The 121,896-nt window shown below is 43.7% G+C and overlaps 2 protein-coding genes across 7 annotated transcripts in view; one reads left to right on the top strand and one right to left on the bottom strand.

The window, feature by feature from the left end:
- Positions 1-3,708: 3,708 nt before the first annotated feature.
- Positions 3,709-81,340, bottom strand: NTRK2 (neurotrophic receptor tyrosine kinase 2). Of its 6 annotated transcripts, none has more exons than XM_076066826.1 (18): positions 81,075-81,340; positions 79,817-80,086; positions 75,776-75,850; positions 75,418-75,489; positions 73,884-73,952; positions 72,930-73,087; positions 69,076-69,215; positions 67,090-67,225; positions 64,665-64,958; positions 61,458-61,490; positions 60,889-60,944; positions 59,273-59,372; positions 46,759-46,950; positions 43,382-43,512; positions 36,992-37,164; positions 34,657-34,897; positions 22,422-22,580; positions 3,709-11,440 (listed from the first exon to the last, which is right to left on the bottom strand). In XM_076066826.1, exons 1-18 carry the CDS (start codon positions 81,335-81,337, stop codon positions 11,255-11,257), a joined length of 2,748 nt encoding a protein of 915 aa, XP_075922941.1. In that variant the 5' UTR covers positions 81,338-81,340; the 3' UTR covers positions 3,709-11,254. The 6 variants fall into 6 exon arrangements, with proteins under 6 accessions (XP_075922941.1, XP_032809179.2, XP_032809178.1 ...); XM_032953288.2 differs by having other exon boundaries at positions 67,090-67,222; XM_032953287.2 differs by lacking the exon at positions 81,075-81,340 and adding an exon at positions 80,791-81,039.
- Positions 81,341-102,208: 20,868 nt separating this feature from the next.
- The window catches only part of SLC28A3 (solute carrier family 28 member 3), a 22,888-nt gene continuing 3,200 nt past the window's right edge, over positions 102,209-121,896 (top strand). Inside the window, exons 1-14 of the mRNA XM_032953283.2 lie at positions 102,209-102,422; positions 104,510-104,577; positions 105,410-105,501; positions 107,043-107,232; positions 109,447-109,591; positions 111,152-111,265; positions 112,067-112,144; positions 113,503-113,583; positions 114,866-114,946; positions 115,056-115,181; positions 117,912-118,042; positions 118,968-119,136; positions 120,876-121,073; positions 121,890-121,896. The exon at positions 121,890-121,896 is cut by the window's right edge and continues 75 nt beyond it. Coding sequence (XP_032809174.2) covers positions 102,282-102,422; positions 104,510-104,577; positions 105,410-105,501; positions 107,043-107,232; positions 109,447-109,591; positions 111,152-111,265; positions 112,067-112,144; positions 113,503-113,583; positions 114,866-114,946; positions 115,056-115,181; positions 117,912-118,042; positions 118,968-119,136; positions 120,876-121,073; positions 121,890-121,896 — 1,621 coding nt within the window. The 5' untranslated portion in view covers positions 102,209-102,281. The remainder of the gene's footprint in view (positions 102,423-104,509; positions 104,578-105,409; positions 105,502-107,042; positions 107,233-109,446; positions 109,592-111,151; positions 111,266-112,066; positions 112,145-113,502; positions 113,584-114,865; positions 114,947-115,055; positions 115,182-117,911; positions 118,043-118,967; positions 119,137-120,875; positions 121,074-121,889) is intronic.

The raw sequence follows: 121,896 nt of genomic DNA, 5'->3' as shown, positions 1-121,896 counted from the left end.
CTCAATCCCTCCACTCCTTCCCGTCCCTCCCCTGCCTTTTTGTGACCCCTAAGTGCCCTCTATCGTGGTCACTCATTCCTTAACCCTTGCACACCCCTGCCATCTAAATCATTCCCCATTGTCCCTTTTTTAAAACTATGTTCAGCGCATTGAGTGAAGGCACGCTCTATAAATATAAAATAACATAAGTTATGTACATGGAACCTCTCTTTCCATGATCAAAATATAAGAATAGCTTTTACCCTTTCTGGCAATAAAACAGGCGCTAAGATGTTAAAACCAAGGCTGGCACGGCCCGGTTTTATTCATTCGGGTTTTAATCGGTTTTCATATAAAACCGGAGCACCTGGATCCTGCCCAAATCCGGTTTCATTCGGTTTAATTAAAGTTAAGTCGGGATTTCAGTCGCTCGTCTTCATCAAGTCGAACCTCAAGGCGTTCTACGACTACCCGACGCCCGACGACGGCCGCGACAACACCGAGTCCAGCAGCGAGAGCGACGACGAAAACGACGCGGCGGCGGACGACGACGAGGAGCAGGATTGAAGTGTGCACGAGACGCCGATAATCGGCAAAATCGGGTTTACTTCCATTAAAACCAATAACCCGATTTGTCGGGCAAAAAAAATCGGGTTTTTCCCACCCTTGGTTAAAACACCAAACTTAAACCTTTTGCAAGGAATCATGTCTGCATTAGCCACATACACAAAAAAACATGCTCTGGTAGTATACAGTGAGGGAAAAAAGTATTTGATCCCCTGCTGATTTTGTACGTTTGCCCACTGGCAAAGAATGATCAGTCTATAATTTTAATGGTAGGTTTATTTGAACAGTGAGAGACAGAACAACAACAAAAACATCCAGAAAAAGGCATGTCAAAATGTGATTAATTGATTTGCATTTTAATGAGGGAAATAAGTATTTGACCCCTCTGCAAAACATACTTGGTGGCAAAACCCTTGTTGATAATCAGAGGTCAGACGTTTCTTGTAGTTGGCCACCAGGTTTGCATACATCTCAGGAGGGATTTTGTCCCACTCCTCTTCTTCTAAGGTTTCGAGGCTGACGTTTGGTAAATCGAACCTTCAGCTCCCTCCACAGATTTTCTATGGGATTAAGGTCTGGAGACTGGCTAGGCTACTCCAGGATCTTAATGTGCTTCTTCTTGAGCCACTCTTTTGTTGCCTTGGCCGTGTGTTTTGGGTCATTGTCATGCTGGAATACCCATCCACGACCCATTTTCAATGCCCTGGCTGAAGGAAGGAGGTTCTCACCCAAGATTTGACGGTACATGGCCCCGTCCATCGTCCCTTTGATGCGGTGAAGTTGTCCTGTCCCCTTAGCAGAAAAACACCCACACAGCATAATGTTTCCACCTCCATGTTTGACGGTGGGGGTGGTGTTCTTGGGGTCATAGGCAGCATTCCTCCTCCAAACACGGCGAGTTGAGTTGATGCCAAAGAGCTCCATTTTGGTCTCATCTGACCACAACACTTTCACCCAGTTGTCCTCTGAATCATTCAGATGTTCATTGGCAAACTTCAGACGGGCATGTATATGTGCTTTCTTGAGCAGGGGGACCTTGCGGGCGCTGCAGGATTTCAGTCCTTCACGGCGTAGTGTGTTACCAATTGTTTTCTTGGTGACTATGGTCCCTGCTGCCTTGAGATCATTGACAAGATCCTCCCGTGTAGTTTCTTGGCTGATTCCTCACCGTTCTCATGATCATTGCAACTCCACGAGGTGAGATCTTGCATGGAGCCCCAGGCCGAGGGAGATTAACAGTTCTTTTGTGTTTCTTCCATTTGCGAATAATCGCACCAACTGTTGTCACCTTCTCACCAAGCTGCTTGGCAATGGTCTTGTAGCCCATTCCAGCCTTGTGTAGGTCTACAATCTTGTCCCTGACATCCTTGGAGAGCTCTTTGGTCTTGGCCATGGTGGAGAGTTTGGAATCTGATTGATTGATTGCTTCTGTGGACAGGTGCCTTTATACAGGTAACAAGCTGAGATTAGGAGCACTCCCTTTAAGAGTGTGCTCCTACTCTCAGCTTGTTACCTGTATAAAAGACATCTGGGAGCCAGAAATCTTTCTGATTGAGAGGGGGTCAAATACTTATTTCCCTCATTAAAATGCAAATCGATTTATAACATTTTAACATGCGTTTTTCTGTATTTTGTTGTTGTTATTCTGTCTCTCCCTTTTAAAATAAACCTACCATTAAAATTATAGACTGATCATTTCTTTGTCAGTGGGCAAACGTACAAAATCAGCAGGGGATCAAATACTTTTTTCCCTCACTGTATATGCATTGTCTTTGAAACGTCCTCTGGTCTAACACTGTTTGAGACTAGGCTCTAAAGAAAGCTGTCTCTGTTGTGGACCAATCAGTAAAAAAAAAATGCCATATACTACCAGAGCGTGATTTTTGTGTGTATATTCACCACAATTATATGTGGTTAATGCAGACATTATTCCATGCAAAAGGTTTCAGTTTGGTGTTTTAACATTTGAACACCTGTTTTATTGCCAGAAAGGGTAAAACCTATTCTTATAAGAAAAGTTATGTTATGTACGTGTAACAGGTGACTGTTAGAGTTGCCACTTAATCACTAACTCAATAGTCGGGGTAGGCATCACCAGCACTCTGCGATCACGTGGGGCAACGCCCAAACAGTTTAAATGCCCTGTGCAGACAGAATCTCTCTGCGTTGTGCGTGTTTTATTTTTGTCTCTCCCCCGACTTCCGTTCACTCTCCTGGCGAATCGCCCAAAGAACCGTCCTTTATCTTCTGGGTTCTTTCGGTAAAGTCACGTAGAATGGAGATAAAATAATTAAAAATAATAACAATAAAATTCTCACGACGTTTCGGCCACAACACAAGTAGCCTTCCTCAGGTGAAGAAACAGGACTGTCCGGAAGACAGCGCTTGAGTGAACCCTGCCAAGCTTGACAGCGATCTAACCCGAAAACTTTTATTATGAATATTGGTCGTGGAAGCCTACGTGTTAAACTAAACCAAACTAAACGACTTTATTTTACCAGGTAAAGCCCACTGAGCTATGAGCTCGTTGTCAGCGGGTAACCTGGCCACACGTGATAGCTCATCGAAATGGCTTATCATACGCGGCAAATTAAAATTATCAGCCGAATAATCTGAACGCACGTTTCTAATTGTGGAGGACAAAACCAGAGGACCCGGCGAAAATTCGACGCGACCACCACGGGGGAAGGGCGATCACTCGAACTCCAAATATACAATAGGGCATAGTCAGGGACGGGATCGAACCCGCGAACTCCTGGGTTATCTCCCTCGCCACCGCGGCTCCCCAAATCAGTTCGCTCTCAAAGTGTGCGCATTGGTCCGAGTGCAGCCTCACCGGGAATCCACGGACGTAAAAACGCCCGATCCGATAGTTTTCGCGCCATCTGTTTTGATTTGGCCTGTCACGCCCAAGCCTCTGCCGATCAGAAGTGCATACATATTGTCTTCATGGGGGGGGGAGGGGGCATCGTCTGTATGCTATCAAGTGGTGCTCATGCCGCGGGATCAGGAGTCTTCGCAAACACACAACACACATCATCACAGGCACTGGCGCACGTATTCATTAACGTCCCATTCCATTCTCGCCACGTGCCGGGATCTTTCCCGGCCCTCGTACCACGCCAGGTCGTGACAAAAAAAAGGTGCAGGAAAGCAATCACATAGTTTAAACAAATAACAAATGTAATTACTTGTTATTTATTTCGGCGAACTTACTTAAAGGTTGTGTATTGTTCATTAGCACAGGTTGATGTCGGTTTCAGGAACTTTACAACACAGCCAATGCACGGCTCTTTACTGCATTACTTTACTACATCGAATATGTAATTAAGGTTATGAAGGGCGTTTAACGATGCAAAATTACCTCCACACTGACCATAACGACAGCATCGAATGAACAGCAGAGCCATAGGAATGAAAACATTATTTACCCCATAAAATAGATTTTAGATGCAAAAGTCATCGAGCTATCAATCTTACTTCTGTCTTAAGACACGAACGCGCCTTCAAAGCGGTGTTGTTTTATCCTCCCATCGCCGGCAGTCACTAAACTGTGTTCCACAAAATCTCGGAGAGAGGCGACTTTAGTTTTTTAGAGTATAAGACCTTAGATGTGTGAAGGAGTCATAACTGAAGCCATCGCACACTGAGTCAATTTACTCGTTGTTATTTGACTTTTGGTGATACAAACACCCCTTGTTTATTTATGTACTGTAACTATTTCCATTAATTTTACGAAGCAGCACCATTTTCTTTAAAGAAAGACACAATCGGTTCAATGATACGCCGCGAGAGCCACGTGGCATGGTCTTTGTTTATCCGGAAAAGACAACATCAGGTTCAGGTTTATATTTTTTTAAGAAGTGTCCTGCATTGGGAAGTTTGTCCAGTTCCAATGTTGAGTGTTTGGATTCCGTGTGAGAGGAAACTGTGGAGTGCCTGGAGAAAACCCTCGCTTGTACGAAGCGTTAATATTTCAAAGTTTCGCAGCAGATGTAGGATTTAGACCTTTTAAAGTAGTTTTTTTTTTTACCAGTGAGACTCACTGCAGGCGCAGCTTTGACAAGTTTGCACCGTTGCAACACTCTGGAACAACTACACCCTGGCACGCATTCTGGGCACGATTGTACTTTTGAGCCTGGGAAAGGAAAAAACATACAAAAAAGAAACCACACACATGTTCCAACAAATTACAATTTAGAAAGGGGACAGCTTGTGTTCATTCAAAGGAAACGAGCATGTGTTGTCAAGCGGACACGGTGAAATGTTTATACGTGAATTACATTCCTCCTTTGCGTTTGATAAAAGTATAGCTTTATGGGAAATTTACTCACGATCGTGAGTGAAACTAAATCAGATTTCCGTGACATTTGCAAGATAGCACAGGACACTGATGGTCAGATGTGTCTCATTTCTGTTGGCCTGAGGAATGAAGGCTATGAAGTGAAGATAGTTTCCTTTAAAACAGGAAATGAAAGTTAATCGCTTACCGTCCCTTGCATTATTTTTAATAGGTTTCAGACTTGCCTTTTGTCAAGCACTTCGTGTTTCTTTGTCCAAGTAAAACAATAGTGCATTGTTACTGCGGGCAGATGAGGATAATTAGCAGAAACACTCACTGCATAGCTGTGCTCTCAAACCTTTGTTGATAATGTGAACAAGCAGTCAACGTTTCGCTCTTTTTGTGATGAATGTCATTCATATATATTGGTGTTTAACGATAGGTTGTTGGTTTAACGATTTACCATTTTGATGACAGATAAGCAGTACAACAGCCTTCCTAGATATCTCATTTGCTAATGAAGGGTTTTGAAGCATGCCCATTAATAGGTGACGCATTCATTCCTAATGCGATGGAAAAAAATCCATTGGTAGCATGGTCATTTATTTGACAAAATAATAAGCCAATGCGCATCGTAACTGAATTTTCTGAGAAAACAATTATCAACCTGTGGACGTTTTCTCACACTAAGCATATCATACAGGCTATTCGGTTAATAATTATTAACCTATCCTATAGAGTTGCACTGAATAGCCGAAATAACCAAAGACTGTATGATTATAATCAGAGGTGGTGCCATTGGGAATATTGAAGAAATCCAGAAAGTTTTTGCAGTGATTAAAAATATCATATAAAGTACTGATGCTATGGTAAAATAAGCTTAAAGTGTGTCATGGCTTGCTTACGGTGATAGAGGCAAACTACAATACCTGCTAATGCTGCAGTACATTAACGAATGGCACCTGCAGCTATGAATTTGATGTCAAAGACCCTCCGGCATGATTGATAAGAGTAGACCAACGTGTGTTGAAGTTGTGGCCCAAACTTGATAGGTTATTAATAATATCAACTACAAAGTAGAATTCAGTATATACTTCTTACTAGTGTTGACTGGGTATCTTTGGGAATGCGAAATGACATCGAGTGGATCTGTCAATCATTTGTAAGTCGCATTAAAAGCATGCATATTGATAACTATAATTCTCGACATACATATTGATTTAATCGTGTTTTTACAAATGACTTTACAAAAATGTACGATTTCGCCAAGATAATCGCTTACATAATTGATCATACTCTACAGAGCTATGCAAAATGTTTGCACATTGAGTGTAAATAATAATAATAAAAAGCCAGCGTTTTGGAATAAAATAAAACAAAATGATCAAATGCAGGTCTATTATGCTGGGAGTGATGCAGTGCTGTGGAGCAGTGCAGTATGTTAATGGTAATATACGGAGTGCGCTGAACCCTGCAACTGGTGCAAAGGAACAAAACATGCAAAAAAATAATTGGCAAGTGACATTCTTTTTGGAAGAGTTCGGGGCACATTTTGAGGAGCTGTATGGTGAAGCCTCATTCATCTGTTTGGCCAGACTCACCCCCCCCCACCCACCCACAACCCCTCACAGCTCATGCGACGATGGGGGTCACTAAACCTGGCGTCATCGATGGCCACGTGGCTCCAGCGAGCACGCACCCGAATCAGCAGGAGGGCACGACACCTGCACCATGTCTTAGGAGTGCTGCTTCCCCCGTGGGCAATGCAAAACCTCGGCTCCTTGCGCTGTCCCCCCCCGGCCCCCAAGCGCGCGTGTATTTGTTAAGCGTGTCCAGCGTTCTCGACATTCACGGGTTTTTCGCGGAATCTTTTTTTTATTCCAATCGTGAGACGTTCTCAATTGCGGATCTCGCTCGTGCGGGTTTGCGGAGTGTTCTTTGGCGCACGAGCTGGTCGGTTTTTTTTGTTTTACTACGTCGCGGGATAAATATGTGCCCAGCACGAGCAAATATAATACGCCAGCGGACGAGGGAAAATATTGATACTGGAATTGTGCTTGCTATTGAACATGGAAAAGATTATGCGCTCAGAAGTAATCACGCTAATTACATATTTCAGTGATACTTACCAGAAAATACTTTGTGTGCGACCATTTCCATGTACAGTACGAGGATTGTTCTCGATGTACTGTGCATGCACGGGGCATAGTTTCGCCTCGAGCATTTTGTACGCAGGGCCTTGGTCGTCTGGGCTGGAAATAATTTCATTAAACGCATCACGGAATCACAATTTGATTATTGTTGTAATATTGAATTTTAATTTAGTCAAAAAAACGCGACATACATTATACATGTCAATATATTAAAGTGAGCTGTGAATAAATAAACAAATAAAAAACGTAAACCATTTTAAGTGGCTCATTAGCAAATAAATCGACTGACCAAACTGCCAGGAGTTAATTAGAATTCCATAACCGTGGCAACAGTCGTTGGCAAAACGGGTCAAGTTGTAACAGGATCTGGGGATCAGTTTAAATGAATTATATGGTAATGTCTTCATAATAATTCTTCTCGCTATGCCGTTCATAATTGTCATTCTCATCGGTGTCCTTGTCATTTGTTGCCTACATTCGTGTTGTAAGTCTCTTCTGCCTTTTCCGCGGTTTGATATACACGTTATTGTCATACATATCATCATCATCACCTTCATCAATAACATCTGAGTCATACTGCAGTGCCCAGTGGGTATTATGGTCGTTTAGCTCTCCCGATGTATTATTCTTCGGCTGGACCCGCGTGTGCTATGGTGCGACATCCGACGCCTCCGCTACGCGAGCTGAGAGAGCATCGTGGGGAGCAGTGGCGAGGCCCGGCGCTAGCGCGCTCGCCGCTTGCTGCAGGGGTTCCCGGTTCGAACCCCCACACAAGCCACCCTGGTAATCACTGCGAGTGCATTACACGTAAAATACCCACCATCTGCTTCTACAGTCGGCGCTAAAGATCCAAACCTGATGTCTCAGTGTGTTTGGCGTCCTGGTCCAAATTTAGCAAAAGTTGAAAATTACCCACTTTAATTACTCACTTTAATTACTCAATTGGGGTTCCACACAGCAACATCGCCCCCTACTGTGAAACTACTGCAGACTACGTCTGTGAAACATCATGCCTTCGCGGTAGCTTTGTACTATGAGAATGGCGCAAATACCAAATGTACTATATTATTATGAGTATTATTATTATTATTATTCAAGAACTGAAGCAGATGCTGAAGAATAACCAGTACATGGAGCGAAACGTCGGACATAAAACCCGAACAACACGCGGTACAACCTGAACACACACCGAAGAGCTCAACAACTTGGTCATCGTTCACGATTATTCCTACAATCATCCAAAACATGCTATATTCCTTATTTTAGGGAGCCTTTTCTTATTGCTCGTCATTTACAATTTCACGATTTAATTTGCACGCTTGTAAGCATGGACACAATAGCGGGTGGTATGCGGGCCGCATTCGACTTTCTCACCGATGAGCAATAAGAAAGCGCTGGGTAATGCACGGAGCACGTGGCAGCTCGAATTCACAACGCGTTACAAAACAACGCGGCGTACATAGGACCGGCTCCAACGCGTCATCTGCCTTGCACTGATATCGGTGCTGCAAGCAGAGCATTCTTCTTCTTCTTCTTCATCACGCGTACGGCTGCTGATGTAGCTGCAGAGCAACAACAACAATTCCACATTCAGGTGGTTTAAGCCAGACAACCGTGTCAGGAGCAGCGGGGTGTATCGCTGTGATGTCTCCTTTGTATTTGCGGAAGGAGACATTATAGCAATACCGCAGAGCATTGTCACTGCCGTGGGTATCAGCCGATGTGTAAGACGACAGCTTTCTGTCGGACTGCCGTGCAGATCATCCCTGTAACACCGAACACGCAAAGCATTACGAGCAGATCCTCTTGATTTCACTCTTTCGGTCACGTTTTTTTTCTTCTTCCAATTTTCACGAGCTTGGATGTGTCAGAATGCGGTCCGTGTTTAGCAAACACCGACCCAATCTCAGAAAGAAAAAAAACGTATGTGCGTTACATTCATCAGAGAACACGTTCGAAACATATTCATCATTACTTTTTCCTCTCTTCACCCGTTGAACACCGCGCCAAATGTGCACAACGCTATAATGTAAAACATGACGGTGATAGTAAATTAAACCGCTACATGCAACCAACATATGTCACTAATGCACACAGCCCATGCATCTTCTCAATAGAGTACAAACCTGTGTTTACTTAACATGATGCTTTCGATTTAAATGCAATACGTCGGGTTTAGTAATACTGAAATGTGCAATATGTTATGATAGCTGATAAGTATATCTTTAACTGTTTAGTTTTTTTAAATAGTTTTTTTTTAACCCAGTTAAGACGTCTTCATAATGAATTAAATAACACATATACTTCTATGAATAACGCTAGAGTCAATTGAAGACTATGACTATCGTACATTACGCTAATAGCCGAATACACAGTAGCTTTAGTAGGCAGACACAACGACGTTAAAGTAATTTGCGGCGATCTAGTAGCGCTTTCAAAAAGACGCTTTTCTTCTCGCCGGAAACTGACACAGTTAGGAGAGATGTACATTATATATTCCATTCGACGTACAATTGTAGGCTTGATAAACAAGACAGGACCTCGTAGCGTCCTTTGTAGTACTCACAATTGAGTTACCTTTAGCCGGTTATTTAGAGCCCCCAAGGTTCTGCGTGACCGGCCACACGAGCCTTCTCCGCCGCGCGACACAATGCGGCGGACATCTGATTATATTATTATTCGCATCTCGGATGTCTCATTGCGTGCCCTGGACTCCTGCACGTTCAAACGCTCGCGGTGATGCCATGGCCGTAACCCAACGGGCAAGCTAAGCCACGGTCGCCGGCGTGCCCACGCCCCACGCCGGCGACCTCCTTGCGATGGCACCACCACCACCATCACCACCCTCCCCAATCGCCCCCCACGTCGCGCGGTCACCAAGATCCGCGGGCGGAGAGTCGCGCGACATTTGACTCTGCGACGCGGTGCCAAAGCGCACTCTTTTACGAAATAAAACCAATCGATAAATATATGCAGGGCTTGCCATCCCCTCCCCCCCCCACCACTGCACCCCCCCTCCACCGCCGCCAATTGATCTGTATGCATCGGCGAGCGAGGTGCAGTCCATTTGGCTGGCTGGCTGGCTGGTGCGCACGCCAAATGGGGTTCTCGTGTTTGTCACGAGGGTGGCATGGGGAGCGAGGGCCTCCCCCACGCTTTGTAGAAAATCTCTACGAATGCTTCGCCGTTCCCTCTTGGTGAACGAGGTCACCCGGGAGAGGTTTTTTTTGTATCGACTTTAGATGCTCATGGATGATGACGACGATGATGATGATGATGACGATGCCCAGGAGAATCGGACTGATTATGCGTGATGACACTGATATTCTCAACGCATAACTTGTCTCTTAACAAATACACACGATAATATTTTTTGTTATCTTTTGTGCATTCATATCGATATGTCCAATCTGAAAATGTAGTTTGCAATCCCACACCCACCCTAACGCACCCTCGCCTCAAATTCGTTGTTCTGATGAAACTCTTCAAATGATGTGTGGAGATCTAACGATGCTCAAAGTTCGATGACAATGACCTTTTGCACCGATGTAGATAATGTGGAAATGAAGCCTGGTGATCCAAACTCTGGCGAAGTAATTTACCATCGAGGATGGTCACTGCCTACAAACAGTGACTGCTGAAATACTGACGGCGGCAAGTTTGAGCAGAGAAGCTTGCAAAAATAATTCACGCTGCCAAGTTCTGCGCAGTGTGGTGCCTGCAATGGAAAATTTAATTTGAAATTTAATCTGAACCACCGCGTGCAGCAACGGTAATTTGCTCTCACGTAACATTGAAGCAAATACCAAACCTTTTAAAGAAAGTCATATAAGGCTCGTGAAAATGAGCCTAAAATCTGCCCAAACTTGTCTCCTGCAAATGATGTAACTGTAATTTACTTGAACATTTTAAGATTTTAAAGGGAGGGGAATTTGAAATGTCATGACAGCATTAATATCTCATGCATCGTGCCTCAACGTGTGACCATTCATAGCTTCTCCCAAGAAGCCCGTTCCCCTTTTTGGGAAGTACGTTTTAGGGTTACGTGTAAGATGATCGTAATATGTACTTTATTTTACCACATTCAACTCTAATTATCTTACTCTCTCACCCTAGACACGACGAATGTGATTACCGATTCCGCACAACAACAAGACTTTACATCCCTTTACAATCAAAAGAGGGAACCCATTTTAAAAAAGAAACAACCCCCCCCACCCCACCAATAAATACAAAAAAAACACATTGCGAAGCGAAGGCGAGAGGGCACCGGTCACCCCAAGATGTCGAGATAAACGGGGGACATCTTGGCCAGGCTCTCGAGACGAGCCAAGATGTCCTTGATGCCCAGGCGGTGCTGGGGCTCCCGGTGCCAACAGCCCAGCATGAGCTCGTACACCTCCATGGGACAGCTGCGTGGCCGCTCCAGAACGCGACCCTGGCAGATGCAGTCGATGACCTGTGTGGCGCGCAGGGAGAGATGCGCGCACAGCACAGCGCATCTCCGATTAGCGCAGTTGGCTACGTACGGTGCGGAAGAAGTTCAACATACATACATGAGGCTATCCTGGTCTCTTGAGTTCTTGTCTGATTAAACAAATTTAAATTGACTAAGTGGGGAAAACTTTTAGGCATTATCTCTGTACGTCCGTATGTTCATGATCATGGAGGCGGGGTGGCAGGATGGGGAGCGGGAGGACCCAAATTCTTGTAATTTGAAAACTAATTTCTTTAGAATTGCTTTTGTGTTTATTTTGTTGTCCTCCTGCATCCTCGATTAGCACGGTTGGCTATGTACGGTGTGAAAGAAGTTCACCATACATACATAATTGTGATCCAATACGAATGCATTTTTAGAAGGTTGTGTCTCTGTTAGGGTTATACCCGATTGAAAACCGGCCAACTTGATGAAGGTGTTGACAAAACCTTGGATATGCAAATCAGAGTAAAAATAAACTGCTGTATTTGCAAATACAAAAACACGCATTTTTTCCCTGACAGCTAGCCATCAGATTCCATGCCGTAGATTAAATACTTCCAAGCACAAACGCGTTTGCGTGATTTATCCAAACTCGTTTTGACTCGACCAGTGACCACTGCCCTGACCAGCAGGGACAGAGAGGCTTTGATGTGTTTTGTTACGTTAACCACAAAGCCACGTTCAGGTCACTCCATTACACTTCGAAACCCAACCACACACACGACAAATTACAATAATTGCAATGCAATACTCTAAACAATCTCGACCAAGACATTTGAACAGCGTGGAAGAGTAAGCCAAAAAAAACCTCGTAGAGGAGCTCTCCACCCTCTAGCGGAGGCCCTTCCGCCAGCTGTGGCGTGGGCCAGAAATTAAGGGCTGCGCCTTTTCCATGTTTGCCCTTTGACGATGACAGTAGCTCGGTGCGTACGTCCTCTTGACTAGCCCCTTGATTTTCCAGTGGCGCTTATCAAACGCTGAATCAGCCCCATTGATCCGAGCATCGGAAAGGCTGGGTTAGACAGGCCTGATGCAAGCGGGTCAGAGGCCCAGGGTGGGCTTGACGGGGATGGCTCGCTCAGCAATACGGACACGCTGCAATCGTTGCTCCGAGCTTTCAGTCTTAATCAAAAGACCTGTGCCATTTTTGCCTACAATTTCGGAGATTTTATGGATTCTCTCCGTCACTGCACAAGATGTAATGGCAACGACAGCAGATGTTGAAAAAAAGGCTTCTTTTCCAGGTATTGGCAGCATTAAAAGTGAATTTTAATGAAGTGTTGTTGGTACGAATCGGCGTGTGTAAGAGTGTGCACAATTATGTTTGATTACAGCTAAAATGGAGCTATTGTAACAACTTGAATGCGAGCTCATGAAGTAATAGGCCTTGCTGGACCAATATGGACTAATGAGCATCGAAAATGTATCATGCAGTTACTCTAATAACTGGGTATATTGCTATTTAATGCAAACGTAATTGCTAATTAAGGCACAGTTTTTTCACATGAATGTTTAACATATCAAGAAGCTGTATGTAAACTCATGGGCAATGCAGCGGTGTAGTGGTTAGCACCCTGTGGTGGCTAACATACGTAGCGAGTGAGATCTGAGCTTGTCCTGGTCTCACCCCTTCACCTACCCGCATTGACAAGCATGGTGAAGTATGGTCAAACATCCCTATGACCGAAAAGCATTGGGAAGCTGTTATCCAGCAGTGGATTGAAAAAGCGCTGTAAATTACGACCATTATTACGTCTAGAAATATCTCCCTGGCAATGAATGCATTCTGTACCGGTCAAAACATTTTGTTTCCCTTTTGCATCTCAGGTTATTGTGTTTACATGACGTCATGACATCTCCATGATAAGCAATAAGGCAGCGTAAAGAATACCCAGCGCAGGGCATCTTGACAAAAGCTCTGATGCTCTAAAAGCATGTGGAGCCAATTCAGTGTAAAGTGTCAAACAGAGATGAGGCAGCTTCATTATTTATGACATTTGGCTACCGTTTTTCCTCCGCGTCGTCTTGGCATGAATTCCCCTGCACCATGTGGTGTTTTTAGACTCCTGCAAATGCATCAAGAGGGCCCAGGGTCTGGTTACGATCACTCTATCGGTCGTTTTAAGAGAAGCCGGCACTTTTGCTGATGGATTAAGGAAGCCCAAATTCTAGATGTTGTGGTCGAACTACTGGACCAGTAACAGCTGGTTTTCCAAGGCTTAAATAACTCAGGACAAATAAGACGAAGACCGCCACGTAGACTCAACATACTTTTGGGACAGGTGCTGTTAGCGAGTACCTTTTGAAGGCCGGCACGGTACACGAGGGGGTGGGTGGCCGACATCACCACCCGGCCACATTTGTCTCCCTAGTGGCAATATTTACACACTGCACCAGGTACTCATTTGAGGCTGAGTCGACTTAGGGGAGGCCCATGATCCGTTCAGAAAATCGCCATTGATGTTGGCCATAAGCGGGAATCGAACCCGGGTCGCTGGATTCGTAGTGCAGCCCGCTAACCAACACACTTCCACTCCCTACACACACACACCAATACGCTCTGACCAAATCACCTGTAATCTGCCTGATTCCATCCTGAATTTGACAGCTCAGCAAACTTGAGCCTGGATAGTTCTCGGATGGGCAACCACTATGCGTGAAACAGGTGCTGTTGGCTGCTGCAGGGCTACGTTGTCAGCAGATGGCGGTGCAACAAAATCCACTGTTGTACTCTACTGTGCTCTGATGTCTACGCTCCCCACCTCAACCAACCAGCACCGATGAAGTGTGGTGAAGCAGGGTGAAAACCCCCCAACGACCCAGGCGACCGTGGAGTGGCCCTCGTCCAGCAGCGGACTGGCAGAGATGCTGCGCAACGCGCAGTTCCTGGAGAGTGTGGAGGCAGTGAGCGGTGCCCAAGCGGGTGGTGGCGAACGATGCACGGGCAACCAAGGGCGATCGAAATCCCGGGGTGGAATCCGGTCAGCGAGGTGTCAGCCAATGGGCGCATGACATTGGAGATTTGGACAGGGAATTACTTTTGCATATGCATTTTCTTCTTTTTAATGTATTGCTGACTCAAATGCTATTCATATGCAGTTCAAATTTGGTTGCAAAAAAAAACTAGATTTCATGTGCACTGAATTTGAAGGCATTTGCAGGGCTACGCGTTTTCATAAATAGGTGGTGCAATGTAAATCTTAGCAATACCAGTGGATTGTATGTAACTTTAAACTTATTACATAAGCCTCATGCACACAAAAACCCAACAAAAACAATGTAGGCTCTATTGCATAACGATAACATTGATAAATAGCTGGGCGTGATTGTGTTTCCGTAGTGCTGCTTTATGATCCCAAACCAATGCACTCCATGTCATATTTACTGTAGAGCTGCATATCATATCGGCCGCACGTGTTGGCTAATGAACTCTCCAATGTGCGCAGTTAACACGGTCCAGCGTTGTGTGTGCGTGCGTGCGCGTGTGTGACTCGGGAGGCGTGGCAGTGTAGCGGTTAGCGCGTTGCGCGAGAACCCGAATTCGATTCCCGCTCATGGCCAACACCAGTGACGATGATCTGAACCGGTCATAGGCATCCCCTGTGTTGACTCAGCCTCAAATGAGCACCTGGTGTTGTGTGTAAACATCGCCACTGGAAAGACAAAGGGCGTGATGTTGGACAACTCGCCCCCTAGTGTGCCGTACCGGCCTTCATAGGTGCTCACTAACAGCATTCGCCCCAACAATCTGTTAAGATTATACAGGGGATCTTTGTCTAACTCGGGGTAACCTGGCTGTGGACACCAAGGTGACTCGCCCTGCCATGTCTACCAAGAGCCCAGCTCCACTCCCCCGGGGTACGCTGCTCCCACGCGGGTTACGGTAATTATTACCGACTGCTACAAGAATTCCATCCATTACACCAGGAGCCCTTTCTTTCCTGTGACCTCGGCAGTAAATAATACCGCTTCTTCCATTGCTGTACCAGATACGAGTCCGAAAAGCCTGATTATTGGGTAAAAAAATTAAGTTCAAATTTTTTTTTTTTTAATACAGGAAAATATTTTCCCCCTACAATGCCCATAGCTAGACTTGAGTAGATTAAACGAAATACACACAGGTACTGTATATGTGTGACCGTTATCGGATAACGCAATGGGGAAAAAAAAAACAATTCATATAAATATATATAATCTCTTTCTGAGCCTCGCAAATTAACATTGCTGCATGGATGTGGGTAGCAGGTACGGGGGTCTTCTCAGGCTGCTCGTGTGGTTATTGGAGCCCTCCCAAGTGGGTTATACGATTTGACAGCATTAGTGGATAGTGATGTTTGACAGGAGTTTATGGAGGGATTGGCCAGAATTTCTGGACATTCATTCCCTTGCAATTAATGACGACAGCACATCTGTGGGGATCACTCTTCCCCCCCCCCCGTAAGTGAGTGTGGGAGGCAAGGGGTCTCGTCCCTGATTGATGTTCTAGAATTTTAATGATCAAGTTATTAATCATACAAGTCAGACTACAATTACCCTTGCCAATATGAGATAGCGGCAATCGCCCTCGCGCTTCTTTATTGCAAGTCCTTGTGTATGCATTGCCTCGGAGGTGCTCTATTATACTGATCAGAGAGAGAGAGAGTTTAAAAATACACCTGCAGTGCAGGTAACAGACCGCATAATAATCGGGGCTTTAATATTAATCACGTCTCATTTTGTCAAGTTGTCTCTCTTCAGTAGCGAGGGAGCGCTTTGCTAATGGGTGGCGAATGGTCAAAGGTATCCAGGGTGTTCGCCGAATGATGCAGATGGAAAATCTCACGACTGCCAAACGAGTCTCTCCAGCTCTACTGCTATAGCCATCAACCTTAATCCACCACACATTTAGAATGCAGCATTTTTAAACATCCTCATTGCTGTATCAACCAATATGGCACTCTGTTTGGTGACATATGGCTACATATTAAAAAGGTAATTATACTGCCCTGCAAATTGCTTGCTTATGCCACTGCTGGCAGAAGGGCCTACACTCCAGAAACCTTTCTATTTGATCTACTCTTTTCCACGTTGACCGGACTTATTGGAATAGGTGGGGATACCCACGCTTCACCCCACCACAAGCAATCTACCGATCGACTGATTTGCGTGTACTCGTACTTCTCGATGGACAGAGGTGGTGGAATTTGAGAAAACCCGGCCCATTGTTGTTTTTTTGTTGTTGTCAACTGTCATGCCAGGAGATGAGATCGAACCGCCGAGCTCTGGATTGCAAGTACAGTGTGCTGCTATCCATTACGCCATGGCAGCTCACTTTCTACATATTGTTGGACGCTTAATTGTGCCATTTTGAAAGCTTTAAGTGAAACTTTGGCTAAGGGCGGGCACAGCCATCAGAGCATGACTAATACAGCCAAGGCGACGTTACGTTTTCCACGTGTGTGCTGGCTGCACTCTGGTTTGGCCGTGTCCTGCATTCTTGTGTTGTCTGTTTGTGTTGGAAAATGACGTGTTCTCAGCTTTAAAAGTTAACGTTTCAACAGGAATTATTTCAGTATGCGTGTACCTTGAATTTCGTTGGCACCGTACGTAGCCAACCGTGCTAATCGGAGGTGCGGGGGAAAGACAACAAGCAACGACAAAAAAACTTCTTCCCTACTGTACATATTTAAAAATTGGAGTTTATAGCTGTAGGCTTCTGGTTATATAAATGTGTCCCATGACAATACGGAGTGGAGCCGCGGGTGCGGTGGCTTGCGCGCTGCGGTATGAACTCGGCGACCTGATCTCTAATTCCGGCCACAGCTGACACGGGTGGCAGGCTGGGGGGTGCCAGGTGCCCCCGCGGTAAATCGCTGTCACATATTGCTGGCTGCTGAAGCTGCTTGAAGGGGGGGGGGGGGGATCTGCCAGGGACATCTCGGATGGATCAGCACAATTAAAGTCTTTGCAATTAATTTTTCGATGAGTTGTTATTTTGTAATTTGCTTGTGGCGTACACAAGAACAATTATCACCTTTTAACGGTAGTGTCTCCCATGGGACAAATCAAAGACCGTGGCCACCTGGCCTGAGTTCCATTAGGCGCTCTGGTCCAGATTGCCGATGATGATGATAACGACATAGATGCTGATGATTATAATAGTGGCAATGAAGGTGCTGTGCGTGTACAGCCCTTTTGCCTATCCACTGCTGGATGAGGGTTTTATCACTTTTTGTGGTCATTGGGGGGTTATTTGACCATACTTCACCACGCTGGTCAGTACGGGCTGGTGAAGGCGGGCAACATAATTGCTTTATTCTTTAGAACTGCTTTTGGTGTTTAGTGTTGTGTCCTTCCCCCGCACCTCCGATTAACATGGTTGGCTATGTACGGTGCAAAAGAAGTTCAACATACAGATGTATGTATATAACATTATATTAAAACAGCATTATGACAGGGTAGTCGTGTGTGTGTTATGTAAACACGTCCTTACGGGTAATTACAAAACTCGTCACAATGCACAATGTTTCACATTGTATGTACTGTATAATGTCGTCTGAATGAAGAACTAACTATACTGCCAAAGACTCATTTAGGGATTTGGCCAAACATTGCAACACACGAACCCCCCTTGAGAAAACATTGGTTTAAGTTTCAGTGAGTTCAACATACATACAGTGGATGTCACTGCCACCACCCTTTTCAGCCGACAACATAGCCAATGGATAGTTTAGCACTGTAATGAAGGTGTTATGACAATAATGAGGAAGGAACGATGGTTGTGGTAGCAGTCCATTCGGCCTTTCTTTCATCTGGGGTTCATAAAATAGATTTGTGGGAAGTTAACAATTGTTGTCCTGTTGATAAATTCACTCCTGCCATCGGAAGTGGAATTTCCAGCACTCTTAACATGAGATTAAACCTGCCACTTGCTTAATTGTGCAACACAATACTTTGACGGTATATGTGTAAAATAACCAAGTTGCGAATACATTGTGTAGTTTAGAAAAATGTTAATAATATATTTCAAAATATTGTATCGCATTTATCATCGACACCACTTTGTAAAAGGAAATTATAACAGGTTAACATTTCGGATAAGAATGGTAATTAACTGAAAATTAAGTATCTTTGATATATGTATTCTGATCATATTCGAGGAGGGCTTTTTTTTATCTGAGAAATATATATATTTTTTACCAATTTTATTCCAATCGTGCGATGGTTCCATGTCATGAGATGAAGTGATTTACATTTTGAGCAGTGCATCATCCTGTCAGGAAATGGCTTTGGAAGATCACATCAATGAACTTCTGTACGTGTGTAGCCTCTTCATTAGACCTCTTTATTCACACGAGAGACACACACCTTTTAATGTCTTGCAGAGTGTCACGTGTAGGTTAAACAGATTTTTTTAAAGCCTCAGAGCAGGGATAAGCCAAATTAAGTTAAAAGCAATTTTATGCAGTTTTACTTTTTGTGAAGTCAGTGGTAACCAGGTTGATACTCTGTCCACTCACTACACTTGAGAACCCAGTTTAATTGTGGGGAGTTGCCCAGATTTGCTCCAGGCCCTTAGTGATCATGGATTGGTATTCTGACCCTTGAGCCACTCAGCCATCTTCAGGGTGATGAAATAATCAAATTTTTTATTATTATTATCATTTTATGAAAAGTTTTGTTGTTCAATCAATGGTGAGCACATTGCACTACAAATCTAGCCACCTGAGTTCAATTCATGACCACAGCTAATAATAGTGGCGAGTAATATCTGAACTAACCCGCACTGACCAACGTGGTCGCATATGGTCATGAAACTGCCACGACCTGCATGGCGAGGGGAGGCCTTCACTCAGCAGTAGATTAAAAAAGGCCTGCAAATTACAGTCAAACTCCGTTTATCCAGGATAAACATGGGAGACAGGAACTCCGGTTCCCAATATCTGGGGTCCTAACTGGATAATTGGAAAAAATGCCGAATCTCTGTTCATCCGTGGTCCCTGACCCTGGATATTTGGAAGAGCCCTGCCTACGCATGACACGTGACAAAAACGTCACTGAATGCGGCATGGACCAGCAGGCAAAGGCGTGGGGACACCTCGAGGGCATTCTGTGACGAAGATTTACAGTCACGTGAGGAGGTCGCCATCATCATCATCATCATCAGGCGCTTGCCCCTCAGGCACCAGCCCTACGGGGTATCTCCTACCATGAGATGGGTAGGTATGGGAAGGGGGCTTGCTTGCTTTTGTGTTCGGAGAGGCTTCCCAGGACTAACACTTCAACAATGCAGTGCAGAAAGCGCCGCATCGACATTTGTCCCCTTACTTAATTTGGTGACAGGAGCCAATGCTAGGGTCTGTTCAGCCACTTTAATCTGGATAACGACGGATATTTGTAATTATTTGCCAAATAACCCCCTTTAACCGTGGTCTGGACCTCGGATATTTGTATGGCCACACCCGCCAAATATTTGGAAGAGAGAACTGGGTTTTGCTGGCCCCGGATAAACTAATTCACGCATAATCGGTTTGCGGGTAATAGAGTTTAACTATACTCTAGTGTTGTGTTTTTTTATAGCTGTATTCGCATGTGTCCAATATGACAACTATATTGTATTTTAAACGAGTCATGTTAAATTGAAATGTGAATTAAAATGATTACCTCGGAAAGTAACTGGAAATTAAACTGAGGGAAGTTGCGACAAATTACTATCAGTTAGAGCAAACTTTTTGTAATATTTCAAGCCAACATTTAAAGAGCCATCACGTACAAAAAATACACGTGATTATTTTTGTATTATTTTTTTATCTACAGTGAGAGAAAAAAGTATTTGGTCCCCTGATGATTTTGTACGTTTGTCCACTGACAAAGAAATGATCAGTCTATAATTGTAATGGTTGGTTTATTTGAACAGTGAGAGACAGAATAACAACAAAAAAATACAGAAAAACGCATGTCAAAATGTTATAAATTGATTTGCATTTTAATGAGGGAAATGATAATTCGATCATTTTAATGGTAGGTTTATTTGAACAGCGAGAGACAGAATAACAACAAAATCCAGAAAAACGGATGTCAAAAATGTTACAAAATTGATTTGCATTTTAATGAGGGAAATAAGTATTTGACCCCTCTCAATCAGAAAGATTTCTGGCTCCCAGGTGTCTTTTATACAGGTAACAAGCTGAGATTAGGAGCACACTCTTAAAGGGAGTGTTCCTAATCTCAGCTTGTTACCTGTATAAAATACACCTGTCCACAGAAGCAATCAATCAATCAGATTCCAAACTCTCCACCATGGCCAAGACCAAAGAGCTCTCCAAAAATGTCAGGGACAAGATTGTAGACCTACACAAGGCTGGAATGGGCTACAAGACCATTTCCAAGCAGCTTTGTGAGAAGGTGACAACAGTTGGTGCGATTATTCGCAAATGGAAGAACTGTCAATCTCCCTTGGCCTGGGGCTCCATGCAAGATCTCACCTCGTGGAGTTGCAATGATCATGAGAACGGTGAGGAATCAGCCCAGAACTACACGGGAGGATCTTGTCAATGATCTCAAGGCAGCTGGGACCATAGTCACCAAGAAAACAATTGGTAACACACTACGCCGTGAAGGACTGAAATCCTGCAGCACCCGCAAGGTCCCCCTGCTCAAGAAAGCACATATACATGCCCGTCTGAAGGTTGCCAATGAACATCTGAATAATTCAGAGGACAACTGGGTGAAAGTGTTGTGGTCAGATGAGATCAAAATGGAGTTTTTTGGCATCAACTCAACTCGCCGTGTTTGGAGGAGGAGGAATGCTGCCTATGACCCAAGAACACCATCCCCACCGTCAAACATGGAGGTGGAAACATTATGCTTTGGGGGTGTTTTTCTGCTAAGGGGACAGGACAACTTCACCGCATCAAAGGGACGATGGACGGGGCCATGTACCGTCAAATCTTGGGTGAGAACCTCCTTCCCTCAGCCAGGGCATTGAAAATGGGTCGTGGATGGGTATTCCAGCATGACAATGACCCAAAACACCCGGCAAGGCAACAAAGGAGTGGCTCAAGAAGAAGCACATTAAGGTCTTGGAGTGGCCTAGACAGTTTCCAGACCTTAATCCCATAGAAAATCTGTGGAGGGAGCTGAAGGTTCGAGTTGCCAAACGTCAGCCTCGAAACTTTAATGACTTGGAGAAGATTTGCAAAGAGGAGTGGGACAAAATCACGCCTGAGATGTGTGCAAACCTGGTGGCCAACTACAAGAAACGTCTGACCTCTGTGATTGCCAACAAGGGTTTTGCCACCAAGTACTGGGTCGTGTTTTGCTCATTAAAATGCAAATCAATTTATAACATTTTTGACATGCGTTTTTTCTGGATTTTTGTTGTTGTTATTCTGTCTCTCACTGTTCAAATAAACCTACCATTAAAATTATAGACTGATCATTTCTTTGTCAGTGGGCAAACGTACAAAATCAGCAGGGGATCAAATACTTTTTCCCTCACTGTACGTGGCTTTACAGAAAGACCCAAAGAATATAATACACATATAGTATGTTCCAACAACATGTTTGTTTAATCATTATTTTTTCTATAATAGTGCCGATCACCAAATCACCTGTAATGCGTCCAATCTCAGAGGCTAATTCAGCTTGAGCATGTATAGCGTTTGGATGGGCGACCACCATGCATAGAAAATTGTGTTAGGCTGCCGCAGGACTAAAATGCATTAAAATCCATCGTTGTCCTGTACTTCTATGCCCCCCCCCCGTCTATACTCCATGTCTTCGACATCGAGTAACGACCAGCATTGGTGAAGTAGGATCAAAGAACCGCCACTACCTGCATGGCGCGGTGGGAGTGGGTGAGAGTACTCCACAGAGACCAGGGCAGTCCCATTTGCAAGAGTGACCGCAGGGGCGAGTTTGCTGCGAGAGTGGTGACGGTTGTGGGAAGCTTACAGTGGCGCGGATCCGGCGAGCTCACCTCCGTGTTGGAGAGCTGGTACCAGGGCTGCTTGCCGTAGGTGAAGATCTCCCACAGCACGACGCCCAGGCTCCACACGTCGCTGTCCGCCGTGAACTTGCGGTACATGATGCTCTCCGGGGGCATCCAGCGGATGGGCAGCATCGTGTGGCCGCCCACCTGCACATCCCACGAACGGCGCAAGGTGTTTGGATTCGCATTGACCAACGATCACCTGAAATACGTTTGCAACCTGTCCTGGTCTTCTCCACGATCATCCTCTCTTTGGAGGTAGTTTTCCTGGGGAATCTGTAAGTCTTCACTGGACATTAAGCGTGAAGTCAGTGCTTGTCGGTCGCATGTAGGCAGTTATCCCCTCTCCTGGGATTGTGAAATATCCGATAACATGTCCTGCTTTTGGACCTGAGAGTTGGCAACCCTAAGCCAGAATTTGACTTGTGAAGACCCAGGTGTGTTTTGGCATCATAGAAAAGGTTGGCGCAGTGAGGACTGCATGTGGTGCGAAGCAGAGGCGGGGAATACGAGTGGGCAATGACAGAGCAGCGAACATCAGACAAGTAATGAAATGCTGAGATGCAGCCAAGAGCGCCACCAGATACACCACTGATTCATTTCATATTCACAAGTTAACATGCAGAAAAGACAAAGTTGCCCTGTATCGCTGTATAGACTGCAAAGGCAAGTGCTCTTAGCAAGCACCTATTAGGTGCGGGCATGGCACACGAGGGAGTGGTGCGGTGAACACCGCGCCCGGTAATCTTTGTCTCCCCCAGTGCTGATGTGTAAATGCTGCACAGGTGAAGTCGGCCTCGGGGAGGCCGAGGACAACGATTTTTGCCACGCTCGAGAACTGAACTGATCTTACTGATCTCCCCACGCAGCGCGTGAACCACAGTACAACCGCTCCCCACACGAATACGCACAGACAAATTCATGGCACAAACACGGGCTTCGCTGGAATGTGCGTGGCCTCGGCCCTGTGAATCAGGTGTTCTACAACACAAACGTTTATAATGAGACTCGATAACTCTTTGACTACACGTGCGTGGGTTGTAAGGCGGGAGCAGTGGAGAGTGCAGAGACTGTGACTCATGTGATGAGTCACAGAGTGAAGGGGAAGGCATCACGAGGTCAAGTGCGAGGAATTGCCGATGCTCATTGGCATGAGACGTGACTTAATAGTGCGCTCATTGCTCCGTAACGCGGTGCGCTCCGGTGCTCCCCGCGGTGTTACGGCAGATGTATGAAGCGGTTTAGCAGCGATGGGTCCTGCGGTGTGCGATGCGTGTGGGATAGTGGCACCACTGGGTTATTTTGTGCGTGATTTATGAAGTGTTTTAACGCCTATGGGTTCTGTGGTGGCTGGCGCGTAATGAAGTGATTGAGCGTTGTATGGTTCTCGTGGTGTGAGGTGGCCGAGTGCCAAAACCAACGGTCGCATTTTTTTTTTCACAGCGGCCACTTTGGCCATCAACTCCGAGACGTAGCACCTTGTCTTGACTGCACGCAGACATTTGGGGCTTGTAAAGAACAACAGAAACATTCCAGATGCACTACATGCAGGACTGTAACTATTACAGTCAACGTGGTAAGCGTACAACTTGGCTGAGTGGTGTCATGGGTCAGTATTTGACGTACATTTCGAAAGTTGGTCATTCAAATCCTGGTTTAGATCAACTCAACCTAATATTCCTCTGAGGTTATAAAAAAAAAAACAATTATCTTATTATAAGTTTAACTTTTTTTTGTTTACCTAATCCATACTGATATTATTGGCACTAATCATAATAAGCTTGCGGGTTTAATTTTTGGAGAAGATCTTCTGTGGCGAAGACGGAGCAAGTAAATCAGCTCGCGCGCAGAAGCCAGACGGATTTCTGCATCGCCCAACAGTGGAGAGATGCGTCAAGGCTGTTGATGGGCGATGATCACGAAGAAGAAAAACTCACATTAAAAACCGTGAGCAATGCACTTCCTACGCAAGCAGCTCCCACTTGTTGTTGACGATGCAGGAGGAATAGACGAAGGATGAATAACAGTCGCGAGCAACGCGGGGCGAGAGCCCACGTGGCCGCGAGCGAGCCGCAAGCCACTGGCGCCGAGCGGCCTCGTGGGCTCGCGTGCTGCTGCTGCTGGCTGTCTCCACGTGCGAGCCTGGGGGGCAGCCAGCACCGCACGCAGAGCGGCGTGGGAACAGCAGCAGCAGCGGCGGCGGGGCAATGCTGCTGCGTTGCATGCCGGGTTGGCGCGCCGCGTCACCAAATCCGGCCACCAGGGTTCCATTCCCGCTCCCGGACACGGCCACCAACCAGTGGCGATTATTTTCACCGGTCCTGGGCCTCCCCTTAGGTTGGCTCGACCTCAAATGAGTACCTGGCGCGGTTGTGTGAACATCGCCACTGGGGAGACAAAGGCGGCCGGGCGTGGTTGTTGGCCACCCACCCCTTCGTGTGCCGCTGCCTCCCTTCAGAGGTGCTACTCGCTAACAGCACTTGCCCCAACAATATGTAAAGGCTATACGGGGGGTCTTTGTCTTTGTTGTGGCAACGGTGGCGACGGGCGAGGAATTTGCAAATAACGGCGCAACAACATCCGTCCGCAACCCCCTAACGAGACCTCTCTCGTTTGAACAATTCACCGCGTTCTTCAAGACCGTCCTCTCATCAAAACGAATGCATGCTCGGTTGAAAGTTCTGGCAATGGTCCTTTATTCATAGAAGGACTGACTGTCTCGCTGGATATTTCACTTGAAACTGTGGTGCTCCATCAAAACTTGGCACGTTTTAAAAACGTTTACGTTTGAACAGTTTTTGTTTGTTGTTGTTGTTGTCATGAGCAGGTTTCTCTTAGGAGATGCTGATAATTAATGAAATTTACCTTTAGAAAAGTCAAATTACATGTGCAGACTGCATATACATTCAAATGATCGAGCGTGAATGTAGAACTAAATTGTGGTAAAGCAAGTTCCTAGGCCCGGGCCCGTCAAGATGTTAAATCAGCTGCTTTCGCGCAAAGTTCGACATCACTGCACATCATCGGCTGTGAAACGAACCAGTCGGTCTTCATAATTCCGTGAGATTTTCCAGTTTATTACGTTCATAAAGGCTGAACAATTTTTCCTTTTTTGTTCAAGTTCCATGTAGCTGAGCATTTGCTGTACAGTTTTTTTCCCTTCCGCGAAACGAAATGTACTTCAACGAGGAAAAACAAAATCTATCTCGAGGGTCTGTTGGGGAAACTCACCAACTTTGTGCGGAGCACCGCGGGTCATCCGATGAAACCGCCTGACATTGCAGGTGGTTGTTAGAGATTGAGTGCTATGAAGAAGACCCACTGGCCAGCAATTAGCAGCAGAGACTGATATGGATATTCATGACGGCTGAATTTGTTACAATCTCATGGGCGGCGCAATACGAGTGCAGGTTGCATGGGGGGCTTTGCGGAGCGATGCACTATACAAATGTGACACACCCATGGAGCAGGTCACGAACGTCACATTGCAATCGCTATTAGTGGATGTTTTGTGTATTTTATGTTATGCACATATAACATAGCAATCCCTTCAATGCATCTCCATGCCTTCACCGTAAAACATACAAATGTTGTGTTGTTTGTTCAGATATAGGTAGAAAAAAAATCCAATATTTTTTCGTTAAATGAGTTAATGTGGAAGAAGGCTTTGGCTAATTAAACATTTACCAGTTTACTCAGACTCACACAGCTGCCTATGAGACTCACTTCTCTCCATTTCTTGGCCGTCAAATATTAATGAAGCCCATCTCTGAGACGGCCTTGAGAGCGCACCGTGGAAAATGGTTTCCTGCTGCTCCATTATTAATGAGGGCGACCGCGCGCTGCGCCTTACATGACTGTCTGACCCTTAAAAACGCACAGGACCAGGATGATCCATATTGTGCATGTTGCATAAAAAATAATCTACTCTGGATCACATTACACCACAAAAGGGGTGGTCAGGTTGAAAGACGGATCTGAAATGATTCTCTAATTCATGGCAAAACTTCACTAGTACTGAACTTTACTTAGTTTTTCTATCATGGTATTATTAAACCTATACAAAGGCCTTATTTTAGCTTGTAATAAACATGACTTTTATTAAAAAGGTAGTTTTTTAACATATGGGTTAAGGTCTGTTTGTGTTTTAAAAAAATAGATTTAAGCTTGAAAGAGTCACTGAAATGCAACTACCTCTTTTAATGGGGACATACAGCTAACTTTACAGAGGGGGAATTGATTTTGTTTGAATACAGCAGGTATGGGGGTGGGGGGGGGTTTGCCACTACAGGAACTGTAAGTGGATAATATTACACATTTTGTAATGCGAGACTTGTTGTTTCTTTCCTTCTGGATATTACATCGTTACCTCGCGTAGCAGTTGGCACCCACTTCTCTGATTTGCCCAAAAAGTAAAAAAAACATCCAATACACGGCGACAATTGTACCAGATCTTGACGAGCAACCCCTTAACTATAACAAATAAACATTTAGGAGAGACTAGAGTTGCCACGAGTTGGTGAGACTCCAATAAATCAAAGGGTATAAGGTCCACGATAATCCCATCGTCCATTTTGAACAATTCCACCATATTGTAAATTGTAACACAGTATACTATCTTATCATGAAAAATGATGCTACAACCCGGGTAGGATACCACATGAAATGCACCACAATTTGAAATGTCTTTGTCTGCGTTCAGCATACGAATTCACTTTCAAACACACGTACCATCATGTGTGTCACCCATACAACGGAATGTATAGTCCATTGTAATTTGATGTAACTCACTTTCAGGTAGATCTTGTCACCTCTCTAGCAAATGATCCACGGTGATGTATCCACCTTAGATGGATGCTGCGTTTCTCTCTCCTTATTTGTCATAACAATATCGTGCAATGGATGCTAGACGTTTTTTTAAAATATGCCTCATGTTTTGGATACTGCTATTAGCACTGAATCAGCTCGTATTTATGTGTCAGGCAGAATATTACATTGCAGCATCATTAGAGATGGCAGCGGCTTGCGGATGTTTTTATCAGCAGTGGATTGATCATGGCTCATGAGGATAAATTTCCCTAATCCCAGCTGTTTGTAAAAATCTCAACACATTCGTCGGTATGTTCGCTAATATGATAAGGCTAATTCAAGGATGCAACATGCTCGGTAGTCGGTAGAGATGTAGTCTCTCATTTTTTTTACTTGGATCTGTCGGCTGTGCTATGTAGCCCTGTGCTTTGTGGTTTGTTACCTGTACTGGGAAACCATTCAATATGATAAAAGAAGCAAGAAAACATATAAGTCATCACGTCCTGTCATACAAATCCATCGCAGTTCAACACGGAGGCTTTCGCGAGCAATATCATCCATAATAGTTTTTTTTTGGGTTAGATCGAGTAAATATATAAATGTGTCGTTAAAACCCGCCACCACCCGACAGAGCCAACTAGTAAGGGTTGTCACGTAAACAGAACGTGGCCAATTCGTCACGAGTACAGCGCACCGGTTGTGTGTTGGAGTAATTACAACCAGCCTGATGAAGCTGGTTGTAATTACTGGTGAAACGTCGTACTCAGATTGGAAATGCATCACGCAAGAATTAGTTGTACCTATGTCGTGCTTGCGATAATGAATTGTCAAATCTTTTGAGCCGTCTTTCTACAGGTTAGTTGTGAGTCCTCAAATAGTCTGGCTGAGTTGTGTTGCGATGTCTCCAGGCAATCTGAAATTGTCAACCCAATGGTGAAATAAAGTTCACGAAAGTAATTTTGCAACTGTAATTCTATGCCATGGAGCAAAGGAGGTGGCTGTAGTGACCCAGAACTTCATGTTTTCTATCGCATTTACAATTGTCTTCATGACCACTTCTAGATCGAGCATATGAAAATGTAAATAACTATGCAATAAAAGAAAATCTAAATGTACAAATCTTGTCGAGTACGGGTACTACTCGGTGTTAGAGTGGATTAAGGAGGTTAGCAAACTGCACGATGGACCGAGTAAGCCGAGTTTAATTCCAGGCAATGACTCTCCCCAGTGGTGATTTGATGTATTTAACTAGTTATGGGCTTCCCCTACTTTCACCTACTCACTTCGACCAGCATGGTCTAGTAAGGGCAAATAACCTCCGTGATTTAAATGCACGGGAAGGCCTTTAGCCAGCAGTGGATTGACAATAGGGCTCTACAGTATATTGTAATTGTATAACTAAACTTAACGGAAGTTAACAGAGCTGCATTGTATAAAATATACATGATGCAGTATTGATATGTATTCTGATATGTAATGCTAAATATAATAAATAAATAAAAAAACATGTAATATATGGCTTCATATTGCTACGGTGATTTCCTCTTATAGTGTTGCATTTTCTTTTTAACATAAACCCAATTAACACCTGCCTGGTGTTCCCAGCCGCCCTAGGGTTATCATTCTACATATATCAGAAAAAAATAAAATTCATTCCCCACATTGATCTTTAATGTGCAAGAAGCAGATTTTTTTTATCTTTTAATTTTTAACTTTCAAAATTTACTTTCAAATAATAATTTAGTCCCTAGGGTTTTAGATGTATCCTTTGACTATTTTCTCATTTCCTTTTTGTTTTTGTATTATATTTTTAATTGCCTCTGTAAGATGACGGATCCAGTCACTCAGAGTGTGCGTGCATGTGTGTTTCTATATATGTCCTTGTGCCTTTTTGGGGGATATTTTTTCGCCTATGCCTGCTTGTAAATTATTCATTTTATTGCAGAAAACATTGGTAATAATAGTGTGCTGGCACTGGGTGGAATGTTGCATCACGGAATCAGGAGAGGTGGTGGCAGCTTGAGGAGGCATTCATCCAGCAGCGGATTGATCATGGCTTAATGGTGAATGATAATTTGTCAAGAACGAGCCTCATTAAGTTGCAAAAACTCCACTTCAGGGGGGAGGGGGTTCTGCATTTGGATATGTACAAATAACTATGCTCAATGTGTTGTGTCCATATTGTTGCTCTCTAAATGTTATTCAACGTCAGATTTCTAGTTTATTGATTTGTTTTAAGAAGTCGACGCATTGCACGGCTACCACTCCCCCATTTAAATGGATTTCATATCCACATCATACATCAACGCCATTGGGATTTTAACAGCACTAAGGTGGCAAAGATCGGCAGGTATGATGTCGTAATGGATGGCACGTGCCCCAATTATCCCGTTGTTTTCTCCGATTAACATGGTTGGCTATGTACGTTGCAAAAGAAGTTCAACATTCATAGATATAAATACGTTTAAAGATTAAGAGGACACCATGGCCAATGCCACCGCTTCCTTCCTTCAGTTAGATCCCGTCGTTGTAACAAGCCTGTTTAAAAAGGAGGACGTTATTTGTATGTGTTATCAATATGATCAAAATCGATTCCATGCAAGAAGCATCATCATGGTCATCATCGGCACGTGATCTATCCACTGCTGGATGAATGCCTCGCCAAAATTCTTGTCATCCTTCACAGTCTTGTGGTGCAATACTCCATCGAGCTCGTGGGTATGGGCCACTCTCATCGCTCATCTCCGCAGTCGTTGTCTCCTCGAAGGTGAAGAACCCTCCCGAGGCTGCAACTTAATCTTCACCAGCCATTGTCCCTCCTAGCCATGTGTCCGGCCCAAGCAGTCTTACTTATCTGACCAAAAGTTGACTTGGAGCTTTCGTGACTGCAGGAATTACTCTTTGGTGCTTTCGGTAAAGTCACGTAGAAAGGGAAATAAATAAATAATAAAACACGACGCTTCTATTGCAACACAAGCAATCGTCTTCAGGTACGAATGAATGAGAAAACAAACCTAGTAAACTTTAAAATATAATGCAATACAACACAGAGAGTCGGCTAACATAACAGTCAACACCCTCACTGGTTGATAACGTTATTCTGACCAGTCAACACGATGTCTCTAATTTGCGTTTGCTCTCATAAATCATCCACGTGCTCCTCTTCCCCGTCTCTCAGAGCAATCCCGAGCGTGTGCCGCCCCATGCTGCTTTGAGCAATTTTCAGGTTGTCTCTCCGTTGTCAGTGTCCAACATTTCAGGTCCTGCTGTCGTTGCCTGTGATGTGCGCCGATTGACTGACATCTGCAAATTATCACGGGTTCCTGTTGCAGACGCGTGCGGTGCTACGTTCACGCGTCTGTCTGTCTGCCCGCGTTAGTAGCTGCCAGCCGAAAAGTATAAATAACGTAGGTGTCAGCGATCTACCCCACGCAGCGGAATGACAGGGGTCAACGATCGTCCGCCGAGGTGCCAGTGCTCTTGAACGTAATTGTCCTTCTTTCGGAAGCAATTATACAAATCAACGCGCTGGCCACCGCAAGATTTTAACCGATATAAATGCTGTCAAGTGGAGGCGGTGGTGCATGCGCGTGAGTGACTGAGCGGGGTTAATGTCATGTCGGCAAACTGAGCTGTCAGTCGACGTCTGGGGTGAAAACTTTGCGGCAGTGATAAACACGGCACTCTCTGTCTTAAATGCTTTGTGTGTGCGGTAAATCTGATGGTGTCAGCTAAGTTTGCCGTTAGATGCGTGAGACAAAAACTATTTTTTAACCTGACGCTTGCTTTTGATTTGGCGGAAATAGCTTTTGAGCATCGTGAAATGTCCACAGTACAGACCTCTGCCAAGCCCAGTGAAAGCTTCAGTCTGGCTGCACGAATCAGGAGTATTATTACCAGTGCAGTATATTGGTGTTGCTGTATTCTCAAGATTGTATGATGTACTTTTTAAAAATGACCTCAAAGTTTGGGGGTGCATTGTATGTTCCAGAACATCTTCTAATCTGGAGAATATGGTACATGCATGTGAAATGTATGTATGTGTATGCATGTATGTATGTTTACATATACATACATTGTGGGGAGCGGTAGTGTAGCGGTTAGCGCGCTGCGCTATGAACCCGGCGACACGGGTTCGATTCCCGCTCACGGCCAACACCAGTGGCGATTATCTTAACCGGTCCCGGGCCTCCCCTAGGTCGACTCAGCCTCAAATGAGTACCTGGTGCGGTGTGTAAACATTGCCACTAGGGATACAAAGGCGGTCGGGCGTGGCGCTGGCCACCCACCCCCTCGTGTACCGTTACCGGCCTTCATAGGTGCCCGCTAACAGCACTTGCCCCTACAGTCTGTTAAGGCTATATGGGGGATCTTTGTCTTTTTGTATGTTTAACTTATTTCGCACCCTACGTAGCCAACCATGTTAATTGTAGGTGCGGGGGAAGGACAACAAACTAAACATAAAAAACAGTTCGCATAAATTATTTTTCTATCTAGATTTGAAAGTGCATAGCTCCAGTGGCTTACTAGGAAGAGGGATCCAGACCGTCGTTGTGAGGATGACTGGAGTTTGCGTGATGGTTTATGGTCCTTGACGAGATCAGCAAGATATTGTGGCAAGCATTTTGTGTGTCATGAGAATTGTATCCTGGGTCGTGATAATTTTTAAAATAAAATAAATAAGCAAACTTTTTTTTACATCCGTCCATGTAAATATGAAATTATGTTTTAGTCAATTCGGAATTCAGTCTTCCGGACTACGGTTAACCAGCAGCATTTGGTTCAGCGAGTAAACTCTGGACTGGTTTCAACCTCCTGGTCTTATCTTGCTAATTGCTACTGGGTTGTAAGTTGTAATATATTTTGTAAACAATCAATAAAAAGGCCTTCATTGAACAGTGGATTTATAAAGGGGCTGTAAATTACCATAATGCTTTGCAACAGGGCATAATGCGTTTTTCATACAACATTCTTACTTGAGATGATTTTCTGGAACAGGTTTCTCTTGCAATGTTATATTCACGATTCCTGCGTTTTTGTTTTTTTAGACCGGGGGTACTATTCATCAACATTAATTAATGCAACGATGATGCAAAAATCACGCAGAGATCTTTAGCGTCAAGCAGTCATGGGGATGAGACAGTTGGCGTGGCATTGGGAACTTTTATACCTAAAGGAGAAGAGTTTTTTGTTTTTTTTTTAAATCAAAGCATTAGGGCGTGCATCACAACTTCGACTTGCTAATCTGCAGCCAACATGTGCAGGACTGCACAGTCGAGTCACGGACTCAAATGTAACGCTCAATATATATGGTAATTGATAAACGCAGGGAAATGTTAGCGCAGTGTTTAAAACATTGGGCAATAATCGAGTGACTTAAGTTCGATTCCCAGCTAAGGCAAACATCAGTGGCGAGTGGCATTTACATCCAGCAAACGGCCTGGTAACATGCTCCACTGTCCAAACTGCCCAGGATGGTGAAGTATGGTCCGCAACCCTCATAACTGCCATGGCATGTGCAGGCCTTCATTTGGCAGTGGATTCATAAAGGGCCTGTACATGAAGATTGACATCAATGTCTATACATGCATGCGTGGTTGTCAAGCTCACTAAAGTGCCAACACTGACGTCAAGTTTGATTGAATACTCCATCTTTCAATGATAAAAATATAATATACCAACCACATTCACGTTGTATATTATTCGACTGAAATGTAAAGTATTCAATAAGACACCACGTGTACTTTAATATCCGTTCTGGGAAAAAAGAGATAATTCTATATATTAAAATAACTATCCCAGTGCATTTCTTGAGAAATGACAGCTGGGAAAATTATATGTAGTCTCAGGATTAAGGTTGGATCAGGGGTCAAAACGGAGGGATTCAAGCTGTTGGAGAGCATTACACCAGAGCTTGCTGTGTGTGGACTTGGTGTGTTATTGAGATCGCCTGCCCCAAATTAGTCCATTCACCCACAACCAGTTTCCCCTGCACCTGCTCTGCACATCCGCTCGCTGTTCTGCATTTGTCTTTTTTGAAGACCCCCGTCAGGATATGGCGTTTCGATAAAATCAAAATAATAAACCCAACATGACCGCCAGTATTATGAGTGGGAAAACAAAATGTATTCGTTTTTTATGATGGATTCGCTTTTGAATGTGCTCTGTTTTTTAAGCGAAAGATAACGCTTCTGTTGTGCGAGCGTACACACTGCAGGTTTTGACATTTGTGCAAAGCTAGTTAGTTTATCTCGTTTAACCAGGCGAGAACGCAGAAGATCGGGATAGCGTCATTTGACCCGGGTCACCGAAAAGACAAAGAGAGAATAAAACAAAATACAGCAAAGGAAATAAAACAAATCAGAGAAGAACAACCGTATTAAAAATGAGAAATCAAAATACTGCACGTATATATGTCAATATCAAATGTAATAACATTGCCTAGAATATAAGTTGACTGTAAAATTATTTCTAAAGCATTCGTAGTAATGCAATTCTGCAACCCTACCTGGGCATATATGATGTGTTAGCTCATGACCAATCAATACGCTATTGCAATATAAAGCCCATGTAGTACAATTGCGATTCCGTTTATTTTCAAATGTATAGTCTAATGTACCCGTTTCACTAAAGTAACCAGAACCAAACTGCTACTAAAATATTATGTTTAATATTTACTGCATTTGTGAAACAATCTTTTTCATAACTTAAATGCTGTTCTAAATATCAGAGTAAATCAAAACAAAGCAGATTTCAAACACATAACCAGACAGCCGCCGTCTGTTTATCCACATACAAATGCAGGTGTATGCAGACACATCTGTTTCAGCAAACACACACTAAGGCGCACTTGTGAAGGGAAGAGCAAATAAGATAGAGAGGGGTTTTTTTTTACGCGGTCTGGTGCACGTGGGTCTTCAGTGTGCATCGCGTAAGGGTTGCAGCACGTCACAATCAGAATCTTTATCCAGAATCAGAATCCTTATTTATCCTGGAGGATTCCGATAAGCGACGAAGCTCTTTTTCACCGATGTCCAGTGCGTAATTGTGCGGCGCGTGATTGAGCACTCTGCAAGCATATAGCGCACGCACCTGCAGTGTGCAGGACACGCAGGACGTAAGGCTGCTGCACTCAACTGGGTAAGCGCGCCTCGTGTGCCGGAGCACGTAATTGTGCAGCACCCAAGTGTGCAGCACACACAACCGCAGCGCGTGCTGTGCGAGTATACGCATGTAGCACCCTACGTGCAGCACTTAGTGTGCAGCACACATCAACTGCAGCGCTCACTGTGTTAGACACACACACACGTGTGCAGCACGTCGGCGTGCAGCACACACAGACTGCGGTGCGCACTGAGTAAGCACACGAGAGTAAGCGTGCGTCGAGCGCGCCTCCTCTTCCCCGCTCGCTCACCCTGTAGTAGTCGGTGCTGTAGACGTCGCGCGACATGCCGAAGTCCCCGATCTTGACCACAAGCCCCGCGCCCACGAGGCAATTGCGCGTCGCCAGGTCTCGGTGCACGAAGTGCTGCGACGCCAGGTACGCCATGCCCGCTGCGATCTGGCTGCCCATGTTCAGCATCTGGGCCTGGCTGAGCAGCCGTGGCTCGGCCTGCGGGGCGTCCCCCATGAACACCGCGTCCGGGCCACGCAGCCTGGGATGCAAAACCCCCAAGGTTAGGGGCATTCTCCGTTCGTTGCAGAGATTCCGCGGTTCAAACTGCCACGGTGGCGAGATGTTAACTACCTCGCCCGGTATACAAGAGGTCTTGGCTTTGATCCCGAGTCTGACGCATGCTGTATATTTGGAATTTGCGTGTCTCTCTCTCCCCGTGGTCGCGTGGATTTTTCTGCGGGTACTCCGGTTTTTTCCCTCCACATTTAGAATCAGCATCACGCGTTTAGAGTATTTGGCTGCTATACATCTACACATGATAAGCCACTTCGTTGAGCGATCATTTGTGGCTGGGTCGCTTCTGAAAAAGAGCTACGTAGCTCAGTGGGCCAAGCCCGGCAAAATAAAAAATAATTTAGTTTCTAAATCAAGCAACCGCCCGGGTCAATACCGCCGGTGCATTAACTGTAGCAATACACACCGTCTGTCTCACTTCACAGTGGACGTTCAAGATCCTGTGACGCCATTCGCAATAGTGGGCCATTTGTGTGCCAGCATCATGGTCAAAATTATATTTTTTTATTCAAATTTTTTTCGGAAACCTCTCAATTTATAAAGAGCAATAATCGTCCCCTACTGTGAAAACTTGACAAAGAATTACGAGACTCAGTGAGGCTTTCCTGGATCAATAAGAATAATAATACAAATAGTAAAACGTGACTGCGGTTATTAGTGATGGCCTGGAACGTTGGTATCACCGTGGGGCTGAGTAGTAGAGCATCTGTCTCTTGTTTCAGAGCCTACCGGCTGGCCTGGTTAATACTGCGGATGTGTGAACCAGATAAACATGTGCTGTGTACTTCACAGTGGACATTAGAGACCCCATAAGGGTATTCGACTCTGCTCGTCTGAAACATTGTGTCTGCGATATAGCCTTGGAGTATACGTTAGGTGCAAATGCAACATGCACTGTGCTATTGCTTCAATTTGAACGAGCCTCTTGCCAAGACTGTTTGTGTTGTCACCCCACCATTGCTATGTTTAGTAGCTTGCACAACTTTTCTTGATGACAAGAAGGTAACAAAGGCATAGCGTGGTTTGGCTCCTGTAATTATACTATTTTTTTGCCCATGTTGTATGGGGAGTGGCGGTATAGTGGTAAGGACACCGTACTATCAACCTGGTGATTGGAATTGAATTCCCAGCCATGCAAAACATCGGCGGTGAATGGTATGAACACTAATTCTGGACGCCTTCACCAACCCACAATGACCAGCGTGGTGAAGTATGGTCAAACGATCCTCATGAGCGACATGCCACGTGGAAGCCTCCATCTATCAGTGGATTGACAAAGGGCTGTGAAAGCTGGCCCATGAAAACCTCACAAAGCTCAATTCCGGGAAGATTCTGCTTGGATCTGAATCCAATTTCCCGATTGAGAATTTTTTCCCTTTGTGTGCATTAATGGAATTATTAAATCCATCGTTCACCTACTATATATACAATCGGAGTAAAATACGCTTCTGAACGTAAGACAAATGTTTTTTTATCTTGTAGCATGATTGTTCTGCTCTGACTTTAGTCGTATTTCCCTGCAGGAAATACTCATATTGGTGAGCCAGGTCACTCTTGCAAACGACACTCACGTCATGGTCTCTTGAGTTGTCACCTGGCTAAAAAGAAAAGTTAACTGCAGTCCACTGAAACGAAAAGCCACGCAGGTTTAGAAACTGTACGGCCAAATGGAAGTTTCAAAAGCTGCCCGCATTGTCGGGGCGTGGGGGGGGGTGTTGTTGAAACGTACATTTGGATCGTTTAGATTATTTGGCTGCTATAAATGTCCACGTGACAAGCCACTACGCTCAGCTATGATTTGTCGCCAGGTCGCTTCTGAAAAATACGCTCATAGCTCAGTGGGCTTTACCTGCTAAAATAAACGTAGATATATACTGGACAGCGATTTGCATACCTTTCCTATACTTTGCACACCTACAGTGTTTTCCCATCGTTGTAACTTTCTGACCCGCCCCCAGACTGGGCATCTGTTAAAAAAAAGAGCTTTATCGCTCATCAGATTCCCCCGGTATCAATGAACATTCCGATTCTGTTATCGCATTCGTCGAGAAGGTCGCACCTGAGGAACTTGTTGAGGTCGCCGTTCTTCATGTACTCGAACACCATGATCAGGGGTTCCCCCTCCACGCAGACGCCGTAGAATCGCACGATGTGCTCGTGCTGCAGGTTCGTGAGAAGCTCCGCCTCACGGTAGAAGTCCTTCCGAGCCCCATCGCTCAGGTCCTTCAGAGTCTGCCCAGCGGCAAGAGTTTGTGTTTTTTCTTTAGTCGCGACAAAACCAACACGTTGAACGACGGCGACGACAACAACGAACCTCCGATTTCCCCCCGCATGCACGTACGCATGTTCAACGTCTTTCGCATGTTGAACGTACGCATGTTGAACGTACGCATGTTGAACGTACGCATGTTGAACGTACGCATGTTGAACGTACGCATGTTGAACATCTTACGCATGTTGAACGTCTTTCGCATGTTGAACGTACGCATGTTGAACGTACGTATGTTGAACGTCTTTCGCATGTTGAACTTACGCATGTTGAACATCTTACGCATGTTGAACGTCTTTCGCATGTTGAACGTACGCATGTTGAACATCTTACGCATGTTGAACATCTTACGCATGTTGAACGTCTTTCGCATGTTGAACGTACGCATGCTGAACGTATGCATGCTGAACGTCTTTCGCACCGCACACAGCCGACCGCGCTAACTGGAGGCGATAATCGGAGGTGCGCACCTTTCGAATGGCACAGTTGGCTACGTACGGTGCGAAAGAAGTTCAACGTGCATACATATTGAACGCGGCAATAAACAACAGCAAGCGAACAACATTATCAATGACAAAAAACATCAACAGGAACAAACTACCACAGCGGACATGGCGCCCAAATGCCGTCACGTCTTATGATGCTTATCGACAGTACAACAATGAAGTACGTGAAGGGTAGAAGAAGATCTGGGGAGTCGGGGCAGGAGAACAAACTCTAAATAATATTTTATGACTTTCATTGAACTGACCAAGATCCTAATGGAATTATGATTTCTTATCACACAGTGAGATGTTGATGGATGTGTGTAGATCATAAATACAGTTTTTTTCACTTTTAAAATATTATCCAACATTTTCATCAATTGGGATTTAAGCTATGACACCCTAACACAACACTGGCTTCGAAAAAGATAGAATTGCCAGTGTCTCTTTTCTATTTATACGGGACAGATTAGCAATCCAAGTGTCCTGCGTGCTGTTCGGCATCTGATGTTTCACTCCACGTTCTGGGGGCCTTTTTCGCGAACTGGATATTTCATTCGTTCCGAATCACACGCAGGATACAACCAGTAAACACATCAGCGATCTCATACAGCACAACCGCCGACACACCGCGCAAATCACTGCTCACTTCCAGGAACAGAATTGTTTTAAGCCATCCGAAATGGAGGCTGAACGTTCCACACGTTACAACGGCAGCAACTCTCGTGATACCGCGCACGTGTTTGTAATTACCCGCGAAGAACGATGCGTTTTATGGAAGACTCTCATTACATTTGCCATTGGGGTTTGACTTTATCCAAAGCCTGGCCATTGTTCAGTCCTGGCTGATGCAAGTGAGTATTGTTACTGCCAGCAAGCTCCTGGCTGCTTTTAGCACTCATTGCTTTGGTCGCCTGCCGTGGAAACAAGACGTTGTCTCGGCACGTCTCGCAAATGCCAATTGTGGAATGCAACATTGTCGAATCTAACATCGTCGAATCTAAAAAAATGGAATTTCTGATGCCTCCTATGGGATTTTCTTTAACCCAGTGTTAATATAGTCAGCGTTTTCATTGTATTTTAGTCATAGTCTAAATCTAGTTAATAACAACCTGTGGATGTTTATTTGAGTCTTCGTCTGTGGATTCCATTTAGTCGTTCTCTTAATCCAGTCAACATTTAGTCAAACACTCTTAGTTATAAATGTTGGTGTGAGTGGAATGTAATTTGCCCCCTCCAATATTATCAGGAGACAGCTGTCATTTTAATATTCTTGTCACGATTCTGTAACCAAAGCACTAAAACTAATCTGGTTTTAAAGTAATACATTGTCAAGGTAATATGTATTGTGAGTTTTTATTTTAATATTCTCGATAATTTAAACAATATGCTGGCGAAATAATTACATTAACAGGAACATCAATTGAAAAGTTAGGGCAACCGTGTTCGCCTACTGTTCGGTGTTGCAATCTATTACACGTCTTCCACCGTTTCAAGTCAATTCAATGTTTATTTGTTACACAGGAAAATCCCGTGTAGCCAGTTACCCAACTAGTTGTTTCGGTTGCAACGGCCCCGCAGCCACTAACAACAGAGTTATAGTGAGCATGTAAATGCTCACCCCGAGCCCTCAATACTCTGATAGTGCGCTGTTTTTGAGTTTCACGCCTTTTGGCGTCTTCTGGTCCAACACAAATGGAGACTAGGCTCTAAGAAAAGCCGTCTCGGGTGTGGACCAATCAAATTCAAGGACAGTGCATATTATTATCAAAGTTGTCTCTTTTGTTTGCATTTTGACTGCTTGTATTGTGGTTATTGCAAACATGATGCCTTGAATAAAGGTGTCAGTTTTTTGTGCCAGTTAAAAGGGTAAAACCTATTTCTATAAACAGAGATATTGTTGAGGGTTGAGAGGAGCCCAGCCAGGAGCCAGCCAGGAAACTCGACGCATATAATATATATTTTTAATCATAGTGTGAGAGATATATCTATCGTATGACCAGTTTTGGTCTTTCTTCGAGCACTGCAGCATCCAATAACGTTACTAATGTATCTTAGTCTGCGTCTTCATTCCTACCAGCGTAGTTACTTCTCGTCGTGGTAAGCCAAGCTTAGTTCATAGGTGGCGGTCGCAGTCCTTATCGCGACCCCGTAACTTCCCTTCGCTTGCAGACGTCGTTGGCTAAAAATAAAATAAATAAGGCCTTCACTGAAGATTATTTTCGTCGCTAATTCTGTTCGCAAGATTAACACTGCCGTGATGCGATTGTGCACGGAGCGCGTTGAGGCGATTGAGCGATTCTCTGTGAACACGTGGCTTGTGGTCTGTTGGTGGTCTGCGATGTTGTGGAAAAGTAGTCTTTGGCGCTGTTCCATGTAAAATACTTTTTTTTAAAAATGTTTTTGCTCGTACATGTTAATTTTACTATTGTAGTGGGCCTGTTAATGTGTGCATCCGCTCATAGGGTTTTAGTTTCATATTAATAAATACATGGGACCCTTCACCGTGAGTTTGTATACATGCACCATCCACATCAAAGCTACACATGATACTGTTAATCCACGAATACGCTTTCAGATAATAAACTATACATGTGATTGTCAGGAAATGTAGTTCTTAGGAAACATATTGTAATTGGGTGCATATATCGCGCATTTTTGTTAATCCACGGCTGGATGAAGTCCTCCCCCGCGCCATACGACTTTACCACGCCGGTCAATGCGGTGAAGGCGTGGAGCAGTAGCGTCACAGTGCAACAGTCCGAGACACAGCACAGCCTCGAAACTACCGATGACAACCCGGCACGCACGCACGGTGGTTGTCCATCCAAGCATTATCCAAGCTCAAACCTGCTTAGCTTCGGAGACATGACCGAGATTGGGCGCATTCCCTGTGATTCGGTCAATCTTGTTGGTAATATTTCAGAAATGACGTTTATTAAAAGCGCCAGGTGCTCGTGCCTTGTAGTACAGTGCTGTAAAGGAGACTTGATTAGAATGAGGTTGGAAGCGATGCTGCCGCGTACGACTGCTGCTGTGGTTATAACTCTTCCCTGCCCTGGGATCGGAGCGCGGGGCACTTTGTGCCACTACTGTTTGTTCGCTGTTCGCGAGCAGCTGCAGACGGGAGGAGCCGACAGTGTCTCCGCTCTGCCTAATAGGGGGTGGGGGTGCAGGGTTGGCTGGAGCAGTGACAGCGTCTCGCTGGTTGATGGACGCGGAGCTGTGTTGTGGGCCGCGGTTACGGGATTGCACCTGTGGCGCAGCGTTGCAAATGGGCACACGAGTATCCAAAATCCTTTGACACGATCTTTCGATTCGCCATCGTTGCTCAAATAAACAGAGCCAAAACGTGCGTGCGTGTGTTTTCACTCCAATCGGAAAGGAAACGTAATCCAAAAATAAGAGACCGCCATTACGTACATGAAACATTCTACTAAATCTACCGAATTTTATTCAGAATTCTGCCAGCGTTCGGATGGGGCACGCGGTATATCTTTCTTACTGCCCGGTTCTAAGAGCGTGCGTACATCATACTGGCTATTTTACATTCGGTCCTCTTTATTGTTTTCATTAAAAGGGTTCATGCGGTGGCTTTCAGATGCCTCAAATGGTATTTTAAGTAGGGGTAATCAGATTTGTATTGCCTTTTTTTGTATCAGTGCCACAGTAAGTGTATTGGGTATACCATATCGCTATAATAAAAATGTTTGTTTTGTCAGACTTCTGTTGACAGATGTTGTTTGTCTATGGTACTCTATTTTTTTGACAAAGTTCACCGAGTGAATTGCATGGTTATAGTTTGATTCCCAGACACGGATAACATTCGTGTACAGTGAAGTATGGTCAAACAATCCCCATGAACAACACAGCACGGGTAGGTCTTTATCCAGCAGTGGATTGACAAAAGGCTGTAAAATGTTATATTTGTCATCATAATCAAGCCAAGTTTATTTGCTTAACCAGATTGATCTGGGTAAGGTATGGCAAAGTGGTATGCCCATTTGTCCCATATGAACATTCTTTTGTATTTTCCACTAATCTTGTTTATTTGAAATGTCAGTGGAAATGATTACCTGGGAAAGTGACCGGGAATTAAACTGTTGCGGAAAAATGTCAAATGCCTTCATTTGGGGGAAATATTTTCGTTAACGGGAACAGTCACATGCAGTGTCTCAACCAAATAAACCCAATCATTTGTAACAATACACACAGTATGTCCAAGAACATGCTGTTTGTTTAACAGTGACTTTGTTGTGTTGTCATCAGTTTTGTTAGGGGGAGAACGTTCAGCATGACAAAGCGGCCGGTCGGCTATATATTGGATCGCAAGAATGCTAACGGTCATCATGCCTTGCTTTTGTTTGCGAAGCAGTGCTCTGAAGCCTGACAGATATCCAAAATGGATGTTGACTTGCTAGTCACAATGTCTGGAATAACAACAAAGCAGGGGGTGGTGGGAAAGATACTCCCACAGAAAACCAAATAAATAAATGGATGTAATTTAGTTTAGAAAAAAATAAGACCAGCGTAAAAAAATGCAAATTTCGAAAAAATGTATCATGTGTCTCTCCAGCATCAATATGCAGGTCTGTGAGTACACATCCATGTTTATCTGTTGTGTGTGTATTATTGTGTCCTGTGTTTTTATTTGTGCTCAGCAAAAAGTGGTCAAATTTAGTACCCACCGAGACATTCTAAATATTTACAACAGCACACTTATCCATTTCAGCATATGGTGTCGATGTATTTACATTAATTCTCAGCTCGTATGATCATATGAACCCTCTGTTATACTAAGACGCCACTTCTCAGGGATCCAAGGGCAGAGGTCAGAGGTTGTGCATGGAATTGGACCTGTTCATAAAACGTTTTTCTTGATGGATCATGTGCTGGGCTCCTGCGCCAAATGTGCTTCGTCTCAGAGTATTCGAGATACCTTTAGAGAATTGTGTCAATGAGGAGTACTTCGTGTATTGCATCCGAACAGGAAGTTCTGAGTGTGTTTTGTCGTCGTGTGTAGTTTATGACGAATTGTCTCATTGTTTGGATTCCTCAAGCAAAGAAAACCCCAGAGCAGCAGGAGAAGAGATTATTTTTATGATTTAGAATTGTTTTATGATTATACTTGTTCACCCAGTTATCCAGGAAAACCTCACTAAGTCTCAATACTATTTTTCAGGAGGACCCTGCCCAAATTTCAGGAGGACCCTCCTGCTATGTGTCATCACAATTGAGTAATTTATCGGTAATTCTTCAGCATTGGGATGTTTAGCCGATACCAATTGCATTGCATGTTTTAGCTTATGGGAGGAAACTGGAAAATCTGGAGGAAAATCGAGCAGAACCGGGGGAGAACGTACAAAACTCCACGCAGAAAGGCGCTTGAGTTGGCAATTAAACCCAAGCCCTTCTTGCTGTGAGGCACAAATGTTACCATTGCGCGACCCTGCCCCGCCCTGTAGATAAACGATCGATTAGTCAGTAGTAACAAGTTGTGTGTAAAGCAGACTCTCTCCATTCAAAGTGTTCGTGCCAAGCGCCATTCTCGGCACGCATGTCAGCGCGTGTGCTTGTGCAAACCGCGGTGACGGGAGCCCATTGTAGCGCAGGCAAGAGCGCGCGGTGCCTCCACGCGACTCGTTGTGGTGGGGAAAAATCTGGCAAGGGAGCACCCCTCTGGCGGTGGGCTCACCTTTGCGGCGACGAGCATCGGCTCCTGGCCGACGTCCAGGCTGGAGCACTCGGCCAAGTACACCTTGCCGAATGCACCCTCCCCCAGCTCGCACATCAACGCGATGTCCTGCCGCTTGATGTGCGGCACAACTGGGGCGTGCAGGGAGGAGGATGGAGGCGGATGAACAGACAGACGTAGACAATTGTGAGCACGAGCTCACACGGTCGTGTGTGCGCGTGCGCGTGTGTGCGTATATATTGTATGTGAAAATAAGGAACGAATAATAGCTTTGCAATATTCATGACATGCGATTCTGCTCTGGACTAATTGTCACCCTGCCAAGTTTATTGAAATGCTAAATGCAGCTTCGCTTGAACATCAATAATTGGCACCACAACACACGTGGCTTGGCTTGCAAGGCATGCATCCACAGTAGTTACAATGGCCTTAGTCGTTGACGTGTGCACAAGATGAACTGCTTTTTGCATGACACATTGCCTTTTGTGGTAAACCAGGCTAAACCATTAGCTCTCATTAAGTAACCTCACAATAGTGCTGTAATTCCCATCAGCGTAAAAAAAAAAATCGAGTGGAGGTCGAGTTACGTCTTGAAGTTGCGTGCTGTTTGTGTGTTGCTTGTGGGTTGAAAGGTTGTGTGGGGAATACAAAAAAAAAAGAGTGGCTTGATCTCACGGACCTTACGAGTGGGATTTCTGTGGCCACGGCCTAATTGTGCGAGTTAAGGGAAAGGCCCCCTGTAGGTCTCACCCAGGCTGACCCATGCAGCCTCAGCAGTCTGGCCCCAGAGCCCTTTCCCCCCCCAAGCCCAAAGCCCCCAAAGCCTCAACCCTTAATCAATGGCTGTGGGCCCGTTAAACCACATCCCTGGGCTCTCCAGTCTGTACCTGCCACAGTTGCTCAAGGTTGTGGGGCATATACACGTTACGTGTCACCACTTGATTCTCAGCAAAAGGAGCTGCGGCATTGAATTGCTGTTTTTGGGAAAAAAAGCGCACTTAAAAAAAAGTCGGAACAAGATATCGTTGTTGGGTTTGTAAATCCAAATCTGGACGATCGCCTCCCCATCCTATGTTGTCCTGGAAGATGTACCATACTTCAACAAACTGATCAGTAGTCACATTTTTTTTTAAATTTGCGTTAGATCGCGTAAGCATGAACGTGTCGTTAAACCCCCCACCAATTAGTAAGGTTTGTCACGTAAACAAAACGACACGTTTTATATTTACGCGATCTAACCCAACACCCACCCCCCTTTTGTTATTGACATATATTGGTCACGAAAGCTTACGACGCGTTGAACGGACGGCTCGGTTGTAGGTTGCTGAAGTTGCTGGCCGGTGGCTAGCAACACTCGCCGCTGATGTTCATTGCAACCAGGAAATGAAAGTCGCGGTGTGGTTTGGTTTTAGAGTGCAGTGGACGAAGCGCCTCGCGCACTGCTCCATCCCACAAAGACGCCGTGGACTTTCTTGATAATATGTTTAATTGGTAATAATCCGGTAAATTGTGAGTCAGTGTGAACTTTGACATCTCAAACTAATTTTGAACCTTCCAGCATACGTGTGCAGTGTATTTAAAAAAAAGCAATTCTAGCGCCTACCGTCCGAAGCCTAATTAAAAATAAAAGCTTTTGCGCACATTGCCAGATATTTCAGGGAGCTAACGAACAGTGCGCATGCGAATGGTGTGCGTTTGCCTTGCAAAAAAAAATACTCACAACTCAACAGTCATTAGTCGCAAACGCTGGCTCATAATGTGTTAATTAGAGATGCGGAGCTTGTTATCACAGAGACCGCAAGCACGGTGCCATGCAGTCTGACGCGTGCGCTATTGTGAGGCTGGTGGAAAGTGCCAGGCTGTCGGGGATGTTTAATTACGGCTGTATCAGCTACCAGGGCGAGAGGCGCGCGTGCGCCGATGTAAAATAAATTACGTCTCAAAACCTGTTGGTTTCTTTTGCCTTGCGATATAACTCGGGTTTACATTAAAGCCATCGCCTTCATTGTTGTTAACGCAAAAAAGCACACTCGAGGGTTTGCTGACCAGTTATTTTGAATCACCGTCGTTGATTGATAGTTGTTATTACTGAAAAGCTATTTTTTTAGGGATAGATTTTTCTCGACAAAGCGTTCAATATACACTTAAAAAGAGTTCACTTTATAAAAGAACCGCCACCTTTTAAGCACTCACGTTCAACCAAACTCCAAAAAGTTGCAACCACATTTTTTAAAAATGCGATGTCCTACTTGATCCATGCCACGATCACACCGACATGTATACATTGTTTGGGTTAATTTCACATTCCTAAGGATCATCAAGTAAACCAGTGGGTTATTAATAATGATTCCTCTTCACCCGCATCCATTATTACAAGAAATATCAGAATCTTTATCAGAATCCTCGACTGCAGGAGAAATTGGATGAGCTATGAAGCTATTTTTCACAGATAGCCAGTATGGGTTCGTCAGCAAGTTACAAAGGGGCAAGCAAGTCACTAAATGTAAAAAAAAAAAATATTAAATTAAAGAAGTCCGATTTATCAAGCTTGGGGAAGGCAGCAAAACAACAAAACAGTCCCAGACCACGCCAAGATAACACGAAATATTTATGCACGTGGAATATAAGATCTCTCGAACGCTCAGCAAAGTCGATGCAATCGCGTGTGTTCGGGCGCGCGTGTGCCTGTACGTCCCTGTGAAGCTGTGTGTGCGTCGGCTTTTTAGCTTGTGCAACGTGAACGTCACTTAAATGCACGTCATGAATTTAAAAAAATACATTCACTCCGCACCAGAAAATCTTGATGCAAAAGGTCCCATGGCGTGTGACAGTTTTTTTGTGATGATTTATGAATTTGAAATAAAAACTTGAGAGCCCTTGGCTCTGGTCCCTCTGCCCTCTGATTGACTTGCCAGTCTGCTAAGCACATCATATGCATTTGTAAATTAAAATTATGGCATTAAGTCTGAGCAGTGCCTGTGTATCTGCCTGATGCAAAGCCCTTGACGCAGATGTGCCTTTTACGTTACATTAATTTATATCAGGAATTTCGGTATGAATCTACCCTTCGGGTGCACGTCGCCTCCTTATTACTCTTCTATCGCTACTACCGCGGTTACTGTTCCCGTGAACTTCACTAAGCGGTTGCACTGTTTAACCACCACAGTGTGGCTCACAGCAACGCACTCACCCGCCGCACAGCAGCTCACAACACACCTTTCCGCTTATTCCCATGCATTGCACGAATTTGGAATTCCCTCCCATAATCTCCTATCACCAAGTTTGTACAACTTCGCTAAAATTAAACAAACGTATCACCTGTTTCCCTCTTACACCTTCTCGCTTGCTGCGCGCATGCACGCGTCCGACAAACTCACACATGTGCGCGTCCTTGCCGGGGCCCAGCGAGTCGCTGAAGTACTGCGGATTCTCGATGACGGGGATGCGCGTCATGCCGATGAGCACCGTGTCAGAGCCGCCGTCGCCGGACGACACGGAGCCGCCGCTGCCGTGAGCCACGTGGTGCAGGGGACTCGCGGAGTCCTCCTCGCCCACCACCATGCTGGAGCCTGGGCGGGCGAGCCGGGGTTTGGGACGGCGGGGAAGGGGGCAAACGCGCACCCGGGGGGGAACAGGGTTGGAGGGGTAGGACCGGGGAGGCGAGGGGTGATGGAAGGGGAGCGGTTTGGGGCAGAGGCAACCCACTGGGTGTATCGCCAGGTGGATGTAAAGGTGCAACCGTGGCGCCAGGAGATGCGGGATAATTTATCGGTCATCTCCTCCCAGAGTGACGTGATTCCACTTTACAGGCGGTTTCCAAGCGCAGTTGCTGTGTCGGCAGTTGATTAGTCAAACTGTGCCTTCATGGCGTGATGGGGAACACTTTAGAGATAGTAGGGAATGCAGTGATTCAGTTCTGCTAGGCTAGGCATGGACTAAAACATGAGAATGCTCTTGAAACACAGCATTAATGTATTCCTTAAATCACTGGACATCTGTGAAAGCATTGGACATCTGTGAAAAAGAGCTTCATAGCTCATAGAATTTATCCAGGATAATTAAAGATCCTGTTTATGGTACTTCTAGAGGACAATGCGTTCATACTAATTTCAAAGCCGTAATTAGATGAAAGGGAGGCAACATCAATGGCTAATGACCGAGGCCATGGCTATTCTGCACTAATGTTGACCTCCTGTTACTCTCAGTCTCTCTATGGTTATTAGTACTAATTATCATTAGCCATGGCTAGGTGGTCCAGAGGTTTAACCTGATCAAGTACAAATTCCCTTGGCAAAACCTCTGAGCATCATACTATATTAGAATAAAGTGTCATGGCTGGCTTCCTGCCTGGATTCCTGGCTGCGTTGCGTGCGTGCTGACATCACACCCTCCCTCCCAGCCGTAGCACTCGCGCAAATGCGACAGAGATAGACAGGAGGTGAGGGAGTGGGATGGGGAAGCGAGATAGAGAAGAGAGGTGAGGGATGGAGATACATAATGGAGTTGAGGGAGCGAAATACAGGAGGAAGGAAGAGAGGGAGCGCAGAGGGGTAAGGAGAGTGAAAGGCCAAGAAAGGAGAGGCAAGACAGAGGGAGAGGTAGAAGAGAGGACAGAGCAATAGATAAATAAATACATGTAAACGGACAAAGCCAGAAAGTTAGATGAGTTGGGATATACAGTACAGAGAAGGCAAGAAAGAGGTGGAGAGAGATAGGGCTTTATATAATATTCAAAGTTTTCCTGGCTGGCCGGAGGGATGGTCACGTCCAAAGGACATGTAGGCTGCTAGTCTGGTTAAATATTTCACCCTCCGCTTGCTGGGCAATGTTAAATACTATAAGTACTGAATCAATCGGGGGATATTTTATCCCAACATTATGAACATACTTTTCTGCTTAGAGGAACAGGACCTAATAACGCAACGCAAAGTAGAATTTATATGAGATATAAAATCCCACCAAGTTTAATTTACCCACCACCTAAAAGTGAATAAATTAGTTGTAATTGTGACATGGCTATTTGGTTGTTGTTGTTGTTGTTCTGGTGTTGCGCTGTGCCGGATGACAGAAATAATTGTCTCTTTGTGCCGGCATCGTCTCCTTGCGATCGAAGAGAACATCTCATCAGGAGGTTGGCATTAACGCTGAGCTCTTGGGGACGATGCTGTCCGTGCAGCAAGGGGATGGATTCCTCACAGGAAGGCCGTGGGAACTGTTGACGAGCGGGGGGGGGCCCCCGTGGCTCAAGTGGATCGGCGAGCTGCGGCGGCGAGGGTTAGTGGGAGGTGATGTCTACGGGTGATGGGGGTCAACCCCTGTTTCCCGTCACCGTCCCATTCAGCACCAGAATGGTGTTGGCAGTTGCACAAGGATGTGTGTGTGTGTGTGGGAGGGCTCACCAAACGACGGAGCACAGAGCCTCCTTGTCCTTGTCGGAACTACGGAAGCTTTCAAAGTAGAGCTGCGCCCTAAATACTAATCAACCTTTCCACAAGGCTGCAACAAAACCTAGCTTTTATACTGTTGAGAAATTGACCTTTGGATTCCTAATTCTGTTTTCTTCCAAAATACTTGTTTTTATTATTATTATTGGTTTTTTTTTGTTTTAGCAATTTGATTCAACAGCCTGTTAGACCCTCTGAATTCTAATGAAAGTTCTGGGGGGAAAATTTTTACTCTTTCCGTTTTCAATCGCGAGTGCCGTATAATGATATACAGCGACGTGAAAGAAGAGGGCACTTCAATAGGTACAGACACTTAATGGTGTTGTAACCTGTCAGTGTGATTTCAGTAAAAATTGCATCGTGAATGGGGCTTGACCCTCGTGCTGATGTGCAATATTATTCTTTGAGATTTACAGGATATGTGAGAGAAGATGACGACGACACCCATACGCAACTTGCACGAGGTGTTATTTGTCGCATCTCCTGACGGTGGACATGTGAGTCAAAGCGATCGCGGCATAAAGCTGCACCTAGGCAACGTTTAGAAATGGGTGTTTTTGTTGCTGTTGCATGTGAGCATGTTTGTGAAGATGACAGAGTGGGGAGCGGTGGCGGAGTGGGCTATGAACCTGGCGACTCTCGAGTCGATTCCCGCTCAAGACCAATAACAGTGGCGAATATTTGAACCAGTACCTGGGCATCCCCTAGGTCGACTCGGCCTCAAACGAGTATCTCGTGCGGTGTGTAAACATCAGCACTGGGGAGACAAAGGCCGCCGGGCATGGTGTCGGCCACCCACCCCCCTCGTGTTACCGCGCCGGCCTTCGTAGGTGTTCGCTCAACAGTCTCTGAAAGGGTATATGAGGGATCTTTGTCTTTGAGGATGACAGAAGTGGCAGGCAAAGCTGAAGCTTTAAACATCGCATTCGGGTGAAGTCATTTGTATTCTTGGCCCGTGCTCAGCGACGTTGGGGAACGTTTGAGAATTCTTTTGAAAAGGGCAGCAACCGTGGGGGTAGGCTGGGCAGCTGGGTTTGAGCTCTCCTGTTCGGGAGAGCAAGGTGGCACGGTCCTTAAATCTGACACGAGCAGAGGCTGCCGAAAGCCGTTTCACTCTGGCGACTCCAGGAGGATTTACTCGTGCGTTACGTTCGACGGCCAACGCGTCTTTCACCCACGCGGGCACTGCAGTCCCGTGACACAAAGCCATCGCTTCAATGTAACACAGATAATTTGCTACAAATCCGCAGCTGTGAAGGGTTTCATAAATAAGCAATGAAGGCAAAAAAGGAAAAGGGATGGCTTCAATTAAGCGGTCCCGCTGACCTCCGAATGAAGTTACAATGAAAAGCTTTGGTGCAAAAGTACTGAGCTGGACAAGTGATGCAGTTTCTTCCCTCGGACAATATTATGTTAGTGGCCATGGAATAGTTGCTCGCTGCGTCAGTGTTTTCATAGTGAATATAAATAAAATGTAAAACAATGTTGGTGCGATGTAAAGGGTTGCTGATCAAGGCAAATTATTGAAAGCTGCCAGGCAATTTATATTTGTTCCCTGCCAAAACAGTCACGATTTGCCGTCAGCCTGGCTAAATGTAATGGAGTCATTTTCCTTTGCGCAGCTCCGATATTATATAAGCGTGTGCGTTGCTAATGCATTGTTGTGTTGTTTATTAATGCAATGTTTTCTGGATTTTAGTATTTTTATTTTTTATTTTATAATAGGTATGTTGCAAAATGGTACCCATGTAATGGACAATAACTTTTCTGGGATTTCTCTGCACAAGAACAACGCAATCAGTGTTCGACTGCCAGCATTGGTTGCAATGCAAAACGTGAAAACGTTTGTACTGTTATTAGTGTGCACACCACACCTTGCTTTTCTGTTACGCTTTCGAAGTGATTGTTGAATGGTTTCATTTCACCTATGCATACCAATATGCACGGGTAGTACACATTGAAGCCTGGGTAGAGAAAGTATCCAGTTTCTTCCACGCAGAATTGAGCCATATTGATGGTAACTCAACATTTTGAATGGATTCATTATTTTGATTGTGTTCAACTAACAATGAATTATGATGACCTTTTATAGGGACATCAATGCCTTTAAATGTGCCATGATTATACACTCGATCCTGTTTACAGATTGCACAGATTTTTTTTACTGCAGAATTTTGCCAGCACGTTCCTCCAAATCAGCAAAGGTCATTGGTGCTGCTACCACATTGAAAACGTGGGGAGCGACTAAGTATCTCGGTGGATTTTCTTAACGTCTCGTACTTTGCAATTCGCAAAAGCCAGGAACGTTGAACTTATTTCATAGCAATTTTTGTTCAAATATATTAGGATCCTCTATAGCCCTTTGCCAGTTCACTGCGGGATGAGGGTCTCTCCGTGCTATGCGGGTCATGTGGGTTATTTGACCATACTTCACCGTGTTGGTAAGGGTTGGTAAAGGGGGTGTGCCCAAGAGCGGTTCAGATATCACTCGTCACCGACTTAAGCCATGACCACGAATGGCACTCAGGTGCCCAGGTTTAAAGTGCTATTGCACTAACCGCTGCGCCAAGGCAATGTAATGTTGAACAGGAAAACAATATCTACCAATATGAAGTTCACAGCATTCTACCATAAATCTCCGCACGATAACAGCGTGTCACGTCAGTGACTAACTAAATCTTACACAAGCTGAATATCAATATAAATATCATGATTCACAGTGCTTTTGTGTCCTTTGCACAGTCATCTTGCCATTCCATTAGCTCCAGTTAAACCTTTGCGCGCAGTGTCAAGCATGTATCGTCTCATCCTACTGTAACCATTAACCATTCCTGGTGCATATTTAAGTCATTACCGCGTATTGATTGACACCCTCCTCCGAATTTGAGCGTAAATATTTTTTCCGCAGATTGTCACTCTCATTAACTCCTGTTTATGTTCGAGGGAAATTAACCTCTTGGCCCACAATCACGGAGCGATTGCAGCAGAGAAACGATCTCCACGGCCACTCCACCCTCTCCCCCCCTCCCGCTGCTGCCCCTCCGTTTAACCTTGATGGGGCTGCCGAGTGGTTGTCGTTGCTGACTCTCAGAAATTCAAGCTCCCGGCAGTGGTTGAGCCTCTGCCTTACGGCCGACATGTCCGATAATTCTTGTTTGCATCATCCACTCTCATCGCTCTCCGCCCCCGGAATTTTGCCGTGCGGGCATATTTTCTGTGTCACTTTTACAAAGAGGCCGGGCACTCGGCTTCCGACAATGTCAAAAGGACTCCAATGTCGCCACTGCCTTTTTGCATATCCCATCCGTATCGATCGTGGTGGCGGAGGTGAATACTTTTTTCAAAGTGGATGGAATGGAATGGGTAAAGTCTGGACGGCACCGATGTCTGACATCAGTGTGGCATAGTAGCATATGTCCGGAACAATTTTTAAAAAAATGATAATTAAATCTGTGCACTGATCTGTGCCGTTCATTTTCTTGAACAAATTTTTTTCAAGTACCCCATTTTATATTTTCACACTAAATTGATGTATAGCTGTACATTTTGGGGAAATAGACCCAGCAATTAACTGTTATTTTTGGACAGTGAATGGCTGTGCAATATTGCATTTGCTGCTAGTTGCAGAGGTTCGTGGTTCGAGATCAGCGGCTGCCCTAGTTAATACTGCGGGTGTATTAACCAAACATCTGAGACATCTGCTTCAGAGTAGATGTTAGAGATTGCGTGACGTTATTTAAAAAAAAAAAGTAGTCGCCCATCTGTGCCAACGTCATGATCCACATAATAAAAAATATACAATTATTACATTGGGTAACAGCATATTGCATCATTGCCCCTTATTGGCATAACTTACACATCTCTCAAACATAGTGCCTTTGTGAAAGCCTTTGTGCAATAAGAATGGTGCAAATGATCCTTATGGTGGTACCCCGGGGTACAAAATAATAAAAAAAAATGTCCGAGGTAATTAAATATTTTATTTCTGGGACACTATTTTTTCCAGGGGTGTTACTTAACTCCGCGACTGGGGTACCAATCAATCCGAAATCAGTGCGACTCCGCGATGTTCAAACACAGCGAGGACGATTGCGCTGAAACCCCTGAACGCTCGCGGCACGCACCGTGGCGGTGGTGCATCGTGAGTACAGCTCGTCGAGATGAGTCGACTGCCGCATCGCCGACCATCAACAGACTAAACATGACTGCATCACGGACATTATGTGAGGGGTGCCGCCATAAGGTTCAAATACCAAATGTACAATGTTTATTTCATGTTTTTTTTAAGAGCGGAAGTTCAGAAGAATTGTTTTAGAATTTAAAATCTGTCAATGTTGATAGCTGTCTTTCCACTTCTAAATTAATCGCTTGAAATGTAAAATTAATATGCTGCTTTATAGAAGACAAACAAAATGTTGCACATATTTCGGTGTTAAAAAAGACCATAAACAATAATGCACTGAATTTCGATTTAAAGCTTTCGTGACTGCAATGATTAATCTTCTTTGGTTCTTTCTGAAGAGATGCCGCGACTCTAAGCTGTCTCTCTCCCCCTCCTCTGTTCCGACCATGGACGAACTCGTCCGTCTGAACGGGGCCCGTAGCTATCCGTGGTGCTAAAGTTGAGGGCGCTTTGTTCCTCTCACACAGCTTAAAGGCCGTGATCTGAACGTGGCTCTTTCACTCCAGCGCTGTCCTACCAGACAGTCTCGTCCCTTCACCTGATGAAGGCCGCTTGTGTTGTGGCCGAAACGTCGTGAGAATATTATTGTGTTATTTTATTTTATCAATTTATTATTTTATTCTCATTCTACGTGACTTTACCGAAAGAACCAAAGAAGAATAATGCACTGTTTTCCAATTCCACAGTTCGGGGCTTAAAAAGCCACTCGTGTTTTAAAATGGCAGAACAAAATAGACACAATTTGGCAATCATTCAGAGACTGAGAGTGTTAAGAATATACATAGCTAATGCTCCATCAAGGTTAATAATGATTTTTCCATCGATTTTCACCTCCTACCTTCCATTTGCTCCCCGTACCTTCAGAAGGCACTGTGATCAGAGATGCCCAATAAAGTGCAAATATGAGCTGATATTTTAAGGAAAGTGCCCCAGCTAATGCCAAAACTCGCATTTCCCCTAAATATCAGAAAACTAGCCTAGAAAAAAATACCACTTCTTATTACACGTGTATTATTACATCTGATTGGAAGTGCAGTTAGGAGACCCTGGTCCTGATTTACTAGACGTCTTTGAATGGGTACTGATTGAGTCTCTGCACTTTGTGCCCCAATCATTCATTTGAAATTACCAATTTTTGCATCCGTCGTTGGAAATCTGTAACTTTTATTGTGGTAAACCTACATAAACGTGACCTGATTAAGCAAATACACGACTGATTCATGAGCATAGTTTTCGCGAACATACCGAACTGGAATATAATTCCAGTGATAACCTTGGAAATCCAATGCGTGTGGTTACTTTGAGATTTGCATGCGTGCACGCATTAATCTAGGCTCGAGAATCCGAGTTAAATTGTGAAATTAATGCATTCATGATGCTGCACATTTAATAATATCACATTTTATTATGCTAATGCTAGCAGAATAACAAATGTAAAAAACACATTTTGCCTACTTTTATAAAAGGGCTCATTATTTTATTTTCATTACAGATTGGTTTTTTTCTTATATTAGAAGAAATCACATTACATGCCTCAGTTGTTCGCCTTTGGAAGTGAATGATAAAAAAAAAAATCACTGCTGATATGTGTGGCATTCTGCCGTCCTAATTAAGACTCCATCAGCTGATATGTCAAACAAGTCCCATTGTCTAATTTTTCAGCGTCATTTAAATTTCTTGGCATTTTTGCCATTTCACGCCGAAAGCTGTTGCAACAGCCAGGGATAAAATGGGGGCAGTGCACTACAAAAGGAGGCACAGGAATGCCATCACAATCTCACTGTGCAGTCCATCGTGGTTCGTGCAATGAGTGAACATGCCGAGGTGGGGGTGGGGGGAAACGATGTGAAGATAAGATTTATTGCTTTCAGAATTCGTGTGATTTGTGAAAATTCTTTAAAATTGCCCTCCAAAGTGTGGAGCCCTGGTGAGACAATAGTGCTGCTTGTCTTTAGCCAGCCGACTGCTCTGAGTTTGTGCTTGCCTCGAATGTCACATTGGTCAGATTGAGTGATCTGTAAGGATTTGTTTTCTTAGTGTAAATTCTTTTTTTTTCATCATAAAACCTCATCGTCCGAAATTGTTGGGCAATTATTAGTCTAGTGCTTCACTTATTAACCTCCAGCCTATAACTCGCACCCATTAATTAAGTATCCAGCAGTTTCACGTTAAACTGGTTGAAATGCTTCAAGGCATTTGGGCTGGCTCGTTCGTGCCTGTCCTGAGCTTCTCACGAGCCTCTGAGCGTTATTCATCGTTTTGTTTACAACTGTGACTAATGTGTGCCTACAAAGAGACGGTGGGTGGGGGGGGGGGTTACACGCACCCTACAGTTGAAGCTCGCCCGTTATGAATCCTCAGGGGCTTGTAGAGGGTGTTGCCTTCATTAGCAAGAGAGATGTTTTGTGAAGATGCACCAATAACGTTGCACTCCCAGCCGTGGCTGTGAATCATTTCCCCTGTTGGCTGTTTCACCGTAACGCACCGTTGAGTTTGGTCTCTTTAGGTAATGAAAATCTAACGCGCACGGGAACTGGCAGGTCCTTTTTGTGCATTTAATTACACCTTCAGGCTTCATTAATTTACTTGTAGAATGAAACGCCAGTGAAGAATGGCTCAGGGTAATTCGTTTTTTTTTAAATGTATCAAAATGGAAAATAATAGAACTACAGCACAACATTTTAATTCTCATACAAATAATGCAAATTTTAAGACTTTTTTTAAATACCACATTTGATTTGCATTGTTGATTTTGTGTGAATTTACTCTGTAGGTAAACTGGGGGAATGCATGCTGGTGGCAATTTAGTTACATCGCTTTTTCAAACATCTTTCAAACCTGCCTTGTGGTCGAGGGTTCATTGTTTTTAATTATTTTAATTAGTTGGACATTTAATGTTTACGTTGCGGCAGCGTTAGCAAACACGAACAAAAAACAAAGCAATTTAAATATTGACTTCAAGCTTTCGTGACTGCAGAAATGCATATTCTTTGCTTCTTTCGGTAAAGTCACGTAGATAGGTTCAAAGAAAAAATAATGTTTGTTATTTGTTTGTTATTTTCTTTGAACCTATCTACGTGACTTTACCGAAAGACCAAGGAATACAAAGCAATTTGTTGTATTCTCATTCACATCTTAGGTCAACCTTGCCCTCCATAAATCAAAGCTTAAATTATTGCTCCGGGTTTAATTCTGTTAAGTGAATAGCCAAAGACATATGGCTACCTGCGAGACAGATAACTTGAAAGCATTTTGGCCACGCAAATCCAATTTTGTCCGGGGCCAGTTTAGCTCTCCTGGCTCCTGAGCTGAAATCCGCTTGCCTTGCCTTCCTCCCTCAGCGAAGCCCTCCGCTCTGCATTAAAATCCCTGGGCTAACGCCGCTGCCTGCCGCGGGCAAAGTGGAGATACCGGCATCAATTGTAATGCCTGAATCATTTAAATCCTCAGGTTGATTGGCACCGTTGGAAGCAATTGATAGGATGTCTACCCAGTTGGGAAGGGGGGAAACTTTGAGGGGAAATGTTTCATCGCAGTCCTCGTAGCCTCAATGAGAAACAGACGTCACAAGTAACTAAACATATTTAACTCTATTTGGGTAATTGTTATGCTTCCAAGAAGCTTGTGTTTCATTAGCTGTATCTTGGAGATTATTGATCAAATTTGCAGTAAAAACGACTTGGAATTATGTGCCTCCAACTCAGAACATCAAGTTCTACTTTATTAATAATCAGCTCATGTGGTAGTGGTAAATGCAGTTTAGTGAGATCATTAAATATTCCACAGGTTTAGTCTTTATCTAAGGATAAACAATAGATAACACTTTCATTTATATAGCATTTAAATGCTACTCCATCGCAAGATGCTGTACCAAAAACACGTATCTGTAACAGTATAGTTTGGAATGTTCGGGACAAACTATATTATAATATTTCTTCAAACCATTTCCCCCAAAATTGTAAAGTTATTTGTTACAGAACGCTTGTTGAAATGCTGTAAGATGATGGCTGTTGTTTAGAATTAATATGTTAATATTGGATATTTCCAAATGCTTCACAGCTCAGAGCGTTTTCATAAATTATTCTATTGGCAGTGATGTATACAAAAATTAAATTGCATGTCAATCACACTGTATAACCTGACGTGCCTAATTGACAGTTATTTGGTCTCATATGAGTTTATGCATTTGTATTGGTTTACAATAATCTACAAATTCGATCTTTTAAATTAACATTCGCAATTATAAAAAATATATCTGGACAAATAAAATAAAAATCAAATCGTGACAAAAAAAACAGTCTTTATTTTATTCAACTTATTAGAAGGAAATCAAAAATAAAACAAACATCTACAATTCGTAAACAGCAAATACAGTTTATCAAATATATATATGAAACTTATTGGACAAAATAAGTCAGACAAATTAAATATGAGACATATAAAATTAGTTTTTGTTATACACTATATAAGTACATATAAACACCATGTGTGCGTTTAGCTAACAAACCCAAAAGATGTTAAATTACAAGCTGGATAATACATGGTGCGTACACAGGAGGAAGATGGGCATGGCAATCATCATGGTAGCCTAATACATCTCAGCGTTTATAGATGATTTGACACATTCTCAATTGAGTACCGTACAGCACGATATAGGTCATCGCTATGCTCCGGTGCAAATCGCCACGTTATTTTGATGAGCCTCTTAATTGCTGTTTGCCAATTCTAATTAAGAATTTGCGTAGTATTTTTGACATAACATCAACTTTTTTTTAAATTCCTGTCCCTGTTTAAAATGTTACGTGCAAAGGTTTACGCAGGAAAAAAAACGGATAATTGGGCACACAACTGCGTGGCCATTGCAATGATACTGAGTCAACATATTTTGTTCAGGGTATTATACACAAATGGCCAAATTAGACATATATACACTGTCTACACTTAGCGCAAACCCATAGCCTCCCATATGCATTCACCACAACATTAAATGACTGATGCGCTATGTAGTCCACACAACCTGATATTCGTATTGGTCTCTATACATCATTGCATTGGTCATGAATTGACAAACACACAACTTAAAAAAAACTTTTGTAACTAAGATGCAAATGATAACCATATGCTAATGATCCGTGTAAACTGTTGAGCGAAGGTAAATTCATTGTACCAGCTTGCGATATCACAAACGTCGGTTGCAATGAAAATCTTGATAACCTGCATGCTATGTTATTGGATAAGGCACTCTGACATTTAATACATATATTACTGAGATAATGTCTTTAAATTATTGTATATCCATTCACTTTAGGTCTGGTGTGTATTTGTGAACAATGTCTCATCAGGCGTTATCTTTATGTGTTTGTATGACTTTTGTTAATATATATACATATACGAAGACGAAGTTTAAATATATACAATTGTCATAATCCTAAAGATTGGTACATTGTAACTTTTCTAACACTTAAAAATGTAGTACTGTACATTATTTTAGAAAAAAATATTTATATTAATTTCAGCACCCTGGTCAGCAACACTATGTAAAAGCCTCCTCCTGCTATTCAATGTAAATTAGCTAATACATTGTATTAATATCACACTATTGTTATCACACAATATAGCATGTATATTTCACAAAAATATGAATTATTAGACATGCACTCAAGATAAGCTGATGTTTTAAGAGCCTAGAGTAGAGTACATGCATTTATGTGTAAACATTTGACAGGTGTATATTGTTACTTTAGTTTGGGTGTTTTTTCAAATATTGTAATTTGTGGGATGCAACATGTTGTAAGATATGGTAGACTGTATGAACTTTTTTTTACTTTAGTATTTTTAAAAATGTAGATCTATACTATTACAGTTTAAAAGTAATGAGACTTGTTTAAAATACCTACAATAATACACACAAAACAATATTCCTCCAGAAAACCGACATCTATTACACCACCTCTCGTGACATAAATGACATCTCTCCCACAAGCCCAGAGCTGCGTTGTCCCTTCGAGACTTTCAATACTGCAAAAGCAACACATTTTTCTCCACATTTCCTCAGAAAAGTTCCTTTAGCGTGGGGGGCAAACAGGAAAATAAAACCGCACTCGTTGAATTTGTTGAGCCAACACTGTCGGGACAGCCACACGATTCGACTTGCTCTGGTTTCTACGGAGACCAATTATGTATCGCACTACTCTGCACAAGGCGTGTCTCGGGCACCCGCGCCCTTGCCAAAACATGCGTGCATAAATGTCTGAAAATTGGTACCTTTCATGTTGAATTTGGAACGTCCGTACTTGTTGATAAGGACGATCATTCCAGCGAGTACGATGCAGGCAAATGCCGCAATGCTCACTGCCAAGTACACCTGCGTTGACAAATGCATAGTTCTTGATTCAATACAAGTTACGAGTACGGTACTGTACCACAGCATTAGTCAATTCGGATCAAGTTTAAGCTAAGGTGTCTCCCCTACACGGCAAAATAAATTAAGTGGGCACTTATAAAGTTAATCTGATGTCAGCGATGTAAATTGTTCCTTCCCATGGAAGGGGACCAGTCTTCTTCACATTGAGGCTGCTTTTGACTTCCTGCAAAGCAGTACCAATGTTATTGACCTCATGGGCATGAGAGGTTGAGTCAGTCACTCATCGGTAATTAATTGGCAAGCTTTCAGCTGGCAAAGCTTTGGAGAGTCGATTGAGTTTAATCAGCGGCACCACCTAGCCATATCGTAGTTACAGCTGAAAACCCGTCAAAAAATGTAACTGCAATATTTTGGTGGGGAAGATAATTGCAATGCATATTTTTAATATATTTAAAAAAAATAGTTTCGCAATTTCATTCTTTTAAAAATAACTAATTTCCTTCATACCTTTTTTTTCAACAATTGTTATGATTGCTGTAATCATAATAAAAAAAGCCTCAATCTATATTATTACAAATGACACCCACTTAAAACGAGAACATTTACCAGTCTACTGAATGACAATGTTGCAATTACAAACTGTTTACATGTTACTCCTGTATTGTTTTGGTTAAAGAGCCCAGCCAATGAATGCATATCAAGCATCCCGAGTGGATGAATGTCACGCAGTCAATTTATAGGAAGTGATCCTGTCCACACTGCATGTCAGATGTTGAGTGCCAGACTTGTAGATTAATTTGATGCTTGGTTTTCAAAACATTGCGCATGGCAGTAAGATCACATTTGTATTTCATCATGCAAAGGTGCACGCCGTATACATTCTTCAGAAGTGATATAATATGAACAAGTTATCTTCCAATTTCGTGCAATTTTACAATGAAAACATTTATTGTTCCAAACATGCAATGGAGACATCAGCTTGTATTTGCAAACATTGGTCGAACAGTATCATTTGGCAACACTGTAGAGCGGACCTTATCTTTAAAATGCGATAAAGTCATAATTGCTGTCGTGATCACCATCTTAATCGTTACAGTCGAAGGGTTAGCACAACGCTTCACTTATCACTATTTAGCATTTTCATCGAGATAAAATCTGGAGAAAATGTGCATTTTAAGCACAATTATGTTTAAAACAATTTTTAATTGTGCCTTTCTTTTCCCAGCCGCCACCAAAAGAGCCTGACGGTGCTGTTCATGCGTGCGCTGCGCGGTGCGTGCCAGCGTTAATTAAAACTGCTCAGCTGGCCACATGGCCTCATGTTATCGGTCTCGTGCAGACACTGCCCCGTGATCAAACCCCCCCCCCCCCCCCCATAGCCCCCTGCCAGCGATTCTCTTTTTTATTGCAACCAAAAACCCCGACAGCGTTGTCGACTCTGCACGCCTTGAGGGGAAGCTGAATTATTCACAGAATCCAAAGGGGCCGTGGTGCTAAGCAGTGGCAACTCACTGACCCCGTATGCCTCGCCCTCTGGCTCCTCCCGTGTCGCGTTCGGTGAGATTGGCCCGTCTGTGAAATTCATAATAAAAATAAAGAGTGCACGGTGTCACAAAGTCACAAGGCTCCAGCATAACATGCATATTTTAGTTCTCTTTACCCTTCTGTCTAAAAAGGGCTTGCGTTAAATTGTGTAGAAGATTCACTTGAGGTTTGGTCACTGTGTAAGCACTTTTGTTACATCTTTTGTGAAGTATAGTTTTATTTGTGAATAAGGATCTTACAACGCTTTCATTTTTAATACGTGAGGGGATGGTTTTAAGGTTATCAAGGTCCTCAGTCGGGGCCCCAAGCAACTGCACACACGAAATATATTTTTTATAGTTGCTGCTTCAGTAACTCTCATAAATAAATAAAAAGCTTGTAAATGAATTGCCTATTTGGTTAATCCGTAGCTGTGCATCAATCTGGGACCCCCTTCAGCCACACGGCTCCCTGCAGCTTAAACGTTTAGTTGATGGATGAGATTGCCATTATGAATGTGTAAAAAAATCACTAAGTTACAAAAAATATATTAAGCATTACCGCTTTTGATGACGACTTCTTCCGAAAGGAAACCTATAAATTGAAAATGCAAATAATTAGACTCAGTTTTCTACATGTCGCTGATGCTGTAAATTAATACGTTTATGTGCATGTGCATGCCTGTGTTAGCATATGGTTATCTTGTCCTGTTCCTAAGACATATACAATTATAGGTAAGCATTTAAAAATATATATCTGTAATACCCTAAAATTTTGTGTAGATCAAATGAAATTAAATACCTTAACCGACATTAAAATATGCAGGATTGGTGCTTGCCATAACTCTGGCTTATATTTTGCTATCTTATCCTAAAAATAATTGACAAGCTATCATATATATGAGACGCAATGTTTAAATAATCCTTGAATTTGGTAGAAATGAGATGGTGTCTAAACAAGAGATGTTTCGCAGGTGTGCCTATTGATAGTCTCCACGTGTTTCTAATGCAAAAGGCGGTATGGTGGCCAATAATGCATGAAAACCAGTGTTGATTTCCCAGTGGTTGATTGCTCAATTGATGGAATCTCAACATTAATCCCATGGGAACAGTGTGAGGTTTAATTGAATGTGTGGCACTGCACAAGATACATTTGTTGTAATAGGAAGAAAAAAAAATCACGTGTATATATATAGAACGCTATCTTTGACAATTATATTCCAAGTGTGCTGTCTGCAAGTTTTAAATTGAAAACTCCATTTGGAACTCGCACAGAGAGATTTGGGCACCATACTGTGTTACATTAGGTCTCTTTTGAAGTGAGCTGTATAGGTCTCATTATCCACAACAGGAATAATTATTTTACATGTCCTGAAAACACTGTTGGTCGTACGTTTAATGATCAGAGCTGGAACAATCCAAGTTTAGTAAAAAATAAAAATGTCTGATAGTGGCTATTTGTAGCTTCATACAGGTTACTGGGCTGCGACCATCACTGTGTAACACAGAAAAACTCAGTTTAATGACAGGGACCTCAGATTTTGCATTAGCCTCTGGAGCTACCCACCCACCTCAGGATATGCACAGTTTGCATGCGAATACACTTTTGGAAACTAAAGTCCCGTCGTATCTCACACTCTGCATTGCGTTGATATAATATAATCTATACATAGGTTTTTGAGTGGACATTTTCCCAAGGTTTTTCATAAAAAAAATCTGATAAAGTGGCATGAAAGTGCTAACATTTACACTGAAACCCAGCAGTGGAAAGTAACGTCCACAATTAACACTGAAATTCAATAAGAAATATAATATAATTTGCAGTGTGATTTAGGTTATTTTTTAAAAAAATTCTTGCTCGAATTCCAAACGAGGCATTTTTAGCACTGTAATTTTAGACGTGTCTCAACGTGTTACAAATGAACAACTACACTGGGGTTGATAAATTGCACGGTCTTAAAATATATATATACATGGCAAATATTAAATTTTGATTTAAAGCTTTCGTGACTGCAGTAATTCATATTCTTAGTTCTTTCGGTAAAGTCACGTTGAAGGGAAACAACATAATAACACAAATGGTCGAAACGTCGTGAGAATTGTTATTGTTTTATATATATTTTATTATTATGTTGTTTCCCTTCAACGTGACTTTACCGAAAGAACTAAGCATATGGCAAATATTAATGAGATATCAAAAGTTGGGAACTTTCTCATTTATTTATAAATATATATGAAAAGAAAAGAAGTCACGTACAGGAGAGTTAATTATGGAAAGCTCGTGCCATAGTGACATTCATGCGGGACGTTTCCAGCCAATTGCCCATGCGCGTGCCACATCCTGCAGTGTGGCACGATTAACGCATTTATCTCACCAGCATTAACTGGCAATAGGTTATTTCTATACGGATGTCTGCTCACCTCGCCACGTGGGGCACGGCAACAGCTGCCTGTTCACAAATAGACGGAGATGGGGACTTTTTTTTTGCATGGTCTTCGAGCTCGCTTTTTTTTTGGGGGGGGGGGAGGGGGGCGGGGCTCGGGGACCGTCGTGATGAATGTCGTGACCATGACAACATAGCCCAAGTGTGACTCTGTGGAGCGCACGGGCAGAATAGTAAATCGGGCTGCTTGGAGTACGGGTGGCAGGAGGCCCGGCGAGGTGTTTGAGGGCAGCGTGCACAACGCAGGCTTCCCTCCAGAGCGATTTGTGTAGCACAAGTGACTAGGTGTGCGCGTGTCGACGTGACCGCTTGTGTTTTACCCCCCTTGAGTTTTGCCCATCAACAAATATGCTAACCGCTCACAAATGCATTGTTGGTGTGCAGTAAATTACTATCAAAACAGTAATTGTGCCTAACATAAAGCTTGGCAATACGCTGCCAAGGAACACTTAAGATAATTTACTATTTATTGGCACTACACTAAATAAGGCCCCGTAGATACATAAACAGCCTCAGGGTGATATTAAATAGGATCTGACACTTATTATCACCTTGTGAATATAAATATAACTCGAGCATAAGATTTAGTGGACACAGCGAGAGATTCAATTATACCCAACATCTGACACCCATATTTTTCGCATGACATTGAGTGCAGTTTCTGGTTTGTACCAATGCGTTGCGTAACAGTGCTGCCATCAGATCTGTTACTCAAACAAACCTAGACACTAAACAATTCATGAAATTTCTATTTTTTATTTGAAATATGCAAATTTGAATATCAACGACTTTGAAATAAAATAGCCTAATATTTTTTATGTAAATGTAAAGCGGTACCCTTGAAAATCATAATATGCCTCCTCACTGAAATTATTTTCTATAGAGTTACAGATAATTTTCCCCATTTGGGATTTGAGGATTGACACCGTGCACACAATTGTCCACTCTTGAACAATATCCTTTTGAAAATTATACCACAGATTACTATTAAACAGCCAACGGCCAGTTTTGTCTAATCTGCTGCAGAAATTACTTAACTGCTTGAAATGAACTCCGACTTTCATGCACACTGCCTTGGGTGACGAAGTCGCTGACCACCAGCTTGTGTTCGCATCGAGCTGAATACAATCAATGCGTTTGATCGCAAGTGTGAATTATCATCATCACCATTCGATCGCCATCGGCGCTGGCAGTCAATGCGCATCGCATCTCACCCAGCTTTCCCTTTTCGACCAAACGCTCCTCGGGTATGCCGCTATCCCCGTGCGCCTCGAATGCTCCCACGATTTGCCCGTTAATCCTCCGCTCATGTCGCGTGGCCTCACCGGAGCTGTTCATGAAGTGGCAGTAGACGGTGCGCGACACAGTGCCCAGGCTGTTGCTCGCAACCAGGGTGTAGTTTCCGTTATTGTGATGGGTGGCCAAGTCCATATCCAAGCAGCCCTCTAGGCCGTCTTGCCCCAGCGGGTGCACGATCAGCGAGACGAAGCGACTCTCGTTGAGGTCCACGCCCTTGTACAGCCAGCTGAGCGTGGGCAGCGGGTTCCCGCGCACCATAAACGGGATGCACCACACGTGGTACTTCTCTGCCTTGTTCAGGTAGATGATCTTCGGAATGTCTGCGGCAGTTGCGGGGTGAGAATGCGAGACGGCGCGGTTGCCCAGTGAGAACGCACACCGTGCGGCGGCGCGTTTCTTTAACAGTCACGTGACAAATGGGCAGGTGGCACATGGTCACGTGTCAATCTGGAGATAATGCACCGGTGTTGGGATGCTCGGCCTTCATGGATTTACCAAAACTCAATTGTCTGTCATTTGGAAATCACTGGACAATGCATTTATTGTCCGGTATAGCATTCATTTGTTTAGCCCCTTGAGATTGATTGCTAGCCTTGGCTAACATCAGTAGCAAGTTATATCTGAATTGCTCCTGAGCATCTCTCCTTTAACTTAAACATATCCACCAAAATGGTGAAGTATGGTCAAACAGCCCCCATGACCATTGCAGTATGGGGGAGGCCTTCGTCCAATAGGGGATTAGCCAAAGTGCTGTCAATTTATTTTTTTCAATCAAGTGCAATCTGACAATTGCACATTGCCTTCGACCATACAGCTTGTGATCATCTGCTGCTGCAGCAGCAATGGAGCTGTTCGTGTGTAATTTGAAGAGTGTGCAGGAATTCCAAACTTAGTTTCACTAAAATTCCAAAAAAATTGCTCAAATTTGGCAGTGGTGTGAAGGAAATGGCCACAAGCTAAAGAATTGTTGGCAGAATAAAAAGGAAACTGTCATAAGACACTTTATTGTCCTGAGAGTGAGTGACGTTTGGTTAAAGGGAGGCATTGCTTCTCAAAATGGCACGGCTCTCTGCTCATTGTCCAAGTAGGTTTGGGCACAGACATGATTTTATTGTGTTTCTTTCGTGATAAAGACCATCATTCATTCCTAAGTTTGCTTCCTCAGCATATATACAAATTTCGCCAGTCGAATATAATAATATATTCCACAATATATTAAAATAAAAAGTACACCACATATACAGTAACAATGACAAGTGCATTGATATGTTCATATAACTTGGATTCAAATTAGAATGTTAAAATCATGAATTTTACTTAAAAAAAAACAGAATGAATTACTTTCTGTGTAACTCTAAGACGACTCATTACCCTTAAAAACTAAATCGTAAAAAAATTTGAGGTTTGTTGGTTCATATAGTTGGAAATGTGAATTAGTGGTTAATTTGGTTAATGTAAATTAACCACAAGTTGTCTTTAAGAATATTCACGGCAGAGTAGGCATATATGTTCTCTTGGAGGGTAAGGCACCATGTTTAGATAAATCACAGATAAATTGGGCAGAGGAAATAGTGTAAAAAAGTTGCTGACATCAATAATGCATAGGGCTTGCACTACATAGCAGTACATGTGTGTACGTATGTTGAACTTCTATTGCGCCGTATGTAGCCAACTGTGATAATCGGAGGTGATTGACATTACATTTTTGGTTCGCCACATTTTTGAAATTTCTTTCAAAGCTATTTTCAAATGTGCAGTAAATACATCAAAAGGACATAAAAAAAACCTTTCCAGTTTATTGATGGCTTATTTACAGTCGGTAATGGAGTGTGTTCCATACAAATTATTGGTTTATAATAAATGCCCTTTAATGACATGAGGCCAGGGCCATGCCACTCCCGTTGCTCTAAAATGACAGTGGAATTGCAATATGTGCATTGCAGCTGCGTGCTCTCCTGCGCCATTAGGCTTTGAGACATTATGAATGCAAGCCGTGTGGAGGGACATTGCATGCACTCATAATTCATTGCAAGATCCTATTTTCATGTAGACACATTACGACGCACTTGCCAGCAACAGTGCAGAATAAGCTAAGGGAATGCTGGACGAGTGGAAAAGCTCAGCGACAGGGTAGAAAAAAAAACCCTCCCCAAAAAAAAATATCCTTAAAAGCGACGAAATTGCTTCACCCAAAACGAGAGAGCACGATTGCATTACTGCTATGTACGTATGGGCCGCTGTTTGATTATTATTATTCATTCTGAAGAGGAACACATTAGCTGAAATTAATAAAGGGGCCTCACAAGTCATATCTAGTAAGCGGCGTTAAGACTACGGGCATAAGATTGCACGATTGCACAAGGATTGGACACCAGAGATGCATGTTCAGAAAGGAAAAAAACAACAATCGTTCTTCAAAGGTCTAACGGATTCAGGGCAAGGCGCACTTACATTGGACGGTGATTTGCACCGAGACGTTGGCCATTCCCACCGCATTCTCGGCTGCACAGGTGATGTTTTTGTTGTTGTCCTCGTACGAGATGTTAAATATTCGCAAGGACACCGCCGAGCCCAGTTTACTCTCCTTCTGGGATATGAAACCGCCAGAGCACTGGTGTTAGCGCACAGTTTGTGAGTGCAACACATGGCACGTACACCGTAAATATACTCACGCAAGATTATACCGCACTTATAATGTGTAATACAATAAGTATATAGCACATATATCATTCATCGGTATGAACGCGCACTGTTGTTTAGGATGGTGTTCAACTGGCAAAGGTGATAATTGTGTCGACTCACTAATGCATGGGCAAAACATTTGATTGTTAGATTGATTGAAACAGCCACTGCACGTTAAAAAGCAATTCACTTCAATTCCAATTGGCTTAAAGAAAGTCAAGAACACAAGTGGATTGTCATCTTGGAAGAACTTGGTTATGGCACTGATGTCCTGGGCACACCCATCGGCTCCCTCCCCCTCTCTCTCTCTCTCCACCATGGTCGCGATCGCAGCAAGGCGAGCCAAGTGCGTGCTACTAAGCGGCACAGAGAAGCTACGGGCTACTTTCGGCTTCCCATTTTAAGAGCCAAACAATGGACAATAACATTCCCGATGCATTAACGGCGAATTAGTGAGGCTATCAAAATAATGTAATTCATCCATTCGCCAATAGACGTCTCCCGTAAGCAATGCCAACCGACAAAGTTGTCCTATTTAAATATTGTCCATGCTCTCCAGGTCATGTCGTGCCCTCTGACTATTGTTGGTGTATTGCTCACCCTTGTACAATTTTTGGGTTTTCAAGTGAAAAGCAAAACAACAAACAACAATCAACAGGAGCGTGATTATTTTGGTCAGGCGCACAGTGAACTGTGTCACTGTGAATACAGCATCATGGTAAACACGATCATTGTGAATTGATTGGATGGCTGGGGGTGCAGGGGACAGCCTGGAGGCCCCTGCGATGGAGGAGAGATGGAAGTAGCCCCATAGCGTCCGTGGGAGTTTAGAGGGCCCCTCCCCCTGTTGAAGGCTCAGCCCCCACCTTTGAAATTATTAGAGCGAAGTCATTTCATATGCAAACGGTCTGCAGTAGTTGTAAGGGGCTGCACAAAATGAAAAAGAAAACGTACAATTCAGCAACTTTGAGAGTTAAAAGCAGAATGCAGAATAGGCAAAAAAGCATATCGTATCGTTACTCATTCTGTTCAGCTTTTAACATTTGTTAAACGTTTGTTTAACAGTGACTGTGTTGATGCCCCCTGCGAGCTTTTGTATGCTCCCAATATTTTTTACTTTTTGCTTTTGCCAACACCGCAGGACTCAGTCGGCAAAAGCGTGCGAAAAACAGCTGTGTACCCCAGCCACATACCCCAACCAGGAACCCCAGCCGAGAACCCCAGCCGAGAACCCCAGCCGTGAACCCCAGCCGAGAACCCCAGCCGTGAACCCCAGCCGTGAACCCCAGCCGTGAACCAGACCACGAGCGAGAAAGCTAAGGTGGGGGGGGGGGGGGGGGGTGGCGGTGGAGGCGGGGGGGGGGTCCGGCCGAATTCACACAATGGGGGAAAGGATCAGATAAAATGCGAATCAAGAAACGGGGTACCAGCATAGGTGGAGTTTGACTTCTATATTTGGGGGGGGGGGGGGGGGGCAGGGGTTTGCTTTCTCCCTCGAATTAAGAATGCATATCATTTTTATTTTCATTGTAAACTATTGAAAATAAATTAATAAAGGTGTTCAGTTTGGGGGGGGGGACATTGACCCCTCCGTGCCCCCCCCCAAGACTCCGCCCATGGGTAACGATTCTTCCTATACCCTGCCAGTGATTTTTGCAACGGAGACCTTCCCCTCCCCCCCCCCCGCTGTTCCAAAGTGGATACTCCTCGCATGCAAGGTCGCGGCAATCCGCGGTGTTCAGTCGGGGACCTCACCTGCGGCTCAGACACGGAGCTCAGGTTTGCGAACTCCCACCGCAGCAGCGGAATGTTGCCCGTGGCGCTGCACGTCACCATGTCGTCCTCCCCCTCGAACAGCAAGATGTTGCTCTTGCTCACGTGCACCTCTGGAGCGTCTGCAGCACCGCCGCCGTCGGAGAAACGCAGAGGACGTGGACTCATGACACGGCATGGCCAGCGCTGCTGCGCTCACACACTGAACTTTGAAGCTCCCGTACATTTGGTGACTGTTTCCGACTAGATTTAATCAATAAATCGACCGATGTCTATTTGTTACACGAAAAAGTCCCGTTTAGCCAGCTACCCAGACAGTTTGCAAAGGAGAGCCACGGTGCATCAGGAAAGAACAGGAACAACAACGTAAAGTTGATGCGTGCCGAGGAACAGGCTGCAATGGAACAGAACACGTCGCAGGCGCAGGCAGAAGTAGTGCTGAACATTTTCTTTTTGCAATGTGAACAATATAAAACAGGTATATTGCCTACAGTCGAGGTAAATTCACTGGGAGGCAACACCAATAATAATAATATATTTTAAAGAGGTTCCATATTTGTCCGTTAGTAATAATACATTGATGGATGGCTCCGCCCCTGCGACCAAAGCCCACGAAGACCGTATCGCGAAAGTCATTTTATTCCTCTGTTACACGGCATACATCTGATGAGAGGTGAAAAAAATGGTGAGCCTTGCCTGTGGTGGTGGTGGTGGGGGGTTCGTGCTGGCCACAGGTTTGTTCTCATGTCTCTCTTTAACAATGTTTTGCATTTATATGACTCCCTCGTTCATCTCGAATGACCTTCCCGCCAATAGCAGTGCACATTTAATTAGTGCCACTCCTGAACTTCTCAAACCAATTCATGTTATATTTCCTTTGAAACATTCAATATATTCTTGAAAGGAGACTTATATTCATTGCTGCCCTCCCCCCAACCCCATATTCAGAGATGCTCTCTATATTTTCACTTTGTGCAGAGAACAGTTTGCTCCTAATGTCAATCAAACACTTTCTTTTTTCACCCCAATTCCCGTCTTCACTCCAGCTCCATGGCCAAACATTTAATCAACACATGCCACTGCCTAACTTGTATAAAGCAGCATCCCCCATCTATAATCTCATCACACACGGCCTTTTATTGCCCATTTTTACATTTTCCGTATCCCTTGCATCATGAATTTATAAAATAACACCATCCCCTTCCCACTCCAAATTTTAATATACAGCTCATGATCTCATTCCTTCGCAGTTGTTTACATAGCACGCATTTATATCCATTTCTGAACGTGGCCACGTCTTGATAGGACACAAAGACAAAGATCCTCCTTATTGCCTTAACAGACTGGTAAGGCAAGTGCTGTTTGCGATCACCTATGAAGGCTGGCACAGCACAGGAGGGGGTGGGTGACCAGCACCATGCCCGGCCGCCTTTGTCTCCCTAATGGCGATATTTACACACCGCATTAGAGGCTCATTTGAGGCTGAGTCGAACCAGAGGAGGCCCAGGACCGGTTCAAATAATCGTCACTGATGTTGGCCTGGAGTGGAAATCGAATTGGGGTCGCCAGGTTCGTCGCGCAGCGCGCTAACCACTACACTACCGCTCCCCGCGGTTTATATCAATTTCTGATGGTGGCCATGTCTTGCTACAGCACACACACACACACGCGCAGTTTTTTTTGTGCTGTAAACACTGCATGTTGACCCTGCGAAAAATGTGCATCTGTAGCTTGGAAATGTCTCTTATACAGCACTGCACAATCTCGTAGAGAAAAAAAAACAGTAGCTTATGCACATCACTCTCGTGAACCGCAAAGCTTTATTGTGCTGTTGTTGCATTGTATACGGCATGGAAGCTTCCATGATTTCTTAGTTCATTTAGCGGTGCGTTTTAAAGCCAAACCACAAAGCAACCATTGGGCTCCAATGTATTTCGTTGCACGTAGTTTGGAGTGGTATACTCTCGACTGCCTCTCAACAACAATTATATGACCACCACACCCGCATTCTAATGATCATTTAATTCTTATATATACAGTTTAGATTTTCATGAATATTTAACTTAGTGCAGTGGGATCACCACAACTGTCAAGATACATTAATCCAACAAAATGGATACAATATAAAACTTTGGTTTAACATGAATAATTTTATTCTGGTTTGGTAAAGTCCTTTTCAATCAACAAACAAATATAATTGAATTGATAAATGACAGCCATCTGTCTATCTGCTGCTGAATGAAGGCCTTTCCATGTTGTGTCAGTTATGGAGGTTGTTTGAGCATAACCAAACACGCTGGTCAGTTTGGTTTGGTGGGGGGGGGGGGCAGAGGCCCAGGACAAGTTACTTCATATATCACCGTTGTCAGCCTTGGCTGGGAATCAAACTTAGGTCACTGGGTTCATAGCTGGGTGTGCAAACCACTGCGACACTGTTCCACAAAAATAATTTGAGCAGGAACAAAAGAGCACAATCATCGTCGGTTTACTCAATTTTTTCGCATGCTGTGTCAAGGGTACAATAAGTGTCACCTTAGAGAGTCACTGCATCAATTCAGCTCTGTGTTTATTTCCGATTTAACTCCCTAATATTTTAACTCAAATAATCGATTGCAAGTTTTCCACTGTAAATAGTTGACATTGCATAAAAATGTTAAATCAGTGTTATTCAAGCGTATATACATATATAAGTCTAAGGCAAAAAAAAATGTGTCAGCGAACTTTTTCAAGTTAATTAAATATAATAACAGGTTTTTGTTAACCATCAGTTTAAATGATGAAGGCCAGTCAGCCAAAACATCAAGATCTTCCTTGCCTGTCAGTGACAGTTTAATTAATACGTTGTTTCACATACTTCCTCAACACACACATCAACACACAAAGCACATCTCTGTTCATACAATTTTAAATTAATGGCAGATGTAGGCAAAACAAAAGGAAATACAGTATTAAAAACAGGTATGGCAGTGTTGTAGATCCATAGATATACATCATTATTATTTCACATTATTTTTACCTCCCTGTAAACGAATACTATGGTCATGTTATAAATCTGCCTGCATTGCAGTAACAAATAAACTGCTGTGTGCGTGTGAGGTGTAGGCTGGCAACGTTTCTACGGAAAGGCATGGTTCAAAAGTCAACCAAACCTGACACTTACGTAAGCCCAATCGTATTACTGCATAGACGCGAGTACACGCATACACAAACTAAATATATACGAACGATTGTAGCATTACTATTGGGCGGTTGATTGCCTTCGTGGTTTTAAAATTGTATTGACTCATAGGCATGAAAGAAACAATAGTAAGAGGAATGTAACTCATTGTCAACAATGCTGCATTCAAGAGAATCACACAATTGATTAGGGTGATTGAGTGAGATGGATGACACATATATAAGCGCGACTTGCCCTGGGTCACAAATAAGCCATGCGCTTCTCTGCCCAACTGCATTATTTGCATTATTTTCTGCAGTGCAGAAATAAACGTTGCGCAAGATATTTTCATTTTACAGAATTGCACATTGTGAATGTAGTTTGAATTTGGGTTGAACAAGCATTCACAATGGCATGCGATTATTGAAAGTCCCCTGCACCTCCGATTCCCATGGTTGGCTACGTACAACACGAAAGAAGTTCAACATACCATACGTCTACAGTATATGCTCTTCCAGGTTTTGCCATTAAAAAAAAAATATTTCCTTATTTTTTTGTATACGCTTGTAATGGTGCCGACTATTCCTGTCCTCCGGTTACCCACGGAGCTATTATTTATGGGCCTGTCACAATCCGGCTCCACCCACACCCCCCCGTATCACACTGGGGTTGCGCTCACCACAGCCCGGGGCAGCCCAGCTTGAGAGAGGAATGACTCTGTCGGTCTCCGCTAATCTGCAGCTGGGTTGGCCCCCAAGAGTGCCCGGGTTTCTCTTCAACCAGAGCTGCAGCCACCAAATGCCACAAGAGCACACTAAGGGATTCCCGGACAAATTCCTGCGTGGATACAAAAAAAAAGGTCTGACATCGCAGCGATGCAGCAGTGGACGCATGCAGCACACGATTAGCGCTTAAGTAGTCAGTATCGGCCAGTTGGTATCGAGCAGCCCGTTCGATGATAGTCTCACCAGGTACACAGTTTTCAAAGTTTTATCGAAGCATCTGCTTCTGAAGTTGGAATAGATTCAACCAATTACTCTGTTGCAGTACGCCCAATTACACACTGGCATTGCTGCCAGACCACTGTCGCTCTGGAGCCACGGTGACTCGTAAACAAGAATACCTGTGCCTTCATATCATTATCTCACACAAAACAGCCTTGAATGACAGCTGCGATAGGTGAGCAGCAAATGAGCCACTTATGTGCCCTGCACGTCAGCGTCTCCCGTTCCCAGCAGAGTTGCTCTCGGGAGATGTGCACGAGGCAACGCAGCGTTCACAGCAGCGGCAGTATTTTTTACTTTTGGGCCACAGCAGATCGTGAAAGATGTTCGATGCCAATGACGGGAGTTCTGTGAAGAGCACGCAATTGTCGCGTAGACGATACATGGATCTTAAACCAGCCCGTTTTATATTGACTAAAATCAAAGAATAGTCTTAGAACGTGTAGACTCCTTCATATGGCAGTACCTTGGTCACACTGACCACTCTTTAACACTATTGAAAAACATTATATTGTTAATCACAGCAAAGGCTATGAAACCAAGGCGTCGAGTGGATACATTTAAGTATTATTAATGGTTTGATGAATGTGATTTATTTTTTTACGTATTAAATTACTTTTGGTACTTACAGTTGGTTGAGCTGAAGCCCTTGGAACACCTTCCATGAGATGCGAGTCAATTTGTTGTTAGCCAGATTTCTGCGAGGACAACAACAAACACTAACGTCAATGTTCTACACTTGAACCTTATGGCGGTACCCCGGGGTACCATAGTACCCCGGCTCTCGCATAATGTCATAGATGTAGACATTTTTAGTCTGTTGATGGTCGACGATGCGGCAATCGACTCATCTCGACGAGCTGTCCACGATGCACCACCACGGTGCGTGCTGCGAGCGTTCAGGGTTTCAGCTCAATCGTCCTCGCTGTGTTTCGACATTGTGGAGTCGCACTGATTTCGGATTGATTGGTACCCCAGTCGCGGAGTTAAGTAACACCCCTGGGAAAAATAGTGTCCCAGAAATAAAATATTTAATTGCCTCGGCCATTTTGTATTATTTGGTACCTCTGGGTACCGCCATAAGGATCAGTTGATGAAAGTTCTCTCCGTGTTGCAACGCTTTCTTTTTTTCATGGCAGCTGAGAGCTGTAGAGGTATTTAAGAAAGTGTTCACCATGGTGTACTTCTGGCACAAAGCCTCCAAGGCGGAGAAGAAATATATAACTGCATTGGGCTGCATCGAAATATTTGTGTATGCACACACTACATTTTTATATTGAATCCAGCTGGTTGGATGGCACAGAATGAAAATGTATTGTCGAGATCTGTGTTTGTTCAAATATGTGATTGCATGCTCCAACAAGGTCAAATGTTCGACCCATCATAATTGCAGATAGACTTTCTACATACCAAATAGAGCATCTCTGTAAAGACATTTTCTGTAGCTCACCATAAAAAGCTTATAAACGCAGATGAATATATGGTCTCAGCTGCAAATGGTATGCATTCAGTGTGCAAGTATGGATATATGCCATACATACAAACTAACCATGCTAACAAATTATATTGATGCATTTTTTTTTATAATTCTCCATAACGATTGTGTTTAAACAATGCTGGCAATAATTTGTCGTTTATTAAAATCCAGATACATACAATTGAAATTAAAGTTGAGCAGAATCCTGTGGGATTTAAGGATAATTATTTAAGCGTATTTTTCTTACAAAAATGGGAATCTTCCTCTCTCTAGCTGTCACACACTTCAATGTCTGAAAAAAGAGCCACTTTAAACATCACCCTTTTACCGGCACACACGCTATATACGGGACCTTTGAAGGCATCTCAGACAGCTATTCATTTCAAGCTGATATTTCAACATTCACAAATGACGATGCTTCAAATGGCTCCAGATCTGTGCATACCATCCACTCATACATGGCAGCCAAGGAGATTTGATGTTGTTAAAATATGCATGCGCACATATCTCACTGTGTAACTGGTGGCCCATCAATTGTAAGGATGCTCCTATAGTGGCATAATTATATGACTCCCAACTGTGCATATTATAATGGACGTATTTAGGTGCCTATAATTACAAAACACACACGCACAAATGCATACAAACGTTTGGTGAAAAGGAATAAGGAAAGCAAGTAGACTTACATATATTTTAGACGATTGTTGTTTCGGAATGCATCTTGTGAAATACTCATGAGCCCGGTATTGGTTATGGTGCTGTAATAATAAAAAGGCAGCAATATATAAGCAATTACACAGGGAAAAGAAGTGACAAACACAACTGTCATTTTTCAAGATTATCGCGACCGTGTCTGTCGTCATTGTCAGCGTTGGTCACCGTCATTGTCGTCATCGTATGAATAATTGCGGTTTAATGATTAGTCTCCGTCAGCGGGGATGAGTGCATGCCAAGGACTTTAGCGTAAAGCATGGGTGGTGCGGTGAGAGCGAGTGACAGGCCCATTAGGTCAGGTAATGCAATCAGTGCGAGGCCCACACTCACAGGTTTTGCAAAACGGTGTATTGCTCAAAGTCACTTTGGTTGACGCTTGTTAATCTGGGTTGGTTCTTTATAATTCTGCAAAGGAGCGACAGCAAAATAACAACACATCAGCACGGTCATTAATGTGTTAGATGTAGACGGGGCTAAATTTCTCACTCGATATTTTCTGCAATGCTGCTAGGCCGGCTTAGAGTTACGGATTGTCAGCGTAAGGCACTACCACGAGAGTGCAAGGTACACCTATCCATGATAATTCAATATTATTGTACCCTGTAATCTTATAGAAAGGTTTATAAGAAAAAAAGATGCATGGACTCATAATAGTCGTAAGTTTGGCTTTTGTTCATGAAAAAGGTGAGATAAATGTGGCCTGCCAAAATAATTCCCAGAAGAGTTTTCAGGGTTTTTCCACCGGATGTAGATGACATAAATAGTAATTATAATAACAATTCCCTTTATTTACTCAGTAAAGGCCTCCTAAGTCTCAAGACAGTTTGCCAGTCAAATGACTCTTTTCGATTGTGAGTTTAGAGTTTGCTTTATTGTTGTCGTGAGAAGCAGAAATCAACTATAGATGAGCTGAGCTCGAAAAGAAACTGCTCTTCTTGAACGTTTGACATGGAATCGTTTTCCTCGTTTTTTTTCTTCTTCCCTTGGACACGTTTGCATTTAGATGCAGGAGCAAGAGGCGTCCCGCGTTGCGACAGGCGTCCACAGTATTGGTGAGAAAGTGTGCCCGCTGTGTTCATTGCACACCTGCAGCACGTTTATAATTGTTTGCCTAATTTCCAGGCAGGGGAGCAACGCCTCTTAAACAGCAGCACCGCTTGCTTTGACGCCTTTCGTTCCCCACTCTGGGTTTGGGTTTCCTTTCCCGTCCTCGATTTAACAACCATTCCTCCCTCCCCCTTGCTTATAAACACCCTGGAAATGCTTATTCAGCCACACAACTGTCTCTCGTGAAAATGAGTGTCCTGCTTTTTTTTTAACAATGCGGGTAATATTCGCTTGAGGAGACGAAGGTGGCCGGGCATGCTGCTGGCTACCCACTCCCTCGTGTGCCGTGCCGGCCTTCATAGGTGCTCGCTGACAGCACTTGCACCAACAGTCTGCTGAGGTTATACGGGGGATCTTTTAATATTGCAAATGGAGTAGTCAAAATGTTTTGAGAATGGGATATTGAAAATATGCACAGCACCAAAATTATTACGAATATCTTAATAAACTGTATTGTGTAAATATTTATTTTTAAAATGTTATTTGTGATGTTATGTTAACAGTATGTATTAGTATGTGGCTTGTGCACATGAAATTAGGTTGGTAGGACATTTCATGTATCATATTATCAAACCTATTTGAAGTTCATCGTTTAGTATATAAAGTGAGCCCTCTGGCCATTTAATGTATATATACAAAGGCAAAGACACAACCATTGCACTTATTCAGTACTAATACTGTAACAATCGGTACTCACAACGTAAATGAACATTAGACACCCTGCACAATTTGCACTTTTATTTCGTGGCATATGAGAATCTCCGTAAGGGTGGCCAATTATGTGCATTTGTCAGCGGTGCATTTAATTAAATGTATCTCATTTCCCCAAACGTACAGCAGAGCCCTTCAAATTGTTCCCACGCCATTGATGTCTCCAGGACTGTAATTGTACATGCTCAAACGCGGATAATTTCATGCCTGCACACTCTATGGCTAATGCTTGGAAAACCAAGCCAAAAATATATTTAGCACGGGGTAATGTGGGTATGAAAAGGTGATACTCCCTTTTTGCGCAATAATGAGTATTGCACTGTTGACCGTCCTTAAACTGGCATTGGTCATATGTGGTTACCACTAATTGGGCATGGAAAATTCGTTTTTTTTTCCTCCTGTGTTATGTTATTTAAACGAAACCGGGAGACAATTATCACGACCATTGTTCTAAAAAAAAAACATTACAATATCAGGTCCAACGAGAAATCGGCTTTTGAGGATAATATATCCGCGCGAGTGCCACCAGCACTTTCAAGTAAGCCACTCGCATGATGTCCCGCGTTCTGATTTCACGTGCGGCGGGTGGCATGAAATAAGCGTGAGGACACTGGTCTGGCAAGGCCATCAGGATCGGGGCTCACGGGACTAACAGGAGGTATGCACCGGAATGCTGTGAAAGCGGTCCATTATGCGTGGATTTACTGGCCTGATACACACGCCGGTAGCAAGCGTGACGACGCGCAGGTGTGCATGCGTACACATCTGCTCAGCACATTGACGGGGAGTTGTTTTTTTCTCTCTCCCTTTGCTATGTTATTATCTTGCTTACGACATGCCGCCACATTGCCATTGTGTGCACGTATCGTATTGCAAACTTTATGATTGCTGATGAAAATGCAATTATCTCCGTGTCAGTCTGAGATATTTGCGCGATGCGAATTCAAGGCTCCCTTGTTGACGGCACGCAAACAGGGTGATCAAATCTTAAGCCCAAACATTATGCAACTTTTGTTGAGTGGTGCTCCGTGTTGTTGTTTTTTCTTGCGATATCCTACACCGAGTCAAGCGCTGTTTATGCGCAAAATTTCCAAGCGTTGTGTTTTACGGAACAGCACTGCAATCGGCTGCAAGCCACTCGCGTGTGCAACATTTCTCAAAAGTTCCGCGCAACAACAGAAGCGATCTGGTGTTGCACTAATGAGAGCGAATGTGATTAAAGCTGGGCAAGACTCGTGCGTAGAACGTAAGAAACCCCAACTGTCCGCACTCATGCCGAACGTTTTTTTTTTAGCAACTGAGCATGCATTCCCGCATATATGACCTTTGCAGGCGAAGGGAATATGATCGGGAAAATGGCCTTAACCCTCCTTGCGGGTCACGCAGGAGGGTTGAAGGAGCCAGTTTCAGACGAGCGCAAAGGACCGCACGCCGTCTGTCTCGTCAGTCACGCGTGACGGACTTCATAATACCCGCACGCATAACACAACGACAAAATACAAAAAATAGAACCATACCCCGTATAGTCACAGCGGGCTGTTGGGGGCAAGTGCTGTTAGCAAATACCTCTTGTGGCCGGAATGGCTCACGAGGGGGTCGGGTGGCCAAGTACCACGTCCGGCCGCCCTTGTCTCCCCAGTGCTGTTGTTTACGCACCGCACCGGGTAACTATTGAAGACCGAGTCGCCGGGTTCGCAACGGACTGCGCTGACCCCAGCATTGTCGCTCCCCGCCACGGGTGACGGACTTAAATAAGTAAAGTAACGCACGGACATTACGAACTCGCGGCGCGCGCGCGCACGCACGCACGCGCACGTGAACGAATTCCCTCGCGATCGTGCCACTTTGGATCTACTGTGTACAGCATTGCAAATTGCCCAACATAGCGACGTTATATTCAGTGCTGCGTTATATAAGGTTTCCGTATAAAAAGCTTCGCGGGTGTTAATTACATAACGAGCGTTGTCACCGTGCGTCCGTCATCAGCGAACCGGCGCACGCACGTGTGTGCGTGCGAATGTTGTGTGTGAGTATTGTGTGCCCTGTGCGGCTGGGAGGCGCAGCAATCAATTAGCACGCCTTTGAGAGGCAACAGAGCAGGTGCCGCGTGTTGTCATCGGGTATTTAGATGCGTTTAAATCCAGTCAGATGCGCGCGCCAGGGTGGCATTGCCTGCGCTGGAATGTGCTTAGGCAGCTGCCAATTAATTAGCATTTGCATATATATCAGCTGCGCGGGCGCACATTTATAAAAAGAGACAACAAAAAAACAGCCAATGCAATCGTGCCTCCGATTGAAATTGAAGGTGACAGCAGATTATAAGCAAGCGCTACATCTAAATTAAGGATGCTTTGAAGCTCCGTTTCGCGCGCGCGTACGAAGTGCGTGCCCGCGCGCGCGCACGTGTGTGTGTGTGATTGCCGTGGTGTGAATTCCATCCAGTCCAGACAGTCTGTACTAAAAAAAACAGTCCGTGGCAAAGCCGCTAGACGCATACAGCTAAATGGAGCTTCCATGCGGCGTGCTAGGCGCTGGCGAGCAGCGTGCACTCACATCTCGAGCAGGTTGGCCCGATAGCTCACGGTGGTGGCGCTGGGGAATGCCGAGAAGCGATCCTTGCGGCTGCAGGCGAGGCGGCTGAGCGTGCAGGCGCACGCCTCGGGGCACGACCCAGGCGCTGCCCTGGGTGCTGCCACCAGAGCGCCGGCCGCGCTGCCCAGCGCCAGGGCGAGGATGAGCAGCGACTGGGGCCGGCGGCGCCGTCTCTTGGCCAGAGTCCCCGGCATCCCGCGTACGGCGCGACTCGGAACACTCCCGCGCGCACTGCAGCAGCAGCGGCCGGCAAGAGAGGGGGAGGGAGAGCGAGCGAGCGAGAGAGAAGGATAGCGGCGAGAGAGCAGATAGGGATGGAGCGAGGTAGAGCTATAGAGATAGCTGCAGGCACACGGGGCAGAGAAATCCCGTCGCTGCCGCTGTGTCTCGTGTTTCCACCTACTCCTCCTCCTCCTCCTCGTGATTCTCCTCCTCCTCCCTCCTCTACCCCCAACCTTCCCCCACCTCCAAGCTCCACTTCACTCCTCCGTGCCGACAGCGGTGTAGATTTGCAGTAACGGGACGAGCAAAAATGGAATGCGCGGGCGATTCTGAAAGCGACGCGAATCGTACGCGCGCGCACACACTCGCCTCGACCTCGGTGAAGCCGCTGCTCTTCTCGAGCCTCGTGCGTGAGCGAGGCGCTGAACGTGATGAGTCTTAATTCACTGCTCGCAGACCGTGACGCACATGCGCATCAGCAGCGGCGCTTCGCCTTTCTGCCGTCAGTCGCTCGAAATCAAATCACGTCACGGACGTTCTGACGGCGTTTAAGGTGTGCGCGTGCGTGCGTGCGTGCGATAACAGCACTTGCCCCAAGAGTCTGTTAAGGCTACAGATGGGATCTTTGTCTGTGCGCGTGTGGGTGTCTGGGCGCGCGCGCGCGTGCGTGCGCGTGTACGTCGCCCACCGCCCTCGTACGGACACTCACTCACCGGGGGTGGGGGGCGGGGGTGCAATTAATATGTGGAAACGAGGCGAGTGGTTGTGGAAGCCTCTGCAATACCAGCAGCAGCGAAACTCCTACGGTGGAGACTGCAGGACTATCCCGCGCTGAAAGTTGCAGGGCTGGCTCAAACGCAGCGAATCAAGGGGACAGTGGGGGGTGGGGGGAGGTCGTGGTAAAGCGAGCGGCTAAAAATCGCGTTATGCAGACAAATGGAAGCTGTGTGAAACCCCGAGAGGCGATATTGATCCCGTGCGCGCTCCCTCGCGGCACCTCTCTGCGAGGCCATCCGAGCTCTTGGGAAGGAAAAGACGCCGCCAATGATTTAATCGTTTGCCATTAATTGTCACCAGAGCCCCGACGCTGCTGCCTCCCGTCCAGCGCAGCTCCAAGGCTCCGTAGCAGTCGGCGCACGCGCGCGCGGGATTTTTCTTGCGCTCTTCGCCAGTGGGTTGGCGTGGCCGTGCCACCTTTAATTGGAGTGGGCAACCAACGAAACCCAGTGAAGAGCCCCAGCATTGGGCCAACGTCGGCATGTGGTCGGAACAGTTAGACCAACGTTGGGAACAACGTCACATTTACTGGGAAGTAACCGTTTTCGTATGATAAAACTCGCCTCTCACAGATATTTAACAACAATTCTTTAAAAACTCAGACATTTTCGACTCGGTGGATGCAATGAAATATGTATTAACTTCAACAATCATGAAGTTCCTCCGGGAAGACATATCTTGGTAATGCATTATCGCTAACGTAATAAATACAGACGATCGTTACTGAGTGACTGATGTAAATTGTAACGATGTTCTAGCAGGGCGAGAAAACCGACATTTTTCATGAATATAGATGGTAATATGCTTACAACTACAATCATCCTTATAACTAGAAAATCAACATTTCCGATTTGAATCCACAAAAAATATGCGAATATTTATTGGTTTCACTCATCGGGCAGGGGAAGCCTACATTTTAGTTCTACATTGCTCTACTTCTTGTGATAAACACCGACATATATGCCTGCCCATTCATTGTGTTTATTACGATTGTTTAAGCAGGAAAGCCTCGCAGTACGGGGCGATGTTGCTGCTGCGTGTAATCCCAATTGAGTAATTTGCAGGTACATTTGAGCATAGGGTTATTGGCCAAGACCAGTTACATTGTGTGTTTGTTGTTTTTAAGCTATGGGGGTGGGGGGGAACTTGGGATTCGGAGGAAACCCATGCAGAACAGGGGGCGAACAGACAAACCCACACGTAAAGGCACCCAAGTCAGGAATCAAACCCAGGCGCTTCTTGCTGTGAAACACAAGTGTTACTGTTACCTTCGCCTTGCTGCCAATAATCAGTCATCCTCATAATTTGCCTTCTGTGGAGTGTGGCGTTTAAGCCCCGAGTAGAATATACTGCCATAATTTTCCAGCTGGTGTAGAAATACAGTATGAAGCGGTGGCACATGGTAAAGTATAGTCAAACTACCCATATTCATAATTGGATTTACAAAGTGGATTGACGGAGTAGACATGTCAAACAAGAAACCTACAAAATCGCCCTACCAAAGATATGCCTGTTCCAAAAAGAAAGCCATGATTTGTAAACCCTGCATCAGCATGAATACTGGATGAGGATTCGCTCGCGATGACCAATACCACATTGTACGCATTATAAGACGCAATCTTCCCCCGTTGTATCTTAACGGCGGAGGTGCATCTTATAATCCGGTGTGTGTGCGACCAGATCGTTTGTATAACTTTACTGACAATGTTGGAGCCTCACTCTCGGGAGTGTCTTCTAATCGGGGGAATACGGTAACGGTGGGGCGAACGACTCTCAATGAGTTTCTCCTGCGCCAGACCATCACCTTCATATGCTGCCCCTCCACCTTTCCCAATCCACTATTGTGCAACTGCATACATAACATAAATGAGTGAACAATACATTAGTTACCGCACTAACTTACTTTGCTCTGGGCGGTTTTGTCAACATTGCAGGGCTGAGTGATTTGATTGCCATGAATGTTTGATCGTGTTTGCTACAGTAATGGCTCTATTTTTAATTGTATTTGCTTTTGGTGCTGCTTTTCCATGCATCCACAGACGTGGATTCATGCTTGATTGTAATGCCGGTGTAATCATTGAGGATTCGGTTTCGCGTCGTTTATTACAATAATATTTTACATTTTAATTGATTGAGTCTGGTGTTGTTTAACACGACCATCGTCACAATATATCAAACAGCAAGCAACTCCAACGGTTGAAGGGGTAGCAGATTATGAAACAATGTAATTAACTGCTTTAACAAATATTTCGTAATACTGTAATAAAGTCACACTGAGGGCCCATCTAGAACCATAATAAGTGACGCCTCATGATCATCGTTTCAATTTTATATCTTGTCATTAAGCATCCTCATCATCATTATCAACATTATCCGTGACTCATTCACTGCGAGATGAAGGCATCCACAAGCCATCGCATCCCTCCCGGTCTCAATACAACAACCCATCGATAGTGCCTTCACGCAACTTGATATCGTTACTCCATCTCCACGCTGGGCCTGTTTCCTTCTTTGGCTGCCAGTCAGTCATTAGTCTTGACCGTGGGCAATGTGTGGCGTGCCCAAGCACCCTTAACATAACTGAGGACATATCAAGAAGCAGGAACGGATTTCAGGGACGAGAATTACCATACCGACTCACTAAATGTTTACACAAATGAATGACCTCGATCGTGGAGTGACGACTCAATGATGTGTATATCTAAGAATGGTGAAACACTGATTTGAAGAAGTATATACACACACGTCTCTCATCAGATGCACACACATTGTTCGTAAAGATCACTGGGAACAGAACAAACACATCCAGCTGTTCATCAACCACGTGAGCAAGGTGGATTTAGGAACGGGTACTCTGCCATGCACACTTTCAATCTGATTCTGAAGGAGACCAATGAATATCAAATACAATAATGATTTGCTTTGTAAAGGACAAAGCGGCATTTTATTAAGTGGTAAGCGATGCAATCATCCAGGCTTTAACAAAAACAAAGCCACAACTGAAAAAATATTTAGAAATTCGAAACATTGTTGACAAGAGTTTAAAAGCTACACTGAGATTGATATGAATGAATATTGTATTTTATTTATCATCATCGTCATCACAATATGTTGTCTGTAATGATCTTGTCATCATAATTATCATTGTAATGATATGTTTTGGATTAATCATAACCTAATAATTAAGCACAATGATGGTACATTTTTTAATAATGATTATCTTGTAATTCACCACCACCATAATTTCACCTCCAATTATCACGGTTGGCTACGTACGGTGCAAAATAAATTAAACATATATACACCATTGCCAATCTTTTTATTCTAGTCATCACTCGGCTTCAGTATTAAGTGGCCCTACAGGTAGTATCCATGCGGATAATTGTATGACTTCATGCTTCACTTATCCAGTGCTCATCAGCTGAGCCATATGCTTGTTCCCACTCCGAACATATTCAGTAAGCATGTGTTTTTTTTAATCTGTATGCGGTTTCCTCTTATTCTTGAATTTAAAGTGTCTTAATCACTGCCATAGCAATACCTATGTTCAGGATAGCATGCTATTGTAATATACTCGACAGCTATGAATACAAATATTTGAACGATAAATTGTAGATTTTGGGATCCCTATGATTGGCGGCAAACATTTTTTTATAACATAGATTTTAATAATATTATATAAGGTCCGTAGAGCTAAACATTGGTATGAACATAATATAACTAAAAGTATTCGAAAATCAACATTTAGTAATTTTCCTTCAAACATAAAAACTACTATTTTTGAGAGCAAACATTTTAAAAAAATTAACACAGGTTTTCACAGCCAATGTTAGAATCACAATTGATTTTTGGGTTTGGCCAGTAACGATCTGGCCACACGTATGTCATTAAGAACTCCACCATCCGACACAGCCAAACACATAAAATTGTCACGTAGTGTACAAGCGTTTAACGTGCCAATTATTGTTTCAGCCCACAGTTGAACTACAATCCTCACAGGCCAATGTAGCAATTAGATACACATTTAGCTTTGTATTGTTTTACCTAGGCCTATGAAAGTGGTCTATATGGAGGTTCCAAGGGTGCTGAATGAGAACTCAGGTGTGTAATTAAAGAAATCAACTAAATTGGGGGGTGGGGGGGGGGAGGTGAAAAAACAAATACAAATATGAATTTTCGGATTTTAAGTACAAAATCCAAGTGGTCGATTTTGGTTACCCTCTTTTCTCATATATGACTACATTTTTTGTAACTTCTGAAAGTTTTCGTCTGGAGGATCTTATCTTATGCTGACACCAAATATGTAATGTTATATTTCAATAACTGAATATTATGGGTACTTTTTGTAACAATCTCAGTAAAGCTGACCACGGACAAATCCTGCCGCCAGTTCCGAGTTTTAAACTAAAATCTATTGCAGCCGAAGGTATTATTTGGAATACCGTCGAGGGGGTCCAAATAATACATCTTATAAATGGTCGAAACTCCAATAGTTGAGGCGCGGAGGTTGGAAAAAGAAAATAATTTGATAATTCATATTCAAGTGACACTGGAAGCATAACTGTGGCCATGATGCGTGACGCGAATACGTCCAACAACGCGCGGAAAAGTGACCCCATATTTCACCCGTTATGAATCAATGAGATCGAAGGCTGGGATTTCTATCCGTGAAATTTATCACAATTTTAAAATCGCTCTACCGAATGCATTGAGCAAGCCCCATGATTGCGGTGGAAGGTGGAAATCAGGCGGTTAATTCTCGCGAACGTTACCCAGGTTCGATTCCTGTGACTGTCGAGGAATTGTTTTACAATGTCACTTTGCCTCAGTGTGCCTCAAGGGAATTTTTTTCCCCGGAGGCTCCTGCATTGAGATGTTTGGTAAAGGCCATCAGTGAACTTTTGGCATTCGGGAGGAATCACGCATAAAACAAAAGTGGGGTTGAGGGGTGGACGACAGTGATGCTTCTATTAGCACACACGCTATGAACCTGACAACCTGAGTTAGATTTTCAGTCACGGCTAACATCAGTGGCAAGTGCTGTTTGAACGGGTGCTCTCCCCCTCCCCCCCTTGATCATATATACTGACGGACAAGGTGAAGTATGATATTAAATAAAACCTCCATGACTAACACAGCATGGGGAGCACTTTATCCAGCAGTGGATTCAGAAGGAATATGATATTGTTTTATCACAAAGAGGTAAATAGTTTACACATCCGCCTATTGACGTAAGCGTAAAGGGCATGGGTATAGTATACCTACTATAATCACCCAGGAATGTCTGTCCTTAACGCTCGTGACGTCACTATACATCAACCAGCCCCCCTCATTAATATTCATGAGCAGGTGACGTCCTCCAAATGGACACCCCCCCCCCCGACCCCTCTCATTAATAATCATGAGCGGGTGACGTCACTCAATATGGAGTACTCCCCCCCGACTAATAATCATGCACAAGTGACGTCACTCCACATCGAACAGCCCCCTAATCAATAATCATGAGCAGGTGACGGCCTCCAAATGGACACCGCCCCCGACCCCTCTCATTAATAATCATGAGCAGGTGACGTCACTCAATATGGAGTACTCCCCCCCCTCTGACTAATAATCATGCACAAGTGACGTCACTCTACATCGAACAGACCCCCTCATTAATAATCACAGTAAGGTGACGTCCTCCAAATGGACACACCCCCTCCCATTCATAATAATTAGCGGGTGACGTCACTCCACATGGGGGGGCGAGGCGCCTCCTCCCCCCTCCTCGGCGTCAACTGACAACCCTCACTACAAAGGCAGAACCCTCACGTCACGTGATCTCCATAACGCTGTTGTTGAGACATCAAAGTAAAAAGGACGTCATGATGAACGAGGGATTTTAACCTTAAAATGAAATAAGTCTGTGTCACCGCGCCCTTACAAATTGCACACGAATGGATGCAATGAATATCACGTCGCGGTCTGATTTTCGCTTGCAAGTTTCAGGTTTACTGCAATACACCCGTCCTTGGACGGGCAAAAAGGCGAGTGCATTAAGATTCCGATTATTTTGCTGCTATAAATGTCCACATGATAGGCCACTTTGCTGAGCTGCCATTTGTGGCCAGGTCGCTTCTGCAAAAGAAACTAATATCTCAGTGGGCTTTACCGGGTAAAAAAATAAAAATCTTGATTTGAAGCTTTCGTGACTGCAGGAATCCATACTCTTTGGGTCTTTCGGTAAAGTCACGTGGTAGGTAAAAAAAACAAAGAGATCACGACGTTTCGGCCGCAACAGAAGCGTCCGTCACCATTATTCGCCTGATGACGGACGCTTGTAATGCGTCCGTCACCATTATTCGCCTGATGACGGACGCTTGTAATGCGTCCCAAACGTCGTGATCTATTATTTTTCTACCTACGTGACTTTACCGAAAGACCCAAAGAGTATTAAAAAAAATAGTGGTTAGTTGTATTTGTGTGTATTTTAAGTGATTTGTTTACCTTTCCTATACTTTGCACTCCGGTCGTGTTTTTATTTTTGCAACATTTATCATTGTAACGTCCTGAACCGTCCCCTACTGGACATGTGTGAAAAAAAGCTTAATAGCTCATCGGATTAATCCAGTATAATTCTATATTCTGATTCAGATTGAACTGAGCCGTGTGTGGTGCCCCACTGTGACTGCTCCTCTTCCTCCCACTCACAGAATGATCGCAGGCAGCCAATGTCCTGTCACTCGGCAGCCTGAGGCCGGCAGCGGTCACGATCAGCAAACGAAACCTCCTCCTCCTCACAACTTAACGGTTGCCCAGACGCCACTCCACGTCACGACTTGATGAATAACAAACAAAAAATGTACGCACACAGAAACAAAATACTTATAATATCACAAAATACTCACGAGATGTAATGCAATGGATAAGCACGTTTCCTGTCTGGAAGTATTAATGCACGATCACCTCTCAGAGGTATGGAGACATCTCATCATGGACATGGAAAACGATGGAGGTGCTTCCTCTCACACGCAGTCACCCTGAATGACTTTTCTTTACAGTCGTGCTTGGTTATGGACGCACTTTTCATGACGCGTCCACGCTCAATGTGTGTCGCATCCATTAGCAGTGTGGTCTGCAACGAAGGTGACATCGCAGTATTGCATTTAATGGCATGAATCAGTCCCCCTCCTTCACCTCCTTTCGTTCATCTCCCAAAGCCTCACCTATTGCTGCCCACTGCCTTCTTCTTCCATCCCCTCGCCCCTCCACTACTTCCCGTCCCTCCCCTATCGAACTTGTATGACCCCCGCGTGACCTCTGTAACGGTCACTCATTGCTCGGCCCTTACACGCCCTTGCCATCGAAATCACTCGATTATTGTTACCACCTTTAAACTATGTAACGTGCCTTGAGCTAAGGCACTCGATAAATATAAAGTTACGAGTAAGAAAGAGCCCACAAAGAGAGCCGTGTTGCTCGAGTGCAGAATATCACCGAATTCCCCGGCAGGTGTCCGAACTCGTCACACCGGATCGAACCTGGGCAGTGCTTGAATGGGTGACCACCAAACATCACAGGTTGTTACAGGCTGTGGGGCTTAATGCTGTAGTATGGAGGCAGAGGACAGTGTAGAAAAATCCATTGTTATACTGTACTTCTATGCACCCACATCTGTACTCCCCCCCCCCCATCCCGCGTTCACCAACTCGTACCGACCAGCGTGGCGAAATACGGTCTTGTATCACGCACACCCCGCACGGCGTAGCGAGGCCCTCATCCAGCAGTAGATTGACAGAGCTTAGAAGTGAACGTGTACTACTCGCAGTTTGCAAATCACGAGCGTCGATATGACATTCGGAGCTAAAAGTTTCCAACAAACAATTTACACCGTACATTCCATCAACCGTTTCAGAATACGAGGCGGTAAGGTTTGTGAACGGGTTGTTTTTTTAAAGCAGACGAAGACCACCATAGCCGTGACCTTGGCCTCTAACCCCACAGATGTTGTCAAGCGAGCCGCTGCACCTCTGATGTACACACACACACACACGAGTGGTAGTGGGAGAGCATCAGGTCTGTTTCAAGCTCACCAGGGGGTTATGGTGAGAAGTGTTCCATGAGGGTGCATTTGTAATTTATAATAAACTCGCCCAGGGACCATTCTCTGTTAGGAGGGGATTTATGCTGCAATGTCGGCTGATTATTTATGTTGACAAGTGTTACGGTGTTACGATGTCTGGCCATTCAGGTTGCTCGTGCGTGCTACGTCAATCGAATGCAATTTACGAGTGCGTCTTGGCGTGGGTAAATGCAGGAACCGCACGGCCTCTACTCGTCGGATGTCTGGTGAATAAAGCAATTTTTGGCCCGTATGAAATGTTGCCTCGTTTGTAAAGGTATTGGTCTGGTTCTGACCTGGGACCCTAACGTATCTCAACGTGCGTTCCCATGGGATTGAGGTTGTGGATGTGCGCAGGCTGCAGAGGGGATGGCAATTCATAATGGGATGGCAATTGTCAAATTTCCTGCTTGATGATGCTAGCTTTCGTGTAAAAGAGAGGAAACTTGATACAGTACATTAACAAAGTTTCAAGATGCTGTACAAATAGGAGGGGCATGTCACAGAGAGAGGGGGGAAGTTTTATTCGAAATAATTTTCAGTACAAATACCTGCAATGTTATTTAAAGTCTCGCGAAGCCTCTGGGTATCTCAAAACTCAGTTTCATCCATGGACGGTCCTGATTTGAGATGTTTAGTGAACTGTCCTTAAATTAGTGTTTAATACCGTTGTAAATATTAATACAAAAACAACAATAAAGGACGGTACTTTGTCCATCCACTCCTGGATGATGGCCTCTCCACACTGCGTTGGTTGTGGGGGTTGTTTGACCATACTTCCCCCATGCTGGTCGTTGTGGATTGGTAAAGAGTAAGGGGAAGGTGGACGACAGGACCACTTCGGATACCAATCGCCACTAATGTCAGCCGTGGTGGGGAATTGAACTCAAGTGGTCAAGTTGAAAGCGCAGTGTCCAAACCGCTGTACTGCTCCTCCTCCGCCATAGAACATTTTATGTTTGCATAAGCAGCGTTTCTGTATGCTGTATATGTATGTTGAACTTCTTTCGCACCGTACGTAGCCAATAGTGCACGCCCCCCTGTTAATGTACGTAGATGCGGGGTTCTATGTATATTCATGATACTTTGGAAGCGTATTTCTTACTTCATAGTACGTTGATGAGTTGTCCAATACAGCACTAAGCTGAACATGTGCAAGAATGTTGGGGTTGAGTGGTGTGGAGATGAAGGCGCGTGCTTTGCAAGGTTCACCTGAAATCCCATCTCGTTTAATGGAACACTGCAGAAGGGAAAGCGATGAAGGGCCTTTGATATTTTATGAGTCTGTTATTCAGTGCATGAATGCTTCTGTAATCGAATATCTCATTTGCTTTCTTCTGGGAATTATACATTTATTTTTACAAATTGTCAGCAACTGTGTATTTGTGTGTGTACGTATGTATTGTGGGGATCGGTAGTGTAGCGGTTAGGCGCTGCGCTACGAACCCGGTGACGCGAATTCAATTCCCGCTTACGGCCAATACCAGTGACGATTATCGGAACCGGCCCTTGGCCTGCCCTAGGTCGACTCAGCCTCAAATGAGTACCTTGCGCGACGTGTAAACTTCGACCCTGGGGAGACTAAGATGGTCGGGCGTGGTTGCTGGCCACCGACCCCCTCGTGTGAGGTGTCAGACTTCACAGGTGCTCACTAACAGCACTTGCCCCAACAGTCTGTTAAGTCTATACGGGGGGATCTTTGTCTTTGGTACCGCAATACTTTATTGTAAGTATTATAATGACATTGATAGCAAAACAAACATTAAATACACATTAAAGATATATGGTGTATATTGTAGTACTATATTATGTAGGGTAGTATATAGAGTTACCTGTGCATGAGATGGCTGTTTGTTTTAACGAGTGTTTTGGGGCTGATGGTTTTGTAACCTCTTTATTGGAGAATAAATACATTAAGGCAGGGCTTAATTTTACAGATGATAAATCATCGTGGCAGTTTCTCACATCTTTCACCATGAGTAAGTGTGAGCCGGGGGGTTTAAAATATAAGTTGTGATCAGGACCGACCCTCAAATTGATACAAGTTATTTAATAAGGCACATCTTTTTTTTAAATTTAAAGCTTTCGTGACTGCAGTAATTCATATTCTTAGTTTTTTCGGTAAAGTCACGTGACTTTACCGAAAAAACTAAAATATATATAAAACATTGTTTTATATGTATTTTATTATTTTGTTGTTTCTCTTCAACGTGACTTTACCGAAAAAACTAAGAATAAGGCACATCTTGTTCTGCTGAGAAATGGTGAAAAACAGCAGCTGTGCTCAATGTGTGCTGCTGCTGCCTACATTTATTCAACTCAAAAAAGGCCTTAACTTTGCCGTTACCCCACGCACAATTCCAGTAGATGAGATAATTGCTGAGGTAGAATTAGGAGTAAGACACCTTACACATAATGAGACAGAGATGACTAGACACGAGGTTGACAAAATAATTGAGAATAGCAAAGTTCCAAAAGTAAATATTAGCTCTAACGAAGCAAAAGCTTTAAGAGAGCTATGTGTAAATAAAGCTATTCAAATCCTGGCAGCTGATAAAGGCCGCACTACTGTAATGATATCACGAGCCGATTATGATAATAAAATTAGAAATTTACTAGAGGAAAGTCCTACATTAAAATTAAACGAGATCCAACTAATACTTTAGAACGTAAGACTACTGCATTAATTGCAAATTCATTAATCCCTAAGAATGAGCAATACCAAATTAAGCCAAGGGCCTCAAAACCACCTAGACTGTATGGGCTACCAAAGATTCATAAAATCGGCATCCCTTTACGACCCATAGTCAGTACAATTGGCTCTGCCACATATAAATTAGCAAAATACATAACTAAACAAATACAGCCCTACATCGGTAGGACATCTTCATTCATAAGAAATTCAGAACATCTTGTGAATGTTATTAAAGATATTAAACTTAATCCTAATGATATTCTGGTAAGTTTTGACGTGGTTTCTATATTCACTAAGGTTCCAGTGAACGAATCGCTTAAATGACTTGATACACTAGTAAAGAATACAGGTTTACCACAATATATTCTGAAACTTGCTGACCATTGTTTAAATAACACTTACTTCTTATGGAGAGGGGATTTCTTTAAACAAAAGGAAGGAGCAGCAATGGGCTCTCCTTTATCCCCTGCTATAGCAAATCTGTACATGGAAAACTTTGAAATAAGAGCACTTGCCTCGAGCACGTTAAAACCATCTTTTTGGTTTAGATATGTGAATGACACTTTGGTTGTCTGGCCACATGGTAAAGATACACTTAATGATTTTCTAAATCATCTCAATGCACAAAACCCGGCCATCCAGTTCACCATGGAAATGGAGGTGAATAACATACTCCCGTTCCTAGATATTTTGCTTGGACATGGCCTAAACGGTAAAATATCACACAGCGTTTACAGAAAGCAAACGCACACTGATGCCTATCTGAATGCAGATTCGCATCATCATCCTGCTCAGAAATCCTCTCTTATCAAGATGCTCATACATCGGGCTAAAACAGTGTCAGATGGTGAAAGTCTAGTGAGAGAGATCAAACATGTTAAAGAAGCACTACGACAGAATACCTACAATAATGCTCAAATTAACAGAGCACTGAATGCCAAATCTCGATCGCAAAGCAATACTGCTGAAAACGATCAGATTGTTAAAACAATAAAAATTCCATATATCTCAGGAGTAACTGACAAATTAGCCCATGTTTTGCAAAAGCAAAACATTACAGTAAGATTTGGTACAGTACACAAAATTCATAAACTAGTATCTTGCACTAAAGATGCATTACCTAAATTATCAACAGAAGGTGTATATCAGATTAATTGTTTATGTGGCAGATGCTATATTGGACAGACGGGACGTAACATCAGCATAAGACTAAAAGAACATCAAATAAATATTAAATGATCTCAAACACAACTGCCGACACTCAATTGATTTTGATAACGTTGAAGTGTTGTGTAAAACTAATTATTACTAGCAAAGACTAATCAGAGAATCCATTGAAATTGAGAGGAATAAAAATAACTTTAATCGCTCTGACAGCTACAGGCTTAGTGCGGCTTGGAAGCGTATTATTAAATAAGACATATTACAATTCCTTATAGGGGAAACACATACTAATTAACGGATTACTAACGTAGCATAGAAACACAATAAAACACATTACAACTAATTATCAATCTACAACTCATTACTAATCATAACCATTGACTGATTACCAATCGATTATAGAATTACAATACCCCCCCTACGCCTCAAATAACTGCACCTGAAATGAGTGAAATGATGACGTCACCCTGCTGCTCTATTTAAGACCGGGAGCAAGTGAGGGCGTTACCATTCTGGCGAATTGCCCGATGATGCTGGATGTAATTACCAGCGAAACGTCGTACTCAAACTGTAAATGTTGTGGATTCACTCTTCAACACACCGGTGGGCTAACGTAGTGAACTATTTGTCTTTTGTCAACGTGACACTTTTTTCGCTGATTGGCCATGTCGGGTGGTGGAGGGTTGCGACACATTTATAAATAACGCGATCTAACCCAAAAACCTTTATTAGGAATAATATTGGTCGCGAAAGCCTACGTGTTAAACTACATTTATTTAAGCTGAGTACACTTGACATGGCCGATGTGACTCGTGCAGATCAACCGAGCACAACCAGCCTGTGTTTGAGATCTGTCCTTGTCTGCAATCAATGAGGACATCCAGGAGGTAAATTATGCTTGCCTCATGATGTTATTGAGATCATTCTGGGTCGGTGCCCATTATATTCGCGTCAACCATCTGCAAAGCAGTTTGCAGCCCTAATGGCCCATTTGGACATTTCCCATTTGTGATGATAACACGAAAATACAGGGTGCTTCAAAAAGATGTTAACACTTTGGAGAATTTGCAACAATAGCACAATAAGTGTGATGCCTCCGGGGCTCTGGAGACCACCTGGAGAAGATTCCAGGCCACGTGTTGACAACGATGGCGAACAAGTGGACATTCTGACTTGTTGAAGCTATTAACATTACACTTGTTATCGTGTTACAGTGTGTCATCCGTCTATTAAAAACGATTGGCCCATGTAAGTGTTAACATTTCTTTGAATCACCCTGTACTAATAAATTCTGTGCCACGTTGGCAAGCACATGGCCTTAGCAACGAGACAACATGGATTAGACTATCACCGGGAGTGCTCTCATGAAAGTCTGTAAAATACTAATTACATAATTTCTTTTGAAGCCACAGGGGTGTGGTTATATGAATTCTAAAAGGAAATAAAATTATATAAATGGTTGGGGTTCACGGTACGGTTTAGATCTACAGAAATGGCAAACTCTCGTTAATAAGCTGAACCGAACATCCAATTGCAGGACCATAAGAATCAGCGCAAGTTTTTCCATTTTTTACCCATCACAGAGGATGGAACTCGACCCGTTACTGTCACGTGCCAGCAAGACCTCAGCTCAAAGATAGATTCATATGCACGAGGACACCAATTATTTTCTCGGTGCTTTAATGTTCTTTATTTAGCAGCTTTCAAGTGTATTCTTTGATAGCAGTTTACTTGCAGGATATATAGCACAATTAGAGTGCACAGTGACCACTGATGCCTCCACAACCTGCACTCGCCTCTCTACTGTGAGATGGCCAGAAGATGGCAGTACAGCGATGGATTGAAGCCGTCTGTGTAGAGCGTCGAGTGTTATTTATTGATGTGTGTACGATTCCTGCCTGGATTCCCGTCTGCCTGGTTGGTGCACAAGTGAGCGTGTGCAGCAGGGACGTCACCGGGCTCGTCTGCACGATGACGCCACTCACATCCCACGGCATTGAGCCGGGTTTGTGCGTGCTGACGACCGCCCCCTCTCCTTCCTTCACCCCAGCTGTGTATCCCATGCATATGCAACAGAGGAGAGAGATAAAGGAGGGAGATAGAGACGGGAGGACGAGAACGGAGAGCAACGGAGAAGAGAGGACGGGGAGAAGGTAGAAGGTGAAATGGAGAGGAAATGGAAATGGAGAGCAAAGCGGAAAGAGTGAGGGAAGCAAAACGCAGTGGCGGAGAGGATTAGGGAGAGGCAGAGCTCGAGACGAAAAAAATGGAGAGGTGGGAATAAGGTGAGCGAGGGTGAGAGATGAGAGAGTGAAACGGGGAAAGAGATGGAAGGGGGGTGAGACGCAGTGGAGGGCCTGGGAGGAATGTATAGGGAGGTGGAAGAGCAGGATAGAGGAATAGAGAAACAGACAAAAACAGAGACAAAGCGAGATATCGAGATAAATTGGGATATACAGTACAGATAAGACAAGAGAAAGGTGGGGAGAGACAGGGCACTTTGTAAGGTTTAAGGTTTTGCTCGTTGATTGGTTGGCTGGGAGGGACGGGTGGGCAGGTGGTAACGTCCAAAGCACGCGTAGGTTGCGAGTTACCATTAAAAACAAGGCATCACGAAAGCACATAAAGGATTTTGTACAATGTGATCGTACTTTGTTCGACGGGCCTCACAGAGGTTTCAGAGAGCTCTTGTCTGCAACATTCGGAAACCCACCCAGCATCATTTTTTTTTTTACCGGTCACACTGCTGATGAAACTCATGAAAGTAGATTTCAGCCCAATGGTTCTCCCATCTAAAACAAATGTTTCTGAAAATGGAAAACAAAAATCTAGAAGTCACATAGCCTGTTGTTCATATAAAATGACGGCTTATAACGTGTATGTGGTGCAACAATCTTAGAAATATTCTTGGTTCTTTTGGTAAAGTCACGTAGAAGGGAAACAATAAAATAATAAATATATAAAACAATAAAATTCTCACGACGTTTCAACTACCACACAAGCAATAATCATCAGGTGTGAAAACCACAGCAAGAAAATGTGAAAAAAGTGGCGTTTTTTTAACGTTAGCACTATGGAGAGCGATTTGGCAGTTATTCAGATGGACGAGTCCATCTATGTTCGGAAAAGAGGAGGGGGGAGACGAAAATAATGGATGCGGTCTGAAAGCCACCATAAGCGTGAACAATCAATTAAGACCTGAAATGGTTGATCAAATCCTTCCAATGATTGCTAAGCCAGAATCCATCTTCTCGGTTGAAACTGTCTCTGTGTTTGAATATGTGGATAGCCTCATGAACGGATCTCTCATGGTAGCCAGATGGCTTGCAAAGAACCTCTGTCTTGGAGAAGTCAATGTCATGTGAGCCTACTGAATTATAACAGTGATCTGCCACGGCCGAGGTGTTGGTCCTACTGTGTTTTAGGTCTGCATTGTGTTCACGAATGCGGTCCGAGACATGTCGTTTGGTTTCTCCAATGTAACTACTATCACAGAGCCAACTTAGTTTGTAGACGCCAGAGTACTGTATGTCCGGAATTACATATTTTACAGACAGAACCAGATCACGGATTTCATGTAATGTGTTGAATCGGACCTGGATCTTGTGTTTATTCAAGATTTTGGAGATTTTTTTTGTGATCCCCGCAATGTAGGGTGAAGTGATGGTTTTGAAAGGCTCCTCAAGAGGGTCCTTCTTCATGGTTGGAGCGATAGCCTTGCGGATTGTGTAGTCGGAGTAACCATTAGCCTTAAGAGCTTGGTGTACGTGCTTGAGTTCACTGGCTATGTGTTCCTGGTCGGATATGCATTGGGCTCTATGGTGCAGAGTCTTGATGAGGGAATTCTTCTGGGATGGATGGTGGTGGGAATCCGGATTCAGGTAAGCATCCGTATGGGTAGCTTTCCTGTAGAACTTTCTACAAACAAACTGAGGGCACCCCAATGGGCTCCCCCCATCTCTGGTTGTAGCCAACATTTTCATGGAGAAATTTGAGACTGACGCCATCCAGACTGCCACTCTGCGCCCAACCTTATGGAAGAGGTACGTGGATGACACTTTTGTCATCTGGCCACATGGCCGGCCTGCTCTAGACCAATTATTCGACCACATCAATTCCATACACCCAGCCATCAGATTTACCATGGAAGTCGAAAAAAGATGGCAAGCTACCTTTTGTGGATGTCCTAATAAAAAGAGATCTGATAGTTCAATGAGCCACTCTGTCTACAGGAAAGCTACCCATATGGATGCTTACCTGAAACCGGATTCCCACCACCATCCATCCCAGAAGAATTCCCTCATCAAGACTCTGCACCATAGAGCCCAATGCATATCCAACCAGGAACACATAGCCAGTGAACTCAAGCACGTACACCAAGCTCTTAAGGCTAATGGTTGCTCCGACTACACAATCCGCAAAGCTATCACTCCAACCATGAAGAAGGACCCCCTTGAGGAGCCTTTCAAAACCATAACTTTACCCTACATTGCTGGGATCACAAAAAAAGATCTCCAAAATCTTGAATAAACACAAGATCCAGGTCCGATTAAACACATTACATAAAATCCGTGATCTGGTTCTGTCTGTAAAAGATGTGATTCCGGACATACAGTACCCTGGCGTCTACAAACTAAGTTGCCTCTGTGGTAGTAGTTACATTGGAGAAACCAAACGACATGTCTCAGACCGCATTCGTGAACACAAAGCAGACCTAAAACACGGTAGGACCAACACCTCGGCCATGGCAGATCACTGTTATAATTCAGTAGGCTCACATGACATTGACTTCTCCAAGACAGAGGTTCTTTGCAAGCCATCTGGCTACCATGAGAGATCCGTTCATGAGGCTATCCACATATTCAAACACAGAGACAATTTCAACCGAGAAGATGGATTCTGGTTTAGCAATCATTGGAAGGATTTGATAAACCATTTCGGGTCTTAATTGATTGTTCACGCTTACGGTGGCTTTCAGACCGCATCCATTATTTTCGTCTCCCCCCTCCTCTTTTCCGAACATAGATGGACTCGTCCATCTGAATTACTGCCAAATCGCTCTTCGTGGTGCTAACGTAAAAAAACGCCACTTTTTTCAAATTTTCTTGCTGTGGTTTTCACACCTGATCATGATTGCTTGTGTTGCAATCGAAAAGTCGTGAGAATTTGATTGTTTTATATTTTTATTATTTTATTGCTTCCCTTCTACGTGACTTTACCGAAAGAACCAAGAATATGAATCCCTGCAGTCACGAAAGCTTTAAATCAAAATCTTAGAAATAATTGCATTATCTTACTGCCCACACTCCACCACTTACAAAGCGTAATGCATTTTTTTTTCGCTCTCGATATTGAAACATAGTGATTTACCAAACGTGTACTATAATGACTTAATCTGAATTCAGGCGGCGAGCAGTTTGGGAAAACCGCAGCCAGTGGAAGAAGTCTGCTTCAATATTCATCATCACGGACTTTGGTGAAATTCCGTGAAAGTGAGCGAATTGCGCCCTCTGCAGCACCTATTGAGGGATGGTCAACAGTCGCTCCTGGAGAGAGTGCGTTTGCAACGCGTGCGCATTTCCCCCGTGTCACTTTCACCGCGACTCTTTGAGTGCTGACATAGACGCAAACTCGTATGTACCCCGTGCTACGAAATAACCAAGCGAAGCAATGTTTCCTCTGCTCTTTCAACAGCCACAACTCGTGGCTTTGCCCTCAAAACTGTCATCGTGATCCGCTCGCCATTGCTTTGAAGTGCACGTTGCTTCGGCAATTACGCGTTTAGAAATAATAAGGCTTCATATAACCACGAGGCACATTTCGAAGTCGTTTAGTTGTTGTTGTTGTAACATCTGCGGTGGGGTCGGCGGTACATGAGAGCGGATAGGTCGGGTCAAACGGGAAGCGGTGGAGCAGTGGGTTTCGCACTTCCAGCCTGAAACTGGGCGACTTGCGCGCAATTCGATTCCTGGCTAACATCGGTGGCGAGTGAAATCTGAACTGTTCTTGAGCACCCCCCCCCCCAAACCAACTCCCATTGCACCAACCTGCCTTGACCAGCGTCAAGTATGGTCAAAGCAAGCCCCGTGGGGGCCAACACGATGTGGGAAGACCTTCGTTCAGAAGTGGATTGACAAACGGCTAGTATATTATTATTATAATTATGTTTAATTGTAATTGGACGCTGTAATATAAACGGAGAATCAATGTAAGCGCGTGATCATGGAATGGTTTGAGACAAAATCTAAGCCATAGGACAAACAGAAACAGCTCCCACATGCACAGAACGTTCCATTGTCGTGCCGTATACATTAAACACGAGCTCACGCCTAGTTACACATTCCAATTGTTGTAAATTGTAATGCATTGTAAAATACACTCCACACTTGAATGCACCGGTAGCGTGTCAGACATTTACCATGCTGCTCAACCTCGGCACGAACGAAGAAAGTGGTCGCGTGGAAGTTTTACGGTGGGATTTTCAGGGCTGTGTGTGTTTTTTGTACGTTGTGTTTTTTTATGAACATGGAGTGGGTTCGATGTCATGTCGCTTACAATCTTTTCAATCGCTCCACCTTTGTCAAGCGAACGCGACATCTGAGCCATAAACAGATCTAGACACTACCTACGGAGGAGGGCTTTCCGAATATGTCAAGTAAAACAAAAATGAGGGTCTTACATTAAAACAAATTAAATGTGTTTTCTCTGGTATGTAAAATATAAATGAAGTGTCGGCTTCTCATTGGGACTGGCGGGGCTCAATCGACCCCCAACGCCCACCCACCACCCCGGTTGGATTCGTGACTGAGCTGAGCTGCGGTGAGACCTATGGTTACAGAATCAAAGTAAGTAACAACTACGAGAGTCAGTGCACCTGAAAATCACACACACACAGACAAGTCACATTGCACGAAACACTTTAATTGTGTTAGATCAAGTTAATACATTTCAACGTAAAAAAACGCATTTCCACAAATCAATAACGTGATCAAGATAGCGACCACATTAGAAGGCAATGGCGAAATGCATTTACATTCATATTACACAAGTCATGAATCCAGTTTACCCATGACAAGCGATTGAGAGGGCACAGTCAGAGTCAGTGAGGAGAAGCAATTTTCCAGATTCACGGAATGTCGAGATTTTCCAACTATATCCGAGTATTAACTGTCGGCGCATCACATTTGGCTACATACATTTATTCTGACTGAAGGAACGTGCAAAGCATGTTCGAGAAGTTTGTACAAGCGTGTCCTTGCAAATGTCGAGAGGGCTTAGGCAAAGCTAAACACACAAACACGCGCGCTCGCAAAGCCCTAGATGCGCCTACCAAGATACGCGCATGGCACTCGGGGTCGGGTCGGTGTAGAATCACGCCCGGCCGCATTTGTCTCTCCGATGCTCATCTTTGCAACCACCGCAACAGGAAGTACATTTTAGGCGGAAAGAATCAAAGGGGATCGGTTCAGATCTCAATCGCCACTGATGTTAGCCTTGAACGGGAATCGAACCTAGGTGGCCGATTTGGTCGCGCAGCGCGCTGATCACTACATGCTACCGTTCCACACATCAAACCGACACAGTACACACGCCACCTTATGCAAACACTACTGCCGAGTGCGCAAATCCACCGGGCACAGCGCACCCGACCAATAGTCGGGTTCCAGAGGTACAGTGAGGGAAAAAAGTATTTAATCTCCTGCTGATTTTGTACGTTTGCCCACTGACAAAGAAATGATCAGTCTATAATTTTAATGGTAGGTTTATTTGAACAGTGAGAGACAGCATAACAACAACAAAATCCAGAAAAACGCATGTCAAAAATGTTATAAATTGATTTGCATTTTAATGAGGGAAATAAGTATTTGACCCCCTCTCAATCAGAAAGTTTTCTGGCTCCCAGGTGTCTTTTATACAGGTAACGAGCTGAGATTAGGAGCACACTTAAAGGGAGTGCTCCTAATCTCAGCTTGTTACCTGTATAAAAGACACCTGTCACAGAAGCAATCAATAAATCAGATTCCAAACTCTCCACCATGGCCAAGACCAAAGAGCTCTCCAAGGATGTCAGGGACAAGATTGTAGACCTACACAAGGCTGGAATGGGCTACAAGACCATTGCCAAGCAGCTTGGTGAGAAGGTGACAACAGTTGGTGCGATTATTCGCAAATGGAAGAAAGACAAAAGAACTGTTAATCTTCCTCGGCCTGGGGCTCCATGCAAGATCTCACCTCGTGGAGTTGCAATGATCATGAGAACGGTGAGGAATCAGCCCAGAACTACACGGGATGATTTTGTCAATGATCTCAAGGCAGCTGGGACCATAGTCACCAAGAAATCACGTGAAGGACTGAAATCCTGCAGCGCCCACAAGGGCCCCCTACTCAAGAAAGCACATATACATGCCCGTCTGAAGTTTGCCAATGAACATCTGAATGATTCAGAGGACAACTGGGTGAAAGTGTTGTGGTCAGATGAGACCAAAATGGAGCTCTTTGGCATCAACTCAACTCGCCATGTTTGGAGGAGGGGGAATGCTGCCTATGGCCCCAAGAACACCATCCCCACCATCAAACATGGAGGTGGAAACATTATGCTTTGGGGTTTTTTTTCTGCTAAGGGGACAGGACAACTTCACCGCATCAAAGGGACGATGGACGGGGCCATGTACCGTCAAATCTTGGGTGAGAATCTCCTTCCCTCAGCCAGGGCATTGAAAATGGGTCGTGGATGGGTATTCCAGCATGACAATGACCCAAAACACACGGCCAAGGCAACAAAGGAGTGGCTCAAGAAAAAGCACATTAAGGTCCTGGAGTGGCCTAGCCAGTCTCCAGACCTTAATCCCGTAGCAAATCTGTGGAGGGAGATGAAGGTTCGAGTTGCCAAACGTCAGCCTCGAAACCTTAATGACTTGGAGATCTGCAAAGAGGAGTGGGACAAAATCCCTCCTGAGATGTGTGCAAACCTGGTGGCCAACTACAAGAAATGTCTGACCTCTGTGATTGCCAACAAGGGTTTTGCCGCCAAGTACTAAGTCATGTTTTGCAGAGGGGTCAAATACTTATTTCCCTCATTAAAATGCAAATCAATTTATAACATTTTTGACATGCGTTTTTCTGGATTTTTTTGTTGTTATTCTGTCTCTCACTGTTCAAATTAACCTACAATTAAAATTATCGACTGATCATTTCTTTGTCAGTGGGCAAACGTACAAAATCAACAGGGGATCAAATACTTTTTTCCCTCACTGTATGCGGCCCACATCGTCGTAAACGCAACCAACATGAGGTTCACGACCCCGCGGAGCGAAGGCGCGACTGATTTCAGCCAGTGGACGGTGGGGCGGGCGGGCAGGGGGGGGGAGTGATGCTTGCTTGTCGGTGATGGTGACACCCACGCACACAGGCAAACCACACTCGGCACCTGCTGCCTGAGGAACGTCGCAAGTTGTCGCTCGGCGGGCATGGAGATGACATCCGACAACGCCAATGGAGAGGCGACTTCGATCGGCGTGGACAACGAAGCCTACCTGCCTGAATACGAAAACGTAGACAGACGCAGAAAGCCGGGCGAGGAGGAGGAGGAGGAGGTCGCGGACAGCAAGGTACAGCAAGCGAGGCGTGCACTTTTGTGGTCAGAACGCACGCACGCGGTGCTTTGGACTTTGTTTGCTCTTTCCCGCTTGCAGTACTTTTTTAAAATCTCTCGTTTTCCTAAGTTTATAAGTTTTTTTTTGTCTTTCTAGAATGCTGCGCCTCGGTCTAATGGTTTAGCAACGCTGGAATTTGCAATCTTCTGACGAGGCAGTTGTAACGATGGACAATGTTTAAGCATCCTCTGCCCCCCCCCCCCCAAAAGTATCAATGTGTATCAACCCACAGCGAAGTTGATCGGCAGGTCACGTGAGGTGGAGTAAAGTGGTGGGTACTCACACCTCTGTCAAGACGTCTTGGTCAGTGTGGAGGGGGTAGGCACAGGGGCAGAGCCAGGATTTTCAGCCCGGGGTGACATTCAACAAATGTTAATATCAAGAATGATTTAGAGAGAGTCCAGGCTGTTGAACCAGACGCCATCGGTTGGCGACACACTCTGACAATGCAGTTGCACGGAGTCCGCCAGACCGAGTGTCGTACACTTATAACGCAGAATGTTTCAGATTTTCGATTTTTTTAAAAAAAATTCGGGGGTGACAATTGTCTACCCTGTCACCCCCCTGGCTCCGCCCCTGGGTAGGCCAAAATAAGCACGGCAGTGGCGTGAGAAATGAATTTCAAGGTTGCGTCTTTGCCCATTTTTTTAGCTTTAATACGTTCTCATAACTTTTTTTTACAGGTAGGAAAAAAGTTTCAATCTGGATAATGTACGGGGCTAGTTGAACTACATTTGTACACTTGGTCCCAAAATGTGTGGGTTAATGTGATGTGTGTGGTGTCAGCGCACTGCGCTACAAACCGGGCGACCCCAGTTCGGTCTCCACTCATGACCAATGAGTGGCGAATATTTGAACCGGCCTTGGATCTCCTCTAGGTCGACTCAGCCTTAAACGAGTACCTGGTGCGGGGTGTATACATCATTGGGGAGACAAAGGCGGCCGGGCGTGGTGTCCGCCACCCACCACATCGTGGGCAGTGCTGGCTTTCATTGGTGCTTGCAAAGAGCACTTGCCCTTAACAGTCTGTTAAAGGCATTGCGGGGCATCTATGGGGCCGTCCACATATGACGTCACGCACCTAGGGGGGGTCAGACATTTGTGACGATGTGTGACGAGGGGGGGGGGTGGTTTGAGAAATGTGACGTCACATCAAAATGCGCAACTTTAAATAAATATAGACAACACGTTCTACTTAATTAAATAGACTTTGTAGTAAATGTTTTCTCCTACATCATCAGAGTGCAGTGCCACATTAAATACGCACTAAAATGACAATAGTTTAAAGCGACTTGAAGCATGTTTTTATTTTATTTTTTGGGGGGGGCAGATCTTTGTGACGTCATATTTAAGGGGGGGGGGGTCTGACTTTTTGTGACGTCGTATGACGAAAGGGGGGGAGTAAAGATCGTCCAAAATCGCGTGACGTCATTTATGGACGCCCCTACGTCTCTGTTTGGTATTATAACCGAACGAATAAACACCAGTGTTTGAATGGGACTTCACAAGACTAAACATTAACGCTGGTGTTTGAGTGCAATACCAGTGTCATTGTTGACATATCTTACAAGTGGGAGAGCCACCGTTTCGACACGGGCGTGCCACACCACCGGTGAGCAGGGATGGCTACGTACGAGGCGAAAGAAGTTCAACATACATACGCACTAACACTTGGTTATGAGCAAATACGTGCATGTGTGTGTGGGGGAGCGGTAGTGCAGTGGTTAGCGCACTGTGCCATGAACCCGGTGATCCGAGTTCGATTCCCGCTCACGGCCAACACCAGTGACGATTATTTGAACCGGTCCTGGTCCTCCCCTAGATCGACACAGCCTCAAATGAGTACCTGGTTGCGATGTGTAGTAAACATCGCCACTGGGTAGACAAAGGCGGTCTGGGCGAGGTGTTGGCCACCCACCCCCTCGTGTGCCGTGCCGGCCTTTCAAAGGTGATCGCTAACAGCACTTGCCTCTTACTGTCTGTTAAGGCTATACGGGGGGATATGTGCCTTTGTCCATTTGCGTGACGTTTGTTTTGGGTAGGGACATGTATCCGTGCACGTAAAAGACACCGACGAAGAAGAATTTGTTGCCACTGCAGCCTGGGCAAGGTGGGAGTCTCGCACACACACAAATCTCCCACGCCACAGTATGACACCACTGTGCCCACATTGCGCAATAATAATGATCGTGGGCACGAATTAGCCAAATGCATTCCGGTTACCTAATATAATGGAATGCCAGGGTTATAATAAGTGTGGTGTTTTTTCCCCCCAGCATGTAACAACGTAGACAGTAATACTTCGTTATGAAGTATTATATTTCTTATTTTTTAAATGAACTAATTCACGATGAATGATTAATGTATTAAGATGTGTATATAATGTATATTAAAACAAATACCATCTCAATACTCCTCTCCCATATTGATGTTGGACCGAACGAATTGCCACATTCAAATGTTACCACCTGCTTTTATTTACAATGTTAAGTATATAAAATGTTGCAAAAACACAGTTCTTACAATTACATCCGTTTGTCAACCCATTGCTGACTGAAGGCCTGCCCACTTCGTATCGTTTGTGGAGGTTGTTTGACCATACTTATCCTTGCTAGTCAGTGTAGATTGGTGAAGGCAGGGGGCCCAGTACTGGCTCAGATATCACTCACCACTTACGTTAGCCGTAGCTGGACATTTAACTCAGATCGATGGGTCCATAGTACAGTGCCCTAACTATGGTTCCACCACTCACCACCATAGAAAAGTACGTAATATTTTGCATCCTTATTTTAAAAAAGGTAATGTTTTAATAGCCATTTCTTTTTCCACCACATTTAAACCGGGTTAGTAAAATAAATAAATAAATGAGTAAAACTGTAGTGCACTTTATACACTTTAAACAGGTGGTTTCAATGGAATGTCTGTCGTTTATGACCTTTCAGGAAACTTGACAAATCCAGAAATAAAATACGCAAGCATTTCAAGAAACATGAGAACATTTACCATTGGGTTGGTCTCGGTGTGCTTTCTGCAGGTAAGTTTGAGCTGACTTCTCAGCCTCAGTTTAAGACTTCTGCGAATGAATAGCTGAGCACATTCTGTGATCCCTGTGATCACATGTGGTGGTTAAGATTCCTGTGAACATATTTCCGAATTTAAATGACAGTTAATTTGTTCATGAGCGTGATTGAGCGAATGTAAACGAATATCTTGCATCTAGTCAAAAATATAATAAACAAATTCCGTATAGATTTTTTAAGCGCGTTAAAATGTATTGAACCATATGATAAAAAAGTGCAGAAGAGGTTATAATGAACAAAAGAAGGTATAAAGGAGACATGTATAGTACGGGGAAAGTACAAACAGGAAATTACAGAAACAGTAGACACATCGCACTCCCATCACACTCATAATCGGAAAAAGACGGCGGGCGCATCGCGCACCTCCAGATGCTCCTCTGCGGCGGTCTGGAACGCTCTTCTGATATGATGAAGCCACTGGAGCCATGCACTTTTAAATCTAGATTGAAAACTCATCTCTTTCGAACTGCTTTTTGTGTTCAGTTGGTTGTCCTTCCCCGCACCTACATATGGTGCGAAATAAGTTCTACATATATACATAATAGCCGAGGTTATGAGAGTTGCGCATTTATAAATGGACTTACCTCGAGGCTGTGCTCTGCTCTCAATCCAAATGAGCTGGTGGGAAGGAGCTGGAAGAGAGAACGGCAGGCTGAATTTTGTCAATACTTTGTTTATATTGCTACCAAATTCAAAGGGGGGGGTGAGTTTATTTTGAGTCATTGCAGTAATTCATGGTTTCATCAAAAACATAAAAAGGAACACTTTTTCAAAAACTCGAATTGGAAAACGATTATTTGATTTCAAAACTCTAATCACCACCGCCTTATCGATGTGATGCATTGAATAACGAAGGGGACACATTGTTCGAGCACTATTACACACACGCATATCATGGACACTTTGCACGACAAGGCACTCACTGAGCATTATTTAAATTTTGAGAATTGTGACCCGGGAAGCCAGATTGTTGAAGTGGAATATTTGTGGAATTGGCCTCAGTGGCAGGATTAAAGTAACAACAAAATTAATAACCAGAGGTGTTCATTAACACACACATTTATTTCAGTCAGCTCTCAATGATATTGCGATATTGTTTATATACTACTGAATTTTATTATCTTGAAAAATGTCCTAATAGGTATGTATATAAGCAGATCTCTGTTCTTACTCCACACATACATATAAAACAAAATGCCATTAGCCTATTGGCTTTCACGACCAATATTATCAAGCAGCATTTGTTCAAACAAGCAAACTCTGGCCTGGTTTTGATCTTTTTCGTCTCATCAGCAGTCAGGCTTGTTATATACAGTAATGATGGAACCCTGTTCCATGCAAATAACAATACCATGTTTATGCAGATGATAATATTATACATTATTCACCGACCTTTTACTGAAAATATGAATGTGCTTGCATTAAGGCAATGGAAAGGTACAATAGATCGACTGACAGACATCCTAAACAATGATGTGTATTAATTATTCTCTAGGGCTCCTGGCTCTGGTGATTGCCGCTTGCATTATCAACTTTAATGCCTCCTTGGCCTTGCTGGTGCTCACATGTCTGGGCATTTTCTTTATCGTGTGGGACACTCTCATGGCCAAGTATGAGGGTAAAATTGCCAAGGCTCTGCAACCAGCTATCAGATACTTCAACAAGCACTGGAACATCATACAATGGTAAGGAAGTGGATATTGATCAGGGTAAGTCTCAAAAACGATGTTGGAGGGGATAGGTTCCCATTTTTGTTCAGTTCATTAAAATAGGCACGTAACAATTTAATCCCACAGTAATACAAAAAACTGTCATGATTTGGGATCACATGCATTTTTGTAAAAAAAAAAAAACCCCATATCATTTGGATCGTCTATTATTATTCCATCTCGTTCACATAGTTGTGTTTGTTTTATTAGCTGAAATGTAACATCAACATCTGTTGAATCTTACATGCATAAATCAGTGCTTGTGTCATAAGTGCAAGATTTTACTTTAATCAATGAACTGATACATCGTTACATGCCCAATTAGGATGTTTGCACGTGGCTTAAATGCAGCTGCTGTTACATTACATATGAGTGTAAACATTACCTACAATGTTTATATGTGCATATATGTATTGATGACTAGCTTCACTACCCGGCTTCGCCCAAGACTTGGATTCTTGTCTTGGGTCAATACACGGCCTACGCGGAGGGTGGGGGGGGGGGATGACGTCAGCAGGCACACTGCGTGACGCTACCGCATGCGGGGACATCAGAGATGTGACGTCACCGCTTACTTGCCATGCAAACAAAATATATCCATTATTGCTCCCCCCCCCCCCCCCCAATATAAAAGTCTATTTTTATACTTTTTGTTGCATTGTGTACAGTCTGGAAGCTACCCACATGCCAAATTTCAAGTTTGTTGTATGTTGGGAAGTATGCTAAACATTTCGAACAGACACACATTCACACATTTTTCTTTTTAAAATATATAAATATCTAACCGCAACTATTTGCAGAATGAGTTGTTTAGACTGTTTAAGAGGTATTTGCAATCCCATGCCAAATGTACGTCGAAGCAAATAATGATATAAGTATTCGAAACTGATCAAGGAAATAATTGGTATTGTTACAAAATTTTATAATTAAATTAAAATGTAAAAAACTACATAGTTGCTTGAAACCTTTATAATGGTGCTCATAGGAACCAACAATTGCATTCGGAGTTATTTATATCCCACAGATGATATAATTTCACAAAACGTCTCCTTGTGGTTGGACCTGTATTAAATGGGCTTTGAACAAGAGGTATTGAGGACACTAACAAACACCTCCAGAAGATACCAGAACTTATTGCATGTCCATGTTTGTCCTTGTGGCAGCATTGAAATAGAGTGGAGTGAGCACATAATGATATGGGCACGCCAGATGGGCCGAGTGAATCAGGATCAGAATATGTAGTTATACTGGAGGAATATGATGAGCAATAAAGCTCTTTTTTTACAGATGTCCAGTAGGGGCGGGTCATCAGAACGTTACATCAACAAACAATAAACACGATAGGAGTGCAAAGTATAGGAAAAGTAAGAAAACCACTGAAAAAATATAGAACTAAAACGAATTTTTATTTTATTTTACCAGGTAAAGCCCACTGAGCTATAGGATTATTTTTCAGAAGTTGACCTGGCCACAAATGATAGCTCAACGAAGTAGCTTATCATGTGGAAATTTATAGCAGCCAAATAATCTAAACGATCCAAACGCATGTTTCTAAATGTGGAGGGGAAAAACCGGAGGACTCGGAGAAAGAAAAAAACACGCTTGTTCTCATCCCATAAATGGTCTTCTTCTCATTAAGGTCATGCCAGGAGTGTGGATTTTGGTTACATGTGCACGCTGGTCGAGTTGTTGCTCTCTTAAAAATATATTGGCGTAAATGTGCATCACCACAACACAAACACATACGGAGGTGGCCAATGTGCCACTTAAGGCTGGTAAAATAAAAAAGCACCTTAGCTGGGTGTGTGTATAACGGCAGTCATAAAATATGTTGCAGAAACAAAACAAAGCAAGGTAACCCTTACGCAATTTACATTTAGTTCTGTTAATCGGTACATTCCTGAGGCCACCGTCCAAATGAATAACGCGTCGTTATCGAGTTCCCCATTAATTTGTGGAATCCCGCTTAATCCACCGGCGCACTGAGTTGAGATTCACCATTTGCTGAAGGACAAAAAGACTGCATGTTGTTTGTGTCACCTGTCCCATATCCAGTTTCTGAGCAACACAATGTACCGTGGCCGTGTTAATGAATGATCGTCCCTAGGACGAGAGAGTGAATTACGCACACGAACACTTGCAGCTGGTACCTCGGACGTGAAGGCAAAGCGATCTGTTTGTCCAACCTAGGTTTGTCTACGCTGCAGTGCTGATTGCTATTGTCCTGTGGCTCGCTCTGGATACCGCCAAGCAAGGATTAAATCAGCTGATTCCCTTCGGAGGATTAATCATGCTCATTCTTATCATGTTCATCTGTTCCAAGCACCCCACCAGGGTACACAGTGCACGATTAACATCTTGCATACGTTTCAACACAGTCGTATGAATACTTTTAATAACGTGCAATTTCGTGGTGATGATTGCAAAGATACATTTTGGTGCGACCTTGTTAAAAAGTCTTTCTCTTCGGGTAAATGCATACAATGTAACATCCTGATGGAATACCACGCACACCTTCTCTACTGCACACGAGAGCGGCAGCACTAAATTGGGCAGTCTGACGTGGCACTTTTTTTTACGTGTGTGACCTAAGAAACCGACTGAGTTAAACTAAGACTTGGTGATAATACTATTGATGGCTGATAACAGGACCATTGAAAACACCTTTGCCTTAATCAACTCAACTCATAGCAAGCTGTGCTGGGTTACAGCAGTGACATTAAACTTACGGGAAAATGACAGAATTTGTGTATTAAATGTTAGCACAGTGTTTGACATATCTTTCTGTAGCACAGAAAGAGATGACATTTGGACTGCCACGTCTCTCTTATTATCTCACTTGCTTCCAGCCAGTTCCAGCGTTTCATATTGCAAGGCTTGCTGTGAAAGGCAAGTGATAGGCAGGTAGATGGTGGGTCATTTTCAGAGGTGAAGTTTAAAGGTGGGAAAAGCTATTTTGGAAAATGTGCAACCTTTTAAAAAAAGATAACAGCGAGGTTCGATGGCACTATGATTTTCTTGTCTATGGCTACATGCCATGTTTTTAGAAACTGCGTTTCGTTATTTAATAATCACTAGATAGCAATTTTGCATTCCGAAAAATGAAATGTTTGGGTTTTCGAGTAGGAATACAGTATGGAGTAATATTACGCAGTGGGTTGTGTATATACTGTAATATATAGCATTTCAGATTATCTTAGAAGCCATACTTAAACATTCTGCTCATGAATATATTAATTTACAGCCCTTTGCTAGTTAAAGGCCTCCCCGCGTGCGGTTGACTGCTGTTCAGCGTGAGTTGGTGGAGGGGCCACCCATCACCGTTTGAAATGCCAGGTCCAGTTCACATGTAATTATTGTATATTATGATTGGTCCTGACTTTACAGAGATTATTCACATCAATCATGCTGCAAATGTTCCATGGTGACCAAGTCTTAAGTCCGATTCGGTCCCAGCCTCTTAAGTTCAGAGTGTTAAGTAGTTTGTCTTTGTAATGATTAACTGATAACAAAGACCAAAGGTCAATTATACACAAGAATTTTAAGTAGCTTTCGGTTTGTAAATGGCAACCTTATTTAAAGGGAGGCAATTAAAGATTACTGAAATGTTTGTACTTCTTATACAATATGTGCAATTTGCCTTTTCAAATATGTAATGCGAACAGCTTAGAACCTTTATCTTAGTGCCTCGGGTGCTTCCCGGAATACACAACTCCATTTGCCCAAACTTTGCTGGCAAACACATTAATCAAAAAGGTCCTTCACATACCGGTCTAGCCCTAGCATAGCATGGGATGAATTCGCATGTAGGTTCAGCAGAAATTATTAGACCCATTGACCATCCCGAGCCTCACCTCACCTCCTCTCCCCTCCTCGTGTATGCTTTGTTTTGCAGGTTAAGTGGAGGCCTGTCATATGGGGCGTGGGAATTCAGTGGGTCTTTGGCATTATCATTCTCCGCACTGAAGCGGGCCTGGATGCCTTCGAATGGCTGGGAAGTCAAGTGCAGGTAATGTGAAATGCAATTATATCGGACTCCCGTACATTTACGAGCATGCTCGCAAACAGTTCTACTTTATACCTCAACTAGCTACGTTTTTACATACTCCCCCCCCCCCTATTATAATAATGCTAATCGTATCGTGTTATAATACACATTCATTCCCAATCAGAATTCTGGAGCTATTCGTTCTGCACAGTAGTTTACCCTGTGCCAGAGGATGGCTCTGGAAGGTGATATTACAGAACTACTTACGAAGTAACTTTAATTTACCTCTTTATTCACACTAATGATACACGTTTTAATGCCCCGTAAATATTGTTTTTTCCTAGCATATCAATCAAACGTAAAAAAGTTCAAAGCTGGATCAAGCCAGATTAAGTTAAAAACAAAAGTTAACATAATGTTTTTTTTACTGACAATCTGGTTTAATAACCGGTGGTTGAAACCAGATTAGATGCCATATCTCACCACTAATAACGTGTTAATTACATCTCAGTATGTGTATTTTTAGATCTGGAGATTTATTCATCAGTTGTATGTTTAAGACTGCGGGTGCTGAAGATGAATAACTTAAGGTTTATGGAAGAGGGGCGTGAGCTGGTTACACATAATCATATGTAAAAATAGTACCTATTTCTTATCGTGGTTAAAATTATCTTACATTTGTATGGACTGTATTCGTAACTGATAAGCCAGAGTTATCTCTAACACAGGGCTAAGTATATAATTATTCGTAGTGATGAGGCATTTATAATTATTAATCTGTGCGTGTTTGTGCTCTCTCTCTCTCATGTGTACATGTCTAAGACTTTTCTAGATTACGCTGATGCTGGATCTAAATTTGTGTTTGGCGACTTATACACTGATCATTTCTTTGCGTTTAAGGTAATGCAGCAACCATGACACCATTTAGCTATGCATTGTGGGTTATCTTAGAGGACAATTGTTCTGTCAGCTCATATTTTAACCTTTGAAATTATTTTTGGAAGCATAATACTAAAATGCTGCAGTTAACAAACCTCTGCTGTTGGGGATACTATGCACTATGATAGAATTAGTGCATATACGTTGTGGTGTGGCTATATTTTAATAAAAACAAAATATAGCACTAACCATACACTTGATATTACAGGCTCAAAACTTAGTTTACTCATTTGATATTACAAATAAATAAGAGGTTTCACAAAATAAGGCCATTGTGTGCTGATGTTATTGCCAGCATTGCTTAAGTCATCATCACCGTCATCCAGTATTACAAATACAGAGACATCGCAGCGATACACTCCGCTACTCCAGACGCGGTTGTCTGGCTTGACCACCTGAATGTGAAATTGTAGTTGATGCTCTGCATCTGCATCAGCCGTACGAAAGAAGAAGTAGAATATTATCATCACAATTATATGAACGTGATTCAAATTCTGTATGGACTTGTTCTCCTGTAATGTGTCAACCATTGTTCATTGGAAGGCCTCCGCACATGTTCGTTGAACTCTTTATTTATTTATCTCTCCTGGCATTTCATTCCTGGGTTTGCTCATGAGTGGTCACCCGTAATGAATGTGTCACGCCAAAGTTGACTTGAGCAATTTTCCTGCAGCCTACATTTAGCAGAGATCAGATGCAAAAATTCTGAAACTAATCTGGTGAGTCATCTTCGGTACTATTATAATGAACTTAAATACCGTACAACCGAGAACATATGTTTAAAAAAAAAACTTTCATTATCCTTACTAAATTGCAAGTTGTAAGCGTTATTTCAACACGTAGGATTAGCCTTGTGCATTTTGTGCAAGGAACATTTAAACATGAAGTAATTTTATAAAGAAAATAACAATTGCAGTGCTTTGTCAATCCACTGTTGGATGAAGGCCTTACACTCTGTATTTCTCTTGGGGGTCGTTTGACCATACTTCACCATGCCGGTCAGTGCAGGTTAGTGAAGATAGTGGAGGGGGGGGGGGCATAGGACAAGTTAAAATATCACTCACCTCTGAGGTTAGCTGGAGTCGGGAATCAAACTCAGGTCGTCGAGCTCATGGCGCAAGGCACAAACCACTGCGCCACACCAAAAACATTCACAACCAAATCCAGACTAGATTAATGATGCAACTGGGCCAATTCAAGCATAATATCATTGCATCTGCACACCTACGTGAGGTAACGCCAACAACAACATGCAACAGTTGCGCGCCCTTGAATCCACTGGTGATATTGCTCTGCTCCCTATCCCATGTGCGTGTCAGGTGCTGCCCATTGTCATCTTCTTCAGCATGATCATGTCCATGCTCTACTACATTGGCTTCATGCAGTGGCTCATCCTCAAGGTGCCCATTGTTGTACAAACCCCGTAGTATCGGGTGGGGGGGGGGGTCTGGAGGTGGCTGAGCCCCCACCCCCCTCTTTGTTGAAGGCTCAAGCCCCTTCTAAATCCTGATATCCGAGTTAAAAAGTGTTGGTACAGTGATTAACCCTCGTGATTACATCAGTGATGGGGGTCCCAGCATTTCCTCTCAACATGCATTTGTGGGGTCATATCGAGAGCAACACTGCACGGTTGTGGAAAAAAAACCCCAGATCCTCTCGTTAATCATTATCTTTAAGCGTGCAAAACATTTTGATTAAACAAACCAAGAAGTTCGTGCAACGTTGAAGGTGCAGTTCTCACCCAAGCCTCCCGTGAGTCTTTTGCATGCTCCCCTCCCCCACCCCTTCAGCAATGTCACACTACGGAGCTGGGACACCCCAGAGTGGGCATTTGGTCAGGAGGCAGCAAAGCTACACGTCGAACACGAAACCAGGGTCCCGTGCCGACGGGGGGGGGGGGGGGGAGGGGGGATATTGCAATGACCCTGGTTTATGAAAGTACAACTGCTAACTCGTGCAGTACACTTGTGAGCTGATAAATAAGTGGCCACCTTTGCATTACGTTTAAAGCGAGAGTGTGAATCATGGTTGCAGGTGGAGCTGCCAAAGAAACTCCTCCTCACGTCAAAAAATAAAACAACGACGATTCGTTATCTCTTTAAAGATGGGTCTAGTTAAAATATTATAGTAAAAGGGTATTATTTCAGATGTCTTCATTTAATAACATTCACTGCCACTTATCCGTTTCTTCCAATGCTCTGTATAGTCGTTAAGTCGCTCAGTATGTTTTACTTCGCCAGGAGATTAAATACACCTGTTGAGGTTTAGCATTGCGATGACTCTTAATGTCCCATGCCTGGTAGTATGATGTTTTTTTGTGATGTTATTACCTATGTGTAAGTGTTTTTTTTTATAATATCAAGCACAGGTTGGCATCCATTACCAATAGCAGCATTTTCTCAGTGACAAAACTCATTTACGTTTCCACATGGTTCTGATTCAAACTTGCGCAAATGCCTTAAATTATATTCAACTATGGTTGAAGCAAACACAACACAATATTTAGCACGAGCTAATTATTTGTGGCAATGTTATACTGCGTTCCACCAAACACCATTGTGCAAACACCTGGCAGTGTGGCATATTCTTCTGCAGCCAAATTACATTTTCTGGTCTCGAGAGCCGATAGGACCGGTGGGGTTCCTTAGCCGAGCGATTTCTGACATCGTGGCTGCTCGGCAGGTGGGCTGGGTCATGCAGATCACAATGGGAACGTCTCCGACGGAATCCCTGGTGGCAGCGGGGAACATCTTTGTAGGGCAGGTACGTTACGGAGTTCCCTGAGCCTTCATGCACTGTGAATGTTACACTTTGTAGTTGTGAAAGCTCTTTGGCATGTTGACGCACACCCAGCATTGCTTCCTTTCCGCAGACGGAGTCTCCACTGTTGATTCGCCCGTACCTCGCTGACCTAACGCTGTCCGAGATTCATTCGGTCATGACCAGTGGTTTTGCCACGATTGCTGGGAGTGTCCTTGGTGCGTACATCTCCTTTGGCGTAAGTGAAGAGACATTAACACGGAAATTTATTTCACTTTGTTCACTCAGAAAAGTCTCAAAGGGCTTCAAAAATATTTTTCACGATGGTCCTCCTAAAGGATCTGCAACCATTTCCTTACTGAGTTGTCCTGTGTGCGGTAGGATATACTGTACATATATAAACTCCCGGAGAAAACCCATCCACATGAGAGACGAACATTAAAAACATTGTATAGATGGGTTAGCCAGTAACTTACTTGCTGTATTGTCATTTACTGGCAAAAAATTAAGACCTGCAGATTGGGAATGCATGGACATGGGCTGTGATTTGTGTACACGACAGATATCTGCCACGGCACACTTATGGCGTCCTGGGTTTCCCAGGATGTTCTCTTACGAGGCCATCGTCCAGATTTTTGTCAGTTGCATAATAATACACAACCCAAGACAATGCATTTGTAGATGTTCCCTCTTCTGGTATTGTAAGACATTCTTCTTTCTATAATATGTGCCGGTTTTTTAACCTCGGAGGTGACAACTCTAGGCACACTTTGGAAATGTAAGGGTGTGGCAGAATGCTTTGTTGGCTGGCAGAATCCATACACCATGAGGCCACTCGCATTACACGAGCGAGCCAATCAATGACGTCATGACGCAAGTGCTGCTCACAGGTAGGTGTGAGATACATTGTGGGGAGTGGTGGCACAGCGGTTAGCACACTGTCTTATGAACCTTGTGGCATAATTTAAATTCCTGGTGACATTATAAACGTAGTATCAGTGATATCTGAATTTGTTCTTGGCCTTCTCTTTGTTGAACACGCCTAAAATGAGTACCTGATGTAGTGCCTAAACATCAGCTATTGAGAGACAAAGGCGGCTGTGAGTGGTGCTGGCCAACACTGCCCTCTCTTGCATTATTATGGTCTTCATAGGTGATTGCTCACAGCGTTTACCCCAACATATAACTAACTAGACGAAGGATAAGCCCTGATATCCTGCACATGAATAAAGATAACTTTAAATTTGGCACGAATCAAAATTAAATGAAACACTTTACAGCTCTTTTTTCCCTCTCAGGAAAACAAGCGATTTAACATATTCGTGTTTTTATTATTTGTGTTTAACTGACTGCTGTATAGTGACTGAAACAGCAAAAATCTAATTCGATATACATCGTAGAAATCCTGTGTGTTCAAAACCCATTCTTGTTACTTCATGGGTCACTGCAAATAACCCCATTAACTGTCAGCTATGGCGGCAGCGAGGATTTTAAAGCTGAGAGATGTTTCTGTGTTATGGATGTGAGTGAGGGGGCAGCGGCATAGGGTTGAGTATGACAAAACAACATTCACAGATTCTAATTTACCTTCACCCGAAGGACTTTGCTGCCATCATTATAATTCTTAATAGATGTTTTGGTAAGGACACGTCGCGATCTGGCCAGGTGTTTGCCACGTAACCCTCTACCACCTGACACAGCCAAACAAATTAAATTGTTACGTGTACAATCTTTGAACACGCCTATTATATTCTTAGTTTTTTCGGTAAAGTCACGTTGAAGAGAAACAACAAAATAACAAAATATATATAAAACAATAAAAAATTCTCACGACGTTTCGACCAAAACCGACACACCTGATGATGACCGTTTGAGTTATGGTCGAAACGTCGTGAGAAATTTTTTATTGTTTTATATATATTTTGTTATTTTGTTGTTTCTCTTCAACGTGACTTTACCGAAAAAACTAAGAATATGAATTACTGCAGTCACGAAAGCTTTAAATCAAAATTTAAACGCCTATTATAGTTTCAGCTCACCGGTAAGTAAAGAACATTTCCCACAGCATCATCTAGCAATTACATATCATGTCTCGTTTTAAAAACGTGTCAAGCATCCTCAGGTAAAAAAACCCTAAAATCCATGTTGACAAATGTACTATTTATATGTCTATGATTTTTAGCCTGTCGGCTCTCACATATATCTGTGGGACACCATTCAGGATACAACCTGTCTGCTTTGATAATAAACGGCTTTGGTTTGACACTCAAGAGAACAAACTGCACACACAATCCACGCTATTATCTGAAGCACATTCTGTACACAGAATGGACTTTAATCCCATACGTTTTTCTGAACCCAAGGCCTAGGGTGTGAAGTACACTTACATGTGTAGTATTCTCTCACACAGATAAATATTTGTTAGCCTTTGCTAGACTTTTGTACTCTCTGGACACCCACGTTGAATTCCTGGCCATGGTGAACAACGCCATCTTGATATCTGAACCGATCTGGCGTGCCCCATTCACCAGTCTGTAGTGACCCGGATGGTGAAGTATAGTCCAACACACCCCATGCCCGACACAGCGGGCGGGAGGCCATGATCCACCAGTAGATTGACAAATGGCTGTGGCTGTGAAGTGCTCTTTTGTAAATTATACTCTCGTGAGAACACGCTTTCACAATCATCAAGATCTCAACGAAACTCGCTGATTCGTATTTGAATGAAAATGTGTAGTCCATTTCATGTCACATTGAAAGTTCTGAATGAAGGAGTAAAAGAAAGCCTAGACATTAATTAAATCAAACTCATTGACGCTCACGGTAATTCCATGTAGTACGACGGTGGCACTTCATTTTTTGAGGGTGTATACACTTACTATGTAATTCTCAAACCGTTTGACCATTTGTCATATTCATTATGTTGATGACACGGGGGTGCGTGTGTGTGCTCAATGCCGTTCCCTAGGTGCCGGCTGCCCATCTGCTGACAGCCTCCGTAATGTCAGCACCTGCAGCTCTCGCTATATCTAAGGTCTTTTGGCCTGAAACCCAGAAATCCAAGTTTAAAGTCAAGGGTAGCTTGAAGCTTGAAAAGGGGTAATGTGTTTGAGGAAGTGTTTTACCTCCACTCTCTGTCTTCATCATTTTACCTTTAACGTCATCGCACTGTATTTAGAGATGGCCTTCACAAGTCCAGTTCAGGCATTTAACATAGTTTGCATGGTTTGTTATCCTGTGATTGCCATTTGTTTCCAACCAAATGTGATAGGGGGCATTAGCTGAAGAGTCGTGTCGCGCATATATAAAAACAGAAACATATATTTGTGGAATTTCGTTCGATATCCATGTACAATAACGCATTTTTGAAGTCCACCAGCCTTTTGGCTCTTGAGACCTATAGGATCCACCCAGCAGTATTTGTTTAATCTCTGGGTTGGTTTTGATATTCTGGGGCCACCTAAGTTGCTGAATAGTGTTTCTCAACTCGAGTCCTCATAACCCCCCACACAGGTCACACTTTCGTGCTCCTAAATATTTTATATTTATGTCCAAACTAAGCCACTGCGCACGGCACGCACCTGATAGTTGGTAAATATGGGAAGCTGAACACTGGTGGGTCGCGAGGACTGGAGTTTAAAAACTCTGCTGCAGAGCAATATTCTGTGTTGAATAAGGAAGCAACATCGAACGGACTGCAATAAACAGCAGACCTGGACAAATGCATGTCACTGGCATTTAATTCATTTATGTTCGTATAGGCATACGTATGTGAACTTAAACGTCGAAGGCAATGTAAATGCAGCAGCAATCAATTACACTCGAAATGTATGGAGGCTTATTTCTAAAATCACAACCGCATATTATTAGTCTCAAACCAGTTCCTGAATCGGTTACGTTCCCTGAGAGAATGTAAACCTCAACACTGTATGTTGAATGCCAGTGGGCACTTCATGTGTTGTCTACGACTACTGTCTCTGTTATGTGCACTGATGCCGAGTTGTTTTTTCCGTACTACTGACAGCACGGAGAGCAACCTTGTGGAGGCAGCTTCTCATGGTGCATCTGCTTCCATTCCCCTGGTCGCCAACATTGCAGCAAACCTCATTGCGTTTTTGGCCCTGCTGGCCTTCATCAATGCTATCCTGTCCTGGCTTGGTGGCATGTTCAACTATCCGGATCTCAGCTTCGAGGTACCTTCTCCACCTTCCTCTATGCTATAGCCCATATAGAGCAACCATTTGATATTCAGCTGCAGGTCATTTTGTTTTGTCTGTGAGTTGGCCATTTGATATTCAGCTGCAGGTCATTTCGCTTTGTCTGTGAGTTGGCCATTTGATATTCAGCTGCAGGTCATTTCGCTTTGTCTGTGAGTTGGCCATTTGATATTCAGCTGCAGGTTATTTCGCCTTTTGCTTTGTCTGTGAGTTGGCCACTTGCCATGCGAAGTTACGTGGCGCGTGGTTCAGAGTTCGTAAATTTATATTAGGCCTATTGACCTCCAGGCATAAATTGTCATGACACTTACCTTACTTAGCCCTTTGCCAGTCCTGGTTTACTGATTTGCTTCACATAGATAGTGCCGTGGGCAAACAAAATGTGTTGGGCCCCTAGCAGTTGCCAGCAAGCCTGGTGGGAAGGGGGTGGTCTAGTTCTCTGTCTACGTCTGTGCCTCTCCGGGTCTTTGGTTTTCTGTGTTTTTCCCCCATTGGCACTCCGCAACTCTTACAGCTGTGCGCCCTTAGCGGCTGCCCTGATTTTCCACTCCTAAGACCAAGCCTGGATTTGAACTTGCATTTCAGGTGTAATACCAATAGTCACATGTCACCGAATCATCCAGAATGCATCCGATCTTAGTACGTTGTGGAAGTTAAGCTGGGTTGATCCTGAAGAGTGCTAATAGATGGGTGACCACCATGGACAAACGGCTTGTCAGTGTTTGGGAGGCTGCGATAGGCGGGAGAGGGCAGCGCAGCTAAATCTATTGTTGCACTGTACTTGTATTCTTCCACATCTTTGCTGCCTGCTTTCACCAATCTGCACTGACCAGCATGGGGAAGTGTGGTAAAATAACCCCTACGACCTGCATAGTGTGGGGAGGGTCTTATCCACAGTGGACTGAAAAAAGGCATCTACATGTTCATCAATAATCATGCAATTTTCATAGCCTGTTTCAAAGACTGCTATCCATCTGTGAATGGATACTTAAAACCTTGGCAATCTTTCCAAATTAAAGCCGCTATTTTCTGGTCGTAAAGTAATGTCTGCCAGGACTGATTTGTTTATATGCACATCTCAATATTGTGCAGCTAATTATATAATTCAGTGGATGCATTTTTATGGATTTTGTTGTTGATATTCTGTCTCTCACTGTTCAAATAAACCTACCATTAAAATTATAGACTGATAATTTCTTTGTCAGTGGGCAGACATACAAAATCAGCAGGGGATCAAATACATTTTTCCCTCACTGTATATTTACCATGATGTTATATTTGACTGCCTAACTAACCCCATACTCCTCTGCTATGCTCATTTAATGTGTTCATGTAATTATCTTTAGTTGGTGCCAAAATGGTCAGCACACTGGATTCTCAATCCAGAGGTCACTGGTTTGATCTTCCAGCATGGCAGTGGAAACAATGTTGAAAGTTTCTTAAATCCCTCTGACACCTATGTCCACTCAGCAATATAAATAGGTACCCGATAATATAATTAGTCAATGAACAGATCAACGTGAGTACACCTGCCTCTTTCAAGACGCCCGCCAGCATGGAAGAGTTCGCTACATGCCCTTTAAAGGGGCACCCTATGGTGGAGGCCATTCCACCAACAGTGGCGTGATCAAACAATTTGCCGAGCTAAAGATGCGACCAAAGCCTCGTTTACCACCCCACGTGACTCCCTCTTCCCTGTTTGTGTTTGTGTCCAGCTCATCTGCTCGTATGTGTTCATGCCGCTGGCGTTCATGATGGGTGTGGACTGGGCTGACGCCTTCATGGTAGCAGAACTCCTCGGAGTGAAAACGTTCTTCAACGAGTTTGTGGCCTATGAGCGGCTCTCCCTGCTCATTAAAGCGCGAACAGACGGTTCTCCCGAGTACGTGGACGGAGTGAAGCAGTACATGAGCGTAAGTTTATGATGTTGTTGGCAAAGCAGTGCTGTCCTTAGCTAAGAAATAGAGTAACCCCATTTGGCTGTTTACCTTCTGTTATAACCTTTAAGCTTTGTTGACATCACACTCCGTCGAGTGGTTCAAGCCCCGCAATTAAGAAATCAACCTCCATATAAACTAAGCGTGGATTGTGCAATGAGAATGCCATTTTTGTTTTCTAAAAAAAAGAAAAAATACAAAGTAGAACTATTTTAGAATTAATTAATACCCCCCCCCCCCCCACTAGAAAATAAACAATACAGACCTTGATCCATACAAAGTATAAACATTTTGATGTAGGATATTTCGACTTGGTGTTTCCCAGCCCTGGTCCAGGGATCACTGCTGTCCACAAGGCTGTGGAAAGTTGTCCGCGGAACTGTAGCACATTCTGTGGTTTTATTCACAAAACACATTTTTTTCCTTTACGATTTAGGTTTAATGTACGGATGTTAAGCACAGCAGGATATTGACTGAATCTGCTTATTTGCTAATATTGGTCAACAATGAGTAGTTTGAATGGAAAAATATAAATAAATGGAGCATGGCGGCCCACACATTTTTTTTAGGGTTGAGAACCCACTGTTTATGGCATTTTTCCTATCCAATTCACAGCCACAACTTGCTTTGATTTTTATTGTTTATTGTCACGTTTAGTGATGTAATGGCACTATGGGTGGCATATTGGTGCCAGAAAGTGCAACATGTTAACGAAAAATGAATTGACTTCATTTTACTATTTGCCATTGATGTTAGCCCAGACTGAAACTGGATTTTTATCTCTCATTACAGGTACGCT

This window comes from Petromyzon marinus, chromosome 13 (assembly GCF_048934315.1).
Source record: "Petromyzon marinus isolate PM22_M1 ecotype Great Lakes invasive population chromosome 13, UKy_Petmar_22M1.pri1.0, whole genome shotgun sequence".
Taxonomy (NCBI): Eukaryota; Metazoa; Chordata; class Hyperoartia; order Petromyzontiformes; family Petromyzontidae; genus Petromyzon; species Petromyzon marinus.
This window is presented reverse-complemented; position numbering and strand designations above follow the sequence as displayed.

What these genes read in the sequence shown, in the direction of transcription:
- NTRK2 (XM_076066826.1), bottom strand. Translation starts at nt 81,337, where the DNA reads ATGCCGACGTTGGCCCAATGCTGGGGCTCTTCACTGGGTTTCGTTGGT. An exon ending in CTGGGCTGCCCCGGGCTGTG is followed by an intron (nt 69,216 to 72,929) that starts GTGAGCGCAACC and finishes GCGGTGCTGCAG; the next exon opens with ACGCTCCAGAGGTGCACGTG. An exon ending in CGATGCTCGTCGCCGCAAAG is followed by an intron (nt 37,165 to 43,381) that starts GTGAGCCCACCG and finishes GCCGCTGGGCAG; the next exon opens with ACTCTGAAGGACCTGAGCGA.